Genomic DNA, 144,179 nt, shown 5'->3' on the forward strand with positions numbered 1-144,179 from the left:
ATTTTTATTTCACCCACGTTAACTGAACACATGAAACAAACGAGAGTTTTTTGTTTAGCAATAAGCAAGTATCCGAGATTGTTTTGTCAAATGAATATGTTCAGAAGCAATTTTAAGTGTTAATTGAGAAATGTTTGTTGATGTCGATATTGTTTTTTAATATACTCTCCAAATGATTAAACCACTTTAAACTTTTGTATTAAGAACAACAATAAATTAGTAGCGATTCCAGAAATATTTCAAAAAGGTTGAATTTGTAGCAATCGAATAAAAACATTTTCTGTGTTATTAGCATTGTATGCATTATAAATAAAGAAAATGACAGACAATTCTTTACGCTTTTCTTTGTGTTATTAATTGTTGTTAATTTATGTGCAGTTGTTAATCTAAATAATGAGAGTTAATTACTTTTTAATGGTTGCTATTTGAATTAAATAAATAAAAACTGAATTATAATAATTTTAGTAATCAGTGTACCTTTTTAAGTAATCCTGCAAAATCCAACTTATCTAAAATGAGTAAGCACACGGTCACGTAAATATAAATATTGCCCACCTACTCGTATGTAAAAATCATGAAAGCGCCCCCTCAGATATCTAAAAAAAATAAAAGTTGAGAGCTTTATTTAGTTTTTCTTTTAAAAAAAATAGATTTCCGTTAGATTATTAAAATTTTTAATCTATATTTTTAATGAACAGGGTACTGTTAAAACATAGACAATTCATTAACAACTGTCCGACAGAGATTTATAGTTTGGTCGCCAGAGAGGGATCTGGTATTGTCGAGTGACAAAAGCTATTTAACTGATTCTGACTCAGTTTTTTTTAATGATTACGAAACTGACGGGTGCACACTTAGGAAGACGATGCCATTTTGCTAAAATTGCGACCGAAGACGGTTGTTGTCTAATATTACAATATAACCGAAAGGCCACCATATGGCACGCTGGATTGACAAAATAACTTCGGTGGAATTACGTGGCAGTAAGATCAAGAAGCTTGGAGTTACTTTGAGAGATCTCACCAAGAGTATTTTTTCTAAACCTTTTCATTCCATCATCTTTTCCTACAGTAAATAGATGCCTTACGTACCTAATTAATTTAAAATTTCTAATATTAAAGAAACAAATCTTGCGTAAATGAATTCTATTTAAATTTTCATTTGATATAATTTTTCTTTTTCATAAATATTTATATATGTTTACAAAGGTTCGGAGTATAATAAAATTGGCCGACAAAAGTAATTCGCCTTAAAATAATAAGCAATGCTCCAGTTAAGATTTTAACAGAATTGTCCATATTAAAATGAACATTCCCTTGAAATATATAATACCACAGTTTACATTAATAAATAACAAGTAAACAAGCATATGATAAACATGTCTGTCATAAAATTAAATTGGATGCACTTATGTAAACAAAAACTACAAAGGGAAAACTGTGAGTTTTGGTTATTATGTTTACAACGTATAAACATATGGACTGATCTTTACCATACATACACTTAAAATTAGTGAGATGAATAACCGTGTTGAACCAATCATAGAGTTTGAACTATAAAGCTGTTCCCTCACTACTTACGTACAGTAGCGAAGGGTGGAGGAAGGCTGTTAAGATTCACCATAAATACTGCACATTAAACTTTGTTAGTCATACGTACTTGTTTTTATTAAACTAAGACTACAATTTACAGATGGTGTCGTTAGTTTTTAAAAATCAATTAAACCCTGCCTAAACCAAACCAAACTAGTTTTGGTATACTTTGGGCAATACGACAAAATTGTGCGCAATTTTTCATTCATACTTATTTATTTTCGTTAAATTAAGAATGTATAGTACATATTATGTTGTTGGTTCATTTTGAAAAAAATTTTTAAGCCTTGCCTAAACCAAACTATAATAGATAAAATATATTATTATATCTATAAAATATTCAAAGCTATGTATGATTTAATAGCGCAATTTTAGATATTTTATAGATTAACGAGTATTTTTTAATATTATCTATTATGGCATGGTTTTCGCAGGGTTTATTTGAATTTCAAAAATTTACAAACACCACCTGTAAATTGTAGTCTTATTTTAATGAAAACAAATCTACGTATGACTGACGGAGTTTAATGTGCACCTTCGCCACGGCTTAACGGTATATACCGTGGATTGACAAACAGTAGGGTTCGTTCATAAATGATGTCATATTTTTGAACTTTTGGCATTCGTTTCAAAACAAATTCGTAGGAAATTATCGGTTTCAACAAATTTCACTATTAAAGTGGCTTCCTTCAGCCATAATAGCTGAAGGAAGCTTATAGACTTTCTCTCTTTTAAAAAAGTTGGCGGCGTTCTACAGTGAGCGAGATTGTCTCTTTTCACCAAGGCTTGAGAGTAATAGATTAAACTGGAATATTTATCACACGTATTATAACTACGTGGCAGTGAAGGAATAGGGACCGAAAAGAATCGAATGATGATTATAACTAAAATCTTAAGGGGGGAAAAGCTCAGCGTAGGTCAAAACAGAGCTTTTATTGCATTTTCAAAGCATGTTCCTGGACATTCCTTAAACGTTGTAGATAATCTATTTATATAATTTTCAACACTTTACATGCGCGTTAACATCATTTTACTCCATACTTCAATTATAGTTTGTCAATTTATGGCTACGGCCGTATGTTGTAGCTTAACCACTGGGGAATGCCAAAAGAAATAGCGTATTTCAAAAAAACACTACCTTATTCTTAGGTCAATAATTATTATAAAGCAATCAATATTCGTAAGATGTTTATCAGACTTGAATGGTTAAAGACATAGCTTATAATTAGTATCTTTAGAATTATCTTCAAATGTGTAAATCTTGCCCATTTTTTGAATAATAATATGCCTAATTCTTGTCAAATTTGGGATCACAGAGATTATCAATATAATTTTTTATCGTAAATATTTCACTATAAAAATGTCGACATAAATTATACTAATGATTTTATAAATGCGTTTAAAAATTAATAAATGTAAAAAATCTTAACACCACTATATTCTAAAACATTGGAGCGAGAGGTTTAAAAGAATACTATTTTATGTAATAAAAATACTTTATGCAGTCATCAAATGTTTAAAATAAATATAAAAGATAATAAGGTTTCAAAATTATATAAATAGATTATCTACAACGTTTAAGGTATGTCCAGGATCATGTTTTGAAAATAGAACAAAAGCTCCATTTTGACCTACGCTGAGATTGTCCGCCCTTAAGAGAGCGTTACCGGCTTCGTCTTGCCAAACCTTACCTATTAGAAAGCAAGGAAGAGGCAAATTTTCTGACGAATTATAATCTCTACTAACTCGCAATGGATCAAAATTAAATAATATTTCTGCGAGCGTTACCACGCATCCATACCCGCTGTATCAAAGTATTGAATTAGGTATCTGTGATAAGTTTGGACATTCCGAGTTATATTGATAAATAAATGTTGTTACTTGGCTCATCGTACACATATTATTTGTTATAATGTGTTATAAATACATTACTAGAATAATCTTTAGATAAGATGCATTTTGGTGTATTTAAAAACAAATACATAAATACGAACAAAACATTTAGGTACCTTCATAATATTCTCATTGTAAGATAATATACTTACGTATTTTTTATACTTCTAAACGAGGTTGTACAACTTTACTGATCACACAAAGAAAAACTTAATTATGTTGGTTTTGCACTCTATTTAGTCATATACTTACAAAATGAAATAAAATATTATTTCATTTTGTAATTAGTGAGTGCGTGCCAGTGTTCGCGCCAAAAGCTACAGCAATGTAGGTACTGATTTTCGATAAGAAGGTTTTGGAGATATAGTCTATATGGGCGACGTTTAAATGCGATCGCCAAAAGCTATATTTATGTAGGAGCGAAAATTATGATAATTAAGTATGGCTTGGCAAAACTCCTCACGGCATTCTTTCAGCACGACTATGTTGTCTGAATATCTGATAACAGAACACCAATAAAGTTTTCCCCAAAAACATTTAACTTAAAACAATAGTTGTCCTTAAGACGTTATTCATTAAGCCAAAAATAATTCAGCCAGTATAGTACTATGAACAATTTATTATTTCAATCTATAGCCACTTTGTCCGATATATACAAATTTTTAATTAATTAAAGTTTTATCAAAACCTTTATCACAATAATTAATACATGAGTAATATTTTTTCTACTACATTCTCTCACGTTTTATTTTTTTCGAAAGCTCTGTGCGCTTTCAGGCTGTAGCGTGGAATAATTTACATGTTTATAACAATGTACAATATGCACAGTGATATTGGTTTGCTATTACCAGAACGATATCGTCTGAATGCCATGATGCCACACCACAAAGAATAACCACACTAGATTAGTCTGGGGAGGCGAAGCTAAATCCGGCTAATTGGTCTACCAACTTGCCAATACCGCTGTCTACTGACACTACACAGTGTTAGTTAACCAGTGGCAGGGTCATTACACTCATTACATTATATTATATTTGTCTTGATCTATATGTCTATATTATATCTCTCTGTAACGCAGCGAAACACACACACTCTCTCTTTCTGTTTGCCATAAGTATGCAGAGCTAACAATAATATGTTATTTATGTTGAAACCACGTACTTTTTTTTTTTTTTTATGCAAGAGTTTGCGTCTTTGTTGCGCGATCGATTAAATAGAATACCCACGTGGAATCCATCTATTGCGCGCTGCACGTGATTAAAAATCACATATATGAATTTCGCTCACACGCTACTTAACCAATATAAATGAAATACACGTTACATACACCAGACTTATCGAAATAGACACCTACATTACATACCGATTTATATTGGTATTAAAATCAACGTGTTCTTTAGTTATGCATATTGTTTGCTCAAGCTTTGTGGGCGTTCTTAATCAAACAAGTTAACGCCATTGTGAAGTATTAATAGTGATCCATTAATAACCTTTTTTGTTTTTTTTCTATACAAAATTGTCATAGAACAACTGTGAAAGGAGTTTTAATCGATTTTTCTTATCAATGCTGGAGCAGCCGCCATCTTCGATTAATATTTTAAATTTATTTATTTATTTAATATTCTACTATATAATATATGAACTTTACAAATTAAACAAACTTTAAATATGATATGAGGTTGTGGAATTTATATTAAATTAACTAAAGTATCTGGCTTTGCATGAGGTCGCTTCATTGATCGATATACATTAATTATAGTAATTAACGAAACAATACTAATGAGGTATACATATTCATCAATATTAAAATATCGTTTTACAGGCGATATATTTCTTACAGCTAAGTTACACAATCTTCATTATTCATATATCTATATTATTCTTATATCAAATTAAAATATTATGCAAACTTTGTCTTATCTGTCGTGAAAATTTAAAATTGGATATGGTAGGAATGATAATTTGAACAAATAAACTTTATATTTTTTATATCATGTAGATTGGGGCCAAGTAAGAAAAAATCAAATAAACATGTTTTGATTTATGTACTATATTGATTCTGAGTGTATCACCACTAACAAAAAGTAATGTATGGACGTTGTATGTAGTTATACCCCATATTTGAATTATCAGCATAATAATCTATTCACATATTTGTGGCAATGCAGATATATCATTACACTGCATGGCGCCTATTTGACGCTTGCATTCTGACGGTGATGCTTCATGGTAGCGAATCATGGCACCTTACGAAGGTGGAACCGTATACTGAGCTTCGAAAACAGATGTTTGCGATGGATACATATGTATGGACGGGTATATGGGACTTTAGGAGTAACGAGGAAATACGAGAACGCATTAAGCAGTCTCTCATCATGCTGAGAGTAGAGAGACGACGTTGGACCTGGCTCGGCCACGTGCTACGGATGCCAGAAGAGAACTTCAACCTGGCTTGCCTGTTCTTCAAGCCAACCGGATTCCGGCGTCCTATAAAGCCGCTAAATACTATCTATAGAATTTCTACGGTCTTTAATGATGCAAGAAGACTGGCGAGCGACAGGGATTCTTAGAAGCACCACGTGGTGTCCATATGCTCAAACTAAGAGGCGGGTATGGTTGGAGAAGAATTGTATCATATTTATTTACAAAGAAAAACTATTATGATGTAATAGTACAATATACTTACGGCGTCATGCATACAAGGGTTTTACATCACTGGTTTGCTCAATTAAAACACGGTTCGATATTTTAGCACGCAGAGATTAAAAAAACGTATACGTGAATGTAATAACAACACAGAAGCAGCTAACTGAACGAATCTACACTAAAAGTTAATCCGATATTTTTAATTATACGCGCCGCCACTGCTAAATATGAAACAACGAGTTGAATATAAAAATTATCTTTGATATTGTACAGCTGAACTAAAAATGTTTGACGTTTTAATCTATGGCAGTTTTATTTGAGTTTTGTTTTGACATACGGGCTATAGTTAGATTAAAATATGAGATTTATTTGGTTTTATATGTATAAAAAATAGTATATGTTTTATTATTATATTATGTGTCTGGATAAGGCCTAATTTAGACCAATATACGTGTCATATAGTATATATTTCTAGTGAGCTTGGAATCCGCATGGGTGTGGCGGGCTCTGCGTTCAACCAACCTGGAGTCGCATGGAGGTCTAGGCAGTATTCTGTGAGGACCAAATGTCGTTTGTTTAACGCGTGCGTGCTACCTGTGCTCCTGTATGGCTGTGAGACATGGCATCTTACTAAGATTCAAGAGTCTCGGCTTTTGAGCTTTGATAATTACAGGCCGGTAGCTGTTCTCTCTGCACCAGCAAAAGTTCTTGAGATGATCATGCACAACATGATTTATCCAAAAATTGAGTCATTCATAATAAATGAACAGCATGGATTTAGAGCAGGCCGATCAACGGAAACTAACCTGATGGTATTTACCGATTATGTGTCATCGGCACTGGATAGAGGCCACCAGGTTGACTGTTCTTACAATGACTTCTCGAAAGCATTTGACAAGGTCGATCATGACATCCTGATGGAAAAACTCCAACTTATTGGATTGTCGGATCGATTTTTGAAACTATTCGGGAGTTATTTTAGGAACCGTCAACAATACGTATCGTACGGCCTTTATCAGTCACAGACCTTTTACACATTTTCTGGTGTCCCCCAGGGCTCAAACTTAGGGCCGTTGCTGTTCACGATTTTTATAAATGACATAGCATTGGTAATAAAAAATGCTATGTTTTTGTTGTTCGCTGATGACTTGAAACTCTTTTTGGAAGAAAATATGGGAGGCTTTCATCCATCAGTTGATTGAACCCGGTTGATGAAGATGGTAACGACTTGAAACTCTTTTTGAAAGTTGTTACCTTGGACGATTGTCGTCAGCTCCAACTTGCTATAGATAATGTATTAAATTGGGGCAGGTGTAACAAACTAGAATTCAATATTGATAAATGCAATCTTTTATCGTTTACCAGAGCCTCAAAAGTGTTGTTTTTCCAATACTCGATGCATGGCAGAGTTCTGTCACGAATATCATCTGTAAGGGATCTTGGCATTACGTTTGAGAGTAAACTGATATTTATTAGCCATATAGTTACCATTTGTAACAAAGCGCTTAAAATGTTGGGCTTCGTCATGCGTACTTCCCGGGTCTTTTCAGATGTTACGGTATTAAAACTTTTATTTAATTCTTTAGTTTGAAGCAGACTTGGGAGTGGGTCTATTGTTTGGGCACCGCACCAGTTGAAGTATGGCCTTATGGTGGAGAGGGTACAGAAGAAATTCTTGAGACTCCTTTACTTGAGGCTGTATGGATACTATCCGTGGCTTTATCCAACTGACTTTCTCTTAGGCATGCTTACATACTGCAGTCTGCAATTTAGAAGAAATCTTTATTTAGCTACGTATTTTTTTCGACTTATACAAGGTATAAATGAGAACTCTGCCATTCTGGGCAGTGTTGACCTGTGTGTCCCTGATAACTGTCTTAGAAATAGAGACCACCAGTTGTTTATTCTCCCAAGGTGCAGAACCAACCTGCCACTGGTAATGCCAATTGGGAGAGTGATGACTATGTTCAACGAAATTGCTTCGGGTGTTGATATATTCCACCTACGTGAGAATGAGTTTAGGTGGATGTTGTTTTATAAAATCTTAAAATAGGGTCTGCTTAACTCATCCGGTGTACTTCCTTGTACCTATCTAATTCATCTACTGATATATCTCTTTTTTTATGTAATACTCTTATATTTATATATCTTTGTTTCTAAATGTCATGTTGTGAACGTCTTAAACTTATAATTTGTAATGTCCACAATATGTTAAAAAATAAATGAATTGAATTGAATGTCTCCGCCGAATCTTAGGGGTACATTGGTACGACCGCGTTACAAACACCCGAGTTCGTGAGCAGACACAACAGCCTCCAGTGATTGAAGCTATCACGAAGAGACGATTTACGTGGCTGGGACATGTATTCCGGATGCCGCCAAAGAGTGCGGCACTTCGTACCCTTATGGTACAGCCTCAAGGGTTCCGTCGCCGTGGCCGGCCCTCCCTCACCCTGCAGCGATGCTACAAAAGCGACCTACGTGCTGCAGGTCTGACATGGCGGGAGGCGCAGGAGTTGGCGTTGGACCGAGGGAAGTGGCGCCAACTTGTGCTTGCCCTATGCCCCAATGCTGGGACGTGACAGGGTGAAAGAAAAAGAAGAATAAGATAGTATATATACATACATAGTATGCCAGCAAACAGATTGTACTACACAAATCCACGTGCATAATCAATCATTCGTTTGAATCTTAAAGTATTTCCACTTCTGCGAAGATTACTATTGTAGTTTGGACAGTCCATGCTGTACACATTTGCGCGCTTTAAATAAAACAACATTCCATGAATATACGTGGTGTATCACAAATGATGAACTAGTAAACCCCCCCCCCCCTCCATACTTGCTTGCCTGACAATGCACACGTTTGAAAGGTTTTCCATTCAAGGCGGAATACAAATAATACATGATAATTTGTATGAAGTTTTTTTAGTTTCAATCTAACTTTTATACAATGATAATGTTTATTTGTTTACGGGCATTAAACTTTTGATGTATTGCAATGCATCAACGTAAAGAGTATTATTTTTAATGGATACTAATTAAGTCTTACTAAAAACGTCGTCAAAGATTGCGGTCACAAACATATTAATTATATTCACATTTTAAAAATGTTCGGAATTTTCTGTTCGCAATTTTCGTGACCGGAATAATTTTCCGTTCACCATTAATACAATGTCCACTCAGTTCAGCCTCATATTATGCTCCGTTTAGAATCGAATATGATGGTAAACAAAGAGACAAGCCAAGCCATTCAAGAATCCAAATGTTTTACGTACACTCTATGTGTCGTAAGTACAGAGTATTCTTGAGCATGGGTCTATTATCTGGAGTCCTTATGAGGTTTTCTATAAGCTTGTTTTAGAGCGTATTCAGAAGAAATTTCTTCAAAATCTTTATTTTAATGTATATAAATATTTTACTTCTGACAGTTTCTCAAACAAGTATTTTCCCACTGACTTTCTTCAAGGCATGCTCGCCTTTCATACTCTTGAAGCTCGTAGGTCACTTCTGCTCTTAAAGCATTTTCCCCTGCTTTCACGTGGTATAGTTTCCAATCCCGATATTCTGTAAAATTTGAATTTTTATATACCTGTCAATAAGATGCGTGGTCGCAGCGCAGCCATGACCTATTTTGGGTGAGAGCTGTTTCCTCGTGTCAGGCTCGCCAGGCACCAATAGCAAGGGCTGTGCGGCTGGTCAATGCACTCCCTAGATATGTAGATATTTTTTATGCATTTTTATTTTCAATTCCATTTTATTGTTTAATTTGTATTTTTAATTGAATTATTGTTGTTTTTTTTTTTTTTTTTTTGTGATTTTACCGAGGCTTTGACTGCGACTCGCTGTCATATCGCCTCTTCTCTTCTAGAAGGGGATCCTTCGATCAGGTCCTCACTCCTATTCTGTTAAATGGCTTTATAATTATTTTGTCTAGCTCTTCCGTCTTTCTTTCTTTCTTCTTTAGACGCCAGTGTTTTATGCACCAGAATCGCTCTCCTCCGTATCCATCCCTTCTGTATTTTCGATACATCGTGTAATCATTGAATTTCAGATAGTCTAATTCAGACCTCAGCCAAGTCTCTGAGATTAATGCTATTGAAATTTTTTGTCTTATTAAGTAGAGTTCTATATCATCCTTTTTTTGCTTCATACTTCTGGCATTCCATTGTAAAATCCTAATTTGTTTTTTACTATCCATTTTGCTCCAGAACCTCCCCTAGAATTTCCTTTAAGTGTCCTTCTTTGAATTGTTTGCATACCCAGTCCACTGCTTTAATTATTAGTTGTTTAATGATCTGCTGCCAGTCTCCCCCTTTCAGCAAGACTTTCATAATTTCTCCCATCGCGTTAACCTCTGTCTTCCCCTTTGAATTTTTCTTATTTTTTGTAGGCTTTACGCTACTACCTGTAGATATTATTGTTGAGCCTGAAGCTTCTACCACCGCTTCTTCTTTCTTTTTGTTTTCCTTAGTTTTTTGAATTGTTTCGCTTTCATCTCTTCCTACGATTTTTTTTTGTTTTAATATGTCAGCATAGCTATTATTTAACATATTTTTTTTTGCTTCCCTGAAAGGTATGTTCATTTTTTTCATTGCTTCTTTGCAATTCTTTTCCTCTTGCCACTTTGGGCATTTTTGGCTGTTTGCCGCGTGGTTACCTTTGCAATTGATGCACGTAATTTCCTCATTTTTTTCGCAGGTTTTGTGGTTTTCACCACACTTAGGGCACGTTTCTACTGTACGTCCGCAATTGTTCGCGATATGCCCATATCGCCAGCATTTGTAGCATTGCATAACCCTGAATACATACGGTTCTACAGCAAAAGAGACTCCATATATGTAAATTGTTCTCGGCAATATTTTCTCCCCAAATTTAATACTGACTGACGAGGTCTTTGTCAGCTCTCCTGTATCACCTTTTCTTGTCAACCTCTTAAGGTTGATTACTTTTGCATCACTTTTGATTTCCATTTGCAGTTCTTGGAGGTCCATATCAATATCGACTTTTCTTATTACTCCATAAGAGCAGGAGTCATTCTCTTTGGTCACAAAACCGAGATCTTTGAGTTCTCCAGCTTGTTTCACTTTATCTGCTTCTTTTTCGTCTTCTACTTGGATGTACGTCTTTAAATTTTTATTGTAAATTTTCTGTACTTTTACTCCTGCCTTATGCAGCATCTGCGCTATTTTCAATTTTAATGGAATTTTACTTCCCGTCGCTATCATGACGATGTTTTGGTTTCCCTTTGGAGTGACCCCAGAGTCTCTTCTGGGTTTTTTTCCAGAGGTCACCGTTTGCCATTCTTCTTCTTTTTCTCCAACCACTTCCTCTTCATCATCGTTTCTTTTCTTCTTCGTTTTTTTGGTTTCATTCACTTCCATCGTGGTGTTTTCCATTTTATTGCTTTTGCCGTTCACGCGGTCTTGGAATTCGCGCAACAGTGTGAACAAAAAACAGTGTGGACAACCCCTCGCTTCACCGCGTTTGACGCACTCCCCGCACAAAGTGCACTATCCGTGCAACAATAAATATTTTTCACTTTTTCTCAAGCACTGGCACTGATTGTCAAAATCACATGGGACCACACATATTGAGTTTATTGTCAAATTCATTTACAAACAATATTATTTTTGTTGTATCCCGTATTTATAACCGTTCGCGAGTAACCAGGCGAGTAGCGTCCCGAATACGCAAGCGAAGTTGTACAACCTCACTCCACCGCTGTTGGCTTCCGACTGGTTGTTTTTTTATTTTATTTATTTTCTATAAAATTATTTTTTGCTTTGTTTTTTTCTCTACCTTGTTTTTTCTCTAGTTGATTTACTTGTATTTTTTATTCTAAATGTCATGTTGTGAACGTCTTGAATTAAATAATAAATTGTTATGTGCTCAATGTGTCTTTTTTAAAATGAATAAACAAATATTTTTACTGAATTTATTTTTATGTGTTTACGTCTGTCCTAAATCGGATCTGAAATTATGTAAATTATCATATTAATGTGCATGTGCCGATTCACTGCTGACCTAATAATTACTAATTAATTACCACATTTAAATATCATGTTAACTATATATTATATCTAATGGCCAACTAATGCAAACGCGCCAGTCGCGTTGTCAGCACTAAATGAGTTAAATAAATAAATATTTGTTAGACAAACAATGAAATGGACAAAATAACTTTATTGGTGAATTTACTAACATTGGCGTGGCCAACCGACTCTTATTGATAATGCAAACGATGATGAAACACCAATAGTTAGAGAGGCACACGACCTGGAGCCAAGAGATAGTAGTATAATAAAATAATATATACTTTCATTTGCATAATATGTCATATAAATAAAGGATTGTTTTAGTGAAACTCTGTCATTCAGAAGTCAAATAAAACAACTGAGGCCGGACAGCGATGAATTATCATAAAAAACAAATAATTCTTCCCGATAATATCTACTCAAACTCTCGAAGGGGCATTTGCTATAACTCAAGTTCTTCCGAAACACACGCCGTGATAGGAATATATTTCGCCCCAAAAATCTATTTACTAGGCACATCTAACACCTAAATACTAATTATTACCGGAAACTCTGAAACTTTTGGGCATAATTGATGTTTCTAGCCAACCCCAAAATTCCCAATCAGCGGTACTTTGGTAGGCCATTCGTTGAGAGGGTGCCGGGCTCAATTCCCGTTCGGGGAGCTACTTAATGGTGTTTTATTTTTAGCAGAAATTTAAGGCTTTTGTTTTGGTATTTTGGTGAAATTTCTTGATAGGATTTTTTGGGAGAATGTTGTGTTTGTGATCGCCGAGGGATCGATATATAAAATATCTGGAATGTTTTAGAAGCGATAGAAAAATTAAATTAGGCAGCACTTTCATTAGAAATATTTAAGACCAAATTCATTATATATTGTTATAATATAAAAAAAGGATTTTCGGTCACTCAGGCACCACAGTATCTCAAACTTTATTGGAATAAAATATCTTATTTCAGTGCCCCTTCTACGCAGTCAGAAAAAATGATATATATAATAATTATGTTCTTCTTTTGGTGTCGTCTTCTATTGAAGATTGGCGACCATCTTGCAGTACACATCCGTAGCCAACTTCTTATACATTAAGCCACTTACATACGATTGTAAATAAAAATATGTAATTCAAAAATACATACGATAAGAAAGTGTTCTAAATTTTTTAATTCGATTCAGTGTATCTACTGTTGCTGTAAGCTAATTTCGCAGTTTTCAAAAAGTTGCAGCATTTTACGGCAAGTGTTTTGGAAAGTTGCTCCTGCAACACTTTCGGCACTCAACGTTTGTTACGCCACGATATATGCCCGTATAATGGATGTGGAGACGTGATGGGTGGTAGAGTGAAAAGTAAGTCTATACTAGTAATGCGATAAACACATTACCATCACGTCACTCGAGTGCACGTGCTATAACAATTAGAACATTAAATTTAAAAATTTGAAAACTAAAAAAATATTGTCACAATTACCTCTCATTTGTAGCTCCCTCAAACTCTCTTAAGCTCTATGACTCAAAAATGTGTAAATATTCAGGATATAAAAAAAATATAAGAATAGAAAAATATATTGAGTTGAAAATGTCCCTCTGAGGCGGACAAAACCGGTACTAATCTCTTGATTAAAAGTGGAATAAGTACTACAAAAAAATTGCGTTTTATTAAATAAAAACAACAATGACACTATTTGTTTATGGTTTAAAATGTGTTGCGGGATACTGACACTCCCGTCTGATGAAAACGACATTGCACACGTTTGCCCGCGACGCGAACGTACCGTCAGTGCACGTGCGCTTACGTGACGTGATCGTAATGTGCTTTCGCCATTACGAGTCGACCCAGAGGAAAATTTGTAAACATCAAAATAAAGAACAGACCACCGCTCTCTATATTTTTGCTAACTTTCAACACACTATTTAGATCCTGGGACAACTGTCAACTTGTGAAACAAAAAGACACTATGAATGCACTACTTAATTCAAATGTAGTTGTATAATCATTTAAGAGAGTACTATATATTACTATATAGTACTATCAACTACTTAATTTAACATATATAATTTTGAAAAACACTTTAGAAAAAATCTAAATCTAAATCATTTAGAAGAACGCTGATGAGTAGGTATTAAAAAGGCCAATAGTTAAAATTTGTAGCAATTAGTATGTCACTTCGTAGCATAGAGGTAAATGCGACAGAAGGGGCGTAAACCCAGGAGATGCAGGGTTCGATTCCCTGCCGGGGTGGCTTACTTTTTTCAAAAAGATTTTTTCTATAGGTTATAATATATTTTCTCAGAAAGTGTTTTTCAAAATTATGTATGTTCAATAATCAGAATGGTACATTCTTAAATCTTGTGAATTATTCGTTGAATAAAGGAAATAGTTAATTATACTTAATTTAATTTTAATACTTAAATACTTATTTTATGCACTTGTACACTGTAATACTATTTGAGAATGTGTAATATATTTAGATAACATTAATTTATAGTTTAATGCTATATTAGGTCATTAGAACAAACACAATATGCGTGGAAAGACTATGTAATTGAGACCGTTATTTTGAACTGCATCATTGGAAAGTTAAATACCGACTGATTAATATGATTTTCGATTGAATAGTCCTTAATTATCGACTCTGAGGTTATTAGTTATAATTTATGTTGATAGTGACTTGAAGCTTTCGAGATGTGGCTGTATAGACGCATTCTCAAAATTCCTTGGACTGACCGGGTGACACATGTTGAAGTTCTCAATCGAACGGGGAAGGACCGAGAAGTTCTACGTAGTATCAAAACCAGGAAACTACAGTACCTCGGCCACATTATGAGAGGACAAAAGTACAGCATTCCCCAACTTGTCATTCAAGGAAAGATCAACGGTAAGCGTAGCACAGGACGGCGCTGCATTTCGTAGCTTAAGAACCTCCGTGATTGGTACGAGTGCAGCTCCACTAAACTGTTCAGGATAGCAGACGACAAAGATAAGATTGCTTTGATGGTGGCCGACCTCCGTTAGGGGATGGCACAATAAGAAGAAGAGTGATGTTACAAACAAAATCAGACAAAGGTAAAAATTTGTCGCGGTGTACGACAGTGGTGTATATCGGCACCTCTACTATTCAACATGTATTCGGAAACTATTTTTAAAGAAGCCTTATAAGGTGAATCAGACAGGTATTATAGTTAATGGGAAATATCAATTTAATGAGGTGAGCAGTCTCAAAAATAGTGACACCGAACACCAACACTTGTTATTAGCAGCAAAACGATTGAACGTTTTACCCAATATTTAGAATTGTTATCACAAGGAGTGCCTTTCTTAAAATGAGATGCCTTTTTAGCAGTGGCAAAGACTTCATACTAGGCGATTATTTAAAGCCTACCTTCTTAAGAAAAATATTTTTTAATTGCATATTGACATATTTATATACTTAATCACTTTATTATTTTATGTTATATAAAAATAATTTATTTTGCAACGAGAGATGTCGTATAATATGTAGGAATATATAACAGTATTACACAGTTTACAAAACAACTGCAAAGGTATTAAAAAATATACCACAGCGCGCCGTAAATAAATAATAAACGCCGCGCCGTCTCGACGTAAATAAATCTCCGATTATGTGTGAAATAATTCTGAATTTTTTTCGTATAGACTTTACGTCTCGTAACCTCAGCAAGTCTGCTGATTTGTACGAAATAAGGTAAGCTCCTATTGCAGAGCCTAAAACATTCGCGCATTTGTCATTGTCATCAAACATTGTCACGACTGCGCACTTTGTCCAAAATCATTAATAATTAGATAATTAAAAAAATAATTTCAACGGCGTTTGATCGAATAATAATAAATAAGTAATTATAGATTGTTTTTATAAATAAAAATACATTTTATCTAATGATTTTTGATGGGTATACATGTTTTGAAAAATAGGTAGTTTCACATCGCTCATTTTTATGTCGTCAATGAGTTTTTGAAGATTCATTGAATTAGTGTGTCGTTGTCATTTACTAGTGTGTAGTAGTAAATATCGTACTATTTTCGTAAGTGACTGACAAGTGTGCTCTTTTTATCAGATCTCCACAGCCTACCTCTTTCCAAAAGTCACCCTTCGCCACTGCTTTTTAGTAATCGAGACCTGAACCTAAGAAGATGATATTTTTTTTTCCATTTTAAGGAATTAACTCAGTCAAAAGACATTCGTGTGCATACCGAGTTCAGTGTTAGGTTCAGTCAAAAAAAAAAAACTGGAAACGCCTATAGATTTTGCTTCGTGATATGCCCGATTAAGACCGAGTGTAGTACGGGTAGATCTTATTAGGTAGTTTATAACGTGAATAATTATAACAACGCCATCCAACATCTTTCGTTAAAACGATTATAATATGTGGAGAGTTATGTATGTTTAATTACCGAGATTTTAAGGTCACAGTTGGTCATTTAATTCATAACTTTTTTTAACGGAACCAAGAAAAAATATTAATTCACAGAAATGATTTAAAAAAATAAATTACATTTGCGTCTAGCAATCACCCGTGACTTCGTCCGCGAAATAATGAAATGAAAGTAGATATATACATACACAGTACAGAAATGAAATGTTTCAATATTAATAAATTAGATATAAAGCGGTTGCATCTAGGCACGTCTCTCTACTCAGCTGATACAGTTATATGAATATCTTAAGGCTATACCTCAGCTGAGGCATGGTCTAAAAAGATTGTAACTATGCGACGCGTGGACTGTGCTAATGACGCGTGCCCAACGGAACATAATTTGTCATAAAATTTCAACATGCGTCAATTTAGTGTTATGTTTATTGTTATATTAGTAATAATAATAATATATTCATTGACATGTTTTCTTTTTCGAGTACAGGCATAACGTTTTTAGTCATCTTTACACGATATAAGAATATATTCTTACGACGCCCACCTCGAATGCCGCTCGGCGATTGGCAACAAATGCAAAATTTCGTTCCGCCTATTGTTGAAAAATATTTACCGTTTCACTTATGTATGCTGTTAATAGTGCTTTTAGAGACATACCTTAGTATCACACTCGAGCGAGTCTATGCGACGAGAATGGTTGGATGCACCCACCTCACCACTCCACCCCTGCTATATAACTATTTTAACTACTCATAATGAATTGTTGCAAATTTAGTGTATTATTTTGGAGAAGTTTTATTTATAGTTTTGATTTTTTTTTGAGATATGAAAATTAAATTGAATTAGTACCATCAGTGTATTTCATAGGCGGCTCTCGTGGTGAGTGAGGCACTGACCTTCCATCCGGGAGCTCTAGATTTGATTGCCGGTGAGGACACGATATATTTGATGTGATGTTCTCAAAGCCTGGGTGTTTGTGATTGTTCAAAATTACCAACAACCACCTTGTACGAAAAAGAAAGGACATGGTTATTAATAATTTAAAAAAATGTATTCGATAAGCTGTACAATTTAATATTCGTTTAGTAGTTTTTTACACCCACGATGGCCGCGTGGCTTAAACGCCGGCCTATTGAGTCGAGGGTCCCAGGTTCGAATCCTGGGTCTGGCAAGTACACAAATTGTTTTTCAATTTGTGTATGAGTCAGGGTATGGACCTAATAGGTTGAGCAAGTGGCTGACATCCATTTATCGTAAAAAATAAAAAATCTGTTAATACAAACCTCCACTCCGTGGAGGCTCATATGATCCTATTAGGATCGGACATGGCCGAAAGAAAGGTGCAACAAATAAATAATTAAAAAATGGTTATTTTATTGTATATTACAGCGCCTGTACATGTGCATTGATTTACTGACAGCAATAGTGCGTATTTTAAACTATCGTGACAATATCTGTTTACACGTAAAAGTGCTGACTATCTCTCCAATCTCATTCTTTAGTTTCTCAAAGTTTTTGATTTACAATGCAAGAAACAGACAGTAAAATAAAGAAAAAAAATTAAAAATAAATTTGTGTTTATGTAGGTATGTCTCGTGGAACTAGTTAAAACGCTGATTAAAAGGCGAAATCACAGACATACCTATGTGAACTATAAGTGGACTTTTTGTTCTAGTGGCTCTTGCTAATTTGTTAACCTAACTCACTTAAACAAATTTTTAGAGACGAATATAAATGACATATTTGGAGGTAGATGATGTGGTCGAGAAAGAAGATCGTTGTTGCGTAGATGTTAGTAGAGTTATTAGAGTAGAGTTAGGTAGGGTTTTTTGTCGGTACAAGAATATACTGAATACAATAATAAGAATGAACGTGAAATTATAATCGCGGGTAATGATGTACTGGTGAGATCGATGTGATCAAGAAATTGATTATATTAATTAATTTATTTAAGAAAACAAAACATTGTCAACATAACAAATCTAAATTCAAGACGTACACAACATGAGATTTACATTATAACAAATATTACCCATACAAGACTGAAGAAGAGAATGTATAAAATAATAATAATAATAATAATAATAACAAAAAAATAAAAATAAAATCAAAACCTAATTAAGTACAATTTAATACAGAAAAATAAAATTTTGAAAACGAAAAAAACATACAATTTTATACAGAATAAAAATAACTTTTTATATACCTACCACGTTTTTTAATTTTCTGTTGAATCATATAAACTTGACAATTCTATGTAGGTAATAATTTGGGACAAATAATGCAATTGTCAATAAATCATTTTTTTGCTATTTTGCAACAAACAAACAAATATAGAATATACTGAAATAATGTCATTTTGATTTCTATAGTAACGCACGTATATATTAATAATTTAGTTGCTAGGACCACCCACTTAGCAACCAATAATAGTGGATTGGATTACGGATTTCTTCCGTAATAACTTTTCATACAAAACAGAATTAACTGAAAATGAATTCAATTCTACTTAAAGATGGCTAAAAGTATTAAAAGAATGCATTGGTATCGTGTTCTGATATATTCTAAAAGTTTAAAATGTCTAGCTAGTCGGGAAGTTAGTTAAAAATCGATTGCAAGATTTGTACTGGATAAACAACCACCGGACAAATAAGAATACGAGCTTATAAAAACGTTGTAAAATAAAGTTTCAACAAAAAATGCAAAGTACATCATTGAAAATGTCTATATCTTTAGGGAGCGCATTTACTAATCTTGCACCCCTCGCTAATGGTGCCTTATAGGCTTGACACGAGGAAACGGTTCCGCTCCAGAATAAGTCATGGAATAACCACGTAGGTAATCGACAGGCGCGTGTAAATTTAAATTCAATAGGACACCAGGATTGAAAACCATCCGAATGATGACTGAGGGACTTGATTCGAATAGAATGATGGTTTACTACGTCGAGTGAAATACTCGTGACGATAGTAGTGCGTCGCGTGACGGACTCTATGAGTTGAGAGAGGATTATATCCTTCCAATTTATAGAAATGCAGTATAATATATTGACGCAATTATATTCTCGCTATATTGTTTTGTTTCGACAACAAAACATACATATTAAAGTGTGTCACTCATTCAATGCTGTGCTATGATTGCTACATGATATATATATATATATATATAAACACCTACATACCCTGTGCGAAAAGACATTTTAAAAGATACATTATGCATGTAAATCTCAATACACTAGATTAGCGATTCTTTATTTTTATTTGTTTTTTTGACCATGTCCGACCCTTATAGGATCTAGGCGATAAATGTATATTAGCCACTTGCTCAACCTATTAGGTCCATACTCTGACTTCAAACAAAATTTGAAAAACAGTAATATGTGAATTTGTCTGACCCAGGATTCGAACCAAAGAACCATATGTATATTATAAGCCAACGCTTTAGCCATAGAAGCCTTAGAACAATGAAAACAAGTAAGTATGACTGACAAAATTTAAGTTGCACTATTTATGTCCTATCTTATCAGCCTACCACCACCCCTCGCCACTGAGATGTATATTTGAAAAAAAAAAAATGTAGTTAATTTGAGATCCAACTTGGTGAAATGTTATCTAAAGAAAAAGCAATTCCATTATTCTGATTAGTAGAGCTGTTTTTAAAACAACACTGAATTCTACTTTTTTAAGTAATGTTAATTGAATTAATCGGTGAAAACTGTGTAAATAAATTGGGTTTATATTTTGGCCCGCAGAGCCTAAGACTTTTACAATTATTTGGCTCTCCACAAAAAAAATTAACCAGCTTTGTTATTTAAATCATAGTAAATATACATAATTTGAAAACATCTCATGCAAATACACACTAGAAAAAATCGTTGTTGTAGAAAAAAATACGACACCCGACGGGACTTGAACTTGTATCTGCTGCATTCGCGCCAGTATGTTTTACCAATTAAACTACGTGCGCCTTATATAATTACGACGATTTTAACTAGTAGTTGTTACATGAAATGCTTATCGAATTGCGTTATAAGGTTGGCTAACGGTTTTACATACATACATAATTAATGAGATGTTTTCAAACTATGTTTATTCAGTTTATAGAATGTTACATTCTGAAATATTGTGCCTTATTCGTTGAATAGAAGAAATAGTTTATTAAATCATATTATTTATATTAGAAACGTTATGGATTTAGTCACTCAAAATGTTAGTTATGATATCCTTGTATTTGCTAACATTTATTTGCCTACTTTGAGGGTGCAGTGTGCTAAGTCTAGACTTTGAAGAGGGACTATTTGGACCTATTTATAATTACAGACAGCTAAACGTTCAACTAAATGGTATTTCACAATTTTAAGCATACGAGAGCGGCTTTTCTAATTTAGAAATTTCAACTCCAGGAGTCAAAGAGCGCGTCGAATCTTTCAAAAGGATTTTGCAATTAAAACTTTCAAGCCTTTGGGAAAACGACTTTTAAACTTAGCTGCGTTTTTCCACTTCCGGCCAACCGAGTTGAGTTCAGTTCCCGTTCCATCTCATCGGAGAATTCGAATAAACATTGCGAAAATAAACGAGTTTCTGTATATTTAAAGGTATAAGTTTAGATTCTTCATATAATTACGTTATTATTTTTTTTCAATATATTCAATAAACTTGCAGCAAAATATTGTTGAATTATTATTTTTTTTTAAATAAAAATCTCAATGGTAAAATAATGTTCAGAACAATAATATGAAAAACTACCCTCGATAGCCGCCGATAGCGGCTGATAGCAGTCTTCTGTCGAGAATAGATGCGCAGGGGTGGAAATCTGCGGCCTTCTAAATCCTCAAGTGCGGTCTTTTGGCTGAATATAAATTTTACGTAACACATTATTTTAATTATTTTAACTTTATATTATGTAGAAGGCATAAAGATTCAATAAAATTTTTTTTATTAATATTTTTGTGCATTTTTATATGCATACAATGATTTGAGTTTCCCCATCTCCACCCACCCTGTATATGCGCAGCCGCGGTTTGTGCACGGCCGCCTTCCATGACGCTATAAACGTGTTAGAATGAAAAGATTTTAGAGCCACACTTCCTTGTCCCGAAGCGATGCTGCACAGGACTGATGTAGTAACCATGCACCTTAGTGCTTAAAGAAAGAGTTTTAGAAAATAATAAGAATCTTGACTTGCTCTACCGTCATTTATCTTTAATGACATGAAGTGTCCTCTGTACCCGTGTACTGAAACTCTGCCGAAACGGAGGAGTCAGGAGTTGAAAGTGATGAATCTAAGGAGTGATCGGAATTATTCCGTCCTCCATATGACGCAGCAAATTTTTCGAATGCCTCAAAGTTGGCCTTGGTTGATATCAAGTCGGCATGGCCAATCGGCCCCGTGTGTGGACGGACCCTAGCAAACAGCTCCGCTCGAACAGATATTTATTATAATGTACGGTGGTGGACAATATCTTTAGACTCTAGAGCTAGACTCGGCTCTGTATCAGTGATTGTAGAATTCGCTAAACTTTCATTTTGATCTTGTAACTTAAGAACTACAGATATAATTGATTGAACTGTGAGCAGATGACATTTCAAAGTCATTGTTTGATACTGAGATCCATTTGAAATATGGAAAACTGCATTTTTGCTTTCAAACCACTTATTTATGTGAATCTACATTCTCTGTGCAGCGTCACTAAATATGGTTATTGGTAGTACAATGTTTCCCCGTAAGGATATATATATAATGGAACTTGGAAATCCCCGGATGGGTGCACAATAAACCAAATAGACCATATTTTGATAGACAACAGGCATAGATCGGATCTAATGAGCGTCAGGACATACAGAGGAGCTAATGTAGACTCAGACCATTTCCTAGTGTGTGGAAAAGTTAGAGCAAAGATCTCAGACACCAAAAAGGAAATGGGAGCAAGAGCAAAACCCTTTGACACAGAGAAACTGAAGATTCCGCAGGAACTGGGTCGGTACCAGGAGAGCTTGAACAATCACCTGAGCAAAAATGTTGAGGTTAAAGACCATGAAGAGGTGAATCAACACTAGGAGGAGTGCAAAACTGCCATAGTATCCTCAGCTAATGATACCTTAGAACACCGAAAACAGGTGAACGATCAAATTGGTTTGACCAAGATTGCCGCGAAGTCACTACGAGAAAGAATGAGGCTTACTTAATGATGCTACAGAAGAAAACACGGGCATCAGACGATGAGTATAAAAAGCGCCGGCGTGACGAAAAGAAACTACACAAGAAAAAGAAACGTGATTATTTAAAAAAGAAAATGATCCTACTCCAAGAACACTATAAATAAAGCCCAAAAAAGTCGGCTGTTCTATAGAAAGATAAATAATGTTAGGAATGGTTTCAAGCCTCGTATTACAATGTGCAAGGATGACAATGGCATGATACTCACAGAAAAGCACCGTATTCTTGCCCGGTGGGTGGGTTTCTTTGATCAACATTTAAATACCCCCATAATGATGCTGGCAACACTAACATTAATACTCATGACCAGGAATCAGTACAAAGTGGCATGGATGATAACGAAGAACCACCGACATTTAATGAGGTAAAAGGTGCCACGTCAAGGTAAAAACAAACAAATCGCCTGGAATAGATAACCTACAGAGTGAATTAATAATATGTGGGAGAGAAAACCTGCTCAAACATTTACATAGCCTAATCCACCAAGTATGGACTTCAGAAAAGATGCCAGAGGAGTGGAAGGATGGGCTGATTTGTCCCCTGCACAAGAAAGGAGACCAACTAGAATGTAGTAACTACAGAGGGGTGACACTCCTTAACTCTGCATATAAACGTTGTCGATTATGATATTCCAGCGGCTGAAATCCATTGTAGAAGGAATACTCGGGTACTAACTGCCAAGGAGGCTTTCGACGAAAGAGATCATGTGTTACTCAAATATTATATCTAAGGCAGATTCTAGAAAAGACCACTGAATTCAATATTAACACGTATCACCTGTTCATCGATTTTAAGGCAGCCTATGATAGCATTAATCGATACCGGTTATACGAAGCAATGCGAGAATTTGAAATTCCGACGAAAATAATTAAACTTGTAGAGATGACAATGACACCAGTACAATGCCAGGTAAAGCTTCAAGCGGAAATATCCGAGCCATTTATATCACTGAATGGCCTAAGGCAATGTGACGCTCTGGCATGCCTTCTTTTCAATAATATTATATAATATTATAATTTCAACAATAATAAAAATTCTCCGCCGTATATATGGACCGATCAGGGATGGCACCAATTGGAGGAGAAGATATAATGCTGAGCTCTACGGGCTGTACGAAGATTGCAGCGCAGTTCAATCAATTAAGATTGGGAGACTGCGATGGCTAAGTCATGTGCAGCGTATGAATGACAATGAACCGGCAAAGAGAGTGATGTCCAGCAATCCAATAGGACGTAGAAGAAGAGGGAGGCCAAAGATTCGCTGGTTAGATGGAGCTGCTAGTGACTGCCGTATTCTGGGGGTACCAAATTGGAAAGCGGCCACACTGGATAGGGAAAGGTGGAGGGAGCTGTTGGAGCTGGGTCACCGGGTTGTCGCGCCCCTGATGATGATGATGATGACATTCTCATACCTAACCCAAATTACGACACAATTAAGTGACGGATACATAATAAATATGTAGAGGATTAACTATTGAAACTACAGACTTATATAAGGGAACCAGATATTTAAATGCTTTGAACTGAAAAAAAAACTCAGTAATTTAATTTTTTACTCGGTAGTTAACTTTATAATTAACAAATACTTTTCATTTCTTCGAATCATTCAAATTAGAAAATAACATACATACATATTTTTGAAGTTTCTTTAATTAATCCTTAGCCTTTTATTAAAGATAAATAAATGCACCCTTCTAACATGAATAGGTAACCCAAACGCTGATATAAACCAATGAGAAAATTCATCAGATAGGTTATTTGATCAACGCTAAATATCAACGCTAACGTAGACTTATTATGTAATCTACGAAATTATTCAAAAATATTCTCTATACCTCAGAGAAAACCCTAATAAACTAAATTTTGATTATCACTATGTTTATAAAATAACTTTAATAGGCACTTTACCGCTGTGCCGCCCCCCTGAAAAAAGATATGTAATCAAGAGGGGTACATAGAGGTTGATTGTAACCGACTGGAGAGAGAGTGAGAGAGTTCGAGATAGAGATGTCTGGAGGATGGTTGTGCAGTCGGCCATAAGCTTGAATGGTCTGTGACACCAGCCTAAGTAAACATAGCCGTAAAATAATATGTAATGATGAAATGGGATCCTTTAACGAATTCACAATTTATAACTTATTATATCGACTGAGAAAAGGATTTAACCCACACAAATCAAATTTTAGAGAAGGTATAGTAACGTTTTGTTATGTTACTTGGTTAAAGTTAAGCTATAAAATAGATATAAACTTGAAGTGCATGATCATTAATAATTTGACGTTTTATTTTCCCAATTTGATATATATTATTGAGATACCTAAAGAAAAATCAAGAAAAATGTTTGTTAAGTATTTTTTCCCCACTTATTTTTTTTTTAATTACAAGCTATGTTTAGATAATAATTCGGCATTTGTAGCTTACATCCTTTTGACACAACGTGTAAATACGAATAAGTCGTGTACATGTTATTATGCAATAAAACCTATTTTAAAAACTGAGGGTTAAACCCTTTTCCCATCCTAAGGTCAATATGTTAATTAAAACACTTAATAATGTAAGCTTAAATTAAATTTTAAGCATTATGTTTTTCCGATAGGTGGCGCTAGCAGGCATAGTATTTACCAAATATATAATGGAAGGAAAGATAGAGATTATCAGAAGCGTGTATAGAAGGAGATTTTCTTAACCATGCAAGTAACTCAATGTTAAGGTGTTGCATTTTGCAGAAAGAGCTCGCTATCCGAATGGAAATGGCTGGAGCAACATTCAAGTCGATGCGGAATGTCTGGGACTCACGATTGTACTCGGTTAAAAATGCCGCCTATTCGACGCTTGCATTCTGACGGTGCTGCTTTACGGTAGCGAATCATGGCACCTTACAAAAGCTCAGAGCAGCCGTATACTGAGTTTCAAAAACAGATGTTTGCGACGAATACTGGGTGTGGTGGTATGACTTTAGGAGCAACAAGGAGATAAGAAAACGCACCAAGCAGCCTCTCATCACGCTGAAAGTGGAGAGGCAACGTTGGACCTGGCTCGGCCACGTGCTGCGGATGCCAGAAGAGAACTTCAACCTGCCTTGCCTGTTCTTCAAGCCGACCGGATTCCGGCGTCCTGGAAGGCCGCTAAATACAATCTACAGAGTGTATACGGTGGAGCTACGGGATGCTGGTTTGACCTGGAATGAAGCAAGAAGACTGGCGAGCGACGTCCATATGCTCCAGTTAAGGGGCGGATATGGCAAAAGAAGATCTAATACGACTGGCCCAAGATATAGAGATATAACTACTGCAATTTGGTTTCCAATATTCTACCAAAGACGGTACTAAAAGAATAAGGAATATTAGAAGCTAAATTTGAGTTAAAGCTAATTAATTTAGGTAGGTATTAAAAAAATATTGACGAATTATGGTATATCTATATGTAGGAAAAAATGTACCCAGTTGAAATAATTTTTATACTAAATAAATATAATATTACCTAAGATTTAAAATGAAAATCTCGAAATATAATGTTCTTAAAATATATCTGACGATATTTTATCTATAAAATAAATTCTATAAAAAAGAAAAATAGCAACATATCCTTTTCTATTGAAAATTTAATATGAGAGTCGGATTTGCGATCTTTTTTTCATGATCTGGAACGTCTTTTGGATCCCTTTTCAAGTCGGGATATTTCTTTGCGGATTCGAGAGGGAAGAAAATAGTTTGCAAGGGTTTTCGAGATGCAAAAATTGGCCCGATATGTCCAGAAGTTTCTACGCACATAAGAAAACTTTTCAAACTGGGGTAAGTATTATCTATTATGAGTTATTCTCCCCAAGGATTGTATACATAACAATCAGTGAAGACTGGTTCATATATTGTTATTGACTCGGATTTATAAAATAGCTAACATTAATAATAATTGATGGTCTGAAAATAAAAGTATGTTTGTAATTAATGAACTTATGGCTGTGAGACTTGGTGCTTAACTCAAAAAGAAGAAAACAAATTAGCCGTCTTCGAGCGCAAAATACTCCGCAAAATCTTTGGACCCACGTTGGAAAATGGGAACAAAAGAATAAAAATGAACCACGAATTGAAAGAGCTGATTGAACAGCAAACAATCATAAGATACTGTAAGTCCCAAAGACTACGATGGGCGGGACGTGTAGAGAATATGCCTGAAGTTAGAACGCCAAGGATCATGACGAAGTGGCTACCCCAACGGAAGAGACCCAGAGGCCGTCCAAGAAGGAGATGGGCTGACTCCGTAGAAGTGGACTGGCTTCATATAGGAAGACCCGGTAACTGGAGAAGTGTGGCGAGAGACCGGAGTGAGTAGAGAGCGGTTGTGGAGGAGGCCAAATCCCACCCCGGGATGTAGCGCCGTGGAAGAAGAAGAAGTAATTAATGAACGTGAGTTATGTTTCATATACTTATATACGAATATAAAACCGAAATGTCCATAAATGATAAAAATTGCCTTTTGATCAGCATTTTGACTATTTAAATAATACGTTTGTTCCGTTATAACTAAAAAAACTTCTAAAAACTGGATTAATATTGATGAACGATGCACATCTTATGGGATATATTATTCGTACAATTTAGTGTTTATAAGTATTTGTATTTAGTTTTTATCATAATTTTTTTTTTCCAAAATAACGCACAAGCGATCACATGTAGGTATAGTGGTCAGATAGCAGCGTTGGAGTGTTAGGGTGGGGCAAGTCCATTGCGTGGTCTTACGTAACCTCTCAGTCAAGTGTATTATTGACGTAGTTAAGTGTCTAAGGACATTGACTGATGACTAGAGATTCCAATCCCGGGATCCCGAGCTATTTTCGATACCTATATATCCCGGGATTGATAAACATGATCCCGAAACTTTCGGGATTGATTTTTTTATCAATTTTTATGGAAAATAAAATAAAAACGAAAATATAACAGAAAATTTTTTCTAATAACAAATAACTACATTAGAAATAAACTGAGTTTGAATGAAGTTTAATTTATACCCATGTGTAAGTTGCCGATTCCTTTTATCTTTTCACATAAATTAATAAAAATGAGAAAGATTGGAAAAAACAATGCTTATAGATAGTTTAACAAATTAATTCGTAATTTGGCTGACTAATTAGATTAGTGCACCATAATTTGCTTTACTATTTTAAATCTCGCTAACCCATTCATTAAGTCTTTAATATCAGAAACAGCAATCTCATATTAAATTCACATTATTATTTATATTACAATATTATTTACTCCATTAAACTAATGTATTTTCAAGATTGAACGTATACAATATTAACAATAAATGTCTTAAATAGTATAAATTATACTAGATTTATTTTTGACCGATTTTATCGATGTTATTTGTAAATATAAAAATTTTATATTGGCAATGGAAAAAAATGCCAATCCCGGGATTGTAAAATTGTAATCCCGAAATCCCGGCATCAAAATTTTGGCTCGGGATTGGATTCCCTACTGATGACGCCTAGATAAAGCCGTTGTCACATAGTTGATTTGAAACAATCAAATCGAATCAGTCTATTTTTTATTATGTATAACTGTCTACTTTTTATTTCCGTGACTTCATTTAACAGCCCTCGTAGTCCAATGCGTAAATTACTGACTTCTGATAGGTGCTAGGGGTTCCCGATTATCTTCTTTTTGTACCATCCCCTAACGGCGGTCGGCTACTATCGTGATGATTTGCACCTTGTCGTCTACTAATTGGGACAACTCATTGGATCTGCACTCGTAACAATCACGAAAGTTATCAAGCCATGAAATGCGTCGTCTTATACTTCTACATAATTATATTGTAGATGTTTCCTTGAGAAATGCGCTTAGGAATGCTGTAATAATTAATCTGGTGGAAAGGGAATAGAAGGTAGGTCAAAAATATTTAAAAATAAGTTGAATGTATCAAAGAGAGGAGTAAAAAGGGCGAATGGAATTTATGCTGCTGAAATAATTTTACCGGTACTACTGACTTCTGACTACAATCCCTATACCCAGACACTCCACACTTTCAGTCCAGAAATAAACAGCAGATTTAAAGCTATAACTACATATAAACGAGTTGCTGCGACCCGTCACCGTTAAGGATCTAGAAAATAGTCACGGGAATCAGGTCATTCAAAAAACGTAATTTAACGAAAAAAATAAATAAATCATCTATTTACACATTTTACACTCTATAGTACAATATAAAGCAGTAATGTCAACCCATTTTTACGCAGATCTATTTAGATGAAACCCTTTTGTCTTCATTCTAACCCCCTAAAATACAGTTATTATAAATATAATATGAAAGTTAGATAATTGAGATTATATAGAGTTATTTATTGTTTTCTGTATCAAACAATAATAATGTATGTAAAATTGGGCCGCAGGCGATATTTTAGGTAGGTATGTATAGTAAGTTAATTGCATAAGAGAAGCGAATAAATAAAGGCTCTACTAGACTGGGAGAGGGAATAAGATATATTTGTAATTGAAAGCACATATCAATACATTTTAGTAACGCATGTCTACTTGCCATGCTACAAAGGATGTTTGACGACACAATTATCATAGTCTTGATGCTCAGTCACGACGAAGAGGAAGAAGTAATATTTCTTTAAATATTTTATGGTTTTTTCGTTACTGAGGGGAGGTTTTCAGATATAACGACGCCTCCTTCTTGTGTACGTGCCTGAAAATAGTTGATAACTTAATCATTTATTTATTTAGAAAAGAGTATTATGGCATTACAGCGATTGGCCAATGCGCCATAATACATAATAAATACAAATTATAAAAATGACTTAAATACAAATTACAACCAATATAACAAAATTAGAAAAGAAACTATGTGCTTATGTACATATTGAAGTAAAATGATAAATTCAATTATAAATTTAACCTATTTAACACGCCCACAAACATGATATAGTTAATAAAAAATAAATCAACCTTTATGGTGCCATCAAATAAGTTAATCGCACGATACACAGCATCACGAAACATCACAACCGTCCTGCGACAGGATATTATGAAGACCGTAGAGTTACGAGTGATATTGGTGAGAACATGAAAATTTATATTAGTCAGTATATATGGATTGTAAATAAACCCATGAAGAAGTAAAAATAAATGCTTTAAAAAGCAATCTCTCTTCGGGTGGACAAGAATTGCATTGATAGCATACCCAGAAGAAAACTAGTCAGAAAATTCATTTTATTGTCATTATCATAAGAAAAAAATCCGCATGTCCTTAAGTAAATAAATTTAAGAAATCTATTGTGGACTCGATCCAACTTAATTGCGTGGACGGACCTGTTAGGACTCCAAATAATGCTGGCATATTTAAGAATAATCAACACAAATGAAACGTATTCCGGCCTTTCTGTAAAGTAGTGATTTTAGACTTATCTCCCCATTTATTTCGTAGACCCGTTTATTTATCCTCTCGTAAAGTATTGTAGCTTTATAGTTTTTATGCTACGTAGAATTTCTCGCACATTTCCAATTAGTCAAAAAATGAATATTTACTAAAAAAAAAAACAGTGAAAAATAATGTTTGTAAGTACAGATACTATTTTCAATATATAATATTGTTATGCGACCCGCGCAGGGATGTTCGGTGACCACAATCTGGTCCCTTATAAGCGCTTTTTCCGTGGCCGGTCTCGCCGAGGCCTGACCTTACGTAGCGAATGGACAACACTGTACGAAATGGATATTAGATATTTTATTCAGGGCAGTCAGCAAGCCCATTTCGATTTTATCCGAAGGTATTATGTCTTATGGGGCGAAAAAATGTCGAATTATTTCCTTTCTAATCGATGAAAGAATTTTGAAAAAAAAACCATTTCTACACGGCCGTGAATATTTAAAAAATATGTAACGAAAACACAAAAAGAATAATAGTAATAATTTAAATAAAGAATTAATTTTGTTTTACAATGCCGATATCGCACACTTTAAAGGGGGGACATGCTCGTCGAAGGTCAAAATTGAGTTTTTATTGTATTTTCAAACCATTATCCTGGAAACTCCTTAAACGTTGCAGATAATCTATTTATATAATTTTGAAGCCTTATTATCCTTTATAGTTATTTTAAACATTTGATGACTGCATAAAGTATATTTGTTACATAAAAGAGTATTCTTTTAAACCTCTTGCTCTAATGTTTTAGAATATAGTCATATTTTGGTACATAACTGTGCAGTGGTGTTAAGATTTTTTACATTTATTAATTTTTAAACGCATTTATAAAAACATTAGTATAATTTATTACGAGATAATTTTTGTAAAATATTCACGATAAAAAATTATATTGATAATCTCTGTGATCCCAAATTTGACAAGAATTAGGCATTTTATTATTCAAAAAATCGGCAAGATTAACACATTTGAAGATGATTCTAAAGATACTTATTATAAGCTATGTTTTTGACCATTCAAGTGTGATAAACATCTTATGAATAATGATTGCTTTATAATAATTATTGACCTAAGAATAAGGTAGTGTTTTTTTAAAATACGCCATTTCTTTTGTCATTCCCCAGTGGTTAAGCTACAACATATGGCCGTAGCCATAAATTGACAAACTATAATTGAAGTAGGGAGTAAAATGATATTGACGCGCGTGTTTTTTTATATTTTACAAAAATTATCTCGTAATAAATTATACTAATGGTTTTATGAATGCGTTTAAAAATTAATAAATGTAAAAAATCTTAACACCACTGCACAGTTATGTACCGAAATATGACTATATTCTGAAACATTAGAGCGAGAGGTTTAAAAGAATACTATTTTATGTAATAAAAATACTTTATGCAGTCATAAAATGTTTAAAATAACTATAAAAGATAACAAGGCTTCAAAATTATATAAATAGATTATCTACAACGTTTAAGGAGTGTCCAGGATCATGGTTTGAAAATACAATAAAAACTCAATTTCGACCTACGACGAGCACGTGGGCCGTTAACATTGAATATTGTTTAAAATAAGTTCTAGATAGATAGAGAGATTTGACATATTAGGCAGCAGTTGCAAAGGGTGGAAGTAGGGTGTTAGATCCGCCATAAATAGTGCACATTAGACTTTGTTAGTCATACGTACCTATTTGTTTTTATTAAACTACAATATTTGGTGTTGGTTAGTTTTTAAAAATCAATTAAACCCTGCCTACACCAAACCATAATAGTTTTGGTATAATTTAGGCGACACGACAAAATTGTGTCCACTTTTTAATTCGTACCTACTTATTTGTTTTCATTGGATTAAGAATGCGTATTACACATATTGTTGGTTCATTTTTTAAATTCGTTAAGGGATGCCTAAACCAAAGTATATTAGATAAAAAAATATTATTATATCTATAAAATATCCAAAATTTTTGATTTAATGGCATAATTTTAGATATTTAATAGATAGACGAGTATTTTTTAAATATTATAATAGCTTGACTTTCCCAGGATTTAATTGAATTTTAAAAATAAATCAACACTATATACTAGATACTAAGGATCAAATATAAGAAAAACAAACCAATTATGAATGATAGACTATTTTTTTAATTCAACGAATAAGATGCAAGGTTGGAGAATGTAATATGTTATATATTGAATATACATAATTTGAAAACATCTCATCGTATGAGTATATTTAATATATAGAATGTTATATTCTCAAATCTTGTGTCTTATTCGTTGAATAAAAAAATGGTTTATTTATTAGAAAGTCTGAGTACGTTATAAAAACTAAATAATAGAGTAATCCGCGACGCAGGTTAGTAATTAAGGAATTAATTGATACCTACCTTAATTTAATATACTAAAACCGATAGAATATATTATAACGCAATTCGATAAGCATTTCATGTAACAACTACTAGTTAAAACCGTCGTAATTAAGTAAGAAGCCCGTAGCTTAATTGGAAAAGCATACTGGAGCAAATTCAGCACATACAGTTTCAAGTCCCGTGGGTTATTGTATTTTTCCTTCTTCTACAAAACGATTTTTTCTAGTGAGTATATGCATGAGATGTTTTCAAATTATGAATAGTTAAAGCACCTGTAAAAACTAGTATCTAATAAATAATTAGATACATAGTTTTCGGTTGATATTATTGGTATAATAACTGAAGCAACGAGATCAGCGAAGGAAAGCTCCAGATGGAAGGTGATTGTTGGCAATGCTTGTAATTTCAGTGTTCACCATTCTCAGTCAGTAATGAACCAAACAATGATGATTGCGACAATTTAATATAACACAATTATTAGAGTTAATAAGAGTATCATTTAATTTGTGTTTAAAGTGTAGTTTGGAGGCTATCTTAGGGGGATTTGAATATTATACACGCTGACTACTAAGCGAGAAAAATGTTACCGCGCTCAAGAAACCGGCCAAAGCAATATATCACCCACATCAAACATTTTTTCATCCACACCGGCATTATTTCGTCTGGTGTACATTCCGGCAGCTTTCGCGAGCGGCGCCGAGCTTTCCCGAGCGTCGCGACGTCCACAACAGGCGTCGCTCAGTCAGTCCCAGCTCGGCGTTCACCGGGCGGTGCTGTGTCGACGTATAGCGCCCGATTTTCGGCAGAAAACTTTTATAATTAACATCGCGATGTGTTGAATAACTTACCGCGCGGTGAAGTCAGTTTACAGCTTGGAGTGGATCCAAATATAAACTCGTGTTCAAGGATTAATTTTTATAATTGTGCGATATGACGAAATGAAAAATCTGTGGTTTTTTTGAAGAGTGTTAAGAATTTTTTGGTTATATACTCAGTGAAGGTGATAAAAATTATTAAGCAATATTATGATAGATAATTAAATATAGTTCTTCTTAAGTTTAAGCTACCAAAATTCTCAGCTAAATACACACAGCAACTATCTAAGTTTGATTGATACAGATAACACAAAACTAACCTGTTCATACTGGGCTTTGGTCAATATTAAAAAAAATAAAAACATGACTAAAACAGCATAATTAACGTTGCTAATATTATGATAATATTCATATCTAATTAAAATACCAGTTTTATCTTTATCACACTCAATAATAATAATTTAAAATATCGAATAAATTCTTAAAATATAAAAATTAAATAAAAAATATCAACACCCAAAATTTGTTGACATGTACAACCCGGCTCATAAATGCTATATATTATGAATTTAGGATATTTTTTTTCGACCATGTCTGATCGTAATAAGATCATAATATGAGTCTCCACAGAGTGGACATTTGTATTACCTGGTTTTGTTTTTACGAGAAATGGATGTTAGCCACTTGCTCAACCTTTTAGGTCCATACTCTGACTCATACACAAATTGAAAAACAATATGTGTACTCGCCAGACTCAGGATTCGAACCTGGGACTCACACGTTATAGGCCGATGCTTACGCCGCAGGCCATGGTCGGTGTTAATTGAATATAAGAATACAGTAATAAAAAATCTTATTACCTTAAACAGTATCATTTTTCTATAGTTTTGTGTTAAAAATGCAATACACTCTTATTATACATTAATTTGTATGTTTATAACTCGCTTAATAGAGTTCTTAATAAAACAATGAAATTAAACTATAACGTTAACTTAATAATATTACTAAACAACTTAGAATTTGACATTGTTGGTAAATTGAATTGTAAATTTACTATACATAGTTAATGACTAGATTGATTTAATTATCCTGTAATTTCATCGTCACAATATTCAATTATGCTGTAAATAAATACTGTCTATTGAGTGTTTACTTGATTGAGTTTGAATTTAAACTTGTAGGTGACGTGAGTATTGTATTATGCCATGTGAATCATTTTTAGTGACTGGGTTAGTTTTTCGCCTTTCGACATCGTCACATATCATAAAAACACATTATTAATGAAAAAAAAATGTACATACTTTGCCGAATCTCAAGTATTCGTTTACTTTACTTGTAGGTATTATTATTATAGGTAGATAATACATAAAAATGGTTTCGAAATAAAGCGATTTCTGTTACTTCTACGTTAATTGAGTCATTCGAAACGGACGACTATAATAGTTATAGCTAATCGCTCCGAAGATGTGCTTATAGGCCGAAACAGCTGTCAACGTAAATGACTCAATAAAAGTAGAATTAAGAAAAATACATTTATTTAAAATCCATTATAATATAGTTCCACCACGCAAACTCTAGTTTAATTAATATAATAATAATTAGCACTTAAAACACTAATTATTTTTATTATATAAACGGTAACAATAGTATTTATACACCACACATCACATAGTGCATGAAGATGCCGAAAGATGAAACCGGAGATGATAAAAACTAATCACATGTGATAGTACAAAGCTTATAATGAACTAGAATTTATTACATAAAATGTCAAAATGTAAGCAATAGCTAGACATCTCAAAATATTAATATTAATCACAATATACTGGGGTTGTAGACTTTACAGAATGAGTGTATCCTATATATTATGAACGCGTACCATTGAGTTATAATAAAATTATAATAACCTACTGATTGCATTATGTAGAGAAGTAAATTAATAATGTATCAGATTTCTTAATATTTGAAAAAAAACGCCATATTTTCAGTTATCTCTCTGTAGGTCAACGTATTGAGATATATGTATACGTAGTACTATTTTTTTTGTATACCTACTTGCAAATAATCAATTATAAATAATTACATTTACCACAGCGTACATAATATTATGATGGTCAATAATCATAGCATTCTGTGTTGTGAGTATTAAAGCCATTACGTATATTAGATTTGATGGAATGTCACTTATATTTATTTATTTGAAAACTGCATAGCGGAAACACAATATATATTTTTGACTATAATTAATGGAATACAGTTTTAACTCTATATTATTATATTAGTTTAAATGTATTTAATACGGATTAATGTATAAATCGTGATTTCAATATTAGAAGTACATAGATAAATTGATTTATTTAAGCATGCTGTTTTTGATAATAATATTTAATCTTACTTTTACTTCTCCATACTTTTAGATAAATCAAATATCAGATGACTCGTAACTCAATTGAAATCATTCATAATATAAGGTTTTCAAAAAATGTAGATCCTTAATATTATCTTCATCGCCAGCTATGGACGTTTAGGAAAATGTCCGCTTATGAAGTCGTAGATCTCTGGCTGGAATCTGTTGGAAGTCTGGCAAATTAACATGTTGTTTTTCAATATCTGTTTGGACCTAGAGTATTGACATAATAATTTGAGCAAGCTGTTAATATTATTTTTTTTGTATACAGAATTGGTCTTCGTGGGGTCAGCAAAGATCGACATCGAATTGTAGGGAATAAATATTTCACAATAAATTAATTAAACACCAGTACCCTTTAAAGTTTCTATCTAGTTTTACACTATTATAACACTAATATTATGAGATATCTTGTTATTATTACGTTTTGACACACAGCATAACTTAATATTGCTACGATGAATATATAGGATTATAAATTCGATTCAGTTATGTGCATACTACTAAGCTTAAAATTAAAAACTCCAATAATGAAATCAATATTTAATACTTATCTATTTGTATGATTGAGTTAACAAAATCAATATTAATGTAATATAAGAAATTTGACAAATTGTAAAAACTAGCCATCTTAAAATTAGTAGGTACATTAAATATTATATTGTATTAAGTATGTATTTATTATATATATTCGTCGAATCAGTAAGACATTGTCAATTAATATTAATAAAAAGTTACATAAAACATTAATTTATAATCGTAAAAAAGCAATTTATAAGTCGTTTAAAATAGCTGTAGTATTTTCAAAGAAATATTATCGATAATGGAACGATGGTTCACTATTTTAATACAGTTTTAATGGCAAAAGGAGCAGTCTGCTGGGGTTGATAGTAATTAACTTAACAAGACGATGTAGTTAACAGTTTTTTAACCGTTAACTGAAACTGAAAAGGTGAATGTAAATTAATACTCTGAATTAAATAATTTAATAATATCTGTATTAATAATAGTATATTGGTTTAATCGATGAATCGAACGTTTAAAATCAATATTATTATATTACAAGAGAATTTAGTGAAATTTTTGTGAGAGATGTAGTCGTATATTATTATCAGTGTTAGATACTACTCTTAGCATAATTTACGAGACGTCAATTAATTATATTAATTACACGCGCTAACTATCAAGATACGTCTTCGAACAACAGTAAAAAGAGACTTCCTTAGTATAGGCAAATATTTCGGAAGAGCAAGTCTGTTAGGAGATTGAATACAACAATAAAATCGTTTAGGCCTTAGGGGGTTGAAATTGAAATGAGCACTTAAACGATAATAACCGTGTCATGGTCATATATGATTAAAAGCTGTCTGGGTGTACGATATACACATAACATAAACGTCATGAACATTTGTGAATATTAAATATATTATATCTAAGTTAATTATTGGTAATAAACACCGTATATATTTAACACTGTGATTGTTCTACTCCGTTTTTTGATTGGTCCTGAAATCAGCTGCTTATTGAAAAGTGAAAATTGACCTGAATTAAAAAGGTAAGCAATTATCATATTACAAAAATAATATTTGATTGTATTTATAAATAGTTATGTACATATTTGAGATATTTAATAAATTTATGATAAATTCTTTACGTAAAGCTTTGTGGGTACTATCCGTGGTTTAATCCAAATGACTTTCTTTTAGATATTCTGACATACTGTAGTTTAAAAGTCAGAAGACACCTGCGTACTTTTTCTAACTTATATGCGGCCTAAATGCTAACTCTGGCATTCTTGGTAGTATTGGCCTCTGTATACCTGATAACTGTCTTAGAAAGCAAAGTAGTTGTTTGTTTTCCCAGGGTGAAGAATTAACCTGTCATTGGCCATGCTAACTGGGCGGGCAATAACTGTGTTCAACAAAATCTTAGGATATTGATATATTCCACCTGCGTGAGAATGAGTTTAGGTGGACGTTGTTTTATAAATTCTTAAAATATTGCTTTGATTTGTTTAAAACAATTTTAATATTTTTTTATTATAATGTAAATAAATAAATTTTAATTTAGAAATAAAAGTGCCTAAATTGATATTGTTCGTTAGAAGAGTTCGATTCTTTATTTTTAACTGTAAACGGAGAAGAAACTTCAATGTTTTTTTTTTATTAAAATAACAATGAAGTATTATCATTGTCGAACAAAATAATGTCGCCTCGGTTTAATGCAGGGGTATGTTTCAAGACATTGAAAGGACACTTGAAATACATCTTGCACAACACACTAATAAGACCATCTATGTATGGCTATATGTCCCGTCATATATGCACAGCCATGGATATGCACGGCCGCTTTCCATGACGCTTTAAACGTGTCTGAAAGAAGTGATTTTAAGTGCTCATTTCGTCCCGAGACTGAGCCGCACGGGACTGATGCTGCAACCATGCACCGTAGTGCTTAAAAAAGAAAGTTAAGAAAGATTTTTTTTGTATTTTGAACTGGCTCTGCTGTCCACTGACGTTAATACTTTGGACGCGGAAGACGCATCCGGCGCGTAATGACCAGGCGGCCAATCGATGTAATTAACGTGCATTTTTAAGGTGTTAATTAAAAAATCATTATCTACTCAGTAGCGAATGAGTTAAGCGCCCTGTGTACCCGCATATAATTACTAGCTCCGTTAAAAATCCCACCACCACCCGTCATATATGCACAGCCGTGGATATGTACGGCCGCTTTCTATGACGCTTTAAACATGTCTGATAGAAGTGATTTTAAGTGCTCATTTCGTCCCGAGACGGAGCCGCACGGGACTGATGCTGCAGCCATGCAATGTAGTGCTTAAAGAAGAAAGTTAAGAAAGTTTTTTTTTTTGTTTTTTGGACTGGCTCTGCTGTCCGCTGACGTTAAGCGCTTTGTGTACCCGCATACTGAGTGTCACGAATTGAAATGGATGAGTCTACAGAAGAGTCGAGACTATCCCGCTCCCCATACGACGCTGCAAATTTCTCGAATACCGCAAAGTTAAGGATTCTGCCCAAGGCGTCCGTGGCTGCACGCTCAAGTGCCGGTCGGCTCGTCGCCCCAACAAGCAGGAGCAAGTCGTCGGCGTACGCTATAATTACTACTATATAGTATAATTACTAGCTGTATACAAAAAGGATTCAACTAATTTGGTGCATTTCACGCATATAATACATACAAACTATTACATACATATTGTAAAAAATACACGCATACAACGTAAAAACCCAAAACTATAGGTGTAAAAGCCCGACACGTCTATAATATTTATATTCATATTTTTTTCCCCGCTGGACTGGATATAAAACAGTTCCTTCGACAATACGCTAAATTACAGAGACAAGAATTTTCTAGCCTTAGTTCGAATCGCGGTTGGGAACTACTTTTTTATCTACACATTTAAAAGCTTGTAATTTTTTTTTCGTGAAATAATATCTAATATTTTTTGTTCGGTAAACAATGAACAACATTCACATTCACGTCCTGTAAATATGGCTGCCCTAGGACTTTCTTTCAGTTACCTACCACCGTGTCCGCAAACTTGTACGTATGCAGTTCGCCGTATCACACTTCACCGTGAAATGTGGTATCTGAAATATATGGCCGTATATTAAAGACCATCCAACCTCTTTATTTCGTATAGTACTGACATAAAATTCATCTCTAAATAAAACACGGCACTTGTCGGTTAACACTTTACAGGAAGCCAGCAGTAAACAAATTTTGATAATAGCCGATATACTGGATTATTTGTTAGGTTAGGTTAGGTTTTCATTATTGAATTCATGAATTTTGCCAAAATCAGCTATGAAAATTGAATTAATGTTCATATTGAATTTAATAAAATTCCGATAAGAAAGCTAACAGCGAACTGTACCACGGTGAAATGTTTAACGTACAATTTACATGACGTACCACCTACCATAGCCAACCTACCTTCAACAGGCACCCTTCGCCACTAATGTAGATTCGACCCAGACATGGGTCACGTCCGACGAATATTTACCCATCATTGATTTATATATATCTTCTAGTAGGAATACAAAATTTATTATAATATGTACGCCGGAAACTCATAAATTTCATTTAAATATAGAATTTTCTATTCGTAAAAACTGTCAATATTTTACGTATCTTAAGCCTATCGTACTGTAAAATGTTTTGACACAATGCGCGCCCTTCACACTTTTGCAGGATTAATATGCCCACCGAAGATTAGTTGTAAACAAATTGTAGGCATATATTCTACTAGTTGAGCTAGATTATTTTTAGATGTCGTTTAACGTTGACATATTCTAATACGCCAGAGAGAAAATGAGATGATTTTATTTGATATAAAATATTTATAAACAAAGTTAGTTTTGTTTTAAAATTATTTTTCTTCCGGAATATAATTGAAGACACAAGTGGATGAAGGAGTTTTGTTACATTTTATGACAAAGTCTTTTTATTGCGTGGATAAAAGTGTTATGTACCCATCTTTCATATGGATGTATCAAACATCTTAAAATAATCATTGGTCTGGCATTACGGCAAGGTATGAAGGGACTATGTTACTTTATTTTTTTTAGTTTTAGTTTTATTTTGTTATTTTCTCTAGTGGATGTAGGTGTCATGTACACGTTTTTATAAACAAATTACACGTTTGAAGCTTTTATCAACCTATTTATGACGTTAGTAAAATTGTGTGATCCTTAGTTACCACTTGAATATATCACTAGTTAAATTATCCGCAACTGAAAAAAAAATACAGCAAAAAAACTTTGACCTCAATTTACTCAAAAGTTTGATTTTGTCACATAACTCCTACATCCACTTGTGTCTTCAATTCAATAATAATATAGTTACCAGTGGCGTGCGATCAATAGGTGCTGAAGATGCAGAGCACTCCTACAAATAATCGATAACGTCAAGACCCACTATAGTCAGGCGACAGACTGTGACATAAAACTGTAAATTTAAATCGAAGTGCTAGTTAGGTATTGCTCATACTTTGTGTGAAGTATGAGGGGTTCCGACAAAACCGCCTGAACCAAAACCGCCCGGACATTACCCCCAAAACAATCTATGAGTCAATTTTTATTTTTACCTAATATTATATTAAGGTACAAAAAAAAAATATACGAATAAAGATATAAAAAAATATAAAATATTTAAAATAAATTTCAATATTGTGTGCTAACCTTCTTAAATATTCTAAATTAAAAATAATACCATACAAAGGCATTGACGAAGTGTTAACAGCTGATGATTTTAAGTTATTACTGCACTAAAAGCTGTAACGGATTAAATCTCAAATTACACTAATTATCGTAAGTATGTAAATTTCTATCAAGCGCAATTCGAAAAACCAAAAAAACTTTATATTTTTGTATTTTTTGCGAGCGGTTTTGTCTAGGCGAATTTGTTCGGGGGGTATTGACGACAACTGGTATGGGTGCATTTGGTTTGGTGCCGAATATGTTAAACTATTCATTTTAAATGATGATTGTTTCATATTTAAATGCATGACAATACGTTTATTGATTTAAAGGGATGATGAGGTGTGTATGGAGAAAAGGCCGTAGTCGCTTAGAAGTTTCGAGGAAAGAGCTTATTTATCGATGTTAGAATAAATAAATGCAACGATAAAGATGACAGAGTGATGTTATAATTGCGGGTACGGATGTACTGATGAGATTGATGTTATTAAGAGATTAATCGGACGGCGATACTTGACTGTGCCGAGTGACCGGACTCGTGATAAGTAGTAAACCGAGTGACGGACTCGAGATGAATGTTAGTTATGGATCGTTCTTACTATTTATATAAATGCAGTCCATACATTACAAGAGATATTGTCGCAATTAAACAAATTATAATATGCACTATTGATCAACGTTATGATTGAAGAAATACTGAAAACAAAACATAAATATTGAAGTGTGTCATACTTGTAATGCTGAGTGGTATGGTCGCAATAGATTTGAATGAAATTATATACAATTGAAAATTATCAAAAACTACCATTACTTTAATTTATTTTGTTGTGTTATGTTAATTTATGGTGAAAATACATTGTCTTGTTAATTTTAATAAAACGTCAATTTTATTGTACGAATTCTACTTTTATTAAATATGGACCGATACATTTTGGAATGGAGATTATCTTATGGCTGTTAATGTAAAAATCAAATTTTATTGTACTGATTCCATTTTTTATTAAATAACTGGAATAGTTTCGTCGGTTTCAGAGAGACATTTTCAACATGTTTTTGATGAATAGAGATTATACATCACCAAAAATTAATTTTATGAAGAATGCTAGCTGGCCATTTGTCCAATTAGTGTACTGAATCAAATATATATCGAAAAAAACCACATTCATTTTTGCCAGCCTCTGTTTTGAACCCGTAACCCACTGATTTAAATACGGCTGTTTATAGTATAAAATGTATGCAATATAAGTAGTGTAATAGTTTCAATCTCTAGGCTCGAGATAATATACCAATATATTATAGTTTAGTATTTCTATGACTTCAGAGCAATACATGCAAGATAAGCATACAGGTATGTAGGTTTAGTTTGTTGAATTAATGTAAAACGATCTTGAATCCTTCCTCGAGAGGATGAAAATTAATGATGATATTATGAATTGCCAGAAAGTAATTAATTATCAGCACCATGGTGGAAACCAGGTAATGGTTACATCAAACTGTTTAACTAGATATGGGCAGGCGTTAAAATTTTGTATACGAACATTCCAAATCTTTATTATATTTAAAAACAATCAAATTTAAAGATTCAACGCAAATACAATATATCAAATAACAATATAATATAAAAAAACAAAGCCGACCAAATCAGAGTAGGCTGGGCTAAAGTTACAGTTTTGGAAACCATCAATTTGAAGTTGTCAACCAGTTTACATACCTGGGTTCCAATATTACAAAAGAAAATGATGAACTTGAAGAAATAATTCCCGAATAACTGCTGCAAATAAATCGTACTTCTCATTGCTGCCCATATACAAATCCAGAAATGTCCACAGAAAAATTAAGACCCGGCTCTATAAAATCGTCATACGCACAGTCGTTGCATACGGATGCGAGTCATAGACGCTAAATATGAAAATAGCTGAAATGGTAGACTGCTTTGAGAGAAAGATCCTGAGGCCAATATACGGACCCATGAATGATGGTGGGGAGTGGAGAATTAAGTACAACACGGAACCATACCGCTCATACCAAGATTCAAAACTCTCCACCTTCATAAAACTCCAGAGGCTAAACTGTGCAGGTCATGTCCAGCGCATGCCTGAGTCACGGATACCGAAGAAAATCCTCGAAGGAAACCCAGGGGGGAAAAGGCCAGTGGGAAAGCCACGTACACAATGGGGTGATAACATTACAAAAGATGCCAACCAGCTGCTAAAAATCAAACATCCGAAGCTTGTTTTAAAAACTAGCGTTTTTCGTCATCTATAGTCATAAGTCAAATATAGAATATCACACCAATAAAGCTTTGGATTTAAGCAGTATATAGTTTTGTTATTTCGCATTCATACCAAACTTATTTGAATTTTTGCTTTCTACAACACTAATTATATTGTTGTTAGCCCTCTACAAACTGCCACGCAACACCTCCGGTATTAATCGGGCATGACACAGGAATCATATTTAGGAACAAATAAAAAACGTCAATTGAAAAAAAAAATCATTCACTTATTCATCAACATCGGTCGAGATCGATGCCCTGCTCGATAAATGCCTCCCATTGATTCTTCCATTCTTAAAGTATCTATTGTTCTTCGCTGCCATGTACATGCACCCATTGATAAACTACTGTATGAATCATATGCTTCTTAAAATGACGCCCGATTTTCAGCGAGTCGGCCTTTGTTAAAACTTACTGAGTAAGCCCGGTCTAGCTTGCATCTTACCCTAACTAATAGTCAGCGCATGACGACTTGCTCTGTCTGTTTTGCGTTGCAGCCACCCTTAGGTTCACTATTCCAAGAACGCAAATTTAGTTTTACAGCCAGGGCAATACGGGTGAAATTCGGGAATCCATGTTAACGGTCTTAACGCATTATACCTACAAGGAAATATTATAAGACGATATTCGTTATATCTTTTGTGGTACATTTTCAAAATGACACTTGTATGGGAACTGCTCATCTAGTAGTATATCAATGCATGCACCAAACTATCCAGCGCGTCTTACGGAATTTTCGTGCATTCCATATTCTTGTCTGCTCCCTTAATCATTGGTTTATTTTCTGGTAACTCACTTATTATAACAGATTATTTATTTTCTTCAAATGATTATCTATGCACGCTTGTGTATCGTGGATAAGTGTGTGTGTATGTAACTGTCTGCTAATATCAGCATCAATGCCTGCAAATAGACTTAATTCTCAAAGTTAGTTCACCCCATCTTCCCTTGTGTAAACCACCCACCACAACTGATACAGTCCACTATTTTACAGTTATATTATTTTAAGTGATTAATTATTACGTGTACATAGCGAAGAAACTCAATCGTTGTTGACATCTTTGATTAATACATTCTTTATGCATAAGATGACAAAATCTATTAAACCGAACGCACTTAAAGAGCGTAAGTGCTTAATTGTAATGTTGCGTTTTGTTACATAGATACCTAACTAATTCTGAAGCCCCGTATGATGAAAAATAATATTAATTAAAATCAGTTTGTGTGAAATACGTATTTAAAAAAAAAAATATTTGGATAACTTTATGACTGGTTTAATTAGGATTTTCGGACGACCCCTTTTAAATTTTCTGACGAATCAGTTACGTCATTTGCTATAAAGAAACGTGCCGCTGCTTAATTTGATTTGAAAATTTGAAAAACAATTGCTAAACTAATCGAACGAAATAATACGATAAGGTATTTTCGTTTACACCTACCTATTGTTCTTTTTATTTGAATAAAAAAGCTTTATCGTGTTGTTTAAAGTGAAGTTCGTTTCGTACGAAGCTTTTTAATTTGATGTTATTACCTCAAAGATAAAAAAGAAAATAAAAATACAATACACTTTTATTCGTTCTACGTCTTCCGTTCAATTTACTAAACGAAAAAAATAAGGTTTTCTTTTAATTTGCGATAGATAAAAAACTGATGTTTCTCAAATATAAATTTGACTCAGTATATGCCACGTCTATTTTGGTAAATTGATCAATACATAATATAATATATTATTGTCTTAAATAAGACGTAAACATTAAGGGAAGGAGTACTGTATAACTTTTGAAAACAAAGAAGATTCGTGGGGTTACTGCTCAAAGTTGGTAAGTCTCCAAATCATATTATGGAGTAATTGAAATTTAAAGTTTGATGTGCTCTCTATCCATAATGCTATTTTTTTTGTACTCTATGTGCATGTTCTATATATCGAATAACCTTGAATTTATTTATAGCATGCATATTTATATATATATACACAATCACAGAACAAATGAGTTCTCTGGACACAATCCATTGTTAACTCTAAATACCTCAATTATAGACATACCAACTTTTGGCAACAACTCCACAATATATGCATAGACAACCTGTACACCATAAAGAAAAGTTATTTCAGCCATTAGGTGACCTATCTTTTCTTATCATATATTAAAGAAGTGTACAAATACATGAACATTAAATATACATGATTTGAAAATATAAGATAACTGAGGGGGGACATGCTCAGCGTAGGTCAAAATGGAGCTTTTATTCTATTTTCAAAGCATGATCCTGGACATTCCTTAAACGTTGTAGATAATCTATTTATATAATTTCGAAGCCTTATTATCCTTTATATTTGTTTTAAACATTTGATGACTGCATAAAGTATTTCTATTGTACCTAACCGATTTTTTTTAAACGGTACATGTTCAAACACGCGCGTTAACATAATTTTATTACCTTCTTCAATTATAGTTTGTCAATTTATGGCTACCGCCGTATGTTGTAGCTTAACTCATTCGCTGCTGACTATATAATGATTTTTTAACTAGCACCTTTAAAATGCACGTTAATTACATCGATCGGCCGCCTGGTCATTACGCGCATGTGCGTCTTCAGCGTCCAAAGTGTTAACTACTGGGGAATGCCAAAAGAAATGGCGTATTTCAAAAAAACACTAATACTTTATTTAGGTCAATAATTATTATAAAGCAATCATTATTCGTAGGATGTTTACCAAACTTGAATGGTCAAAGACATAGCTTAAAATTAGTATCTTTAAAAGTGTTAATCGTGGCTCTTTTTTTGAATAATAAAATGCCTAATTCTTGTCAAATTTGGGATCACAGAGATTATATCAATATAATTTTTTATCGTAAATATTTCACTATAATAATGTCGACATAACTACTAATAGTTTTATAAATGCATTTAAAAATTAATAAATGTAAAAAATCTTAACACCACTGCACATGTATGTACTGAAATATGACCGTGTTCTAAAACATTAGAGCGAGAGGTTTAAAAGAATACTTTTTTATGTAATAAAAATACTTTTTACAGTCATCAAATGTTTAAAGGATAATAAGGCTTCAAAATTATTTAAATAGATTATCTACAACGTTTAAGGAATGTCCAGGATCATGCTTTGAAAATAGAATAAAAGCTCTATTTTGACCTACGCTGAGCACGTCCGCCCTTGTTTTTAAAATATTATTATTAGAAGAGGAATATAATTGTAACTACTAGAAAAATCTTTTAGAAAAAAATACGACACCCAGTAGGACTTCAACCCGCGTTAACTGAATGTACACCAATGTACTCTACAAACTAAGTTATATGCTTCGTATCTAATTGCCATCAAATTAAGTAGATTTTTTTTTAATTTCTGAAGCACTACACACATTGCGTTAATTTTGGCAGTGTAGTGATCTTGATACCGGTTAGTAATCGAGATAGTTAATTGATACTTTGATTTAAAGTACAAAAACCGACTTAATACATTGATTATCAATGTGATCAGCATTTCCTGTCATATGGCATGCTTGAATACCTTTTTATAAAATAGTTTTATAACACATAAAGAAATTTTGAGAATAATTGAGAATAATATCAAATTCCGTTTCATAAGATATACACGTGGTAATTGAACATTTCTTTCTGTATCCTGCGCATACACATTAAATTTAATTGTTTTACTATTGGTTTGGCAATCCGATGTAGATCTTAGCCACAGAGATATATTATGTAAGTATATATATATATATATATATATATATATTATGTTAGCCACCTGCTCAGCCAATTGGCGCCATGGTCTAAATCCAAACGTACATTGAAAAATAACATGGGATTCGAACCTTCAACCCATGACTTCATAAATAGACACATCCAAACGAGACAACTCGTTCATCATAGACGTTTTTTCTTTTACTGAAAGTTAAAAAGTATATTAGCACCTTCGATCATAGTAAGTGAATAATACAGACATCCAATAACAGCCTGGAGGTTGTATTAAGAGCTATTTGCCTAACCCTAACGCATTGTGTGCTTGGACTGGATTAAATACACATTAAAAACATGTATGTTTTGGCCAATCTCGAGTTCGAACCTGCGACTTACGGTTTCGTATTTATATTTACTAAGACGTCCGTTCTACGCATTCCCGACCATGTCCGATCCCAATAGGATCATGTAGGCCCCCACAGAGTAGAGGTTTGTATTAACAGATTTTGTTTTTACGTAAAATGGATGTCAACCACTTGCTCAACATATTATTAGGTCCATAGACTCACACACAAATTGAAAAACAATATGTGTACTTGCCAGACCCAGGATTCGAACCTGAGACCCACGGCGTTATAGTTCAACGCTTAAGTCGACAATGCAGTATTTTGCTCAGATGTATCGATTATTGTGATTATATTATACAACATGCCTAGATTCCCAATGACAGTAGTGTACTTTAACAGTAGTGTATTTTTTAATATAAGTGAAACAATCACAAAGAGTCCTTTGAGGAAATAACATAAATAAATTGTATCCTCGCCGGCAATCGAGCCCGGAGCTCCTGGATGAAAGATAAGCGCCTTACCTACTTGATAAAGCGCACCGTATGAGCGAAACATGTGTCGGAATAAAAAATGTGATGGATACCAATTAATATTGATAAACAGCTTCATATTACATTTTACGAATGGCTTACACTTTATAAAGTCATTGCAATGTTTTGCGATGTATATCCATTTAACAAAACTTTTATAATATTATTTGATGGATGTCTATTTTACTATTCAATAAATGATTAAAAAGACATTGAGAAGAAATAGTTTTAGATTATAAATATAGGCTTTTCAGCGGAACATACTTTATTTATGGTAATTCTGCCCTTAAGATTCATTCCGAAAAAAGTTTTACGGTTAAACAAACTAATAACAACAAAATAGTTCTATTTTCTTCTTGAAAATAAACAATAACGCTACATTATTCGAAATTGTTTTCATTGTCGATAAATAAATACAATTGAAAACGGGGAATGAATTCTTTTGTATTTTTGTAAAAGGAGCCATTATTTATTTTATTTCTTATATGGAAATGTAGGCCTCGGTTTGAGTAAAAGAGAATTTGTTCGGAGAATAGAATAGATTTCGTGTGTATGTATCGGATTGTATACAGACTGTTTCAATAGTGTATAACTTTAAAATCATAAAATATAAACATAAATTGGACGATAGACACCTGGGCGCCGAACAGATTAATGAAATGCACTACGTTACACATTAAACCATCACGTCTAAAATAAAATATATATGATGTATGCACAGAATTATATTATATAATCGATATTCTTCTTCTTCTTTCTATTGTCACAATCCAGCTGTAACGAAGGGCGGAGGTAGGCTGTTAAGATCCGTCATAAATAGTGTACGTTAAACTTTGTTAGTCATACGTATTTGTTTTTATCGAACTAAGACTACAATTTACAGATGGTGTTGGTTATTTTTTAAATATCAATTAAACCCTGCCTAAACCAAACCACAATAGTTTTGGTATACTTTAGGCGATACGATGAAACTGTGCATATTTTTTCATTCATTCTTATTTGTTTTCGTTGGATTAAGAATACATATTACACGTCATGTTGCTGATTCATTTTTTAAATTCATTAAGCCCTGCCTATATCAAACTATAATACATAAAAATATTATTCTATCTATAAAACATCTAAAGTTATGTATGATTTAATTGCATAATTTTAGATATTTTATAGATAGACGAGTATTTTTTTTTACTATTATCTTATATGGCTTGGTTTTCGCAGTTTTTAATTGAATTTTAAAAACTAACCGACACCATCTGTAAAATGTAGTCTTATTTCAATGAAAACAAATACGTATGACTGACAAAGTTTAGTGTGCACTACTTATGGCGGATCTTATCAACCTACCTCCACCCTTCGCTAATGCAATCCAGTGGGTCTATTCTATACTTATCGACCGCCAAAGTGATAAAGTGATAAATATTATCAAACTTAGGGTAGGTTTGTATCAAAATATTAGCACTTATTGTAACAATTGCACGAAGTTGGTTTTTATTGTTGCAATAAGTGCTATATTTTAACAGCACATATCTTGCTGCTGTTAAAATATCGCACTTATTGCAACAATAAAAACCAACTTCGTGTAATTGTTACAATAAGTGCTAATATTTTGATACAAACCTACCCTAAGTTTGATACTATTTGTCATTTTAGTGTTCGATAAGTATAGAATAGACCCACAGGTCTGTCATAAACTGGTTTCCTCCAGATTTGACACGCAAGATCATTAAATCAAACTTGATACAGTCCATGCATCTTGCGTTCAATGTGTTCAATTAAGTCGTCGGCATCTTGAGTGTCTGTTCGTTTGTCATCCGTAACTCAGATGCATCTAATGTAAATGTCCCAACAATAGATCCAGTCCGATTGTGTATCATTGTTGGGTCTAAAGATAATATGAAACACGCTTCGCTTAAATGCGCTCAGTACCTACTCATTCCTCATTCATGAAATTAAGCTAAGAGCAATACATGTGGCTAGTTCGTCCATACAACTGGTCGTTATAATGTTATATACACGATGCATTTCAATACCTAGGAAAATAATAGGTGCATTACGTTGTTATCTGTCAGCAATTCTTTTGTTTATCTAGTTTTTTAGTTAGTTACGACTGTGAAAATAGGATCCCAGATATATAAAACTTTCAAGGCGTTGTTCTCATCACACATATTATTAATAACATTTTTATTTAGACATATTTATTGATATAATAATATTGACCGTGTTTAGGAAAAAGGTCGTAACCCTCACAGAACAAATTTTACAGGAGAGGCAAAAACATTTTTTTTAATGACTTTGGTTCAATATTAATAAAAAATAGGCACAAACGTTGGGTGCAAGATGATAGATGATTTGGTGTAATATCTTTTTGATCTAATAATAATTAAAGAAATTATTACAGAAAAATCATTAAAATTAAATGCTTTTTTCCTTAAATCAAAACTTAATTAAAGCTCAATTAAAACCTGAATTTAGATAATAATTCGGCATTTGCGGGTTACTTCCTTTATACAGAACAAGTATTTAGTTGAATACATTGTTAACCCAATGTTTACAGGATCTTTTAATTAATTTTTTAATTAACGTGTTAATTTGCATTTGAAAAGCAATTAGCAAAAACACAATTTTGTGCGGCCCGTAAGCATTGGGTATCTAATAAAAGCTCTTTTCGAAAAATCGAGGGTTACGCCCTTTTTCTTAAACACAGTCGATATATATATATATATATATATATAACCATATGAATATAATTTGATGGAGTTTTTTAAACTTCCGTTTTACCTAATATATACGAGGAAAATTCTAGAATGTTTTAGTGTATTTTGTGTAGTCAACTAAATATACACTATTATTATTATATATATCAGTGTTTATAATTGATTTTCTATGTTTTCTAACATGCGTTACAGAAATTTCAAGACAAATATATATATGATAATTTCTTTTATTGAGTTAACTGTCAATAATTATTCATGGTGGAAGTGCATTTTATTATGAATTTAATTTGATAAAACGCAAGTTTTTTATAGTACTTTTTACACTTTTTTTGGCGGTTTCGTCCGCGTTTAAAATGTCCTTTTGAGGCGGACGAAACCGGTCCAGATTTATTTATTAAAAGTGGAAAAAGTAGAATATTTTTTGTTTATTAAATTAAATTAGGTAATATTATATAGTAATTATTTGACATTACGTATCGCGTATATAGTGCGTACTATTTCTTATTTTGCATGTTTCTAAACACGGAAAAATAGTGCATAAGCCGACATATTTAAATCTACTTCCATGTATATGCTCCTAAGTATTTTGTGACGTATATAAAATCTAAAAATTCCAGCGGCGTCGCGTCGGGATGTTTGATATCAAAGAGTGTAATAAAATAAAATATTACTGATGCCCGCATACGTAATGTAAATGGATGCTTTATGAAACACCCTGCATGTGTACGCATGAACAAAAAAAAAATACGCGAACAGTGTTGTCTCTCGTTTTGCGGATTTCCAAAATAGAGCCTTCTGGATTTGACTCTTGCAATTTTGTAAAACGATAGGCCGTTTCTCTATCGCGAGTTTATTTCGAAGGTTAGCGAATCATATACAATTCTTTTTCGATCTAAATTCTACAAAACAATCTAACAATGAATCGTAGACAGACTAGGTTTTGTGCTTGCTTAGAGAATTTACTTAACTACATCTTCCTTGTGGTACTCTGTTTTACATTGTTTAGCTTGGATAGCTTCTTGTTTGTTCGGTCTATTATGTAAAGCAGAGATTCTCAACCATTTTATTCTCACGACACAACTACAGGCATTACGCATACTATTGCGATCTATGACACACATATAAATTACGAAAAAGATTGAGTTCACAAAATAAGTATATCGTAACCTTACTATTAAAACCTCGTAAGTCTGTATGAGAAGAATGTTGAGGAGAAGTATTAAAACAATATTTTAAACACCTCTATAATCGATGAATCTGTGAACTATGAACACTAGTTGTGGAAATTGAGGTTTTAATTCCATACTTGAAACCACGAGACCTACGAGTTTTTAAAATTTGTCGATAGATTGACAGCATACTAGTCTAGAGAACCGAGGTTTTGATATGATTTAAAATGTTTTTTTGTTGAAATTTTATCGAACATACTTAATTTTTCCGTAATATCGGACTTACGAGGTTTTAATAGTAAGGTGACGATATGTACCGTAACTCCGAGGAAGGTGGATGAAGAGGGTCTTCAGATTTTCAAAAAGTCCCGTTGCCCAGAGCCGTGGTGATTTTGGCCTGGGGACACTGCCAGTAGGTAGTTTTCGTTACGAACTCGAAAGGCGCAGCATGTAAAAATGCTTTTGGTAATATTTATATTTGTGAGTAGGGGTTGTGAAATTTTGGGGTCAGTTGTTGCGATTTTATATTTTAGCTGATGTTTTGTAAAAAAATATTTTGTTGTTTTAGATTCCTCTATGGAAAATCAGGGCATTCTGTATGAAGGGTTAGATTTGATGTTAGTACCTATATATGTTAATTTCTTTTATTATGTTAACTGTCAATTATTCATGGTAAAAATGCATATCATTGATTTAAATAAAATGCCATTTACTAATTCCACTTTTATTAAAAATTAAACTTCCTCTCTTCCTGCCTCAGAGGCAAATTATTAATTGTCAACTAGTTAGAACTACACAATTGAGTTTTATTTAAATTGTAGGTATATACTTATATACTATTACCATATATCCATCGCAAGGCTTGCAGAGGGTAGTAAAAGATGGAGAAGGCTAAATCGGAGTTTCACAGTACTTATCATACATACACGATCATCAGTCATGAGAGTTTTGATAAGGAAAAATAAGAATATGTATATGGTAAATTATGAATACAGGATGTTAACATGGCATTTAGATTACAAATGAATATGTTATAATAAAAATACAGAAAAAAGATTGACAATTAAAAAAAATCTTTAAAAAAGATCTAGTAGTTAAATTGAGTAGTTTTGCAGCCCTTGCTATTGGTGCATGATATATTATTATATGCCTGATAAGAAACCGTTTTGTTTCAGAAGCGCCACACAGTTAATAATTGACAAATTTAAAATGTTCAGAATTTCAGGATTGGTAACCATCTCACGCGAGAGCAGAAAAAAAGGTTTAAAATCAGAAGTTAGTAACTTAAAACTTTAACAGAGTAAAAAGCTAGCATACCTTGAAGAAATATAGTCAAAAAATGCTTCTTTTGAATAATTATCGAAAGGAAAATAATAATTATGTACGTCTTCAACGCAATTTCTCCAAGACGCGCTTTAATATAGAAACATAATTTTTTTAGATAATATATCATACCATGAACGTACGTTTAATAAATTGACGTATATAGTTAATTAATAATTAGAAGGCGTATTGTAGAACAAATTCACGTGTATATCTTGATCGATATGTAGATTTCATTAAATTTAATCCTGAGAAAGCTGATTCATAGAATTATGACTCGGGGATATTATCTATAACATGTATTTGCAATAAAATTGGAATATACTTATTATTACGTTGTAAATATATCTAATCCAAAAATATAGGGATGCTCTAAACGACAAAGACACATGATTGATTTTCTCTTTCACACTAAATGCGATGCTCGCTGCTGAAGGAAGACTTTCGTATCCACTACTCGATCACACTCTATCTTTGACCTCAATCATGTACGGATCTCTTTGCTAATTAGTTTACTTTGACCAATGCCAATCGGAAGGCATCCAATTTACCATGTATCTGTAATGTTTGTATAAATTATTTCTGCAAACAAAGATCACAGGTTTTAGTTGTTTTAAATACGAATTGTCTTCTTCTTTCATTTATTTTAATTAGGTTAATGTGTGTTTTAACTTTTAATAAATATAATTGTAAACTATCTAAATTACATGGTTTTTTTAACACATGCATTATTTTATTACGTATATCATTAGACTACACTTATCTTCTAAATAATTACTCATATATGTATATCATGGCCCCCACAATGGGGGCTAACAGGTCTCTAGCCTAGGACCACATAATTGAGATAAACATAGATCTTAAAAATGCTCTAATAGTAAAAAAAGTCGACTGCGGCGCTATTTTATTTCGAGGATGTTACCATTTAAAAAAATATGCTTGTGGTATTTTTTTGGTTATTGTGTGTTGATACTCGACAACTACAGAGTTATATGTGTTAAAATTCGCATAAAAATACACTGAATTTTTATTGATCTCAAACACCATTTAGACGATGCCACCTTTAATCTTAATGATAGGTAGGGGGGTCATGATGTACATACTTACAATACTTCAAAATTTAATAACTTATATATTTTTATTGATATCTATTCATATATCAAAAGGTAAATGTTTCACTGTTAGTAAAATTCACTTGACAGCGCGATCTCATGCCCTGATATTAACGGCCCACGTGCTCGTCGTAGGTCAAAATTGAGTTTTTATTGTATTTTCAAACCATGATCCTGGACACTCCTTAAACGTTGTAGATAATTTATTTATATAATTTTGAAGCCTTATTATCCTTTATATTTATTTTAAACATTTTATGACTGCATAAAGTATTTTTGTTACATAAAATAGTATTCTTTTAAACCTCTCGCTCTAATGTTTTAGAATATAGTCATATTTCGGTACATAACTGTGCAGTGGTGTTAAGATTTTTTACGTTTGTTAATTTTTAAACGCATTTATGAAACCATTAGTATAATTTATTACGAGATAATTTTTGTAAAATATTCACGATAAAAAATTATATTGATAATCTCTGTGATCCCAAATTTGACAAGAATTAGGCATTTTATTATTAAAAAAATCGGCATTTCATCTTCAAATCATCTTCAAATGTGTTAATCTTGCCGATTTTTTGAATAATAAAATGCCTAATTCTTGTCAAATTTGGGATCACAGAGATTATAAAAATAATTTTTTATCGTGAATATTTTACTAAAATTATCTCGTAATAAATTATACTAATGGTTTCATAAATGCGTTTAAAAATTAACAAACGTAAAAAATCTTAACACCACTGCACAGTTATGTACCGAAATATGACTATATTCTAAAACATTAGAGCGAGAGGTTTAAAAGAATACTATTTTATGTAACAAAAATACTTTATGCAGTCATAAAATGTTTAAAATAAATATTATATCTCCTCTAAGTTTTAGTTTATAATTTAGTAAAAGTATTAAAAGAATGCATTGGCATCGTGTTCTGATATATTATAAAAGTTTCAAATGTCTAGCTAGTCGGGAAGTTACTTAAAAATCGATTACAAGATTTGTATCGGACAAACAACAACCGGACAAATAAGAATACTACATAATAAAAACGTTGTAATAATAAAAATGTATACGCATTCCTGTGCACTTAGGTCAATTTAAATTTCTTGATTATAAATTACGATTTTTGTACAAGATAACAAAAATGTATAATAGAGTGCTAGTTTGTTAGTGTAATAATTGGGTTTGTAAGTTAACTGTATTTTGTGTAAAGTGTAGCTCTTTTTACTGTCTGAAGTATAATATTGTCACCTCAATACTACAACTATATAACTCTTATTTGGTCATTGCTGGAAAAATGAAATTTAAAATTTATTTGAATAACATAAATAATTAGTCTATAATTATTATTTAAAATAAAAATGTGAAATTATGATGTCTAATTGGGAAAATTAAGTAATGTTTAATTGTATCACAAAATTTTGTAGATATATTATTTTATTTATTCAATGCATTTATGGTTTCTAATTTTTTCAAACACGAAATTAATACAGTTCCCATTATTTTCTGATTTACGTAGTTGTATCATTTTGTAGAGAAGGAAATGTAAAACAATATTCAATAGCTATCTCAAAATAGAGAAAATCAAGTTATCTAGTCGTAGTATGGAGGTGACGATATAATTTTCACGATACAATATAATATAATATTATAGTGAATACCAAAATTGTATAAACCGGTTCCTAAAGAGGTTTTTTGACAGATTTTTCTTTACGATAAATGGATATTAGCCATTTGCTCAACCTCTTAGTCCCACGTTCTGGACCCAAACACACGTTGAAAAACATATGATATGAATTTGCCGAACGCAGAATTACAACCTATAACTCACGGCTTTATAAGCGAATACATTACCACTCGTCTGTCGCAATGACTTATTTAATTTATAAATGAAATTTTTTTTTAATATTGTTAACTTATGTTGGACTTTAATAAGGAAGTATATAAATTTGTTTTTGAAATCTTTTAATCAACTCTCAATATCCACAATCTTCTTAATATACACCGCACTGTAGAATTTCTGTTATTCATCAGTATTCTTGCATTTTATCAGGTCGTATCAGAAATTGGTAGATCCACTGTAGACACTACATGGATATTATTTAGTGGTCTTCTAAGATGCTTAAATATGGTTAGTTTGAAGAAAAGACAGACACACTCTGACGAGAGGCTGCATCGTCTGCTATCTTGTTTCCTCGCAACAGACAATTTTGTATTACCACACACCTAGTATTTGTCGCAAGAATCTGTTCTTCAAGCTTAACACACGATTACTCAGAAACTTTGTAAAGTTCCATGACTCGCTAACCGTAAATTATAACCGTTAGAATATACGCGTCAAACAGGCGAAATTTTATTATAACCGACTAATATAATATAGGTAGGGGTGGAGTTGCGTATTTCCCGAGAAAATCTCAATCTCGAGATTCGGGATTTCCCGAAATGATGAAATTTTGAATTCTCGAGATTCGGGATTTCCAGAAAACAATTCTCGAGATATCGGGAAATTTAAAAAAAATCTGTAAAAATCCTAAAACCAGTGTAAAAACAGACAAATTCCAAAAAAATATGATTTTTTTTATTTATGTAAGAAGACAAACAAAATAGAAGTAGGAGAAAAAAAAATCAAAACATTACTTATTAAAATAGAGTTTCAAAAAACACAGACTGTCAATCGCTGCATCTGACAATCGCGTACGCTTTTGAGACACAAAATTCCCTGATGTTGCAAAAATTGCGTTCATTTTGAGTCGACGTTGGCTTAATTGTGTTAAATGCCCCGATCAGTCATTGAACGTTTTCTGTCCACTTTTTTCATATTATAGAAAATCGTTTTTTTCAATTAATATTTAATCATAAGGAAATCCCGAATCCCGAGAAAAATTTTTCGAGATCCGGGATTTGCTGAAATGTTAAAAATTTCAATTCTCGAGATTCGAGATGGAAAATCTCGAAGATTTTTCGAAACCCATCTCTAGGTAGGGGTGGTATTTACGATATTTCTCGCAGAACCAAACTGATATGGAGCGTATTTTGGAATCTGAATCTTCAAAGGTGACCTCATATTCTGTATTAAACGTAAAGTGTTCAAACCAGTCTGTGCTACTAGTGCTCACTTATGCATGTGAAATATGGCCTATAAGATGGAATGTACGTTAATAATTATTGTAGAAATCCAAATATTACGAGTAACATAACGTGACACGGAAAGGTGCATGTTGAGTTTAACGCAGAAAATAAACAAATAAATAAGGAGGCAGATAAGAGTACGCGGTGTGATTGAAGTCATCAGGTAGGTGAAATGACAATTGCGAGTGGTGGATAACCGATGGAAAAAAATTATAACAATATTTAATGCAGTCATATAGTGGTACCCGTTAAATAAAGTTCAGTAAATGTTCGTGGCAGCGAATACATAGGGACTGATAATAGCGTGAGAAGCAAGAGGTCTTCCTCTAGCAGTAGATCGTCCCCGGTTTATGATGATGACATATGGAATATTATTATTATATTTTAAGTTTTTCATATCTAAATATCTGTATTATCTTGCAAACAATATTTTTTTCTCTTTATTTGGAAGCAATTGAGCTATTCTCTGAATGGAAGGCTATTCTGCTTTACAATAGTTTACAAAAGTATACATACACTTTTTCATCTATAGACATAAATAGTTACATTATTAATAATACAGAATTATATTTTTGTTACACTATAATACACTAGACATTTACGTTACATTTTTGGAGAAATTCGTGTACACTTTTCATAACTGGAATATTCCTGGCAAAACCAAATTTTGGTTTTGCCAGGAATGAATTAATCGTGAAAGGAGGGTATAACCTGCATTTTTCCAATTTATTCATTACCATTTCTCTCTCCTGGTCATAGGCATCACATTGCCAGACAATGTGGTTAAGATCTTGAGTGGGATGCCCACACTGACACTGAGGGCTATCTACCACTTTAATTTTGTACAATGATTCGTTGAGACTGTGATGCCCTGTCCTGCTTCTAGCTATTGTCACTATTACATCCCGCTTTATTTTATAATATTTACTAAACCAAGTTTTAGGAGATCTACTATAATAATTTTAATAGTAGTGTGTTCCCTTTTCTTTCCCGAGATGATTATATTTAATATTTAGTATCATTTTAAATTAAAAGTGGCACATGTGAATAAAATCAATAACATTTTTTTCAGTACTCTTTATCCACTGCAGAGAACTGCAAGTTTTTAAATATAATTTCATTCACACAACAAAATAAAGAGAATAATACAATTTGTTGCTGAACGGCAACATTATGCAGTTAAGGGTTGAATAATAGTTAGTAGAAAATGTATTGAGAAACCAATACAATAATTCTTAGTCCAATTTGCTCTACTGTAATGTTGCAAATCATCCCTTATATCCCGTCTGCGTAATAATCTCAAAATAGTATCTATAGAGTCGCACTTATAACGATCCGTATAAGATCCTGTTTCCCAGTACTATAGACTATATATATAAAGGAAAAAAGTGTGTTCTAACCATATTAGCATGCATCGTTTCCCTTCTACTTCTCCCATTACCATAGAATATCTTACGGAATAATATGTGTATCGCATGTGTAGCCCCGAATTGCCCGGAATCCACCCGACCTACTCAAGTGTTGCCAGACAGGTGAAACAATTTGGAATAAATTTATTTGAACCTTTGCGGGAATTGGCGCCAATTCATGTGGCAACCCACTTCAAAGAGTTCCCCAGAAAGGCGGGAAAAACACACTTTGCGATTCATATCCGGGAATCGCTCGGCAAATTTGAATTTTTCTCAGGCCTCGGGCGTAACGCGCGCAGCGGGCAATAGTCTAGAATGGATAAGGAAAGATCAATCAAAAATACTTTAATAATGTATGCCGATGTGAAGGTTGCTTATTGCGGTGTGCAGATACCATGCTGTGATAATCTTATTGAAATAAATCAAATACATAATTAATGCAGGTGACTCAATATACGTGGCATCATTAAATTTAACATTAAAAATAATCAACCAACATCTAAATTATTGTAATGAACAATTTTACCACGTTTTTATTAGCTCGTATTCTTATTTGTCCGGTACAGATTTTTTCTTGTGTACCCAGTATAAATTTTTTCTTGTTTGTTCAAGATTTGTATTGGGCGATTGAAGATTTTTAACCAACTTCCCGACTAGCTGGACATTTGAAACTTTTAGAATATATTAGAACACGACGACAATGCATTCTTTTAATACTTTTGGCCATCTTTAAGCAGAATTGAAATCATTTTCAGTCAATTCTGTGTTGTATGGAAAGTTATTATTGTTGGTTGCTATGAAGGGTCCTAGCAACTAAATTATTAATATATACGTACGTTACTATGGAAATCAATATGAAATGTCGAAATGACATTTCAGTATTCTCTATTTATTCAGTATTTCTATCAAGTACAATAAAAAGTTTTTAATAATACATAGAATTGTCAAGTTTATATGATTCAAGAGAAAATTTAAAAACATGGTATATAAAAAGTTCTTTTTATCTCGTAATTATTTTTATTATTATTAATACCCACGATCGCCACACAGCTTAAGCGAAGGCCTATAGCGTCGTGGGTCCCAGGCTCAAATCTTGGGTCTGGCAAATACACATATTATTTTTCAATTATTTGTGTTTGAGTCAGGGTATGGACCTAATAGCTTGGGCAAGTGGCTGACATTCATTTCTCGTAAAAACAAAATCTGTTAATACAATCCTCCACTCTGTGGAGGCCCATAATGATCTTATTAGAATCGGATATGGTCGAAAAAAAATATTCTTAAGATTTGAGGATGTAACATTCTTTGTTGAAAGTATCTCAGAAATACACCTATTATAAAAAAAAATCTTTGGAAAAAATACAAGGTTGGTTGGAACTTGAAACCGCATCCATCGGATTACGATTAATATGCTTAACCAATAGAGCCACCTGTATCATATATATTCAATACGAAATTAACTATTAGTGTATACAACTGAAGCGCTTATCATATTGCGTTAATATCGGCAGTCGGTTTGAATCAAGATACAAATAAAATTAATTAACCATTTATTTTATTCAACGAATAATTCACAAGATTTAAAGAATGTACCATTCTAATTATTCAACATACCTACATAATTTTGAAAATACTCATAAGAAAATATAGCCAATACAAAAAATCATTTTTGAAAAAAGTAAGACACCCGGTAGGAATCGAACCTGCGTCTCTTGGGTATTGCGCCTTGTGCATTACCACTATGCTACGAATGCCATGTTTAATTGCGATACATTTTAACTATTGGTCTTTTTAATACCTGCTCATCAGCGCTCTCCAAATTGAGTTACGGTAGGCGATCGGTTTTTGTATTTTAAATTAAAGTATTTATTACTAACCGACGTCACGGATCACTCCAATATTTTCTGTCGTAACTTGGTATAACGGGTATCTAACCTTTTTCAAAAAGATTTTTTCTATTGGCTATATTTTCTCATGAGTGTTTTCAAAATTATGTATTCAAATAATAGGTTAATAACTACTTACCTTAATTCCTAGCTGAGGTCAGGGTACCTCAGAAATATGATAGTTATAAGATATTTTGATATAGTACCGGGTGGTAATCGAACTCGCATCTATCGGATTGTGGCCAATGTATTTTACCAATTTAGCCACCTAATAACAATGAAACTAAATGATAGTCATGTAACTCAAGCCCTTTTCACATTTCCTTAATATTGGCTACTGGCTTTTACGGAATCTACCAATAATAGGTACGTACATTGATTCCCAATCGACGTCGGCATCTCTACAAATTGTAGTCTTAACGTACTTGCACTTGCTAATTATTTAATAAACCATTTCTTTATTCAGCGATGAGAATGTTTCTGAATCTGTAATTTTGCCGTATAACATTTAAAAAATAACATTTTAAAACAAGCAATTGAAATCAATTGAATCTAACTAACAAATTTTTGTCTGCCATTTTTCATCCACAAATTTTGGCATTCGAAACGAGGCTCTATGTTACGAGAGCATACCCGGATGAAAAACTTGAAATCTCCGCTTTTTGACCATAGACAACCACGGCAAAATAGTAGTCTATGGTCAAAAAGTGGAGATCATTTTCACCTCTTTAAAATATTACCATAATTAATGCAAATTTAATGCTATTATTATGAAAATTTAAATGAATACGGATACGGAATACTGACTGATATATTTTATAAAATCACTAAAAGGCATCCAAGCCATTCACTCGGATATCTTATTATTTATTGATTAAATATGAGTCGGAAGTTACCATGGTTGTCTATTGTCAAAAAGTGGAGATTGCAAGTTTTCATCCGGGTAAGCTCTCGTAACATAGAGCCCGTAACGACAAACACAAAGGGTTCTTCAGATTTTGTCGATGACTGTGGTGAATATCGATGGGATGACTAAATACAATTTCACATAACATTGCGTCTATGTCAAATAAAAAAACTCGTAAAATTGATGCATTTTTCATACGAAAAAATTGTCCGATACATCATTTTTCCATCACTTTATATATTACATAATATTATAAGATGGTAAAAACATGTAACCCAAAAATAGTGTGCGGTTTTATTATAATCTTATTGGGTTGTTGGGATAATGGCCCCAATCTTAGTCTTGCGCACTCGTTTAGTGTTTATTTTATTTTATTTTTTATTAAATACATTTTATTTTTTCTCTTATCTTCAGTTAAACCAGTGGTCGGCAAACTCATTAGTCAAAAGAGCCAAATATCAACGGAACAACGATCGAGATTTCTTTCGAGAGCCCAATTTGCCTAAATCGAAATTATATATGTAGGTACCTACACTGAATAAAACTTGATTTCATACTTAACAATGATCTTATTTATTAATAACAATTAAATTATAAGTAAGGTATCCATAGAATTAAATCATGACAATGACTGACAAACAATCAATGTGAATAATGGCCTTGCATCTCCTTGGAAAGTTTGGGTAAGTCAGGTTTGTATGTTGATGTTTTTAATTTTAAGCAAGATTCCAGGTTCTCATCAATAAGATGACTTCTCAATTTACTCTTGATTTCCTCTCATAGAAATCTCTTTACTAACCATAAAACATGCAATATTGACATTGTTGGAAGATTGTAATTAAATACAGAACTTAATTTTTCATGACTCTTAGGTCTCGTAGTTCCTCAACTGCTTTCTTCCTCGCATCACCGACATGATATTTAGTGTTAAATGACGAATGTTTAGTTGTAAAGTGTCCCTCCAAATTTGACTTCGTGTTATGCGCCAATTTTTCCCGAGAAATAATACAGGTCGATAGGCCATTTAAGTTTTGAATAAACGCGAAAGTCTCGTTCCGTTCAACTTTAAATTCACGGTTTTCGTCATCCGTTTTTCTTTGCTTCTTCTTTGTAGCCATGTCAAATAGGGCAGAAGGCATTTGTAGCAGAGCCACACTCAAGGGGCCAAAGAGCCGCATGTGGCTCGCGAGCCGCAGTTTGCCGACCACTGAGATAAACCATCAAACACCAAACTAAATTTCCATATAACTGTTTAGTAAATGAATAATTATTTAATGGATGAAGTACACACTTGTTGGATCTAGACAAAAATCCTTCTATCCGCATCACACCTCAAACTGCAAGCTGAGAAAAATATATTGTAAAACTCCCTACGACCTCCACATCTTACCACGCCGTTTCATTCGGGCTTTGTGCGCTAAAATGCGTTTGGCGTGGCGTTTTTATTTTTCACGCCGGGTGGTTTTTTTTTTTTTTTTTTTTATTTTTATAAAACAAAACGTTATTACATTACATTATTAAAAATATTACTCTCACAAGAGAAAAGAAAAGGAATAAAAAACATAAACCATTTTATACAGTAAAATAATAGTTTTATAAACAAAATGCACAGCGCATCATTGAAAATTTATATATCTTTAGGAAGCACATTGACTAGTCTTGCACCGTTCTGACCCAGAATAGGTCATGGCTGCAACCACACAGTTAATTGACACGCGCATATAAATTTAAATTATTTAGTACGCCAGGATTGGAAACCGACCCTCGCGATAGTATGTAAAAACATTTGAAGAGCAGAAGTGGCCTACGAGATTCAAGAGAGTGAAAAGTGAGCATGCCTTGTTGAAAGGCAGTCGGAAAATAATCGTTTGATGATGATTGGAAACAGTCCCTCGCGATAGTATGTAAAAATGTTTGAAGGGCAGAAGTCGCCTACGAGATTCAAGAGAGTGGAAAGTGAGCATGCCTTGTTGAAAGGCAGTCGGAAAATAAACGTTTAATGAAGATTATTAAAAATAAAATAATCATATATCTTAAAATAAAGATATCGTAGAAATTTCTTCTGGACACGCTCTCGAATAAGCTTGTAAAAAACTTAAAATTTTTTTTTTTTATATCATTAGTATTTAATATTATTTAAAATTGTAAGGTTTCGAAATTTCATTGATTTTGTATGTCGTTATCATTAGTGTGAAGTTACTAATTTATTAGAAGATTAGAAGTAATATCTTTTTATTGTTGTCATCAGGTAAGTAATAAGTATAACTATCCATGTGTGTAATATTTTTTTGGTTACCGATAGCTTACCTTTCTCCAACAATCATTTCTTGTTATTGCTATTAATGTAAACATATTATTTTCTTTTGAATATATATAAATATCATTTACTCAGTCTTAATTACATTTTACATAATTCATAATAATAGAGAGAATTATTTTTATATCCTCAGTATACAATCAAAATAAAAATATACATTCATAATAATTATTCAGAAAAAACGTATATAAAACAATGAACAAACAAAATGCATTATCATTAATATCTAAACGAAAACAGTTTATTATGTAGGAAGAGAAATGAAAACATTTAAAATTAAAATATGTAATTTGATACGGTACAAAATGTAAAAAAATAAAAATTGTATTAAGGTATTATTATCATCATAAGACGGAGTCGTTCCACTATTCGATGAAGACCTTCTCAAGCTCCTTGAGCTCCCAAGCACTGATCTCGGTCCTTAGTTTGTACTTTCGCCGAAATGGTTAAGTTTGTCAATCCTGTGGTTTTAGGGTCCATGTGGACGTTTATTGTCTGTTGGTTACTACTGTATCTATATTTACAAAATGTAGGAACATATTATTACGTACCTAGTCTTTTCTCAATCAATATTGACCAACATTTTAGTTAAATTAATTAAATTCCTAGTATTGACGATTTTAGACCTCTTTAATGTAGTATTTATTGATTATTGTTTAATCATTTATTATTAGTGTTTGACGATGTATACGCCTATTGGTTGTATTAATAGTAATAGGGTTTTTTACAAACACTTTAACTATTCATAATTTGTTGACTTAGTTGACTGTTGGGTGATAAAGTTTTTACCTACTTTATTGTATTATTTTTTATATAAGTTAGAATTAATTGTATTCGTTGTCAGTGTGTATTTACCTTTTGGTGAGTGCACACAGTGCCTGAAGAAATGCAAAACCCGGATCGCCAAAAACGAAATTATTTAATTAAATCCATTAGAATTTAAAGTAATAATAATTAAAGACAAACTAAAAATCCTGCATACTGTGGTTTACCATTCACAAACGATACAACTTATACACGAATGTTGATTAAAAGTGTTTCAGTAACAGTTCCATAGCTTATATTAATTATAATCGCCAAAGTTTTGGCATGCCGATTAATCTGTGGAGGTTTTGTCTTTCAATCTCATGACTCTGCGGTAGTTGAATAGTGAATATACCATGGAATTTGATCCAGCCACGAATTGAATTCTCAAAGAGTACGTCATTCTACTAGCTAAAGTGGCGCTGTGTAGTTAACTCATATTACAATAACTAAAACATAATGTATTAAAGAGTAATTAAACGTAATATATCAAGAAGCAAAATTTCCAGACATTCAATAAAAAATAATCATTAAAAAATATACCCTTAAAATGTCAAAGTGAAGAAAATAATATAAATTCCTTTACGAGACGAAACATTATAGTCTACTATTTGTTAAAGTAAATGAGGTGTTTTTAATATTATTTCAGACAGCTCTAATTGGAAATGTAATATAAAATAGACACATCATTACTTATATATTTTTATTTAATCCTAGATTTAAGAATATCAGATTATTTATTATGGAAAATGTATAATTTTATCCTTAACTGATTATTTACAAAGCCGATCGCATTTCTATTAGCAGAATTTGAGGTGACTCAAATAAAATATGAAAATGAATGTTAAAAATGATAGACGGATCGATAGCTTACAGGCTAGAGCACTCATTTGGAAAATTAATGACGTGAGCTTGAGTCCCACTTGGTTTAATTATTTTATAATATGCATGTTTCTGATGTATTCCAAATTATGTATTTTCAGTGAAGGAACAAGTTTGCATTATTAACACTTGTGAATTATTTGTTGAATAAAAACGTACTATGTAATTGAATTAATATATTTTATTTCGCGTATTGCTCCCCAAAAAGACATCAGTAAAGTAGTTAGAATAGTGACTCTAGTTTAAAAAATATCATATAAAATAAAGCAATACAAAATTTACATAATACCTTCATTTTATTGTTTTATGGTAGATATTCAGAAAAGTCTTGGGAGCCGTATGCTAGGAAGATGGCTGGTAGAAATGAAAGTACTATTGGGGGGTGTAGTTGTAGTGTGGTATCAACTACCCCATTAATATAATATGTGCAGACAGGTTGCGTTTAGATGTGTCGATGTGATATTAAATGGGTCTTTACAAAAGGAAACGCGCGTGAGCATATTTATATCATTTCGTATAAAACACAATTAAACTTTTGGTGATATTACATGGCAGAATACACAAAAAAATATTAATCTATGATGTACACTTACAGGTTTATAATGATACTTTTAACTTGACATTTTAGGAACGAACGAGTGTCTCGAAATGTCTATTATTAAAGCTCTCTTGATAACTAACGTTTTTGACGTATCTGTCTACTTTTATTTGTCTATGCTTATTTTTAGAGCATATATATGTCAGTTGTAGAGTAAGGTAAAACCTCTGCAGTACAACCATGAGCTATTATACCATAAAGGTAAAGTATTATACGCATTGATTACAATGATGTCCTTGTCGTTTCACTCGTTAAGTAGGATGCTTCAATAATTATTAGGCTTCTTTTCAGACTGTCGTGGTTGCATTATATAGATATCAGTGGCGAAGGGTGACTTTTGGAAAGAGATAGGCTGTGGAGTAACCATGCTTGCCAGATATATTTATGGGAAATAAGAAGATAACCCAATATTACTTACTACTGATGAATAGGTATACTAAATCGATGACATTTCAAAAGCTCAATTAGTGTATAAATAAGCGATTTGTTTGAATTATGTATTTTTCTAAACATTTATAAACGTAATATACGCTCAAAATATATTACCTATCATCTTTTAAAATATCCGCTGTTGTGTATAATATGTTCCATAACAATTTATAATTTAACCCGTAAAACTGGACATTTTAAAATACTTCTATATTTAAAACACAGACTTTGGTATAAATAACTGATAAATAAAAATCGCGAGATAAATTATTTTATATTTTTAACAACAATCTAATAAAATCTAATCAAATATGTGATTGAATCCCATAGAAACTATTTTTTAAATTATCTTATTAATAATTATTTTGAATAATTAATGTGCTCTAGTAGATGTAAGCGCTAACTAAATAATCTATGATTTCGGAATAAAAAGCCATACAGTGATCGGCGCCACGAAATTGAAGTCATACAAAATAGATCTGGAAAAGGGATCAAGTTAATTCATAATTATAGTTGAATCCAGACGGCGCTAGTTATGGTTATTGGTTACTAAATAAAATAAAAATTCTAAATTCTGTTAACAGATTTTTCAGTGTATTTATTTATTTTAAATTAAATTATTAACTTGAAGATCTATTTTTCTTAGAAGGTAGGCTTTAAATAATCGCCTACTATGGAGCCTTCGCCACTGGTAGATATATAAATACATACAACATCCTTAAGACTAAGTTAATGCAGTAAGTTTGCAGCAAACACATGGGAGTGAACCCATTTTCTGGAGACAGTTAATACTTACACTGGTTTGTAGTATAATTGATAATGACTGATTAATAATTAACACACCTTTAAATGTATTTTTCCCAATAAATTGTTGGTATTTAACTCTATCAGTGGATGCCGCTAGTATCTATAATACTCTCTCTTAATTACAATACGATAATACTTAATACTACCAACAGTTAATATAGCATGACCTCTGCAAATGAATAAAAATCAATTAAACAACCTTTCCTGCCGTTCCCGTAACGGGCAGGTGCCTCGAAATGGGGCCGCATTACGCAGTGGAATTTGCGCAGTTTGTGAAGGAGGTCCACAATCCTCATTTCGGAGGTCACAAAAGATGTCCTTAAATGACTGTGCGGTTTTTTTTCACTTCAAATTACTTCACGCGCACGATATCCTCTAGAGTAAAGTATAAAATAGGGGAGGTGGACATTTTTGTACAATCTACAAGTGCGTCAAAAACATTCCTGAAAATAATGATCGCGTGTCAGATTAATACAATAACAAAATCCAAAATCACATTGATTCACATTGAAACACAAAAACTATAATTACCTACAATATATTTTATAAATTTACACACTTGATAGACAAAATAATATTGTGTATTGTTTTAGAATTTAGCTGGATATTATTTGTTGTTTGTCCGATATAACTGAAGATTCTAATGGATTAAAGTTTTGTAATATTCAATTAATTGAGTCGTGTTTTGCGACCCGAGTATCGACATTCGGTATTCGATAATGGTACAGTAAGTGTGAATTTACCATTGGTGAGTGCACATAGTCGAAGGCGAAACCCGGGTCACAAAAAATGACTCAAATGGAATAGTACAAAACTTAAATCCATTAGAATTTAAATTCAAATTCCATCAAATACCCTCGGTCGATAGTATTATTATAATATTTAAGATTTTTAATCTTACACACGCTTCAGATAGATCATTATCGGGTAATATCGCACATTTACGACGATTTACTATAGATTAAAAAAAAATCATCCACGAAAATGGTTGTTCGTGATGATATTATGTTTACCAAAAGATATACTAGTTTCAAGATTATAATTGAACTTTGGTGTATGTGTCATACAATATTTCATTTGTATGACACAATATGTTTATTTAGTTTTTTGCTTCGGTTTATAATACCTACATAATAATCGTAAGATTTTTGTGCTATGTTTGTGCTATTTTATCCTACTGTTGACAATTTTAATAAATGCTACAATGGATTTTTTCTTTTAAATGGGGTACTATAAGTACAGGGGTACTATAATTTAAAAATAAATCTTAGTGATTTATTATATAGATATACATACTGATATAACTTTCAGCAATTGATTAGCATATCCACTTATCTAAAAATCAACTTTATTCACTTTCACTCACTGTTGCTTTCAGATAACGAATGTAGTTTTTAATAGGAAATATTACTTTTTCTTACATATCGATATAAAAATATTATTAAAATTGTCACGTAATATGTGAAAATGACGGTTTGGAAACTTCTCTGTTGCTGTACGAATTAAAAAATCAGTAAATATTAGATAAATTAAATTTAAAAAACCATCTATCTAGATTGCGTGTTACACAAAAATGGTCAACGTGTCACTTAAGGACACGCATATCGTAGGTTTGCCATCGCTGGTATAGGGCCTACAAGAAATAGCTCTGCATTCTTGTTCGTTTGGAGTTTAATGATGAACATAGATTAAATAAATACTATGATGAAGCTGAAATTACTTATTTTTGTTTATGTTTATACGTTAAATTTAATTATTTCGACTAACGAGACTAAACTGTTAAAATAGATACAGTAATACAACATAAAATTTGACAGAGATTCGATAAGGTTTTTGGCGTGGTTGAATTACTGCTAATTGGGTTATTGGGAGCATCACATACATTGAATTAAAAGAATAATTAAACGGAATAGCAAGTCATCGTTCTTGATTTCCGGCGTTTCTGCGAAAGCCTTTGCGTACGGTTGGTATCTAAGTTATTGTTGATGTAATTAGTAATTAATTCACGAATAATAAATACGTGTCAAAAATACATCGTTACTCGAATTCTGATTCTAGAATTTTCCATACCTGCTCGGCAATAATTGTAACCTAGTAAACTGTAAATCTACTATATCGTGACACGTCATTATAGTTATATTATAATATCGAAAAATATTGATTGTATAGTATAATCTCATATTTGCTTTATACCTATTGCATTGTAAATTGATACAGATGTACATTGGCTTTGCAACCTTTTGAAAATCTACCGCGTAATCAATGAAATTTGACGAAGTGTGTAAGACAACTATAACTTGAGGCGCGGCGGCACTAGTTATAATAATTATGGTATTCTATCTCATTCTATGTAGATTGCTAGAGCTACCGTTATGAAACGTTATTTTTGATAGTTAACTCTTGGAATCCGACATAGTAATTTTATCACTATTATTTTGGAGTTGAGTGTTATATATTTTTTTCATATATGCCTTTATGGACTCCTTGCATTTACTATCAAGGTTTCTTTAAGGGATTTGGCACACAAACACCTCTACTTGATGCTAAGTTAAAGGGAATTTGTGCTGGCTGAGAAAAATGCCTTATTGAAAACCATTCATCTACCCAAATTTCTAATTTGGATTTGGACATGGCCTATGAAACCACCTTGCAAAAAACCTGGAAAATTCATTGTAGCGCAACGCAGTGGTGATTCTGATAAAACGTTGCACGAGACTGACCTTCTGACCAAACAATGTTGCAGAATTAAGGTTTAATCTTATACTTATCCTAACTTATATGACTGAAATCACTGGATTTGAAAAGCATGGATCATAGTCATTTTTAATTTATTTTATTACATTAATGCAGAAAGTAAAACGCGCATCTCATTGACTATGGTCTCTGAAACCTCTCGGATATCTGTATTTGTCATTTTTATTAAATAGTTTAGGTTGTGCCGCTGCTTTCTGAAAATTAGAGAATCGAGTAGTAGATGTATGAAGTCCTAATCACTTATATTGTCACACGGAGACTTGCCATCTGATGTTATTTTAAGCCGGTGCAAGTAGACTTGCATTACGCTGTGATCTATAAGGATCGGTGTCATCTCAGAACACACCCCTTGTGTACCCTAACGTATCGTGCTGCTAAAATGGATGGTAAAAACTTTCGTGTCAGCTCCCCTGTCGGAGAGTTTAAGTATTGTTTTGTAGCTCAGAGGTAATTTATCGTAAGATATCGCAGTCTTGGGTTCGAAAATACCATCCCGAGCCAATTCGGTATCGATATAATACAAAAAGAAAGTATTGAAATTTGCAACAATAGTTGAGTAGAGAGTTTTTTAGGCCTACTCAAAAAATATTTATATATTTAATAATTACAGGATAAAAAGAACTTTTTATTTACAACGTTTTTAAATTTTCTGTTGAATCATAAAAACTTGTTAGAAATACTGAATAAATATAGAATACTGAAATGTCATTTTGACATTTCATATTGATTTCCATAGTAACGCACGTATATATTAATAATTTAGTTGCTAGGACCCCAGACCCTTAGCAACCAATACTATTGTTTTACTTTTTACGGATTTCTTCCAAAATAACTTTTCATACAAAACAGAATTAACTGAAAATGAATTCAATTCTACGTAAAAATGGCTAAAAGTATTACAAAATGCGTTGGACTATCATGCCGTGGGTCCCAGGTTCGAATCCTGGGTCTGGCAAGTACACATATTGTTTTTCAATATGTGTGTGAGTCAGGGTATGGACCTAATAGGTTGAGCAAGTGGCTGACATCCATTTCTCGTAAAAAAAATCTGTTAATACAAACCTCTATTCTGTGGAGGCCCATATGATCCTATTAGGATCGGACATGGTCGAAAAAAAAAGTAATAAAATGATGCATTGGCATCGTGTTCTGCTATATTATAAAAGTTTCAAATGTCTAGCTAGTCGGGAAATTAGTTAAAAATCGGTTGCAAGATTTGTACTGGATAAACAACCATCGGATAAACAAGAATACGACCTAATAAAAACGTTGTAAAAAATATGTATACTTTTTAATATTCCTATGTATTTTGAAAATGTGTATATACAGCAATAATCATTTGTTTAACAGCGCCATTGTACGGAAACCAAATGTGGGTATTACGTAGTGTGTAGGATCCCACAAATGGGGTTGAAGGTTGAACCCTCGGGACGGAGAAAGTGGATACTTGGTGGTTATTAGTAAGTGGGGGGTTAAAATCCGCGCCACCACTTACACGGTATCGCGCAGCAATTATTATAACAATTAGATACCGCTTAGCGGAAAAGCATGCCATTTTAAAAGTCGGATTGTAAAAACGTGTTCGCAGTATTAATTTATCATCATCACTCGAAAAATATATTGAAATATAAAAATGTCGTCTAAACATATTTCGGCCAGTTACTTTGTTAGATGCGATGAATCTATTACTATCCGTAGAGTTTTTCAAGGGATCTTTCTAGTCAGTCACCTTCTAGGCCGCCCCCGGAGGAGATAAGTGGATAACATCCCTCTTAACGCGGAGAGGCTGAGTGTAACCGACTGTAGGGAGAAAGCTTGTAGTAGTAAATAAAGTGAGATATAATCCACATTAAAATAGTTAATGGCAGAGCTTTAGAACGACTTTTCTGAAATAATATTTATTAATTAAAAATAATTAACTTCTTTCAAACAGGCTATCAAATATATTATTTCGGTGAGCAGATAACTTTTTCTGGACTAAAGTGCCCTAAAGAACTAATATAAATTATTCAATTAAAGCTATTTTTCGTATAAGAAAATTATTAAAATGAACCCACTCGACAATAATATTTGTATTGAATTTCATACATCATAATATTTTAATAAAGATAAATTCGGGATAATTATTTTTTCATTTATTATCTTATTATTATTCTAACTCATCAAAAGTTTTGATGAGTTTTGAATTAAAGTCCAGTCCTACAATATATGTAGTCTATATGTATATACAATATATGTAGTCATATATAATATAACATAATTAAAATGGGGTCAGTCTCAGTAAAAAAAAAAATAGTTGAAATCGCAAGGAGTTCCTTTTATAAAATGAGACGCCTCCTTACTAATCGAGACCTAAACCTATTGCATTGTTATGTTCATTTAATCTCTTTCTATGGTATTTATAGATGTAAGGACGCTAAATGAATGTCACTGACAATTGAGGTTTTCGAGACGTGGCTCTATATACGTGTGGCGGTCAATAACCCCAGGCCATATCATCGTTATTGCATCGAAGCATTAATCAGCAAGTTATACAAGCACATATCGCACAATTGCCTCATATACAGTCAACACTTTCTGAAAATATGACATAATTCGATGAGGGTCTACAATAAAGTCTAGTTAGCAAAACACCGCGAAGTTGCAACGGTGCGTCAGTCAGCATATTGCCAAAGGTGACCTACATCAATAATGACTTGCTTAATTTATCAAATATTCATTTATATAAATATAGCAAGTCATAATAATTGGTCAGTACCAAGAGCAGTAATCATAGTTGTACACTCTATCATAACTACCTGGACTGAACATATCTCACCGCATAGTATCTGGCACTATTAACTCCGCATCTGTATTTTGTATCATTGTATTTCTTCATTCGGAAAAATAAGCTCTCCGTAATTCATCAGAGCAATCTCCACCCGGTATTTTCATTATCAACACCTTCTTCACACTTAATTCCCAAAGACGCATTCGCAAAATTCCTCGGACTGACTGGGTGACAAAATATATTTATGTTCTCAATCGAATAGGAAAGGACTAATAAGCTACAGTACCTAGGCCCATGGCCCCCACAATAGGGGGGCTGATAGGGTTCTGGTCTGGGGGCCCGGGCTTAGGAGGGGTCCGGAATGATGGGTTGACCAGATAAGTCAGATAAACGCGAATCAAAATTTGTCTCCAATAGTAAAAAAGTCGCCTGTTACGCACGGTATTTTTCTTCAAAGATATTAACATTTTAAAATAAGTGGTTATGCGATACAATTTTTAATTGTTGTGTGTCAATACTCGACAACTCCACAATTCAAGTAGATGTTTTCAAAAATACAAAAATCGCTAAATAATTTACCTTGAACACCATTTGGAAAATGCTTGTATAGTGTCTAATTTTTGGTAGCCTTAGCAATAGGTAGGGGGATCCGTCAAAGATTCTAGCCTGGGGGCCCGTTTAAGGATCTGGGACCCATGCCTAGGCCACATTATGAGAGGACATAAAAGTATACCATTCTCCAACTTGTCATCCAAGGACAGATCAACGGTGATAGTAACAGAGGGGGACGCCGCATTTTCTCATATTCATGATTGATACGAGTGCATCTCCATAGAACTGTTTCGGGTAGCAGATGATAAGGGAAAGATAGCACTTGTGATGGCCGACCTCTGCTAGGGATAAGAAGATGATTTATAATATTATTATATTCGTGACAAATTGTTTTAGTAGATTTATAGCAATAACAGTTCAGTAACTTTGATCAATAAAAAAAGTATCTTATAAATGTTGGCAGTAAACAATATGAAGTAGGTACGTGCATAGTTTAATATTACATATTTTATAAATATAAGTTTTTCACGTTATAGATATAATATAAATTGAGAGCTTATTACGTGAGTAGATAGGCGTAGCTAAATATCTTGAGAGTGAGATACCAGGAAAATATTTTTCATATAAACGGAAAAAGAAATATTGTTAAAGAGAGTTTCTTTTAGATAAAAGAACAGAAATCTCTTTATACGCACGAACAGTGAAATCCCAAATGCCTCGTTAACTTTACGGGAAACCTGAGGAGTTTGATTTTTTCAATCAATGTTATACAAAAAAATTCATAAACAAGTTTTATCCATTTAAACAAAAGAATTTAAACAGGTGTTTTACTGTTTAACTTAAAATTCTTCGAAGAGACTAGATTCAAATAATTACAAGATAAAAAGAACCTTTTATATACCACGTTTTAAAATTTTCTGTTGAATCATATAAACTTGACAATTCTATGTATTAATAAATATAGAATACTGAAATGTCATTTCATATTGATTTCCATAGTAACGCACGTATATATTAATAATTTAGTTGCTAGGACCCACTAAGCAACCAATAATAGTAAGTAGTAAATATTACTTTTAACGAATTTTTTACCAAAACATACAAAACAGAATTAACTGAAAATGAATTCAATTCTGCTTAAAGATGGCCAAAAGTATTAAAAAATGGATTCACGTCGTGTTTTGATAATATATTTTAAAAGTTTCAAATGTCTAGTTAGCTCGTTTCTGGCTAGTCGGGAAGTTAGATAAACATCTTGGACAAACAAGAAAAAATCTGTACGGGAAAAACAAGAATACGAGCTATTAAAAACATGGTAAAAAGGGCTGTAAGGACAAATTGATGGTATAATATTCACTGTAGATACCTCGAATCGCGCGATTAACAACAATATTTACTATCAGTGGTGGATTTAGGGACGTGGAGGCTCGAAGCACCAACTGATTTTGAGCACTCACCCTGCGATAAAAAAAAATACATTATATTATTACAACTAAATATATATATATTATTGAGGATAACAATGATGCCACATAATAATAAGGTTGTAGCTTTCGTTTTTTTAGTGAAACTACTTTAGCCACTGGTGTAAATTTGTTCAATGGTAATCGAAATGAAACGAAAATTGATACCAAGCTGGTTGCTATGGTAATAACTATATGAATGAATTATATTGTGTTCTTTTTGCATTGTTAGTCAGCTGAGGGAGTGGCTAACGTCTGAATCGCGTATTGCGGACCAATGAACTATATCTACATCATTTTGTTTGCTACGTTTTGAATGAGATAGACGCGTCGTCCAAAATATCTAAAATATTACAGTATTCGCTAGATAATTATATTAATTACAATCGATGACTTAGTTACAATCATAGTACGAGGGTGGGTCAATAAGTCCTTAGAAAAGCCGACAGGTGGCGCGACAAGTACTGTAAGCGGTTTGTTTTCATGCAGCAGCACTACCGATTCAGTATGCTGCGAAGTTTCAATCAGATTGGTCGGGTTGTTGTGTGTTTCTCGTACATTTAAAAAAAAAATTGCTTGTTTACAAAAATGGAGAAAATTGAGTTTAGAGCTGTTATTAAACATTTTAATATAAAAGGGTTAACAGCAAAGGAAATAAAAAATGAGTTGGATTTAGTTCACGGCATATCTGCTCCTTCACTTGCAACTATTTATAACTGGTTAAATGAACTTAAACGTGGTCGTACATCAACAAAGGATGAACCACGCTCAAGACGTCCTGTAGAGGTGACTACACCAGAAATGATCAATAAAATCCACGATATGGTGTTAAGTGACGAAGACTAAAGTTGAGTGAGATAATTGAGGTTACAGGGATCTCAAAAAGTAGCGTCATTTCTATTTTACATGACAAATTGGGCATGAAAAAAATTTCTGCAAGATGGGTGCCGCGTTTGCTCACAGTCGACAATAAACGTAATAGGGTGGTGGCCTCTAAAGCCCTGTTGTCGCTCATGCAACGCAATCCGGATAAATTTTTTCGTCGCTTTGTGACTGTAGATGAAACATGGATACACCACTTTACTCCCGAGACGAAAGAACAGTCAAAGCAGTGGATTGCGAAGGCAAACCATGTCCAAAGAAGGCGAAAACCGTAAAATCAGCTGGTAAGGTTATGGCTACTGTATTTTGGGATGCACGTGGAATTATTTTCGTTGACTATTTGGAAAAAGGAAAAACAATAACAGGGGATTATTATGCATCTTTATTGGACCAGCTAAAAAACAAAATTGAAGAAAAACGGCCTCATTTAAACAGGAAAAAAATCCTCTTTCATCAGGACAATGCCCGTGTTCACACATGTTTACGATCAATGGCTAAAATTGAAGAATTGAAGTTCGAATTGGTCGACCACCCACCGTATTCGCCAGATTTAGCCCCCAGTGACTTTTTCCTTTTCCCAAACTTAAAAAAATGGCTAAGTGGACAACGTTTTTTTTCAAATGAAGAAGTCATCGATCGGACAAATGCTTATTTTGAGGACCTTCCGAAAACTTATTTTTCTGACGGTTTAAAAAAATTGAGAAACGTCTAACCAAGTGTATTGAGCTCCAAGGAGATTATGTTGAGAAATAAAAAAAAAATACAAAAATAAAACTGTTTTAATGCTTTTTTCTAAGGAATTATTGACCCACCCTCGTATTAAAGTTATCATAAACCAATATGGATGTTTCCTAATAGAATTTAATTTTAAATTAATTCTTGACGAAATAATATTATATTAGTAATTAGTAGGCGGCTCTTGTGGTGCGGTGAGTAATGCGCTGGCCTTCCATTTGAGAGTTCCGAGTTCGATTCCCGGTGAAGAAACAATATTTATGTATTTTTCTTAAAGCCTGGATATTTGTGATTGTTCGAAAATTACTAAAAACCACCTGATACGAAAAAGCATGGACATGGTTTAAAATAATTCTAAAATTTTTTTTTATATTAGTATATTCACCAACATATTATTAAATGATGGTTACCTTCTTTCATTTATTTTTGCTATTCCAACTAAACAATGGCGTGGTGAGATTTGTAAGTTTCATTGCCACCGTGCGTATTTTACACACAGTGTTTTTTTAATTATAAAAAATTAAACCATACCGAGGCGTTTATTTCAGCTTACCACATTTTAGAACAGTATTTTTAACCTTCTTACACATGCGGACCAGTTAAACTATCAGAAATATTTGACGGTCCGCTTACTTAGAAATTAACATTATTTATAAATTTTATTTAGTATTTAGTGTACCTTATAGTGTATTTTATATTGTAACAGGTAGAAGTAATAACAGATATAGAAACTTTGAGAATTTTGAAAAACTAATGTATATTTTTAAAAAAATACTGTAAAATCTGCAGCTGCATACTTGCTAGAATAGTTGACAACCATTGCTTCAGTATTGTTTGAAAGAGACGAAATACTGCATTGAAAAATATTTTGTTTCTCTGTTTAGTTTTTATTACTCACTAGACTCAAAACATATATAGCTATTTAATTTTTTGACAGACGATTTTATCAGAATTTTTGGTGCATTTTTAAATGGAAAACATTTATTATTCGTCGACTGGCCATTGTGAAATAAAAATTTGCTCCAGAAAGTAACATATTATTATTATTTCTTACTGTTTTTGTATTCCGTATATTTTGTCTAAATATAACAATATTTACTACGAGAAGTATAAATGTTTAATTGCATAGGATTTGAAACACGTGCTGTAATATTTACAAGAAATTTCACTCAGGAAGATAAAGAGCTAATATAAATAAGCTTTAAAAAAAAAAAACAAAACATTACTTTTATCAAAAGTTTTGGGCTTAAAATCTTCCCTGAAAGCTTTTTTATTTTGATAAAGAATTTATTGAAATTCAATCTGAATCACCATAATCTTTCGCTTAGGGCAACATTTTAAGGAAGATTTTTAAATCTATTTTTCTTGTCGAAAGGAAACTAGACCACGTCCGTTATGTTAATTTTAAAGATTGATGTGTATCGAAATTTATTTAAATTGATGTTTCTCACGATAAATTGGATATGTAATGAATCTGTGAATAAATTATATTGGGTATGGTAAGCTACAAGAGCGTAAAGGGTAATTTTTGTAACGAGATCGGAGTTTTTTTTCTTTTTAACGGTACAGTAACCTATAGGAAATAATGGAAACCCAGAAGAAAATCAAATATAATATGTGTTGTGACGTCAACAATAATCATACTCAGATCTCCAGGATGAGAATTAATTGGACTACGAGGGCCGTATTTAAAGTGAAATAATAATAATAATACTATTAGTTTTGCATAATATCCAACCAATATAATAGATTATATATAAACAGAAAAAATATCTAAAATATGCATATTCTTTTGTATCTCCTTTTTCAATGGTTATGATAAAGTTTGATAAAAAAATGATATATAAATTAAATTGAAAAATTACGTACTTTTAGTTTCACATAATTTAACATTAAATATAATAAAATTTGCAATTTATAATGCTTAATATTTAATTTACACACTGCATTAATTATTTTTACATATAATTATGTTTTTTTTCTCCTCAACGTATTTATATTTTAACTCAAAAAGTTCAGCTTATAGATACATATTGTATCACAATGAATGTACTCAAAACTGATCATAACTTACATCGCATTAAGGTTGGTTCTTATAGTTTTTTTGTCAGATGTCAACAAAATTTTATGGAAAAGGTACACATTTATTTATTTAAACTTGTATGGAATAGTGTATCTCATAGATAGGTATATCAGTGCTTTACATACAATAACGTAATATGTTTCGTTTATTTGTTGTCCTAATAATATAATGTATTTTTTGTAAAGTTAGATATTTTATAGATATTATATATTGCCAAAATGGCCGAAAGATATAACGAATTCACCTTAATATTGAGAGTTTTTTACAAGCCTTAGTCAAATATGTCAAATAATAAATACACATATATAGATATATATAAAAACGTCTAATGTTTAAAAATTCAAAAAAATCACAAAATGACATAAAAATTAAAAATACAAACAATATAAACAGTAGGTACCTACATATTATAAAAAAAAACAGTAGGACATATTGTCATAATCATAACGAATATAAACGGATTAAAATACTTACAATATAATAACATACAGTAGAGGATGTAGTGGTGAGAGTAAGTATTTTTTGCACCCCCTCCCTTTAGAAGTGCTTGATACCTATTCGTATCATCGCACGTTATCTCAACCCTTATAGCTTTTCATTCAACTCTCGCTCAGCGGAGCCTCCCTAAGTACCGAAGGGTAGTTGAGCACAACTATAGACATGTGCTAAGAACGAGACAAACTAGTTTGTTCGCATTTTATTATTGTGAATTCACATTTTTTCAATTAATATTAGCAAATAATGCAAGTTGCGGACGTATACGACATAACATGATAAATACAAAAAAATAGATAAGTAAAATCCGTAAAATACATTTTTTAAAATCAACAAATAGGAAAATTCATATTCACAGTATTGAAGAATATAAGAATAAATTGAATCAATGTACGATAGTCCCAAAAACAAGACGACACATAAAATTATATAACATATATAATAAATATGAACTAAGCAAATGAAAACATAAAAAAAACACTATTATCTAATTGTTATAAACTATTATTACTTAAATAAATTCTGAGCAGTTTATTTTGAAAGAGGCAAAGGAACAAAACAGTTTACTCGATTATCATTAAAATCGATACTTTTTTGATATCAGTATTCACCATAATAATCGCGTCTAGCATAGAACATTTAGTATCAAACATGTTCTTTGTGTCTGATTGTAATAATTATAAAAATAAACTCACTAAAATATGACTCTATGCTTGTACTCGAAAATAAAACCATTTTAATAAATATTTATCTCAGTATGTACGTATATAATAGGGATTGCAATACCAAACAAAAATAATAATACCGATATTTCGGTATTCCGGTATTAGTGAAATTATGGATAAACGTATCAACCAATAAATATATTGTACAATCTCTTTAAAATATAAATATTTTTTAGCACGCGCCATTAATTGTTTCCAAGGGCGTTGAAGGGCAATGCAAGTAAACCAGAAATCGCGTAACCCGACAAAAAATACAGTCATGTTAAACCTTTCACATTAATTAATACATTTTGTTTCCACTTTCAATACCTACGAAATATATCGGTGTTTTATCTAATTTTATTGGTATTGCAACCCCTGGTATATAATAATAGAATATTATGTGAATATTTACCATAAACAAGATTAATTTTACAGTCGTGCATTTGCGTCGACGGGTGATTACAAATCATTCCACGACTATTGGACTTATTAGTCGATTGTTGACAACCGCTGATCTTAAAGCTTGCGTAACGAGGGTGTTAACTCCTAATTAAAGCGGTGTTATCTGTAAGGGAAAAAACAGCCCTTCGGCGCTATAGACTACCCTTAAGACCCGATGCGAACGAATTTGTGCAGCGTAAGGAAAAAAAATAAAGGAAAAGAATAAAAATAACACGATACTTCGAAAGGCTTAGAGGTTGGGATATGTAAATTTGTACTGATCAAATGGTAAATCTTAGTGCTTATAAGAAATCTTGTTTGAATTACATTTGCGACCTTATTGACAGAAATTTGAGAATTGAGAAATTTTTTATTTTTCATAATAAATTTAACTCGTTTGAATCGAGGAGCTGGATAAAGTTCTCAATATTAATATACTATTTAGTATTTATGTAGTAATGCACATTTGGTTTTAAATCTATAAGTTGAAAGAGTTGATAAAAATAGTTTAATTTTTTTTAAAAAGAAATCTAGATTTATAAATACTGAATAATAATGTATGTTAATTTAACATATAGGTACCTAGTTAGTTTACACATTTTGAAATATTCTTAGAAACTAAATATACAGACTAAATTAAAAGACCAACATAAAAGATTCTAAATTTTTTTCAATATTTTAGTCCTTAATACGAAGATTATTGTGCATTTAAAATTACACCTATAGTCCTTTAGTATTTATTACCTACAAATTTTACAATATTTTAATAATAATACCAACTATGAGTTCTAGAAAGAGCTAGGATCTTTCCAGGTTTTAGCTTTAACGTAATTCTACCTGTTAGTAATAATTTATAGAAACAATGTCACAATTCAAACAGATATACACGGTTTTTTCTTAATATTACCATTTTCTGATCCATTGAGATGATGCATTAGAAAATTGATGGTATTTTATAATACATTTCAAAAATTCTTTATCACCTGGTATTCTCCACATATAAAGATTGTTTAGCATGAGCAATATTATAATATATAATGTGAGAAAAATTAGTTGGGTAAAATTCCAATATGTTATTATGTGCTGGTAATATTTATTTAATTCTAGAAATTCTAAACTAAGGAGAAATTTGAAATAATTATGTTCAACAAAATCATTTTCGATTTTTTATTGCAGGCGTCTTACATATTATTCATTTACCCTTATATTGTAGGCCCATTGTGTTTTCCCGATGTAGACTGGGTTACAACAGTCATTGCATGATAACACGTGATAATTGCCGTATGCGGTATTCGAGCCCGCACTTATGGTTTTATAGACAGACATTCGGACAATTAAATGATATACATAACTTCAAAACACCTCAAATAGGTATTATATAGGTACAAACTTGAAAAAAATCATTGAAAAATATACACCACCAGATGGACTCGTATCCACTGGATTTGTGCGAATATGTTTTACCAACTGAGTCATGTGTAGAGTTGGGTTTCTTTAATTTCCCGACGAGAATTCTCGAGAAATTTTAGAGATTTTCCATCCCGAATTGCGATAATTGAAATTTTTAACATTTCAGGAAATCCCGGATCTCGAAAATCTTTTCTCGGGATTCGGGATTTCTTTATTATCAAATATTAATTGAAAAAACGATTTTATAAATGAAAAAAAGTGGACAGAAACACAAAACGTTCAAAGACTGATCGGGGTATTTAACACAATTCGAGAGCGCAATTTTTGTATCAGGAAATTTTGTGTCTCAAAAGTGTACGCGATTGTCAGACGCAGCGATTGACAGTCTGTGTTTTTTTAAAATTCTATTTTAATAAGTAATGTTTTGAATTTTTTTTGCCCTACTCTCTATCTCTCTATTTTGTTTGTCTTCTTACATAAATAAAAGAAATCATATTTTTTAGGAATTTGTCTGTTTTTACACTGATTTTAGGATTTTACAGGTTTTTTTTAAAATTTCCCGATATCTTGAGAATTCTCGAGAATTCTTTTCTGGAAATCCCGAATCTCGAGAATACAAAATTTCATCATTTCGGGAAATCCCAAATCTCGAGATTGAGATTTTCTCGGGAAATATCCAACTCTAGTGTCCTATCTTATTACAGCGAAAGTAGTTAGTAGTTCCTATAACTTAATCGCATAACGATATCCGTACATTTTTGGCAATCGGCTTTTGTCGTTTGAATAAAGGTATCAATATACTGCCCTTGATTGCCTAGAAGACATCTGGATCTATCCAAATTTAATTTTTTCTAGTAGGTATGTATCTGAAATGTTTTTTTTTTAATTATCGATGTTCAATTAAGAATAAAAAAATAGCAAATCTTGTGAATTATTCGTTGAATAAAAAAAATAGTTTATTCCATTAAATGATAGTTTAAATTCTACTGAATTATTTTGTGATTTTTAAGGGAGAGTTAGTAAAATCTAAGAATTAGACACGTCGTTCTTAGCATGGAGAGTAAAATAAATACAAATAAACATAATTTAAGTTCGATCTTTGTAGAGGAATTTTGTGGAAGAGCATTAAATTACACTTAAATAGTGTTTTATGTAACAGATTCCGAAAACTGAGCTACAAGAAAATTTTTACAAATGCTTTTATTGTATTTTAGCGCCCTTGTTAAAATATTTAGTATACACGATACTAGCTACTTATACAGTCCCCTATCATCCAATATTAACCGAATGTATACCGCAAGTGCGTTTACATGCTCAACAATTCAGTGCCAGCAAGACCGGCCATAGAAAATGTGCTTGTATAACGCAGTACTTTACACTCATTATACGAACCTCCGTCGATTGTTTTGAACAATTTAATATATTGTACACAAACTGCCATATCTTGAAATCATGGTGACTTACTCCTTCTGATATACTTTTAATATACTTCCTAAAAAGACAATGCGTTTATAAGGTTTTATTTTTTCATATAAATTAGCGGTCCGCCAGGTACCGCCATGCTAAACTGTCCCCGTATTTAATGATCATTACTACTATATCGTCTGTTTGTCGCAATAATTCAGTAATGTTAAGTTTGTAAGACACGATAAGCAGTGTCTTACTCTGCCATACACACTTAATATCGTGAACTCAAATTTGTAAATGATGGTCGCCAATATTAACGGAATTTGTGAAACCTCAGACACATAGTTGTTAGAAAATTTAAGTGTGATTAGTATTATAATGTATGCTTAATTGGTCAAGCGCATTTCTCGGAATTCAGCTGACACAGGTTCAAGACTTCTATAGTATTATTTTTATAACATGTATATTTTTGAGGACTACCAAATTATAATATATTATATCGTCTCTGTTCTGGCAGAACACACTAACTGGAGAATATTAGTTTTGAGTGATTTGACTTTGAAGTTGTTAAAAAGTTTGAAATAATGATCCACCATGTGAGTTTATTAAGTAATCGTAAAAAGGATGACTTTAAAATAAAGACTGTTTATTTATTAAGAAGGTTTCCAGACGGTAAAGTTTGAAATAAGGAACATTTTGGTACTAACTCAATATGTAATTTTTTCTAATTAGTGTCTTCTCCCAGAACAGTAACGATATAACAGTTATGCTGTAGATATGTACCTACGCAGCTTCCTCAGAAATAATCGATAAAGGATCATAAAATAATAATGTGATGTTTTTTTGTAGATTTGTATGGTAAATGTTTTCTTAGTTAATTACTACACTTCACTGGGTTCTGCATAATTAATAACATAAATATTTTTTAAATATCGCAAAGCTACTACTTCGCAACACCATACATATTGTAATCGCGCTGCACCCTAAATGCATATATATTATACATATATAAAATAATGGGAATATACATAATTTGTTACAGTATCACCATAAGAAAGTGTTACGGCACGCCACTAATAATATAATAAGATAAATCCATAAATTACAAGAAGCGCAATATGGCGTGGAAATGTGCATGTCGGATATAACGCGCAAAGATCACTAAATAAATCAATATAGAAGAAAGCAGACAAGAGTATGCGACGCGATAGAGGTCGCTAAGCAAATGAAACGGTAATGGGCTGAAATAAGTCATACAGTGGTACCCAACGGGCACTAAATGCTCACAGGGACGCCCTAAAACCTGATGGATAGACGAACTCATAAAGTTCGATGAATGGAAGAACTAATGACCAAGAACAGTCGAGGGAGCAAGGAAAAGCCTTTATTCAACAGTGGATTGGCTCCTTCTGATGATGATGATGACGATATATATATGTATATACATGTATATGTATGTGTATTAATTAAACTGAAGTAAATCCTAGTAAAACATTAACAGCTAAAAAATAATCTCCATTCCTTGAATGCTTTTGAATTATTTTGAAAAGCGAATGTTAGTTGTAATATTATTTTGTTTTAATAATTTAAATAAAACGTAAATTTTATCGGTCCAGAGATACTTAATAAAAGTGAAATTATTACGATAAAATTGGCGTTTTATTGAAATTAATAATACATCGCATTTCCACTATGAATGTAACACAATAAAAGAAAAATATATTATGTGTATTTTGATTGCTCTCGTTTGGTGGACAGAACAGTACGTATATATCAATTGTGTTTTTAGCAGAATCGTCCAACAAGGATTTTGCTTTAGCGAATTCACGTAGATTCTTTTTACTCGCTTAATTTACCTAGCTCCCTAAATAAATACAATATTCTTTTCTGAATAAGCAAGTCTATGTATAGAACATATTCGTCTTAAATTGGTTTTAGATTCTATTCAAAGAATATTTTGTATAAATAACAAGATTAATATATTAATAATTCTTCGTCCATAATAAATTATTCTTCCCCAACAATTATTCGCGCCCATTACTATTAAAATTCTTCGCCACATATTATATCACCATCATCATCATCATCATCAGCCTGAATCTATCCACTGCTGGATGAAGGCCTCTTCAAGCTGCTTCCACTTCTCTCGGTCCTGTGAATTGCGTTACCACGTACTTCCGCAGAACTTTATCATTTCATCAATCCAGCGGCCTCTAGATCTACCTTGCGGACGTTTTGTACTTCTTGGATAGCACTGGATGACTAGATTTGTCCAACGATTGTCTTTTCTTCAAGCTATGTGTCTAGCCCATCTCCATTTAAGACTTTTAATAATCTTTATTACAACGCAAACCCTTGTCTGCTTCCTTATCCACTCATTCCTCTTTTTGTCCTTTCGCGTTATGTCCAGCATACACCTCTCCATACCACGTTGTGCTACTTTAAGTTTCTGGATCTCTTTTTTACTTAGGGTCCATGTTTCACACGCATATGTGATCACGGGAAGCACACACTGGTTGAACACTTTGCGCTTTAGGCACAGTGGAAGGTCACTTTTGAAGACATTATTCAGGCGGCCAAAAGAACTCCAGCCTAGCTTTACTCTGCGAACAATTTCACCGAATATACATCCATGTATAGACACTAACTTGTTGTCCCAGATAGATGTAGCTTTTCACCTGGTCGAGCTGAGTGCCATTGATGAGGATCTCTTTTTGGCCCGCGAAGCAGTTGAACATAACTTAAAGTGATCAATCGGTTTAACACCGGCAGCGATCACCGGATGGTGAGATGTAAATTAAGATTGAACGTCAAATCAGAAAGATCCAAACTGCAGAAGAAGTCAAATGCTCGCATATACTTGCAGAGCAATACTGAATTCCAAGATGAACTCAAAAATGCACTATCGGCTTTCTTAGATGATAACGAAACTGTTTCCCTATCCAACGCGGAGGATATAACGAATATCATTCTACAATGTGCAGAAAAAACAGGCGTAGGAAACTTGGAAGTCACACCTCCCACCAAGCTTTCGAAGGCAACATTGAATCTTATGGAGCAGAGAAGGAAAATCAAGAGCGATAGACAGGCACAAAACGATATGGAGTGTCCATCACTTTGCAAAACCCTCCGAAGGAAGATAAGAGAAGACCTTCATAAATTCAATGTAAACCTCATAAAAGCAATTGTGAAAGCAGGCAGAAGTTTGAACAAAACCAAGCACATATTATATAAAACGTCTATATTGTAATTTAATTCTTCGTCCACGATTGATCTTATTCTTATCGTTTCATCTCCAGAACCACCCATCTTTACTCTATCAGTTACTTACTACCAGAAACGATTTTGTGGATCTGTAATCATACCAATTATGGAGGTTATTAAAACCACAAACTACGTTGTCGTTAATTGATACCTTTACCATTGATGTAACCTTGGATAACGAGTTGAGGATTGTTGTACTATTGTTCTCTCATATTGTAGTGGAGGTAGAGTTGCTTCTTCATAAATTTGCACTCCCGGCTCTAGAATGAAAATGATGTAATAAATTCTAAAAATATTTTGTTTACTTATATTATCTATTTATTTTCTTATTAGACAAAGATGCGAATCAGTGAAGTAAAAAGTGTAAAAAAGTAGTTTTCTGCTTTTGATACTATGTAGGATTTTTCGTGTGTGGTCGTCAACATCAATTTGTCGCTCTGTAAGTCAAAGAAATTTTGAGAATGCGTTTTTACTTTAGATAACAGCAATCCTTACATAATTTCAGACTCAATTTCTAAAGATGTATCATATTTAAAGAAAGTACTCCTTGTTAACTCAATTCTTGTATTTATTTCCTGAGACTTGTCTCATTTCTAATTGAGCTACGTTCCTAAATATTTATAGCGGGTCACACATTCAATCCGTTCGATTTTAATACCTAACAAAATTTGTGTCGCCTTATTAATACTAATAATAATTTTGTTTTCTTCAGGTTAATTTTTAAACCATAAGAATTGCTGACCTCATTAACCATTTATACTAATCGATGCAACCCCTTTAAGTCATCAGCTATTAGCACTTTGGATCGGCACACCGTACATTTTTAATAGGTTTCCCATTAAATAGAATACCTGCCAACTCACTTTGTAAAGCTTCCTTGAAAATAGCTTCCGAGTACAGGTTAAATAGGAGAGGTGACAATTTACACCCCTATCGTACATTGCGAAGATTTTATAGTCTACACTGTATATATTGAAATTTGTAAAAATAGTAGTCTTTATACGTGAAATTTTTTTTTAAACGCAATTAAACTATGTTTATGATAATTATACAACAATTACAAGATAAAAAGAACTTTTTATATACCACGTTTTGAAATTTTCTGTTGAATCATATAAACTTGACAATTCTATGTATTAATAAATATAGAATACTGAAATGTCATTTCATATTGATTTCCATAGTAACGCACGTATATATTAATAATTTAGTTGCTAGGACCCACTAACCAACCAATAATAGTAAGTAGTAAATATTACTTTTAACGAATTTTTTACCGAAACATACAAAACAAAATTAACTGAAAATGAATTCAATTCTGCTTAAAAATGAGCAAAATTATTAAAAAAATGCATTCCCGTCGAGTTCTGATTTATTCTAAAAGTTTCAAATGTCTAGCTAGTCGGGAAGTTAGTTAAAAATCTTGGACAAACAAGAAAAAATCTGTACGGGACAAACAATAATACGAGCTAATAAAAACATGGTAAAATAAAAATGCATGATTTTTTTAGTAGTTGGTTAAGCTGGCACTAGGCGACTGCACAATCGTTCTCCAGAAATCTTTATTCTCTTTCTTTTCAGTTTATCACACTCAGTTCTCTGCATCCTCTTGATATTATTCATCCATCTTCTCTGGGGGCGGCCCAGGAGCCGAGTGCCTGCAAGACTTTCTTTCATAAACTTTATAGAGAGATTTAACACCTAAGAATTTGATCCGCCTATCTGAAGTTATTTATTTGGAAAACTAAAATTCGATCCATAATTTTGGGAATGGGACGACTGGACTCCGGACAATTAGACGCCGCACTGTCGTAGACACGTATACAGAACGTAGACGAGGTATTTTAATCAGTTTCTATTTACTACTTAGTAGTTTTAATTCATTTTACTCTTAACATAATGTATTCTTTATTGCGGATTGAGAATTACCATGCCTAAGGCTTTATATAAAATAAAAAACTCTTTTTTCGTTGGAACTTAAACATAATTATGCACGATTAAATCATTATTTACGTCTGCATATTTACATTCTCACCAACTATTAAATCATAATAAAATCATTTAAACATAAATAATAATATCAAATATTTTTTTTCAAAGTACTTAACGTCTATTTATTTTCGAATTCCGTGGCGTCCAGTTGTCCCGGTACCAAATCGTCCTAGACCCGTAATTTTGTAGTAATTCGGACTATAATTATTTGATGTAGGGATACTCAAAATTTAGTTAGTGCCATAACGCGCTATTGAATAAACCCTTAATCAAGATATCCTATCTATATATCTTGAGCATAAAAAATAATTTATTTGGTAAATCCAATCTGAATGCAAGTGCTCGAAAATATAACGTGAATCTCGGGAGTTAATAAATCCCGTAAGGGTCAGTGATTTAATAACATTTGACGTGTAGAAGGAAAAGAAGTCTGACGAAATCACATTTCCACATTTGCCTTGCTTTGAGTGAACGTAGTGATAGAAAAAAACTGCAAGTGGAGAAAAAATACAATTAGCTTTCGAAAGAGCGGAGACGCCTCGAGCTACATTCGTAGGCTGGGCTGTCTCAAAAGTAACTATATAAAATGAAATATAACCATGTTGAAAGAAACCTTATTTTATAAAGATGGAGCCTCAACGTAAACAAAATTACCTCTAGTCGACTTATTAATTTAGCCATAAGTTTTTTTTCATTTCAGGTTCATTTGAAGAGAATTTGACATGTCAACTAAGACATTCCATTATTATTATAATATTAGATTCACTCCATTAGTTAAAACCATAAATTCGTATATGCACAAATAAAAAAAAGCCTTGAATACTTAAATTCATATCGAATTTAATTTAAGTATAAATTTCATGCATCTCATGTCATATTGGCGTATCAAAATAGACAGTTGAATAATACAAAAGTTGGCTATAAATATGAAAAGAGACCCCTTTGTCACTTATATGTGGGCAGCTAAAAATAATATATTGCCTTTATGTAGGTATATCTAAGATGAATAATCACGTACAATATGGAGAAATACATACGTAGGTTTTATGTAAACAAAGCAACATACTTCAAACTAGAATATGAGCTGCCATTTTGTTGTTAGGGTTACCAATAGAAGAAGAAATAATGAAATGCATCAAATACCACACGTTAAATTAAATACTCACTCCTTTCACCTTTAAAATTACTAACACCGTGACAGGGTTAACAGTTATTAAGTCAATATTTTGTTTTCAGCTGTATTCTTCTCTTCACGAAAAACTAGTTTTCACACTTGACAACGCGTGGATACTCTATCAAACTAAGAAAAGGCGCCAAAAGTGACAAAAAAGGTCGGCCATTGAAAAAAATCCTGTAAGCGTAAACTGCTATACCTAAACATTTCTTGAGTTTCTATTCCCGCTCGCTAGAGGCCACGTCAGAAGTTAAGGGAATGAAAAGGACCCTATTCTTAGCTATTTTCCAGTTTGGATCATTAATATTATTTTTACTATGCATACGAACAAAATGATCTTTAAATACAAAATAATAGTTGGTTAACTGTCGATATTTTTGTTTACACATTTATAATAAATATTATTTTATTTAAAACATTGTTAAGTGGCTATAACAAAGCGTGTATTTGGTCATGTTCAATGTTATTATTAAAAATAGAACATATTAAAAAAAAACTGAGGGTGTCTTATTTTTCTTTTCTATAATCAATATGTGTATAAATAAATAAATTAATTAATTAATAAAAAAACCCACGATGGCCGCGTGGCATAACGTCGTGGGTCCCAGGTTCGAATCCTGGGTCTGGCAAGTACACATATTTGTGTATGAGTCAGAGTATGGACCTAATAGGTTGAGCAAGTGGCTGACACCCATTTCTCGTAAAAAACAAACAAAATCAGTTAATACAAACCTCCACTCTCTGGAGGCCCATATGATCCTATTAGGATCGGACATAGTCGAAAGAAAAGAAAGAAATTTAGATATATTAATATTATTTAGCCTGACACATTTAATTGTTTATTTGAAAAATATTCTAAATAGCATATTATCGTGAAAGTATTGAACTAACAATTTGTAATGATATAGATTATTATGTTAACGATAGAGCTTTGCTATAAATGAATTCAGAATGAAAAATGATTTGCAGCAAATTTAATTTATACATCTTAGAAATCCCTTTTGAGTTTCATTTTTATATATTTCGACCCAGTATATTATATTACAAAGCATTTTTTTCAACGAAATATACAATATTTGTCATAATGTTCAATGTAATGAAAAGTAGGCATATATATATATATTATATACTTAAGTTTGTATGGCTATTATGTACCAACATTATTATTTCCTCGAGTACCTAGTGTACGACTTCACGTTTCGGAACGACGTACGCCAGAAAAAGGGTACATATAATTCATAACGCGACTCAAGTGGCTATGCCGTGCTACACTTTATGAAAAAACATCCCTCTCCGCATCTAAAGAAAACTAACCCTTCGCTTTTTAACATAAGCCAACCCTCGTGAAGTTAACGCGAAAAAAATGATACAGAAATAATAATAATAATCTCCCGAAACATTTGCAGACGTCGAAGTGGGGAAGAGCAGCTCGGCGGAAGTAGGATGTAGACTTCCAGCCACTAGCGCCTTCCGGAATCGCGCAGTGTCTGAAACACTTGGCGGGAAAAAATGTAATGACGATATAAGTGTGTCAGAGAAGTCTCACTGGTGACGTAACAATATGTCATTTTTTACGATGGCTCCTACATATTATACACATATATACGATAACTACAACTTTGAGATGATTTTACTTCAGGCCATTCGTTTATTTTTTTTCGCCGTCTTGAAGAAAATGTATTATATCCTTCTAAGGAATATTAAAACAAACTAATATTTTAATATTAAGGCTATACTTCAGCTGAGGCATGGTCTAAAAAGATCGTGGCTACGCGACGCGCAGGTTGTGCAAACGACGCGTGCGGAAAAAAACATAATTTGTCTTAAAATTCAACATGCGTCCATTGAATGTTATGATTATTGTTATATTAGTAATAATAATAATACATTCATTGACATGTTTTTTTTTTCGAGTACATGCGTGACGTTTTTTAGTCATCTTTACATGATTTAAGATTATATTCCTCCGACGCCATCAAAAAACAAATCGACGTGCTCACATCTCGACTACCTCTCTCCGATTGGCAGCGAGTGCGAAATTTCGTTCCACCTATTGTTGAAAATTATTTGCCGTTTCACTGATGTATGCTTTTAATTATTTTTTACAATTTAAGTAAGGTACCTTATAAATGGAAATCTTCTAAGCTTACTTCTAGCACTTATAATTTTTATTACACAAATTATTTTTTATAGTAATCACAATATTTCTTGAAATGTGTTAATTTGTTGTAAACAGCTCTTTTGTAGAATGATATTTTTGCAGATTTTAGGTTCATCCATAAATGAGGTTAAAGGATTTTCGCTATTTTTGACTATCCCTCTTCACTCTATCGTCATTTTTCATCACAAAATGTCACATTTTTGAACTTCTGATTCGTTAAAAACCGTTCGATTTCAGTATAAAATGAGTTTATAAATTATTATAATACAAGTTTTTTGAAGGCACATTTTCTACAATCTCTCTCTCTCTCCCCTTAATATTATTCAATAAACAAAACAAAAGTAAAATTAATATTTATTTACTAGCATAAGAAAGTCGTGGTTAACGGCAGAAGCCATTTATAACCGATATTTATTTTTTATTTAAAAAAAAAAACAATCGTGTTAGTAATATAATTACATACCTCGATAAATAATAACACATCTGATTACTCTTCATGTGTGCAATTTGAAATACCTCGGATAACGTTTTTATTATAATTACATATTTTCATGACTCACAGAATAGAGGTATCGGTGACTTAAATGATATCATTAATACTCATCAGATCAATGAAAGATGTAAATTCGAATGCCAATTCGTTCAATTATTTTTGTACGATTTTTGTAGTACGTATGTTTCTGCAAACAATTTGTAAGTATTTTTATTATATTAAGAATTGAACATTCTAAAATCTGATGTTTATTAGATAGCGAAAACAAAATAATAATTTAATTAAAATACATAATTTGATAAACCTCAGATATCTTTGAAAAAAATACGATCCCCATCGGGGCTCGAATCCGTATCTATCGGATTCTCGCCAATGTGCTTTACCAATTAAGCCATATGCGTCCTGTATAATTACGACAAAATTAACTATTAATATTTACACATTAAAGCACATTATAAATTGCGCTAATGTTATATTATTACAGTAATTATTATTACAGTAATTACTAGTCGACGTCAGAATATCTCCAAATTTTAGTTATAACGTACTTGCACTTGTTTATATTATAATAAACTCTTTTCATTCAAATTCCCACTGGGCGTCATGTTTTTTTTCATAGATTTTTACTAATATGTATATCATATCAGAGGTGTTTTAAAAATAATATAATGTATGTGCCATAAATAATCATACATTCTCAAATCTTATGAATCTTATTCGTTGAATGAAGAAAATAATTTTTTAAATTAATGTTTTTCACACTGATACAAACTATGTTGAGGCTTTGCTGTATAAAACTTTTATTCAAAACGGTGTCCAAAAACTGTATCCGAACTAGGGTTACCAGATCGTTGCTGTAGGATTGGTTTGTCGAATAGATCAAATGTCAAATAATTTTCAGGGGACGAAAAAAAATTTGATTAGGTAAATAAATTGTTATTTTTACAGCATATGAATGCTGTTTTCATTACAAAGCAATTTAAAGAAAAAGATGGTTCTGGTCCATTTAGATACAAAAAATCATTCTGCATTCTAAGGTCGATTCCGACAAAAACGAATATTCGACAAACCAATCCTATAGCGACGAGATGGAAACATTACTTGGAATATAAGACATTATGTTAGATTTTAAATGAAAAACAATTAACAAAATATAATATATCTTTTAACATAGGTACATACGAGTGGTATTGACAATAATTTTCATACTTTTTTTGGTTGGGTTAGTTATTTTCTAAGGTAATTCTTCATTTATCAATAATTAAGAGTAAAACTCACTACATGACATAGGTACATTATTTAAAGTTGTATTCTGTGAAAATTATTCCTTTCACGAATATTTGTTTCTTTTGTATTCTGATTGACTTTTTATAAGTAAAAAAAAATCTTTCAATATTGGTATTGTTGCCAGAAATGCGGTGAAATCTGTGATCGATGACCAATTTGAAATGGGGGACGAAATGGATGGAGGACATTATTTTTATGTCGAAAATAAGGATATGTTCTCCTTTTGGATACCATCTGGGAACCCTAATCCAAACACATAGTAAATGTTTGGCGGAAAAATCGGTTGAAATGTATATTTTCCACCTCTGTGCTGAGTGAAAAGGTAGATTTTTCTTTTTTCATTTAGGTACATTTCCCGGTCCTGTCTAGTTTGTCATACGGGTGACGTGATTTTTCATCAGGCCTCACGGCTATGCTTTTCATATTGTTTGACGTAACCTTACAACGCGTATTTTCAGTTAACACGGCGCGTATTTGTATTTTCGAATGATTTTTAAGACATTACATTTGACTGGTTCAGTGCCAAACCAAGACAGTCAGGTGTGATGAAAAATAAACAAGTTAAATATAGGTCGGCGTGTTATATTTTTCGAAAAGAAAAAATACTCATATCAGTATCAAAACTTCGAATACCTACATGTTTATACAAAGTTAACTTTTTAGTCTACTGGGGATAACTACATAGCCGAACCGAACTGAATTTAATGCGTCTATTTTAGAATATCGACGTTTCCTTTTCAAAGGTTTATATATGGTTAGCTAATTTTTTTCACTTGAACTATATATATTACATTACAACGTTTTTCTTAGCTCGTATTCTTATTTTTCCGGTGGTTCTTTGTCCGGTACAAATCTTGCACTCGATTTTTAACTAACTTCGCAACTTGCTAGACATTTGAAACTTTTAGAATATATCAGAACACAATGCCAATGCATTTTTTAATACTTTTAGCCATCTTTAAGTAGAATTTAATTCATTTTCAGTTAATTCTATTTTGTATGAAAAGTTATTTCGACACCATTATCGGTTGCTAGGGGTCTGGAGTCCTAGCAACTAAATTATTAATATATACGTGCGTTACTATGGAAATCAATATGACATGTCAAAATGATATTTCAGTATTATTTCTATCAAGTACAAATTTTTTTGATCGTTTAAGCTAGTCTAGTCAAGTTTATATGATTCAACAAAAAAATTAAAAAGGTTGTATATAAAAAGTTATTTTTATCTTGTAATTATTTTTAAATAATATAAATATTTACATTTTTATTTGCAGACAACTCTTGTTGCAATGAAAATGAAAAATTGACAAATCGGTATTCATTTGTATCACTTTAATTACAAAATTGATTTTTGTAAGCGAGTAATTTTTTAAATATTTAAAAAGAATGCTTCATTCAACTAAAAATTAATGTAGGTAGGTATATCCGATATTCGATCGTCGCTTAAAATATGTGATATTTTATATTAATTTTATTACTAATAAATATTATCAGGTTGTAGTACTACCTATGTCTATCTATTATTCATTTACGTACATAATATGTACATATTATGTTTTTTCTTACTGTCTTTGTTCTGGTGTTTCAGACCCCATGATTTTCCTATGTGCTGCTGCATCAGCTTGACGGGGTCTTTGTAGAGTCATGGTTTTTTCTCGTCTATAATGTTTCAGTGTTTTGATTGATTATGTAATATGTTGCCTGAGGTTACATCACCACATGCCTATTATAATTGCCGATAAATCCCTTGGATAACACACTTATTTTTCGATATTACTGCACTGTAAGTATCTGTCAAATTATTATGAGAGTATCATTTGTTTTCTTTGACAACCTGATAAAAAATAAATGATTCCTATGATTTTTCAAATTTAGAATTTGCGTTTATATGGTGTATCGCTGTCGTTCTTTATTACACATTTTTAAAAATATGTGTTCTCATATGCATTACAAATAATTCAAGACAAATATGAATATAAGGTATTTTAATAATTAAGATATAAGTTCAGTCGTCTGTTTATTTTTAATAAATTATAGTACAATGTTGTACCTTATTTAGAAGAATTATAAAACTGTTTGTTGTATCACAGGCACGTCCAACTTTAAGTAGGCTGTGCTTACAAATCTGGCAATGATCTATCATACACTCTCATTGTCGTTGCTTGACATCAAACGTATTTTATTTGACTGAGCACACTAAGGTATTACAAATTAGACAACACTTGTTTTCCACCATCACAAGAAATACGCAATTTCCTATATGTCGTTTTTGATAAGTTTTGGTCTTATTCTGGGCACTCAATGATACTATCGTCAAACTATTACTCTTGTCCAAACAAGGCAGTAAAGGAAGTACGTGTTAGTTAAAAGTACAAAATTCTAATGGATTTTAGTTTTGTTATATTCCATTTGAGTCGTTTTATGCGACCCGGGTTTCACCTTTCAGCATCTTCAGGCGCTGTGTAGACTCACCAAAGGCAAACACACACTGACAACAAACACTCTTAACTATAGCTAATATAATAAATCAATACAATAAAGTAGGTAAAAACTCCATTACCTACTGACATCTCCTGTCAAGTCAGATGCGAGAACATGCTTCCTCTCCTCTCTCAGTATGCTGGTGTTTCGTCATCGTCTGTCATTTGGAACTTGGGAGTAAACAAAATAACATCGGAATGGTCGAAAACGGCGATTTTTATTTGGAGAATACTATTATTTGGTGCTACATTTTTATACAATTTGTTATAATTTTTGCGGAGGTGGAAATGCACGTGTTTACAATTTGGATGTCTAAGAGCGACTCCTGCGCAGAAAAATAGTTTGCTATCCGTGAGTACAAAATGCGGCGTTGCGTTTTTTTGATATTCAGATAAACAACGTTGCCACATATTTTTTTTTCGTAAGTCGATTAGAAAATGGTTCAGATCTTTTTAGACCCCCAGAGGAGACATCATGAGAGGAGACAAATGGGGACCATTCGGGGGTGTAACACTACCTATCAAGTCAAGGGTCACAATAAAAAATATAACAAAATATGAATAGCTGAAGTGTTAGTAAAAAACCCCCTATCTTATTAATAATAATACACTCGATCAGCATAATATTATATTAATCGCCAAAACCTAATATTAGATCATTATTGTTCAAAGTACTAATTGAATACCGTTGAGTAGAAAGGTGCTATGTGACAAAAATCAAAAGTGCTGCAAATTAAGAAAAACATTTTATTTGTTAAAAACATTTTTTTTTTCAGTGAACTTACAATGCAACTGCGATAATACGCTTCATATTATGTTACAATACTTAAAAAAGCAACGTAATAATAATAGATTATGAAAGAAATAATGAAAAATTAAATTAAAAATGGTGTACAACACGGGGCACTGCCATTATTTGTTGATCGATCATAAAATGTTTTCTTTACTTCTGGAGCCATAGCCCTTTTGAAAATTAACGCATGATAGTACTTGGCACCCATTCCACGCAAAATATATATTTTTTTGTATTTTTGGTAATTTGCACCTTTCTACTCAACGGTATTCAATTATTTATAAAAATTCCCGTGCTTTAAGGGCGGACGTGCTCAGCGTGGGTCAAAATGGAGCTTTATTTCTATTTTCAAAGCACGATCCTCGACATAACTTAAACGTTGTAGATAATCTATTTATATAATTTTGAAGCCTTATTATCAGTTATATTTATTTTAAACATTTGATGACTGCATAAAGTATTTTTATTACATAAAATAGTATTCTTTTAAACCTCTCGCTCTAATGTTTTAGAATATAGTCATATTTCAGTACATAAATGTGCAGTGATGTTAAGATTTTTTACATTTATTATTTTTAAACGCATTAATAAAACCATTAGTATAATTTATATCGACATTATTATAGTGAAATATTTACGGTAAAAAATTATATTGATAATCTCTGTGATCCCAAATTCGACAAGAATTAGGCATTTTATTATTCAAAAAATGGGCAAGATTAACACATTTGAAGATAATTCTTAAGATACTCATTATAAGGTATGTCTTTGACTATTCAAGTGTGATAAACATCCTACGAATAATGATTGCTTTATAATAATTATTGACCTAAGAATAAGGTAGTGTTTTTTTGAAATACGCCATTTCTTTTGGCATTCCCCAGTGGTTAAGCTACAACATACGGCCTATCTATTATCTATCTATTTTGAATGTGAAAACAAACTGTCACTTTTATTTTTAGTATTTTTTTTATCGTCTGCATTTTAGGGTTTGGAGGTAGATAATTAACACACCGGAATTGTTTCGGAAACGACGAGTTTCTTTGATGATAATATATACTAGATTACTACATTTTATATAATTATTTTTTTTTGGATGACGAAATATGCGAGCGCGAACGAACAGTGTTTTCTCTCTGCTGTCAAAGACGCTTCTCCCGCTCAAAACAAAACGGTTACACTTCCGAGCCGGGCAAAATGCGACGTTGCCACTCGTATTTTTTTGGACAATGTTGCCCGTCAGATATTTATTAGACAGATATTAATTTTTTTTATTATTTAATTATTTTCGCAATCAGCCGTTACTATTTGTTGGCTTCGATACCGATTCGGGCCTCTCAAGATACACAAAGACATCCCCAAATAAGGACCATACGGGGGTGTCACAAACGCACCTCTCCGGAAAGGCTCGAATGGGGGTCGGGCCAACTAAGGGCTGATTACGATAGCGCGTGTAACTGGACAGTGCGGCGGCTTGGTAAGGGGTGGTTGCGTCTCTAGACGTTGAAGGATCGAAGCCCTCCCGGTACGTCGGAGGCTCGAGAGACTCGGATGTCAGCACTGTAGCATAGTGGTTCGCGGTTCCCGGGCTTACCGTAAAGCGGCTGAGAGAGGAGGGCGTCGCGCCCAGCCCTCTCAACACCCTCGGACCGTCGGCGACCGGAGAGACTCGGATGCAGCACTACGCCGCTTCGCGGGCGTAGTGGTTCGCGGTTCCCCGTGTCTACCGTACGGGCGGATGCTGAGAGAGGACGTCGCACCCAGCCTTCCCAACAGCGACCCTCCGAAAATCAGTCGATCCCTCACGAAAATGATCACCGGCGTATTACTCGACCCCCTTTTTGCTCGCTTGCCCTGCCGTGGCTATCGAATTACACGCACTGCACTGATATTATACTAATATAATATGCGAAAACTTAATTTAATACTTAAAATGGCTTTAAAGTTTATAAAAATAATTTTAAAAATATATCAGGGCCCGAAATGGACCGGAACGCCATTCTGCCTCATACAACCGCTCCGGGCTGTAAAATTTTCCACTTCGAGCACTGAAATAACTTATTATACATCGCTTCCAAACACAAAACACTTAAAACCAACTAATCTATGATGCTAATGGCTGAGGATGCTGCTTGGCTGCTATCCGCTGATGGAGGCTGCTTTGCTCAGCTGAAGAAGGCCGCTTTGTAGCTCTCTTCATCATGGTGCATCTGGGCCAGAGCTGATTGCAAGGCTCACAGACACGCTGCTGTTGACGAAGAGGGCTCAAGCGGCTGATGATGCAGGGCATTTGATCCCGTTTTCCCTCGTTGGAGCCAGGGTCTTGCCCGATACACTCGTCCGTGGGCCAAGTTCGCTGGCGGATGCAGTTGGTCGGGAGTACATCGGGAGCCCTGACTTCGCAATCTGGGTGTTTCTGCTCTTTTCTTCACTGGCTTGGCTTTGGCAGCATCCTCTTTCTACTGCTTTTTATTATTATACTTTTGTTGAGCGCCACCAGAGGCAAGCCTCTGGATGTTTCTTCCTTGCCGTTTCCTATTCCGGTGTTTGGATCTCAGGGTGTGTGTCCGGGTGAAAGAAATTCCACCTGCTTCTTGATTCCAGACGATCAAAATCAAGAAGCGTAGTCCCACGTTGACTGGGGCCACTTATCACTTCCCTCCATTTTGAATGTGAAAACAAACTGTCACTTTTATTTTTAGTAAGTATTCTTTTTTATCGTCTGCATTTTAGGGTTTGGAGGTAGATAATTAACACACCGGAATTGTTTCGGAAACGACGAGTTTATTTGATGATAATATATACTAGATTACTACATTTTATATAATTTATTTTTTTTGGATGACGAAATATGCGAGCGCGAACGAACAATGTTTTCTCTCTGCTGTCAAAGACGCTTCTCCCGCTCAAAACAAAACGGTTACACTTCCGAGCCGGGCAAAATGCGATGTTGCCACTCGTATTTTTTTGGACAATGTTGCCGGTCAGATATTTATTAGACAGATATAAAATTATTTTATTATTTAATTATTTTCGCAATCAGCCGTTACTATTTGGGCCTCTCAAGATACACAAAGACATCCCCAAATGGGGACCATACGGGGTTGTCACAGGCCGTATCCATAAATTGACAAACTATAATTGAAGTAGGGAGACAAATGATGTTAACGCGCGTGTTTGAACATGTACCTAATCGAATTTTTTTTAAATGGTTTAAAGTTAAAGAATTATCTTCAAATGTGTTAATCTTGCCCATTTTTTGAATAATAAAATGCCCAATTCTTGTCAAAATTTGGGATCACAGAGATTATCAATATAATTTTTTATCGTAAATATTTCACTATAATAATGTCGATATAAATTATACTGATGGTTTTATAAATGCGTTTAAAAATTAATAAATGTAAAAAATCTTAACACCACTGCACATTTATGTACTGAAATATGACTATATTCAAAAAAATAAGAGCGAGAGGTTTAAAAGAATACTATTTTATGTAATAAAAATACTTTATGTAGTCATCAAATGTTTAAAATAAATATAAAGGATAATATGGCTTCAAAATTATATAAGTAGATTATCTACAACGTTTAAGGTATATCCAAGATCATGTTGTGAAAATAGTACAAAAGCTCCATTTTGACCTACGCTGAGCATGTCCCCCCTTAAACAGATGCGTAGTTTTATTTTACAGTTACGTAGTAGTGTAATTGTACTGAAAATAAAACTAACACTTACATAACGAATGGAAAATTGAGCATGTATAATAATAATTTTAAAATCAGACCGGGGGTTCGAAAATACTGGTCTAGACACTGCATATATACATATTCAACTAACGACTCTAAGTAGTTGAATAAATACGTTACGATATCCCTCTACGGCAATAACATGAAGACGGCATTAGATTTGCGTAATTGACTCGCGGAAGAATGAGCGTCGAATACTAAAACAACCGATAAAGCTACAATGTTTATACCTAGCTCGGAATATTTATGTCATCTTACGTTATCCCGCCCATCAAACAATCAAGCGAGAAAATTGTATTCGGAAAAACAAACATCCGCAGCTGAAAGGAACGACACATAAAGGGATTTGTTATATTATTATGAGACGTGTTACACATTGATCTCAGAAAGCTCGCGGCATATCGTGCCTTGGGATCACAACAAACAGTTCGCACATTCATTACGTTTTCACTTACAATAACGTTTTCTTTTATCTAATATATTATTATCACAAGAACTCTCATGAAACTACAACTGAACTCAATCAAAGCGGGGTAGTTGATATACTAACTTAGGTACCTTATCTAAGTATATAATGGTTTTTATTATTTTATATATATAAGAAGTGAAACGTTTTTATGTACAATACAGCTGGTTTGGGTCGAAATCCCGAAGGCCGAAATCCCGAATGCTGAAATCCCGAATGGCCAAAATCCTGAATGGCCGAAATACAATACAACATAGACCCTTCTAAACCAATCCGTCTCGCATCACACTTGGTCTTGGAGGCCCTATGTTTGAGGTGAAGCATCTGGTGGTACTTTTAGCAGTGGACTGTAATTTTGAAGGGTGTTTGGATTCCGGATTTTGGGGGGGGGGGTGGTTTAACAGAATACCAGACACTGACCTTTTATGATGTTGATGTGGTCTGGTTGCACTATCACTCATGCAGTATGGTTTGTTGGGTTATTCGGTGAGGGGCACTTGACGGTATACTGTTGATGGATGATAATATATGAGGTTGATAAATGATGATGGTAGGTATCATGGCTTACCGGGTATTCAGAAGTAGCGGTTGGACGACGGTCACACTATATCAAGCTGACTCGGCCGTGGTCCACGAACAACTTCTGAATCAATGTGTATAATAATTGAATTAATCAATTAACTGTGGTTTAGCGGTAACAGGCCAACACGCACACGATATCTTGAGCTAACTAAACTTAAATTTCATCGCGGTCGATCATGCTCCATGACTGGTGGTCTTGTGGTCCAAGTGATATTAAAGACTGAGGTCACCACGCACTCAAACACTAGCGTTTATATCCAGCTTTTATTGGAGGTTTTCTTTGGTGTTTGTGTATTTTTACTATTCATATGTTATTTTATGAAAAAAAATAATAATGAATGTGTCATTAGCTTATTTGTCCGGAGTGTCAACAGTTTATAGGTTCTAATTGTGCTTCTGATTGATTGGATTACATTCTTCTGCCCTAAGATAATCTTTCAGTCTTTGACACAGATTTTTTTAAATTGTTATCATCTGTCGGTTAAGCCGCGTTGACACGATTCGAGTACACTCGGACCGAGCGCACTCGTACGAGATAGCTTCATACTAATTCCTTCAATACAAGCTACTCGGACCGCGTGTTACTCTTCCAAGCTCGCTCGTATAGGAGTAATTAGTATGACGCCGTCTCGTATGAGTGCGCTCGGTGTACTCGGATCGTGTCAACGCGGCTTTAGTTTTTGGATAATGCAATATACATTAGACGCGAACGTTTCAGTTTACAGCACTGTATGTCATAAGCCATAGGACTATCTCTCTTTTTCGTTTTACTCTCGCTTTCTTAACATTTTTTTGTTGGCAAGAAACGGATGGTGCCACTTGATTAATCTATTAGATCCATGCAAAACAATTTGTGTATTTTGCCTGATGAGGGACTCAAGCCCTTGAATTATCCCTCGTCCATTGGGTACTTTGTATTATATCAATCTACAAATGGTGAAATAGCACATATATAGGCCACTTAAACAGATTCCTGTATTATAGTGAAATACTCGCATTAAGTAAAATTAAATTTCAATATCCAACACACACACATTAATTAGTAAACTTAGGTTATTTAATTTTGGTGATAGCTGAAATAGTGAAATCCTCTCTCCAATCAAAATGTAATCATTTTACTATAGTAAAAAAAACCTTTTGTTAACTTGGATATTTGAGTGAAATACAAAACGTTAGTATTTTTAAGGTTTAGCCTTTTATGGCTTTAAGAGGTTTGGAAAAAAATCAATTCTATTTGACATAGCGGAACAAATACAAAAGCAACGAAAAAGATAAGGGTCGGAAAACGGTTATATATAATAGAGAATATATATATATATATTGAAAGTACTGCTTTCATATATCTTAGTAAATCAATAAAGAAAATATTAAAATTAATATTATTATTTTTTGGTTATACTGCCTTCGCATTCAAGTATAATTTTCAATACATTTTTTTGAATAATTTGATTGAATACTTATAGATGACAAGTATTTAAAAAAATAACATAAAAAATGTAGAAATTATTATACCGCTTCCCCGTCATGGTATTGTTAGCAAAATTGCTTCAGTCAAAAAAATATTCGTTGACATTTCGCCTATCAACTAAAGCCTTTATTTACTGTACGCCACTGTTTCTCAATGAATACAAATTTTTCCTTTCATTATTCAATAAAAATTGTTTCAGAATAAGTGTGATGTTAGTTGTCAATCTTTTGATATATTATAACGGAATGTAAGGAAAGGGGAAAAATGAATTTATATTTACGCCAACATATTCAATCCTAGGAGGATAATAATATGGGCCTACACAGAGTAGAAGTTGTATTGACAGTTTTTGTTTTATTTTTACGAGAGATGGATGTTAGCCACTTGGGCACTTACTCAACCTATCCAAAAAATATTGAAAAAGAACCGTCCACGACAACAGAGTGGTAACATGATAACTTATAATGTTGTGGGACCCGGGTTCGAATCCAGAGACTAAACAAAGAGGCAAAAGTTGTTAAGTCAATAATGTAGGTATTTAGACTTGACAACGGGTTAACTGTCTATATATAAATAATATGTATGCTAGAAAACAAATTCAACGTCACCCGAAATATTATGTACTTACATAATGCACAAAGAAATCAGCATTAAGCCTGATTTTAGAGAGTATGACCAACTTTAAAATTGCAATTACTCCATAACATGATTTCGAGACTTACCAACTTTTAGCAGTAACCCCACGATTATAAATATTTTTATTTATTTTATTCAAAAGTTTCTAGCAGATATTTAAACCCGCATCCAGACTCCGTATCAGAGCATCATTATTGTACAAATCTCATTTTAGAGAAGTGCAGTTTTATTTTTCTGGTTTGCGGCAAATTCCTGGCAAATCGCTTGATTTTATTGAAACTTTTTATTGACGTTGAGAAGTCTTAAATGGCCATGAGATTGCATTATGGTTATACAGATGTCACTGCCTAATTTAAATAATATATAAAAAAAATTCTATCGATTACTACATTTTTTTTTAAATTATTGAATTCTCGTAATTAAAGAATTGATTTACATGTTAAAAATAAATAATAATTGTTTGCTATCTATTGAATCTTAGCAGTTGATTTTTTAAATGCTTATGTGCTTACTTTGGTTACTTAGACTTTTTAAATTTATGATTTTGTGCCACTGTGAATACAAATTTTGATTTTAATTAACATACTTTCCTTTATATATGGCATGCATGATGCTTTATAGTTCAGCGACAATTTTCATGTTAACCTCATAATGCTTGATTTCATCTAGTAGCCTCTCCTCGAGATGAAAGATCGTTAGCCACAAAGGTAGAGAAATTGGAATCCACTACGTAAACTGAATATTGTAGGTACGAGCTGATACTCAGTTCGAAACTTACGTGTATCTACTCGAGTGGAATATATCTATATTATCTGAAGCAATTTGGTTGAATAGTTAATATATTGCCATTCCATAGTAATTGTGTTACAATCGATTCCTGCACAGTTTCAATTTCACTGCCGGACAAAATAATACGAAATACACAGTGGGAAAATACAAAAGCTACTGGATTCGGAATATTTTCCGCCTCGCGAATCTTTTTTGCCCACCCCGTGTATAGCGGAAGTTCATTTTTTTCATCCCTGCAGATTTATCTATCTCCACCGGAAGTATGGCGATGTGTTAAACTTTTATTTTTATTTTTAACGCTACGTACGATAAATCAAAAAACGTAAATGCATTTAAAAACGAACGGTGGAAATAAATATATACGTCTTTGGTTCTTTGTAACATGATTAGTTACCTCTGTAGTATATTCGCAACCGTTACTGAGTTGTTCAAAAATCGTTGCAAATGATACTGTAAGTGTTAAGACGGTACTTCAGTGAAACGGCAAATAATTTTCAACTATATGTGCGACGAAATTCCGGACTGGTTGGCAATCGGAGAGCGAAAGTCGAGCTGTGAACACGTCAATGTGTTTCATGATGGCGACGGGTGAATTAATTCTTAAATCGTGTAAAGATGACTAAAAACCGTTACCAATTTATTTGAAAAAGAAAACATGTCAATGGATATTTTATTATTATTATTAATAGAACAATAAACTTAACATTAAATGGACGCATTTTATGAAAAATTATGTTTGGTTCTGCACGCGTCATTTGCATAATCTGCGCGTCACGTATTCACGATCGTTTTAGTCCGTGTCCCAGCTGAAGTATAGCCTTAAGTATTGCTTGAGTCTTTTACGGTTAGTTGTCATCGTATTTGGTTTTTTGGTTGTCACCAAAGCTTGAACACGACCAAACCGTAAGTGCAAGAGAGCATTCGTTACGCGTATTATATCCGCTATATATGTTAGAGTAAGGCTGCGCGCACACGGCAAAGCGAAGTTTCGGATTCATACGCCAAACGACGTTTGCGTTTTATTTGCGTTTTATTTGCGAGCCGATTGCGTTTTAAATGCGTGTCAAATGCGTCAATATTTCGACAATGCTGTCCAAGAGAAAACACGGTTTTCAAGGGGATTCATAAACGCCTTTTTTTGAAACTGCACCCTGCTGCGAGAGTATTTATCTTTCATTACAGTGGCGTACAAGGGTAAATAAATCAATATAAAATCAGTACGTAATATTGCATTATACCTACATTTATTTTCCCACTATTGCTTCTTTTGGAGCTGGACTGTTTTATATCGAAAGCGTTTTGAAAATTACCTATTGTTGAGCCTATTATATACCATCATCATCAATACTATCGACCGAGGGTACTTGATGGAGTTTGAATTTAAATTCTAATTGATTTAAGTTTTGTACTATTATTATTTATTAATACAATAAAAAAAGATTATAAGTTAATACACGAAGAAAGGGTAAAAACCTTATTACCTAGATACCTACTAAGTATTAAGTACAAAAACATAATATTTTGAATAATTTGAATATTTGCAGTATTCTAAAAACCTGTTGTAAATACTATTAATACATTCGGTAGGTAAGCAGTTTTACAAAATATAATAAAAAGTTGTGACACAGCACAGCTATGAGAAGAAGTATTTCACGAGAAGAAAGGCTCGCCATATCTATACGGTAAACTAAACTATTATTATTTATTTTGTAGTATGTACTTATTTAATTAATTTTTTTATTAGTTGACACTGTCATCTTCTATAGATACACTAAAATGGAAACGGGTACTAATAATAATATATTGAAGTGAGAATAATGAATACCCACCTACTACTATTGATAGGTATGTGCTTGTGTACTTGTATCGGTACAAGTATATTTATATTAATTATTGTTTTTTTGTTATAATATATTAGTTGCGATTAATTGACAATAAAATTTTGATAATTTATCTATTTAGCCGCTACAGTACCATATTATTCAATTACATATTCAAAAAAAGTTGGTAGTTATGAATTATGAAAGGTGTTTTGAATTATTCAAAACACCTTTCATAAAAAATAGATTGAAATATTAGTAGGTATACCATCATCAATACTATCAACCGAGGGTACTTGATGGAATTTGAATTTAAATTCTAATTGATTTAAGTTTTGTACTATTATTATTTATTAATACAATAAAAAAAGATTATAAGTTAATACACGAAGAAAGGGTAAAAACCTTATTACCTAGATACCTACTAAGTAAATGATGAAGTATAAAAACATAATATTTTGAATAATTTGAATATTTGCAGTGTTTCTAAAAAAACCCGTTGTAAATACGATTAATACATTCGGTAGGTAAGCGTATTAAAATGTCATTTCTCGTAAACAATAGTTTTCTCGTTGTGCAATATGTTGGGAGTTTAATAATATTAACTAATGAGAGATGTCACCAACTGTAACTACTCACTAAATAAAAAAAAAAACGAATAAACAATGTTAAGGTATAGTTCGTAATATGCAAATTTAAATAATTTTTGATGAATACCTATATACCTATACCGAAAATATTTATATAAGTACCTATAGATACGTATTGAATTACCCACCTACCTATTCATATTATATGAAATACATATTTAAAATAACACCATTCTTTTGGGAAGAATACAAGTAGGTATGCATTTGGTTATATTCGATATTAAATAAGTATGTATCTTTAATAGAATCATGCCTCCTTTTTAGTAGTAGAATCTTTATGTAGGTATCGAATCTATAAAATATTTTTATTAAATTTAATCTGTTTTTAAGCGTGAAGGCTCGCCATAACTATAAGGTAAACTAAACCATTATTATTTATTTTGTAGTAAGTATGTACTTCTTTAATTATTTTTTTTATTAGTTGACACTTTTATCTTCTATAGATACACTAAAATGGAAACGGGTGCCAATAATAACATATTGAAGTGAGAATAATGAATACCTTCCTACTACTATCGATAGGTATGTTCCTGTGTACTTGTGTAGGTACATGTATATTTATATTAATTATTGTTTTCGTGTTATAATATATTATTTGCGATTAATTGATAACAAAATTTAGATAATTTATCTATTCACCCGCTACAGTAAAATCTATAAAATATTTTAATTAAATTATATCTGTTGCTCTACATTGCATGAACGCCACTGAAGCAATGGAGTAATTAATTATGTCATACAATACGTGCCATGAATATACTACCTACCACATGTTCTTTTAAATCTTCCCATTTAGGCCAGGACCGAACTTTTGAAAGCTGAAATTTATGGGGGCGCGTATTAAGAAATATTACTGATTAACCACATAATTATGTTCAGAAAGGCCTAATAAATTTTATTTACCAATGACAAACTCATGACCGGATGAGTGGGTATTTTTCATTAAAAACTTGGGTATAATGTAAAGGTTTAAGGCTACGCAATCTGCACCTAGCACATTGTCATATATAATAATATGAAGAATGTTAAATCTCAGTCGGTTCCATGACAAAACAGGACAGTGACAAAACAGAACATGACAAAACAGAACACCTGGAGAAAACCTGGCTGTTCTGTTTTATCATGTTCTGTATTGTTATTGTTGTCAAAGTCATGATGAATTGTTTGCAACCAGAAAGATTCACTTGAATGATTAATGCTTATTTGGACTATGTCTGCATTTGCGTATAGCTAACAAAAATCCGCATGAAAGTCATTAAAAATAATTTCTACACTATGAAAATATCATCAAATTAAAAAACGCTTTCGATATAATATAACAGAATTCTATTCCAAATCAAGCAATAGTGGAAAAAATAAATATAGGTAAAATGGTAAAAAGAAATACTTAATAATTATGTAGGTAATGTTTACATATTATATTTTTATATTTTATTTATCTTAGTTCGCCACTGGCGACAAAAAAAAGGTTTTTTTTAATTCTTCGGATAGTGCAATAAATAAATTCTTACATAATAACACTAACGGTGAAAACAAAAAGTACTAATATCCATAATAGCTATAAGTTGGCGAACACAATAAGGCACATATTGTATGACATAATTTATTACTTTAGTCCGAAAAAATTAAAAAAATCTTCCTTCTTTCTTAATTAGTGTCATCAAGAATTTCACAGTGGCGTTAATGCAATGGGGAAAACAGATATAATTTAATTAAAATATTTTATAGGTTTTTTGTATATAATTTGTTAGAACAATGTAATATATTATTATACCTATTGTATTTTTTATTAAATAAACATTTAAAACATATTATTCATAAACATTTGAAATATCTCCCCTTAAAATCTGTTCATATTTCCAATAGAATATTATTGCTTAGAATTCAATAGCTACATATTAAAAAGATAGCTATTGTAATGAGACTATATCAGGTAATTTCATGTTAGTGTACCTACTAATATTTCAATCTATTTTTTATGAAAGGTGTTTTGAATTCATAACTACCAACTTTTTTTGAATATGTAATTGAATAATATGGTACTGTAGCGGCTAAATAGATAAATTATCAAAATTTTATTGTCAATTAATCGCAACTAATATATTATAACAAAAAAACAATAATTAATATAAATATACTTGTACCGATACAAGTACACAAGCACATACCTATCAATAGTAGTAGGTGGGTATTCATTATTCTCACTTCAATATATTATTATTAGTACCCGTTTCCATTTTAGTGTATCTATAGAAGATGACAGTGTCAACTAATAAAAAAATTAATTAAATAAGTACATACTACAAAATAAATAATAATAGTTTAGTTTACCGTATAGATATGGCGAGCCTTTCTTCTCGTGAAATACTTCTTCTCATAGCTGTGCTGTGTCACAACTTTTTATTATATTTTGTAAAACTGCTTACCTACCAAATGTATTAATAGTATTTACAACAGGTTTTTAGAATACTGCAAATATTCAAATTATTCAAAATATTATGTTTTTGTACTTAATCCTTTACTTAGTAGGTATCTAGGTAATAAGGTTTTTACCCTTTCTTCGTGTATTAACTTATAATCTTTTTTTATTGTATTAATAAATAATAATAGTACAAAACTTAAATCAATTAGAATTTAAATTCAAACTCCATCAAGTACTCTCGGTCGATAGTATTGATGATGATGGTATATAATAGGCTCAACAATAGGTAATTTTCAAAACGCTTTCGATATAAAACAGTCCAGCTCCAAAAGAAGCAATAGTGGGAAAATAAATGTAGGTATAATGCAATATTATGTACTGATTTTATATTGATTTATTTATCCTTGTACGCCACTGTAATGAAAGATAAATACTCTCGCAGCAGGGTGCAGTTTCAAAAAAAGGCGTTTATGAATCCCCTTGAAAACCATGTTTTCTCTTGGACAGCATTGTCGAAATATTAACGCATTTAAAACGCAATCGGCTCGTAAATAAAACGCAATCGGCTCGCAAATAAAACGCAAACGTAGTTTGGCGGATGAATCCGAAACTTCGCTTTGCCGTGTGCGCGCAGCCTAAGATAAAATATATATGAATAAAAGAATTAGGTTTTAGGACATGAATCTGGTAAATATTAGTTTGACGGATGTGTTTAAGGCAAATAATGCTAATACGCATTGCGAAAATAATATTATAATGTAGTTTTATGCAAAATGTATAGTCAATTGTACATAATATTTTTAGTTATTTTGTAAAAGAAGATGGTTAATTTGTTGTATTTAAATGTGGTAGCTGTACTTAGAAACAAGATGATAGTAAGCGTTTCATAGGTAAGTTATTAATAAAATTGACGGACTATTGTGCATCATACACAAAGAAAACGGCTTCGTATATCTAAAAAATATTCTCTCTTTAATATTATTGCTCTGATGTTGTCACTGTGTTTGTGCCTTCTTCTTAAGGGCGGACGTGCTCAGCGTGGGTCAAAATGGAGCTTTTATTCTATTTTCAAAGCATGATCCTGGACATTCCTTAAAAGTTGTAGATACTCTATTTATATAATTTTGAAGCCTTATTATCCTTTATATTTATTTTAAACATTAGATGACTGCATAAAGTATTTTTATTACATAAAATAGTATTCTTTTAAACCTCTCGCTCTAATGTTTTAGAATATAGTCATATTTCAGTACATAAATGTACAGTGGTGTTAAGATTTTATACATTTATTAATTTTTAAACGCATTTATAAAAAACATCAGTATAATTATTTATGTCGACATTATTATAGTGAAATATTTACGATAAAAAATTATATTGATAATCTCTGTGATCCCAAATTTGACAAGAATTAGGCATTTTATTATTCAAAAAAAGGGCAAGATTAACACATTTGATGATAATTCTAAAGATACTAATTATAAGCTATGTCTTTGACCATTCAAGTGTGATAAACATCCTACGAATAATAATTGCTTTATAATAATTATTGACCTAAGAATAAGGTAGTGTTTTTTTGAAATACGCCATTTCTTTTGGCATTCCCCAGTGGTTAAGCTACAACATACGGCCGTAGCCATAAATTGACAAACTAAAACTGAAGTGGGAGTAAGATCATGATAACGCGCGTGTTTGAACATGTACCGTTTAAAAAAAAAGATTTTTTTTTCGGTTCAGAGATCTAGAAGAGGCGAATACCCACAATTGGTTCAGGATTGTAGTGCCAGGAGAAAAATAATGAGAAAAGTTGTACTACAATACACTATTTCATTCGCTTTTATTTGACAAAAATTCATTATCAGGAAAATATCACACGGGTTAGTTTAATGGTAAACAATGTAGATAATATGTCAGTGTTGTGAGTTGATAATTAAATGAAAACTATCTTGAAATAATTCCCTCATTCGCAGTTTTATCACGTCAACTTATTCCATTAATATTCTCTCCTGTGTAAAATATTTGGTCCCCGTGATTATCTGCGGAACCCTTTTCTAGGGAAAATTTATATATGGCAACATTTTATTTATTAGATCCTTAACCCTTTGATGGCCTTGCAAAATTTATCGTTCTTATCATTTGATATTATTTTTGAAAAGTTTATTTCATATACGGATTTTAAATAATTTTTTCAAGTTTACCCTCTGTAGGGAATGTTTCTACTGCGAAAATAATGATTATAATTTGAAGTTATGTTATAATTATTATATGGACGCGATATTAAGGCCCCGTCCAGCGTAGGCGCGTTCGACGGAGCGTTGAGCGGCGCGCGCAACTCAAACGTATAATCGTATAATTAATGTATAACCAAAAAAAAGACATTGTCTATGAACATTTTCACAGACGGTTATACGTTTGAGTTGGGCGTTCCGTTCAATGCTCCGCCGAACGCGCGTACGCTGAACGAGTGCTAAACACTTCCGTTATTGTAATATCACTTTGGCTTCAAGCAGCCTCTCATTACGCTGAGAGTAAAGAGGCGAAATGCCAATGAAAGAGAACTGGCTTGCCTGCGTTTCAATCCAACCAGATTCCGCCATCCTGGAAGGCCGCTAAATACTATTTATAGAGTGTATACAGAGGAGCTACGTGATGCTGGTATGACCTGGAACGGTGCAAGAAGACTGGCTAGCGACAGGGATTCTTTGAGGCGTTATTCTGCCTGATTTAAACATACCGAAGAGTGACTTTCGTGCGTTTAAAAAATGGATAGAAGCGCTTTTGATTCGCTTACGTATTCAAATACATATAACATATGTGACACTAAAAAACAAACGTGGCAATCTCTATCAGTAAAACTGAGTAAATTATGTATTTTCTTTTAAGTTTTCCTAATTTATAATTATATTAAACTTTACAAATAGGATTTCAACAATGCTCAATAATCACAAATCATTAATAAAAAAGATAATTACAATTTAATTTTGGTTTTGGTCATATTTTTTTTGTAACATCTGACAGGGTTTGAAATAAATACTATTGAATAATATGGACAGTTTTGTTTTACACAACCACTAAGTACACTATTTCAACTTTATTTGCATTATTTTCCATTTTTAAATAATTATTTTGCTAAAAACTTGAAGAGCAGATTGTTTACACAAAGACCAAACTTTTTGGTAATGAGAGTCACCTTGATAAAATGTCACGACATGATTGGCCATTTTAAAAAGAGCTACGTTTTGATTGGATAAGAAAAATGTGACCATTTTTGATATTAAAAAATTAATGGATATGACTATGTTTGAAAACAGTTACATCTCTTATTTGAATTTTTGTAGCAGAAAGTGCGAAGATAGCCATGTTTGAACTGAATATTATTACATAAACTCACATATGCAGTCCTACCAAACAAAAATCTTTAAAAAATCAATGATTGGAGATGGCTACGTTTGATTTGTAGCATCAAGTATTGTATAAATGCGGTTTTTGCTAATTTACTCTGTGAAAATAATAATACAACGTGTATATAAAATGAAGTTGTGTGTAGTTTTAAAATAAACACTACCTACATTGAATGTTCATTTTTAACTCACATAGAAAAATATAAACTATGAAATTCCTGTACACTAGTTCGCTACTTTACCGACGCAGTTACAGCAGCCAACGAGAAAAGGTCCCTTATGATTATCAGCAAAACCCTTTTCTGGACTATATGGCAAAATTTTATTTATTATGTTCTTAACCCGTTGCTGCCCTTGTAAGATTATAAAAATACATCCCATACGGACTCTCATTATGGGTTACAAACTCAATAATCCCCATATATCAGGGGATATCAACCTGTGCGCGCCATTACAAAAGGTAAAGCGGATTCTATAATATGTTTACAGAAATTACATCACCCAAAAATGTCCTTTGAGAATTCAGGGCTTGATATAAAGGGTCAAGCTATTTAATATTTTTAAATACTTACATAAAACGTTGTATCAAAGACGTTCAATATACAATATATTAAAATAGAGGTTTTATAGTGCCTTTATACGGAATCGTTTGATGTACTTCTTCGATATGTAGACATTTAACTTTTTTTTTATTTTTTAATAATAACAGTTCCCAGATTTTATTCATTATAATAATAGTAATACGAATTTAAAAATAATAGGTATACTGGTAAATACAATCAGATATTCATCACTTATCCAAAGACAATCTCCAAAAAGTTTGAGATGAAAATAATATTATTAAGTAATAAAATATCAGAAATTTAGTATTTCAACCATGCTGACAGAAATAACATAATATGCTTTTTAGTTTATTTATATTTTTTAATATGATCAATACAAATGTACATACTGTGTTATGAATTAATTACGTCATGACGTGTTGAGATGGCCGAATTGGTACCTAAATCGTTGCATAAAATCGATATTTACAATTGACTTACAACGTTTTAAGGTAGGTAGGTATACAGTTTTTTTAAACATCCGGTAGCTTGGAGAAACATTTTTGTTTATATTATTTTAGGCATCAAAACAACATTCCAATCGTTTATGCAACACTCTGTTATTTTTTATAAAATTTTAACCTAACCGGATGTCACCATGATGTTAAATGACACTAAGCTGTTGAGTACAGACTTTATTAAGTATATTACGAAAATGTCAGGTATAAATTAAAATATGCACTGGTTAGTATTGTAAAATTGAATTCATATAAGTTAGTTTGGATTTGATTCCAGCGCATTAATTATATACACAAGGCTGCTATCGGCGGCAATCGAGAGTAGTTTATAATATTTATGTATGTAGGTCAATTGTTATAATAAGATAATAAAATGTCTATCTCGCTCTAAATGTTAACACAGCCAAGAGAGGTGCTGTTAAAACATAGCACTTTTTGGCAGTTCAGATGGTTAACTTATTGTAAAACTTAACCGCCTCAATACATAAATATGATAAACTTCCATCGATAGCCACCGATAGCAGCCTTGTGTATGACATAGATGCGCAGGAATATACCTACAACTTTTTTTTAATTGAATGAGTTTAAATTATTTGCAAAAAATGCGATGATACGCCTTACCACTATATGGAAGGATCGGGGAATTTTGATTGCCACACAAATGATGCTTGTGCAAACATTAGTGTTCTCGATATTTCTGTACGGAGTCAAGTCGTGGACCCTGAAGGAACGGAAGGTAATTGATGCCTTTGAGATGTGGTGTTGGAGCCGAATGCTTCGCATTTCTTGGACGGACCACAGGACGAACCAGTCAATCATCCAGAGACTGAAGTTGAAGGAACGGCTCTCGACGATATGTCTGAGAAGAATTATGCAGTTTTTTGGACATATTATCAGACGCGGACAGGACAACCTGGAGAGACTGGTAGTTTTGGGTAGTCTCCAGGGAAGGCGAAGCAGAAGAAGACGATGGAGCGACCAAGTGAAAGAGCTGACTGGGGGGCACCATCCATTCTGCCCTGAGAGAAGCGGAAGATCGAGAAGGATGGAAAGTCTTGGTCGCTCAAAGGATGGCGAAATTTAAATGTGGTCACGATTCTCAGCCATGAGTGCACGACCAAGAAGAAAATTATTTTATTGTGTTGCTCGACTGACTTTTTAAATTTAAGTAGGTACAACGGGTTGACGTAAAAATAATAACTTCTGGTAATTATGTTATTTATTGCCATCTCGTGGGTCGAATCCCAACTATGTATATACAATAATTATGTCATCGAATTAATTTACATTTGATTCAGTAGATGCCATCATAAAATAATGCGGTTTATTGGATGGCTGTGATGAAACGTGTATTAAACGATGTTTTACCGGATTTTAATTTTTACTGTAGTTGGCAAAGATTGAATTACTGTACGAACAAATACACAAATCTGTATACTGAATCTGACAACGCGGTGATGGAAGGCCTTTTTTAATACGTCTGAAAATAAACATTTTTAAACTAAATTAAATTGAAATGTTGTGAATAACATAAATTTTAGTGTAGGGAAAGCATGTATGTAAAATGAAAATTCGTTCAAGTTTAGTTTAGACAATGTCTGGCCAATTTTAAGCAGGCGCCAAAATACATTTCACACATGGCGCCAAAGGCAGCGTTGTAAAATATAACATGATAATACATGATAATATATATAGATATATCTATATTTATGTGTCCTATTACCGTTGTAACAAAAATATTATAATATAGTATTATTAAGAGGATTGTTGGGTAGTTGTATATTCATGACGTGTATCCCAACACATGACAGGTTAATTGAAAAATATAATTTAAAAAATATTACTTTTTTGTTGCCTCGATGAAAATGAAAATTTTCATTATTCTAAAAAAAAGAATTATTTATAATATAGATATACTTACCTGTAAAACTGATATTATGTTCTAAAATACAGGCATTCGATAATGCAGTTACTGCAAAGCACACAAATAAATGGTTAAAGACATGGGGTTAAATAATGTGATTAAATTCAGTTTTATTGTACAGTGCTCATTTGATCGCTACAGTAAATTTCTTGTGAATCATTAAAATAATTATTTACGTATAGTGAACATTACACATTATAAATTCAAGACGTTCACAACATGACATGAAAAACAAAGAAATAATAATTAAAAAGCATATAAAAAAAAACAAAAAAAAATAAGCAGTACGTATCAGAAAAAAAATATATACAGTATAAATTGTAAATATAAAAATTATCGATTATTTATAATATGGAAGTACGCCGATTGAGCTAAGTACACCCTATTTTAAGAATTTGTAAAACGACATCAATCTATACTTATTCTCACGTAAGTGGAATACATCAACCAGTCCCCACTAGGGCTGTCATATTGAAAGAAAAATAATCAATACTGGCAAGTGTTGGTACCAATGGTTTGGAGGCGTTTAATTGTTATAATTTGTTATCCGTCTAAACTGTCAACAAGTGTTATGTTTTAACAACCCCTATCTTGGCTGTGTTAACTTTTGACAATAAAATACCGTCGATAGCCGCCGATAACCACCTTTATGTATATAATAGACCCATAAGTGATGCTTATCTGCACGAGATTTTTTTTTTTAAAAAATACGCAAAATCGGCATCGTCACTGAAAGAAAGTATTGTTAATTTTTTGGCGGCCGTTGTCACTACGCGCAATACTATGCCATAGCAATATGGTATTCATGCGTCGAATATTATTTCAAAGTATAGTAATAATATATTTACTCATTATTTTACGGACCGGAAATGTTGTCAGTTAAATCGAGGTTTTGCTGAAATATAAAAACTATGTATTACTTGATCTGTAATAGTATTTCGATTCCTTTGGGACGAGCGCAAAATGTTAAGAATCACCCAACGAAAGGTGACTGTAGCAAATTTCGCCCGGTCCTGTACAAACAAGGTGTTAAATCAACATTATCATCATAAATTTGCGACCGCAGCCCGGGAAAGGGACTTCGGTCGCGCAGGGTTAACAACCTTACGCCTAAAGACAATAACATAGGCTTAGATGCAGAGACGAACGGTGGTTAAGACATGAATTTAATACTTGTGGGGTTAAGACACTGTTGAGCGTTTATATTACGCCCACAAAACGAGGTGTAATTGATAAAGATAAACATGCAAAATACAAAGTGTTTAACGGTCATTAGAACCTTACCGGAATTTGACTGTTTATCATTTTTTTCACGATAAATATTTTGTGACTTTGAATCTAGAAAAGTTATTGAATAAACATTATATTCTCTAAAAGCTATCCTCATCAATGGCACTCAAATCTATCGGGTCAACAAATACGTCTATCTTCGACAACAGATATCAATTGAAACATAATAAGCCAATGCATGACCCCCACATCTTGAAGCGGGCCGCCAGACCGGGATCTTTGGCGGCCCCCCCTACCTATCACTAGGGTTAAAAGGCAGTGGGACTTTTGACAGAATCGTTTTTTAAATGTTGTTTCAGGTAAAATTAAAGGTATTCCGTGTATTTTTAGCGATTTTTTTGTATTGTTGAATAAATCCATTTGAATCATGGAGTTGTCGAATATCGACACATAATAATCAAAAATTACATCACACAACTAGACATTTCACTCTACAAATAAAATAGCGCCGCAGACGACTTTTTTCCGCATTAGGGCAAATTTGGGATGTGTGTCTATCTCAATTATCGGGTCATCCCACCACGCCGGGCCCTCAGGCTAGAGCCTTGTCAGCCCCCCCTTTGTGGGGGACTTGAGACAATAGATAAAAAAGCAGACAATAGTACGCGATGTGATAGAGGTCGCCAAGCAGATGCAATGGCAATCCCCAGAAATAAGTTGATAGAGTACAATGCAATAATAATATGGTGTATTTATTGTGCATCTGTATGGTCAACATAGGTACTATCTACACTAAAAATTCTAATAAATTTAATATTTTTAAAATATTGAAAAGCTACAACTCCGCAACACCACATACCATATTTGTAATCACCCTTCTACCATGACTAAATTAGTAAGAAGTCCTAAATACCTATATAATATATAGAAAATAATTGGAAGATGAATGGTGTGTTACAGCATCACTGCAAAAAAGAGTCATCGCACGTCACTAATATAATAAAAAAAAATCCAAAAATTACAAGAAGTGCAATTTGGCATGGAAAGGTGCATGTCGGGCATAACGCGTAAAGATCACAAAATAAACCAATGGATAATGAAACAGACGCGACGTGATAGAGGTCGCTAAGCAGGAGAAAAGACAATGAGATGGTCATGTCGCTAGGTGAGTGGAAAACCGCTGGAAAAATTCCGTTATATAGTGGCACTCAAGGGGCACTAAACGCCTATAGGGATGGCCTAAAAGCGTGGTTGCAAAGAACTAGGGACCGAGAAAGGTGGAGAGAGCTAGGGGAGGCCTTCATATAGTAGTGGCTTATGATGATGGAACATTATATTATATATCTACTATAATATATCATTATCTTACTGATTTTCAGGCGTTTTATTTTTGGCGTACCGTCGATAAAGTAATATGGTGTGGCAGCTCTGCGATATTCTGAAAAAAATGTCTCACATGGCGGGAGGCGCAGAAGTTGGCGATGGACCGAGGAAAGTGGCGCCAACTTGTGCTTGCCCTATGCCCCAATGTTGGGACGTGACAGGGTGGAAGAAGAATAAGAAGATCTTAAGAAGACCATATTATGGACATCCACAGAGTAGACGCTGTATTGACAGATTTTTTCTTTTACGAGAAATGGATGTTAGCAATTTACTCAACCTATTAGGCCCATACTCATAAAATAATATGTAACGTATTAGTATTTGCCAGACCCAGGATTTAAACATGAGACCCATGACACTATAAGCCACATGGCCGCTAAGCCATCGTTGCAATTATTATCAATAAAAGTAGCATTTTACAAATGTTTGACAGTGGTCAGTGACGTATTTAGTGATGTAGACGCCCGACGGACTGACTGATTTTGAAACCAGAGATAAAAAAAAATAACAACATGGGTTTCCATCTAAACTTGCATGTGATGGCGTTGCGTGGATTATATTTTGTTTTCATGAAAACAATGTGCATAATAATAGTATGATTTATATTTTAAAATAGCAGTTTCAAGATTTTTTTAAACTTTGTAAAAATCTAGTGTTTTTTTTGGTATATTTTTGTAAATGATATTTGGTAACACTGATCACCTACTATAATATATGAGGGCTCTGGAAACAAAAAAAGGCAGTCTCCATTTTTGCAATATGTTGGCGAGTCATTAAAAATGTCTTACATCTTTCTTATAGGTATAATTTCTGAAAAAAAATATTATAACATGTTATATAATATTATTAGTATACAAACTATATTTCAAAATACGCATAAAATATTATAAATATTATAAAGACAATCTTCACATCATGAATTCCTTTTTTCAACATAAACCTACACGTAAATGGACGTGGAGAAGCCCGACAGGAAGGACCAGCGAAATTGATTACATCCTCACTGACAGAAAATATACATTTTTAAACTGTAAGGTGATCAATCAGTTTAACACCGGCAGTGATCACCGGATGGTGAGATGTAAGATAAGATTGAACGTCAAATCAGAAAGATCCAAACTGCAGAAGAAGTTAAATGCTCGCGTATACCTGCAGAACAATACTGAATTCCAAAATGAACTCAAAAATGCACTATCGGCTTTCTTAGATGAGAACGAAACCGTTTCCCTATCCAACGCGGAGGATATAACAAATATTATTCTACAATGTGCAGAAAAACAGGCGTAAAAAGCTCAGAAGTTACACCTTCCACCAAGCTTTCGAAGGCAACATTGAATCTTATGGAGCAGAGAAGGAAAACCAAGAGCGATAGACAGGCACAAAACGATATGGAGTTTTCATCACTTTGCAAAACCCTCCGAAGGAAGATTAGAGAAGACCTTCGTAAATTCAATGTAAGCCTCATACAAGCAATTGTGAAAGCAGGCAGAAGTTTAAACAAAAACAAGCAATGCTTGTCGATAGGAAAACGTCAAATCACAGCACTAAAAGCAAAAGATGGTTCTATCGTCAGAAATTGGGAACACTTGTTAAGCCGAGTTGAAGAGTTCTACAGCGATCTCTACAGTGATGACACTGACAATACGACTATAGACTTAGATCTTCAGAGAAATGGAAATTCGGAAGACCATACTCCCGAAATTACATCCTGGGAAGTAACCCATGCTTTAAATTACATGAAAAGTGGGAAAGCCCCCGGGGAAGACGGTTTAACGATAGATATCCTCAAAAAAGCAGGAAAGGATGCAAATGAAGTACTTGCACAATTGTTCACAGCCTGCATATGCAAAGAAGATATCCCAGAGGTATGGAAAAATGCCAGCATTGTCATTCTTCACAAAAAAGGTGACAGAGAAAACCTAGCAAATTATCGTCCAATAAGTCTACTCCCTATTCTCTACAAGACGTTCACAAAAATTCTCTCAAACCGTCTGCAAAATGTACTAGACGAGAACCAACCGAGAGAACAAGCCGGATTTAGAGGAGGATACAGCACTATGGACCATATCCAAGTCGTCAGAGAAATCATAGAGCGGTACCAAGAATACAAACTGCCACTATGCATGGGTTTTATAGACTATGAGAAGGCGTTTGATTCGATAAAAAAATGTTCAATACTCGACGCACTCAGAAAACAAGGAATCCCTGGACGCCATATAAATATTTTCAATAATATATACAGTAGCGCAACAGCATCTGTAAATCTCCATAAACCATCGCGCAGGTTTCCTATCAGCAAAGGAGTCCGACAAGGTGATACAATCTCACCTAAACTATTTACAGCTACCCTTGAAGACTTATTCAGGCAACTTGACTGGAATGACAAAGGGATCCCCATAAATGGAGAATACCTGAGTCATCTGCGCTTTGCCGATGACATAGTAATTTTCTCGCAAGACTCAGAAGACCTCCAAAGCAGAATGCAGGAACTCGCTGAAGTAAGCAACAAAGTAGGTTTGAAAATAAATATAACAAAGACGAAAGTCATGTTCAACTGCTTTGCAGGCCAAAAAGAGATCCTCATCAATGGCACTCAGCTCGAACAGGTGAAAAGCTACATCTATCTGGGACAACAAGTATCTATAGATGGATGTATATTTGATGAAATTGTTCGCAGAGTAAAGCTAGGCTGGAGTGCTTTTGGCCGCCTGAATAATGTCTTCAAAAGTGACCTTCCACTGTGCCTAAAGCGCAAAGTGTTCAACCAGTGTGTGCTTCCCGTGATGACATATGCGTGTGAAACATGGACCCTAAGTAAAAGAGAGATCCAGAAACTTAGAGTAGCACAACGTGGTATGGAGAGGTACATGCTGGGCATAACGCGAAAGGACAAAAAGAGGAATGAGTGGATAAGGAAGCAGACAAGGGTTTGCGATGTAATAGAGTTTATTAAAAGCCTTAAATGGAGATGGGCTGGACACATAGCTCGAAGAAGAGACAATCGTTGGACAAATCTAGTCATCCAGTGGTATCCAAGAAGTACAAAACGTCCACAAGGTAGACCTAGAGGCCGCTGGATCGATGAAATGATAAAGTTCTGCGGAAGTACGTGGCAACGCAATGCACAGGACCGAGAGAAGTGGAAGCAACTTGAAGAGGCCTTCATCCAGCAGTGGATAGATTCAGGCTGATGATGATGATGATAAAGATGTAAGACATTATTAATGACTCGCTAACATATTGCGAAAATGGAGACTGCCGCTTTTGTTTCCAGAGCCTTCATATAATTGTCTTTTATTTTAATTAACCATTATACGTCATAATCATTTATATTTTAACTTTATGTCAAGTTGCGTGATAATTTATTAACACTGAGCGGTGTAAAATGATGAGAAATACCTACTCTGTTTACCATAAATTGCCACTCTAGTTATCAACTCTAGTCGAGTCAAATTTGCGTCCAAATTTACTTCGTATTTATGACTAGGCTCTTGAAATTCATGTTTAGTATGAAATTTGACACTGTCTATGTTGCCGGCCACTTAAAAAGTTCCTAGATTTTACTGAAATTTGTTGACATTATATGGAAAACCTGTAGAGTTTTTCCAGCATCTGGGTATTTCAGTAAATGAATAGCCACCTTCGTTAACTGATTATTATTATCGAACCAAATGAATCATCAGTTAATTATTCTTCCACTCCTATAAATATGGATGTTGTCATGATTGTAATGTGTTCTGAAAATTTAAGCCAGCTCCGTATTTCTTGGGTACTTTAGCATCGGAGATATTGTGTTTCTTTTACTGCATGGATTTTCCAACACTCCTTTTTTGCTTTAGTATTTTGATACATGTTCTGTACAACTAAGTTATCTTACATACACGTGTGTGACGACGGGAATATTATCGTAGAATGTGTATAATTCATGGTTACGCCACGTGCTATTTCATTGTATACGCCTCCTTATACCTTTCTAAACATCTTCATTTTAAATATATCCATCTTACTGTTACTATTAGTTTTTCATATGGTCCATCATAATATACATATCTATCACTAAACTATTGACAACAAATGACGATCATTAAAAGCAAGAGATTAAAATAACGTAAGAAATGATATGTTTTATGTGCTATGTGGACAAAACGGCTGCTGAAATGCAATTATCGATGCATGTTTTCCCTCACTCTTCTCGCCAAACTTGAGGCCCTGACCGGTTTCCTAATATTAGCATAATGGTAGGTACTTTGTTATCTACACAGTGGTATTATTTCTGTTTGATTATGGCTGAGTTTGATCAGCACTCGAAATGTAAATTTTTACGAACCGGAGCTAATTTTAGATATATTTTATAAAAAAATGAGTGTGTCTAGGTCAAATTATTTTTTCCACCTAGACGGAGCGATAATTTTGGGGACTTCATGAACCGGAACGGCGCTCCGGTTCATTTCAAGCCCTGAGTGTGATACGGAACCATCTGAATTATCTTGGCAATAAATATAATCCAGAGTTTTTTTTACCTCGACTTAGTTAGGCGTGTCGATCGTATTTTAAATGATTTCATTCTGGGCCACTATCTATCTGTAGACTTACTACCTGCTATATGACGTATTATGTATGGACGCTGTTAGTAGTCGACGCAATCTGTTTTGCCGATATTAGCCTCTTAAATCAGGGAAAAACACTTCTTAGTATGGTACTGCATCGCAAGGTTATAAATGATTCGAAAGTGATACTTTTTAGACATAAAACAAAAAACGACGAATTCCAAATAAAATATTTTCCAATAGGTACACGCTCCTCCCCTGTTTAAGAAAACACAGTTATAAAAAATAACTCTGGAAAGTGCGAATTTAAAAAAATCCCATGGAGCTCAACCGTGGTGTGGTGCCTAGGGAATCCAACCCCGGACAATTTTCGATACCTATGAATCCCGGGATTAGTAGACATAATCCCGAAACCACAATGATTGATCTTTTTTATCAATTACAATCAATGAGTGTGTGTACAAAATTATGTTAGTGAAGTGTATGTACCTGCACATGTCATAGGGGGAATCGCTGGATGCTCACGGATAATAAATAACCATTTTTGTTGTCATACGCAATCGTAAGAACATCAGAGAAATAATAAATTCGTTCATTCAGCCAGCTAGACGCCACTGACGTTCTGGCACGCGAACGGCGTCTAACCGCAGTGCCACGAACGTGCAGGCAGGCACTACCGAATTACGCTTCTATTCTACGCCGAATTTTATGAATGTTATCTTTTCTTAACTAAATAAAAAAAACTGTTTTACTTTCACATTATTATCTATATTACAATATTATGTACTTCATTAAACCTATGTATTTCCAAGATTGAACGTACACAATATTAACATTAAATGTCTTAAATAGTATAAATTATACGAGACATTTTTGACCGATTTTATCAATGCTATTTGTATAAATAAAAAGAAATATATAAACTATCGAAAAAACGTCAACCCCAGGGACCAGTTCCGGGATCCCGGGATCCCGGGATCGTTAAATTGTAATCCCGAATTCCCGGGATCGAAATTTTGGCTCGGGATTGGATTCCTTAGTGGTGGCTGCCCTGATATTGCAATATCTACTTGATTAAATATTTATTTATGCTATGTATATATTGACTGACCTAACGCATCGGTTGTAAACACACAGCGCGATGGAGCACGAGATAATCCGAAGCTGATTCGACGCGTTGTCAATTTATTTGTGTTCCGAGTGCCATTGGGCACGGCATATGCAGACGACTGCCGCTCAAAGGGTGTCAGGGTCGAGTCCCAGAAATAGGACACATCTGCTGAAAGCTTTTCAAACTCTTTTTGTTTAGTTTTTCGAAATTCTTTGATGGAATTAGGTCCGAAATAATATGTTATGATGAGTTAGTTATTTGTTGGGTGATAATCTGTGAAATTCCGACTGGTGCAAGGGACACATTTTTGTTACAAGATTGACGCACCCCAAATTGTTTTTTGTTTAACACTTTTTCTTATAATGATTAATTTATAAATATTTTTATTTTAAATTAGTTAGAGCTCATGAAAAAGAAACATACACAACAATTGAAGTTAATTATTTAGTGAATGTTAGAAGTTAACTTGGTGGGAATTCATAATCAGTGTTATTAGAGGTCGGTTTACTATATATTGCATTATAAATTAGCATTTGATAAAAAAAAAACAAATGAAGGGGTTATCGCAAGACAATGACACATAGTTATAAATTTGTTGATTTTGAATAAAACTAATTCCCATGGCATACACTCACATTTTACCTAAGACACTTTCAAAAAAAAAATACACAGATGTCTCAATAATAATTATTATCAATGTGTAGTTCTTACAAATTCAAATTTTGCTATAAAAATGGTTATAACAATAATATGATATGCCATGCCAGTCAAAATTGATATTGGTCAATCATCCACGCTTTGCTCCAACCAGAATTATTAGATGTGAGATAATTATATCGAACGAAGATAGTAATTTTTCCTGTTAGTAAATAGTAAATAGCCAACGAACAAGAACATTAAATTGCCAATTGCAAATCTCCAAACTATGTTTCTGTGGCATATCAATGTGTAGTGTATCAATGTGTAGTTCTTACAAATTGAAATTTTGCTATAAAAATGGTTATAACAATAATATGATATGCCATGCCAGTCAAAATTGATATTGGTCAATCATCCACGCTTTGCTCCAACCAGAATTATTAGATGTGAGATAATTATATCGAACGAAGATAGTAATTTTTCCTGTTAGTAAATAGTAAATAGCCAACGAACAAGAACATTAAATTGCCAATTGCAAATCTCCAAACTATGTTTCTGTGGCATATCAATGTGTAGTTCTTACAAATTGAAATTTTGCTATAAAAATGGTTATAACAATAATATGATATGCCATGCCAGTCAAAATTGATATCGGTCAATCATCCACGCCTTTTGCTTCAACCAGAATTATTAGATGTGAGATATATCGAACGAAGATAGTAATTTTTCCTGTTAGTGAATAGTAAATAGTGAACGAACAAGAACATTAAATTGCTCATATCTCCAAACTATGTTTCTGTGGCATATAATTGTCTTGCAATAACCCCTCCAAATGTCCAAATGACTGAATATTTATTTATTTATTATTATTATTATTAATGCCGATTATTTTCTGACCGTGGCACTGAATTGATAATCACGGTGGTAGTGATAGTTATTGATTTTTTTTAATGTCCCATATTTTTTCGTACAAGGTGGCTGGGACTGTTGGGAGGATTAGTTACATTGGTGTGCAGTTAATTATGTTTATCCTTTTATATCTTCAATTTTATTTATGGTCAGAATTAAATATTTTGTCAAGTATTCTTGTCTTGATTATTAACTATCTTTGTACATAATACAATAACCTCTTCGCAATAAATGAACATTTTCAATTTCATATTTCGTTCAAATTATAATAATTTGTTTTAATTTGTTTTAATACCTATGCAACGATTATTATTTTCTACAAACATTGAAGTTATTGGCGCCTCCCACACCCGCCCCACACCACACCCTATCTTAATCGGGCGTATAATGGTCCCTTAAGTTTTTTATGTAAAGCATCAGTATGTATTATGACTGGGAATGTGCCAGGAGTAGTTATCCAAGACTTAGATCGCCATGCACGCAAGTATGTTTTGACTGAATTTACATAACTTTAAGATAAAAGTGCCCATATGAGATAGGGACACTTGAATCCGCATCAGTCGGATTCCAGCCAATGCGATTTACCAATTTAACTACATGTTTTATACCATACCCAATCACGATGAAGTCAACCAATAACACTAATCCATATAAAGTACTTAAAAATACCATAGTTTAAAGTTTTTCTATGGCGTCAGAAGCCAGAATTTGGTACTATATTTATCTGTGACCTATTAATATATCACTCAAAAATAGGAAAAAAACGGCATTAGTATAAAATTAATAACAGTGTGATGAAAAATAATATTGATAAACAACAATATTCAGTTATCGGTAGAAAAGATTAAAATTAATCTTCCAAAAACTGTAAATAGTGTATACTGTATACAGAGATAATTTTTATAGTGGAAAAATTTAACCTTTACATGGCGCAGATTACAATTTATTCTACTGCGCATAAAATGAACGGCTCGTCTTATGTAAGCACGTTCGGCGGCGCGTTGAGGATATATTATATAAACGTATAACCAAAAAAAACTTTGTCTACGAAAATTTTCACACACGGTTATACGTTTGAGTTGCGCGCGCCGCTCAACGCTTCGCCGACTTCGCCCAAGTAAGACGCTCAGCTATCATTATTATTTCGGGAATGGGACGATTTGACACCGCGAACTGGCCTCCGCCGATTGGCCTCCGGTAATTGGCCGCCGGTACAATCGTACGGCACGTAAGGCACCCAGTACCTAAGTAGTTTATAAATCAAACCACTGAAACATTTATACTTAGCAGATAACTTACTTAATATTTTGTTTGTAATTTCATATTATCTTAAAATACGGATTTATGCATAATAATATACAATATGTTTAAGCTTTATTATAATATTAAGTCAATAAAACGCTGAAATATAATGTAATTTTCATTCTAACATCTAACATTATTTTTAATATTTGTTGTAAATATAAGTACCCATGTATAGACAATAAATTAATTGATAATGCACGTCTTTAAGTTTTAGCGAGGGAAGAATTATTTTCTTTTAATATACATCATAAGGTATAATAATTATTCTCAGTCTATATTAAAAATGTGTCAAGCGCGAAATGTATAAGGTACAACTATTGAGAAGATAGAAGCATATTAAACTGACTTGCTTATTTACTCCAACAAATTGTAACGTACGTCTATTCCTTTGCGCATTTAATTCAACTGTGCGGCGTCCAATCCTCCCGGAGGCCAATTGGGTCGGCGTCGAATTGGGTCGGCGTCCAATTGGGCCGGCGTCCGATTGTACCGGCGGCCAATTACCGGAGGCCAATCGGCGGAGGCCAGTTCGCGGTGCCAAATCGTCCTAGACCCATTATTTCCGACTGATTTTCCACGAAGTATAATTTGTATCGTTTTCTCTCGCTGGGCGTCGTTCTAAAAACGTCATATTTTCTGTCAAAACTATCGAACTTCACGCGAATGATCTAAGATAAATAAAAATATCTAAATAAAACAAACAAAGATAGGAGTTTTTTGGACTTTATAAAAGAGCATCTCGACTCAAAAATGTTTGGAAACCAGTGACCTATATATAATATAATATATCATATAAAAATAAGTTTAGTTAGGTATTTAATACATCAAATACATACATGGTATTTGTAACTAATATCGTCAATAAATTATACTTATGTCATTTTTCCTCTCACATGAAACGTATTTTTTTCATTTAAGCCTATTTTAATGAGCACGAATATAATATAGGTAAGGTCAGTAAATTCGGTTTGACAAGCTCTCAATATTGCAAAATGTGTTGGCGAGTGTTTTGAAGGGACCACGCCGTGACATTAAAATCACTCCCCATCATTATTACTTTGACATGCAATATTTTATTAACGAGTCAAATTTTATCACAGAAGATCCTTCACAGAAAAATAGCGTATCCGGAAATTTGTACGTAAACAGTTCAACGTAGAACACTTATTCGTGTGCCGCAGTACGTGAAACATGAGTTCGTGCAACATTTAATCAAATGACGAGTTCTTCGTTGAACATTTCACCGTGGAATACATTTCACCGTGGAATGCGTATTCTACAACATGTGGCGCTGGTTTGCAGTTCCAATTAGATTCAATACGAATTTTATGAGATGTCTTTATTGGTTTTAAATAATTTAATGTTGAAACTACATACATATAATTACAATATGAAACTATTTTTAATTTAGTTACCTACTTATTTTCTTCCGTCTTTCCCATATACTCCGATGGTTTAAGTGTTATAATTTTACATGATTATTATACGTTACCAACATAGCATTATTTTCTTCAAAATTGTAAGTAAATAGTATTATATTTCTTTACCTTCGTAAAAGAAGTGGTTATGTCGATATGTCATTTTTTCTAGTACAAACGATTCTTTAATGCCTTTCAAAGTCATTAATTGATAATATAAATAATAATATGCACGATAGATTTTTATGTTGTTTTTAATACAAGTAAATAATTTGGAAAAGACCAAAAAATAAAGCAATTTTTGAACATTTTTAGGAACTTTTCAACACTTAACTTAGTATTGGCAAATTTTGATATTGGCACTTATTTTACCAAGATCCAGATTTATAATTCCTTGTGTAATATAGATATTATCGTGTAAGTATTAATAATTGATGATTTTTGTAAGTACTTAATATTATGAAGTGCACTTAATGGTAACTATAAAAACAGCTATTGATTGGTTGGAATTAGGAAAACATTTTATTAGGTAGTTAATTAAAATAAAACACTAAAATAAGTAGTTAGTGTTTATTCCACAATTCACACATGGATATTATAGGTTAACCTATAATCCTGAGATATTGGTATCATTTCAGTACCGTTTATTATATATTGTACTTATAAGTAATAAGTAAAACTAATAATACACCCATGGTGGCTGAGTTGGTAAAGTGGTCGTCTATCAAGAAGTTGGATCGATCAATCCAGCGTAAAGACCCAATATGTCGTGCAGTGGCGCAACCAGGGGGGGGGCAAGGGGTCCTGGCACCCCCCAAAAATGAAAATTATCAGAATGATTTTAAACATTTAAATTGAAAGCCAATAAACTATACCTTTGGGCTTAGACAAATAAAGACAGAAAAAATGATTTGTAATAATTCTCCAGCACCCTTTTTAGAAAAATTTCGTAGATTTTAATTTTTAACACAAAAATTTCGAAACACTAATGTCAGGTTTTTTTAGAAACACAATCCCTAATGGAAATGTCAAAAATTCTCGATGTCCACCCGAATTCCGGAGTAGTGTCGGTCATGGCTGGGGAGGGCTGACAGAGCTCTAGCCTGGGGGCCCGGGCTGTGGGGGGCCCGGCGTGTCGGGTTGACCAGATAAGTGAGATAAACACACATCATAAATTAGCTTTAATAGTAAAAAAGTATACTTCATGGTCATGAACATTTTCAATTACTTATATAATTGTGCAATATAGTTTTTGATTATAATGTGTCGATACTCGACAGCTCCATTATTAAAGTAGATGTATTAAAAATCGCCAATAATTCACTGTATAAGTACCCTTAATTTGAACTAAAACACAATTTGAAGAACGTTAATGTAGTGTTTCACACTGCCTTTAATCTAATATCGTAGCCTGAGGGCCCGTTTCAGGATGTGGGGACCATGGTGTAGGTACACCGAGCGCAATAGACAAAAGACCGATAAACGAGAAATTAGGCTGTGAAGAAGAAATAGATCCTATGGGACTAATTTACATTTTCCTCCTTGCCCCCCCCCCCAATATTAAATCCTGGGTGCGCCACTGTTGCCGTGTCAAGTGATTATTTCTAGTGTGTCAATCAATATATAGAATGTTACATTCTCAAATCTAGGGTCTTATTGGTTGAAAAAAAATGGTATATTATAATTTTTATAATACCTATGTATTTATTTAATAATACATTCAGTTTACTGTGGGAAACATGTCCTAAATATAATTAAAAAACCAATAACGAAATGTAGTAAGTGTTTTGAAATGATGCATTACCTAATTAGTAATTACAAATCCGTTTTATTTTGGTGGAATCTAGTAAGTGACACTGACTAAAGTCTAAACTAAACAATACATTCATTCAAGACAAATGTGTCCAGATCTTAGACAATAGATACGTCCAGATGGTAGATTTTTTTTGTATTATGGTCAATTTATTGGGTTGGCCCTTTCTCGAGAGTTCCCTTGTTCATTATTGTGTGCACAAAAAAGACCGTTTTAGAAATTAATATTATTAAAAAAAAAACATTATTACGTACGATATGGTTGTAATTATAATATACTTATCTAGTTATCTACCTATTTTCTGCTGTGTCCCTTGTATTATAATGGGTTTATTACGTACTTTTAAGTAAGTATTATATTTTTACATGAATATTAAATATATTGTAAATAAATAATATTATATTATGTTACTATGTTTATTGGTATTATGTATTGATAATGGGAGCTATTTATAAGTAATAACCATATACATAGTATATTTGTCTATGGTAATACCTACGTAATGCACATTAATGGTATTAACTATCAAGTTTAGTATTGATGAGAAAATATTAAGTACTTATATCATTAATTTAAATACCTATAACACAACAATACTATTTAGGTAAGTACCTAATGTTTATTTCGCAATTTAGACAGGTATATAAATATATATGTACAGATAAGTTAACTGAAATTACAAATATACCTAATGCTAATTTAAATCTATTTCCGTTTTATCTATGAACGTACATTTTATATTATTTTTATAATAACTTAACTTGTGTACTCCATCATAATGCAGGAAATTAAGAAGGCATCAGAAGTGTAGATAGATAAAGATTGTCATGGCTACGGAACCAACGTGCGTTTCAAGACATACATTCTTGAAATTGACTACAATGTTCTTATAGCAATTTACCACGTGATAAAGAATATGTTATTTACATTACGTAAGTATCATAATATTTTTTAATTTGTTAACTGTCAATTCATGGTGGAACTGCATTTTTGTTATATTATTTCTGTCGCTTTGGAATTTGTTTGATAAATATTGTTTTAAAAAAATGTACTCAGTTGAAAATGTCCCTCTGAGGCAGACGAAACAGGTCCTAATTAAAAGTGGAATAACTACTACAAAAAATGCGTTTTATTAAATTAAAACAACAATATCATAATATGCATTAAAGTTTCTAACATAAATGAAACGCGCATTCAATATTGGCAATATTCGAAGACACTAAACGGGCTTAGTATTTCTTGCGTTGCTGGCTTCAAATTCTGGGTCGATGGTGACTGGCTTTAGCATTTCTATCTTAATAATCAGTTCTGTGGTATGACCTATAGATATTTAAAATGCACTATTATGCAACTGTAACAAAAGTAACCTATAACGTAAGCGTATTAAACATTACATATTATTTATAAATCATGTATGTGTGAATACTTAGTAAACAGAATACAGTATGTACCTGGCTAAATAATTAACATTTTTGCTCCAAAGCGCAATACATTTAGCTGCATTGAATAGAAATTATATTACTAAATAAACGGCACTGTTCGGTTATACGGAATACAGCGGAAAACGCATTTTGAAAATAGCCGATAAACTGGATTATTTCTTAGGTTAACCTAACCAAACCTAACCTAAACTAACCCAAACTAACAAATAATCCAGTTTATCGCCTATTTTCAAAATGCGTTTTCCGCTGTATTCCGTATAACCGAACAGTACCAAATAAACTTTTTACGAAGAATGTTGTCACTTGTTAGCCATTCGCCAAACCCATTGGGTCTTTACGCTGTATTAACACACAATGGTTTCAAATGTTTTAATTAGATTATTATAATCTGAGTGGACTAATTGAATTAAAACTTATTGTAAGTAGGTATTATTGAAAATACAAAGATGGCAATACCTAATTTATTTAAAAAATAAATGTTTTTACCTAGGTATATATATTTAATTCATTTAGGATATTATTGATCTTTATAATATATAAAGTAAGTACTTAAGTATCTTAATATATATATGTACGAGTATTATACAAAAAATATAAAAATAATAATACTTAATTAATATTATATAAACTAGATAATGAGTAGATAATACAATCATAGATATAATCATAGGTTATACATTAGATATAGTCAATTCACTGTCATTTACTTTTTTTGTTTGTAAGAAATAAAAAGGTTTTTATATTTATACATATATGTATAAAGTACGCGTACCTATCAACATATCCTAAATATAATTAAAAAATCGTGAAATACTTAAATCAATTACAAATCCGTTGTATTTTGCAGTTTATTGTGTAGGAAGGTCCTTTAACTTTCACGTGCTTCTAGTGCACAAAAAACATTTGGCCACTGTATGTATTTTTTATTAAGTCACAGGATTGAACCCACTTTCTATATGGAACAGCTCTGCCAAGTCGGATACCATGGCTGTATTATCAGGATATGCAAAAGTTAAAGTACCTACGTAGAAGTACCTATGTTTAAAGTTGCAAAGATCAATCATATCCAAAATGAATTCAATAAATGCAGTCATCTATATAAGTAGGTATATTTATTTTTAAATTAAAGTATGCAGCTATTAACACGTTCGTATTTTCAATAATATCCATTTACAAAAAGTTTCAAATCAACATTGTCCATAATATTATTTTAAATAATAATAAGAACACACATTTTCTATAATACTATAATAAATTTTCAACATATTTGGTAGTTAATTAAAATAAAACGCAATAAGCCACAATAGACACATTTAAAAAACAACGTGTATTTTTGTATATCCGCGGGATCGAACTAACCCACTCTTCATAAACGACCGCTCCCCCAACTCGGGCACATCTATTTAAAAGTAAAGTAGGTACTACGTACTTATCTATAAAAATCAATAATATCCTAAATGAATTAAACAACAGCATTTACATATACCTATGTACCTATATACATTTATTTTTTAAATTAAAAAAGGTAGGTATTGCCATCTTTTTATTTTCAATAATGCATGCTTACAAAAGGTTTCAAATCAACTAGTCCATTGTCCACACCAAAACAACAAAATATTGCTATTTCTGTAAGTTGCAATATTAATGTCTAAATAAAACACTTAAAAATACGCAATAAAACCATCGTAATACAAGAAACACACATTAAAAAATAGGTAGGTAAGTAGATTATAAATACAATCACATCGTATAGGTATATTATTTATGTAGTTTCAACAATAAATTATTTAAAACCAACAAAGACATCTCATAAAATTCGTATTGAATCTAATTGGAAGAGCAAACTAGCGCCACATGTTGTAGAATACGTATTCCACGGTGAAATGTATTCCACGGTGAAATGTTCAACGAAGAACTCGTCATTTGATTTAATGTTGCACGAACTCATGTTTCACGTACTGCGGCACACGAATAAGTGTTCCACGAAGAACTGCATACGTACAAATTTCATGTAACCGAAAAATAGACCCAGTTGAAAAATAATATTATACGTTACATCAACCCGTTCGCATATGTTTTCGTCGATTTCGGATTGATTTATTTTAATCATCGTCTGATTTGACTTTTTATTTTACAACGTTTTTATTAGCTAGTATTCTTGTTTGTTCGGTGGTTGTTTGTCCAGTACAAATCTTGCAATTGATTTTTAACTAACTTCCCGGCTAGCTAGATATTTCAAACTTTTAGAATATACCAGAACACGATGCCAATCCATTTTTTTAACCACCGTTAAGCAGAATTGAATTCATTTTCAGTTTATTCTGTTTTGTATGGAAAGTTATTTCGGAAGAAATCCGTAATCTAATCCACTATTATTGGTTGCTAGGGGCTTGGGGTTCTAGCAGCTAAATTATTAATATATACGTGCGTTACTATGGAAATCAAAATGACATTTCAGTATTCTATATTTGTTTGTTTGTTTTTTATTTACTTCATATTAAGCACGCCAACCAAGGTCTCGGGAAGTTGCTCCTAGCACAAATTTGAAGAGCGCCTAACGTTCGTTAAGCCACGGTATACGCCTGCATAACGGGTGTGGATACGTGGCAGGTGGTGGAGGGAAAATCAAGTAGAACGATAGACGTTGACCGGATCGCGGCTTGGTCTGAGCACGAACTCACCGCGATTACCTGCACCGTTAATCTTTACTCCTGTCATCAATATAATAAACGCCACATCCATCTTCACTACTGCTGCCATTATCACGTTATAACCTTCTCCCTAATCGATACCCACAGTACTAATAAAATAATATTAGATTTGGTAAAGGTATTCAGTTAAATACACAACACATAATAAATCTATATATTATATTTGGTGATAGGGTAATTGCAACTAAATAACCATTAAAACCAGATAGTCAATAAGTAGAGTAATTAACTCTACGTTAGTAGCAATGGTAATAATATATTCTAATCGATATTGTCGTATGCACGCGCAAGTCTCCAGCGTTTGAATCGAGCCGCAGTCGTTAGTATTAAAGCTCGGATCCTGTGAAAGCTAACGATATGAAAGCTCCGCTGCAATTGAAATGTATGGAAACAAATTACTGTCCTATTCATATTGCGTGAGATTAGTGCACAAAAAATGTATTGACTCTACTATGCGCTGGAATAAAGCATGTTACTTATATCATGACGATAAAAAAGGCTTTTAATTACTAGATTTAAACTAAATAGAACGTTAATTGATACAAAGTAGTTTTTTTTGTGAAATAGAAACATTTAAATCATTCACCATAAAATAAACGCGTTTTTTCTCGTTTTAATGGTGTAACCAGAACTGCAAATAAAACCGAAACCGATACTTGAAACCGTTAATTAGTTATAACCGGAATCTTTGATTATAAATATTATAATTACAGGATGTTTTAAATATATCGGAAGTGAGATGGTGTAAGCGTACAAGCAGGGTTGGTTGGTTGACTCCCAAATGAATAACTCAGAATTTGGTGCGTGAATGAAATGAACCCTTGTTTTATTATCTTCTTCCAAATAAATATTGATTTAATTATTACAGATAAGTTTACAGATTATAATTTAGATGGGTGAAATCACGATTATGCGTTCTGATATATTAGGAGTTCGACCGGGCGAAGCGACCGATAACCTTACGGTTGAATCTTTGGTAACTGAATGATGATGTTGCTTTCTTCTACTGAGTGTTTTATACTTATTCGATACAATGGAAAATGCTGCTATCAGCTACTTGAATATTTTTGATAATCATGCTTATGAGGTTTATTGTGCAATGCATGATTTGTTTCGTAAATTATGAACAATTGATTTTAATTTGAACAATTACGCAGTTTTAATAATTGCGCAAGATTGATTTTCATACAAACAACTTTTGTGCATATCATGGTAAACCAATATAGCATTATTTATTAATATGCGATATTATTGATTAATTGAATTATTATATTATTTTTCTAAATTAGCTTTCTGTTGAAATTTGATTGACTCACATAAATCACTTGTTTTGAAATTGTATCAATATTATGTTGCAAGATGCATTGTAGTTATAAATTAATGGTTTCCTGCCAAGTCATGCTGGATGGTAGGGTATTCACCTCACAAATATATCAAAGTCTTATTTTTCTTCGTTTGTTTTTGGAAATATTTATATTCTAGTATTATTTGTTATCCTTCACTTATGACGAAACCGGTTATTAAAGAAATATTATACATAACAATACAATCAGGCGCCATGTTGTATAAAAGCTTTTTACTAATGTGGTTGAATAGCTAACAATTATACTGTCCATATTATGCTGCATTATTGGTAAAGGTATATTGAATAAACAATATCGTCACCAGCGGAGAAGACTCCATACTAGACGCTTATTTAAAGCCTACCTTTTTAAGAAAAATAATTTGTTATTAGCTATTATTTAAATAAGAAATTCAATATTTTATATTCTACAAAAATATAGGTAGGTTCGGTTTATAAACTGACTGCCAGATTGCTTAACTAGACGGACATATAGCACTTTTTACTATTGGTACTGACACGTATATAGCTATTACACTAACGTCACCAACACAATCTCTATTTAATTTGGTATATTTTACACACAAACAATGCACAGATACAATTACACACGAATTGTGAAAAAAATTCACCCACACAATATCAAAACCAGTGTTATACTATCACGTGACCTGAGGCTGTAGGTATTTCAGCCTAATTATTCCTTCGGTTTAAACAACGATGTAATTTTTGTAAATATATATGTACATTCAATTCGGTGCGCCGTATCAATACCGAAACATTCTCGCGGTTAAAACGCCCAACTGCCGTGATAGCACAATTTGTTAGCCCAAGCTCGAATTGCGATTGGTTATTACTTTTTTAAAAGGTATATATTATATTTAGTCTCTATGGTTTTTTTCATGTAATACCTATAATTATAGAAGGGTAAACTATAATATGCCCGAAGAACGCCCACGGTGGCCGCGCGGCTTAAGCGTTGGACTATCACGCCGTGGGTATCAGGTTCGAATCCTGGATCTGGCAAGTATACATATTGTTTTTCAATTTGTGTGTGAGTCAGGGTATGGACCTAATAGGTTGAGCAAGTGGCTGACATCCATTTCTCGTAAAAAAAATCTGTTAATACAAACCTCTACTCTGTGGAGGCCCCATATGATCCTATTAGGATCGGACATGGTCGGAAAGGAAAGAAACTATAATATATTTTGTTCAGTAAAATACTGTTTTATATTAGTTTTTTAAATTAAACCTAACCCAGTTTAATTTTACCAGTAGAATCAAACCTTTTTAAAATTGGGGGCTCTAACATTTCTGGCTACAGTTCAACTCGAGTTTTGACCTCCTCCATCACTTTCCTCCAGACGGTGGGATTATCTGTGCCCCCTTTCATTCAGATTTTCCCTTCTCAATGTCGATCGGATAAAAAAACTATTATAATCCTTGTGAGTGGTTGAGATATTGTATATAATGAGAGTCAAATATTATTCTGATATTAGATTTCGTTATTAAATATTCAGAAATGTCTAAAACATCTCAAACCAAATATCAATTTGGAGGCTTGAAACAAAAGAAATGGCATTTTCATTCAGATTTTGGTGCCGGCTATAATTTTATCAACTAAGTATTTTTTTTAACGAATAATTTACTAGATACATAATTATTAAAAAAAAAAAAAAACACCTCAGATATGACTTAAACTCAAAGCCACTGGATTCACATCAATTTGCTATATTTACCTTATTATTGATAATGACGAAAATTGGTGTTAGTTCATACAACTGAAGTGATTAAGAGTATACATAAGTAAAACGGCAAATAATTTTCAACAGTATGTGGAACGAAATTTCGCAGTCGTCGCCAATCGGAGACTGACAGGCGAGGTGTGAGCACGTCAATTTGTTTTGTGATGGCGTCGGAGGAATATATTCTTAAATCGTGTAAAGATGACTAAAAAACATTCTGCATGTACTTGTCAATGAATATACTAGTATTATTACGAATATAATAATAAACATAACATTAAAAGGACACATGTTGAATTTTTATGACAAATTATATTTCGTTCGGCTCGCGTCATTTGCACAATCCGCGCATCGCCTATCACGATCTTTTTAGACCATGCCTCAGCTGTATAGCCTTAACAAATTGATTTAATAAAAAAAGTAATTTCGAGAGAACCAGACGTTGACTAATCAATCAAGGTCAACATTGTAGTGGCGTGCGGTGACTTTTGAAATCAGGGATGCTTTTCTTTTTAAGAGGTTATATCTATCAAAATAAATTTATTAGTTACCTATTAACATATTCCGTATTTTTACTGAATGTCTAAATATGCAATATATATTGGAAAATACAATAATTTATAACTAAACTGCGTATTAATAATAGAATATAAAATATCAAATAAAATAAATATGACAATCTGCTCACTTCCACAGGTTTTACTAAATTATATTAATACTTTTTTCAATGAGTATATTATTATAAATATCTTGGGATTCAGTAGGAATGCGTATCATCTACAACATAACCGAACGTCTCTTGTACTTTGATTCAAAATACAAAACCCGATTGCCAAAAGTCGTCGTGATTTACGTATATTTTGATGACTATGTCTCATACACATTCTGAGGTAGCTGCTGCTATGTTATATACTTGCTATTTAATTTTATTACTTATTAAAATCTTGGTATAAGAGAATATCCACCCCCTTCCCTTGCTGGCTCTTTTAAAATATAAGATATTTTAAATAGATAATACAATATATGATATGTTCAAGATTTCTCCTCTCTCAATTGATAATTGATCGACACCAGTTAATCTAAGAATAGTGTCCATTAGTGACGACATTAAAATTCATTATAAACACTGAATTCACACTAGATGGGTAATAGCGGATTTTGAATGGACTGTATTATTTGGCGATGATTGTTCAGAGTGGTAGAGTGGATTTGAAAACTCCGGGCACTAGCTTTGTTGATGATGAACAGAATAAGTCCCGCACTATTAGCTCCCGTCACTTGCGCACATACTAATTATGTCACTCATGACTTTGGAAGGAACGGTGTGCACAATCGCGTTTGTAATTGGTCGGTTGTAATTGATTTTGATATGATCTATAGGTACATTAACATGTCTTCGGTTCACGACTTTTTTAGAAAAATTGTGTCGTTAGTTTTCAAATTCAGTCAAATCCACATTTTGGATTTTTTGTGTTATTTGTCAATTGCTGTTTAACTACTGTTTTCTAATATACATTTTTTCATTTTCGAAATTGCCCAAATTGTATATAACAAGTAAATCAAGTAAGTCAAAGTTTGGCATTTTTTTCGACTTCAGCCACCAAAAATCATAACCATGTTCATTTAGGCTAATCACTGATTAATATTATAAAGAATGACCGACATTTCGATACAAATTACATTATTAACAAATAATATGGAACTTATTAAGATTCATAATATGTTATATTATTTAGAATGCTATAATCAATCGTTTTTGTGACTGTGTACACGAAAAAATTAAAAAGCTGTTCTTCTCCAGTTCATCCTTTATGGACTTAGCTGAATTTGAAATCTAACGACACAATAATTGCAGAATGTATGTTATACATATTATCATATTGTTGACTACCTAACCGTCCTTTTATTCAGAGTCTCTGTGTGACTGACTTATTTGTACCGTAGTCTCTTATCAATTGTCATGTTTTAATAGCCGTAAAATAAACTTTCTGTATTAAATAAATAAATTAAATTAGTTTCTGTAATCTGCTAATAGGTGTTTTATACGAAGCCTATGTTATATTCGCTTCGCAACGCAATCATATTTATGTGATGTATGTTTCAGCGAATATGAATTAATAATTTTGCGGGGCACTAATAAAATTATAGAAATGGTTTATTTATGACTGTGGTATTTAGGAATGGTAATTTATGGACGCGTATGAATGTTCACTCCAGGAACAAATAACTGGGAGCGGCGGCTCAATTTATGGACACACAAAATCAGGGGATTTAATTCGATAAAACAATAAGTTAATCGGTTTGTTTGAATATAAAACAAACGAGTATCGACAACTCGCAAATGAGTTTCCGGATAGTTTTATATTTAAAGTCTAAATTTCGAAATAGAACATGTAAAATATTTTACTGCCTCGTGTAAACACGTTTAAGAGAACTTTGTTCTTTAGAGATGGGGCATAAATTCTTAGCACAGTCGCACATTGAAAATCGTCTCGACTGGAATATTGTCATTAATAAAAAAACTGGGTGCAATATTGTATCTTTCTTTCGTGCACATACTGATTCCATGTCGGGACAGTGACGTCACGTGACTTGCCAGAATGAATGACAAAGTGTGACATTTTGGTATTATACCTGCGCAATTTTTTGCTTGCGATACAGCTGTTTTGTGAATACCAATACAATTACATCGACATATTCGACGTGTTGCTGTCAAGACGAGTTTAGATGTGCAACCCGGCTTAAGTATATTTAAAACAAAAATCTTAAATTATAAAAAAATAAGCAGCTGAGTTTTCAATTATGATACATTGACTCTATATTTTTTATGTATATTCTTTATGATTTTCATTTTGATAATGATATTAATTTAATGTATTATTTATTTTTAATGCAGATATTTTTAAAGATAGGTATTGTAACCTCCCTCTATTCGGTTACCTTCTATAATGATGGTTAAAGAGACACTAGGTCAAGATTTTATCGTGGGGGTTGGTGTATTTTATTGAAAACACAAACTAACACAAGCTTACTTATTAGATTACATATATGAAGGGTACGGGGTAATAGCATGTCACTAACTTCACGAAATAGAGATGTGATGTCACCTAGTGGCAAATTTTGTGTACTTTAAAATCTCGCAACACTAGCCAGCTCACACATCACAATTCGCCTCGTGTGCCTGACCACCATAAATCAAAATTTCCAACTCGGAGCCCGAGGAGGATGCAACATGTCGATTCCAACAGCCAGATGTTTTTTTCGGACGAAACAGTTGCATTCGATCAATATATTGCGATGCTTCATTTGTCAACATGTGATTTGCTATTTCGTCAAATAACGATGACGTCACATCGACGTATTCGACACGTTTTTAGGCGAGACGAGTTTTAATATGCGAGCCGGCTAACATGTTCGAGTCATAAGATATTCCAATTTAAAATTTTGACACACATGCTAAAAGAGGTAGTTGTCGATTCTTCCTCACCAGTAACTGAACTTTACTTCAAAAGATTATCTACACGATTCTTTTGTACGTACTTCACAATTTTACTTGTATGTGTGGTAAATTCATTGTGGTAAATGTACTTCACAATAGGGATGTCAAATGACACCATCCCTTTTTGCATTACGAATTTAGGAGTTAGTCTGATTTTTTTATACCTATCTTCAAAAGTAAAATTTTTCCATGTTTTTAGCTTTATTAGATGCTAGTATTATAAATAAATGAACCTACGAGGGTGGTCCCAGAAGTACCCGACCTAACAAAGAAAATACAAAAAAATTGTGAATATTTTTTTTTTATTTCTCTACGTAGTCTCCTTTTAGGTCGATACACTTTTTCCAGCGATGTTCAATAGCTTTGATACCCTGTTTATAGTGAGAATCGTCGAGCTCATCAAAATAGCCATCAACCGCCGACTCCACCTCTTCATTGTTGGAAAATCTTTTACCACCGAGCTATTTTTTCGAGTTTGGAAACAGAAAATAATCCGAAGGGGCTAAATCTGGCGAATAGGGTGCGTGAGGAAGCAATTCGAACTTTAACTCATTGATTTTGGCCATCGCGATAACGGATGTGTGAACTGATGAATTGTCCTTGATGAAACGAAACTTTCTTTTTCGTCAAATGCGGTTGTTTTTACTTGATTTCATCACTCCGCTAATACACGCCGTTGATTGATTTTCCTTTCTGAAGATAATCAATGAAAATTACTCCACGCGCATCCCAAAAAACTGACGCCATGACCTTGCCTGCAGACGGAACTGTCTTCGCCTTCTTTGGAGCCGATTCTCCCCTTTCAGTCGATTGTTTTGACTGTTCTTTCGTCCCAGTTGTGAAGTGATGGACCCATATTTGATCCATGGTTATGAATAGATGCAAAAACTCTGCTTTATTGCTGTGAAACTTTGCCAAACACTCGATTGAAACATACTCACGATGCTGTTTTTGTTCCATTGTGAGTAATCGCGGCACCCACCTTGCGCACAGCTTTCTCATGTCCAAATTTTCAGTCGATATGTGGTGTATAGCACTTTTTAAAATGCCTACTATGTCTACTAGCTCGTGCAATTTCAGTCGACGTTCATCCAATACCATTTTGTGGATTTACGTCACCATTTCTGGCATGGTCACCTCATTTGGTCGACCACTGCGATGTTCGTCTTGGCAGCTCGTACAGCCTCGTTTAAACTCAGCCACACAATATGTTACTGTTGTAAACAAAGGAGCAGACACCCCCAGAGTAGAATCTAGCGCCGCTTTGATATTGGTTGGACTGAAGCTTTTCAAATGAAAGTATTGTATCTCATAAATATGACCAATTTTTTCCATGTTTACAAATTCACTGAGAGCGTTCACTGTTGATGGCTGACAAATAAATACTGAACAACATAGCGACGTCAAACTTCAAACTTAGGCTTTATAAGGTTGGTACTTTCCATCATGGTCACTATTTTTGAACAACAACTGCTATCTATACGTCAGGTCGGGTACTTCTGGGACTACCGGTACACCAATACATTAAAAAGTGGCAGAAAAGAGTCCAATATGAGTGTTGCTATCTTAAATTTTATCTCCAGTACACTTTAACAAAACTGACATCCCTCTTTCCTTCCCTGTACTCTTCATACAATTGGAAACACAATTATTATTAAAAGCTATGAGTAGAATCCTAAATCTTTCCGTTGTGTAACATTACTTAAATATACTGATACAATAATATCTCTTAGGCATAAAGCCCATTGACGCAGCGAGTGCGGCGCTCGCGCAAAATTTCTACAAGTGGCGCGTAAATCAACGAAAATACAACGTAATCAAATACGCCAGCGCCCACTGGATTTCACGACGCATTATACGCGCACGCCGCATGAATCATCGTTTTTTCGCGAATCACCGCTTCTCTGCGATACGAATGAAAGAAAATACAATGGAGTCCATTCATTGAACACGGCTACCAAAATTACGCTGCTCGAGGCGTTGTCGATGGACGGGCGAAAAGCAATTATTTAATAACAGAGAATCATTGTTTAATTTTATTGCGTGTTCAGTTTATCGCTGGTTGAATAATGTCGTCGTAAATTTTAATTACAAGCCCCGAAATAATATAATATTTTTATTGCTTTGTTATGAGAGGCGCTGTAATAATATTTATTTTGTGCTGCTTGGGCCGCATATTACATAGGTGAAGGGTAATGCGCGGGAAGAGACGTGTGATTATGGTTATGAATAAACACTGCATTCGCCGACTTCGCCCGCTCGACGCGTTCTGTGAGCGCTATCGCTTAGTCAAGGCATCCTTTACAATAGTTTCACACATGTGATTTGATACCATTGTAGTGCACACTAATTTAGTTTGTTTATCGCATTGTTATTTTAATGCATGTAAACACTCACGCATCTCATGCTCGTACAAATCTTGGTATCTCTAACACATTGTATATTTATTTATTTGAGTTTTTATAGTATCAAATAGTGAACGCATTATCAACAATCAAACCCTACGACGTGTGTAACATATATTCACATGTATTAAACGATATTGGGACTGTTTGTTACTGGAGTTGTGAGTTTATTTTATATAGTACTCCCCTCGTAGTGAAATGCTTCCACAAACAATAAATTGGATAACAGAATGTTGTTGGTGTAGTGTCTAGAAGCAGTGATGCCGGTATTTATATGGTTAATGTGTATGGAAATTATTATTGTTCTGACAGTTAAGCGCGAATTATATTATGGTGCATGTCGTCTACCATCACGTGACGTCACAGTAAGCTGCCGCTATGGGAAAAAGTCAGTAATGTCGTTTTTATTGGTGTTTAAAATGTTATCAGACTGATGTTCCCATCCCGTAGCACATTTTGAACCTTTAAACTAACATTGTCAGTTGGCAAGATCTGCCGAAATCACCAGAACAACAATGAGGTCACATCACGTTGAACTGCACTGCTTCGACAACTGCATGACTCAATGAACGTTTTTATCATCTTCTACATGACTACACTTTTCGATTGTCATGCCAAAATCACGTTTTTTTGTTTTTAACGGTTGGCACTATGTATTTTCTATAAGAATGTTATATATTATCTATGGTCTGCAGATTGGGTTCTGTTCGAAATATTATCTATGGATGTCATGTCGCAAGAAATTTTAACGTATGCACACGTAGAAACTGTTAAAGTTATTTGAAATTACCATGAATAATTAATAATAATTCAAATTACTAATACATTATAGTTGACACTTTTCATCAGTTTCATTCTTCAGTGAATTTACAGAGATGGTGATCGTTCATAATATTCTGCAAAATGACGAAACCATAGACTAAATTTGACGCCGCGACAGTTTGACAGTAGGCGACATGTAAGCGACATGCACCTCAATTTGATTAGCGCTTTAGTAACATATACCTAATCATACCAAT

This window comes from Rhyacophila brunnea, unplaced genomic scaffold, assembly GCF_057557595.1.
Source record: "Rhyacophila brunnea isolate RB1 unplaced genomic scaffold, BYU_Rbru_1.0 scaffold_12, whole genome shotgun sequence".
In the NCBI taxonomy this organism is placed as follows: domain Eukaryota; kingdom Metazoa; phylum Arthropoda; class Insecta; order Trichoptera; family Rhyacophilidae; genus Rhyacophila; species Rhyacophila brunnea.